This window comes from Crocuta crocuta, unplaced genomic scaffold, assembly GCF_008692635.1.
Source record: "Crocuta crocuta isolate KB4526 unplaced genomic scaffold, BGI_CrCroc_1.0 scaffold115, whole genome shotgun sequence".
Taxonomy (NCBI): Eukaryota; Metazoa; Chordata; class Mammalia; order Carnivora; family Hyaenidae; genus Crocuta; species Crocuta crocuta.
The window spans coordinates 4,513,079-4,657,257 of NW_027530575.1; positions in this window are offsets into that span (position 1 = coordinate 4,513,079).

Genomic DNA, 144,179 nt, shown 5'->3' on the forward strand with positions numbered 1-144,179 from the left:
TTCCATGAGAGTGCCCACAGGATGCACTGCTTACCAATATATAGGTGAGAAGCACAATACCAACACTAAAAAGTTGGTAAAGGCTTCCCTCAGCAGGCCATGGTTGACAAGAGGAGATGCTGGTACAGAACTGGGTGCTCTGGGAGAGATGGGAATAACAGGACCCAAAATAAGAAAGGTCAAGTTTTGACAATAGCTATGAGAGGTCAGGCCATTTTCCCATGTACTCTTTTTTTTTTTTTTTTTTTTTTAAGTTTATTTACCTGGAGAGAGAGGGAGACAGTGCACATGTGTCCAGGGAGAAGGGGCAGAGGAAGAGAGAGCATCCCAGGCAGGCTCCATACTCAGCACAGACCTTGACATCACACTCAGTCTCATGAACCATGAGATCATGATCTAAGCCAAAATCAAGAGTCAGCACATAACCACCTGAGCCACCCAGGCATTCCTTCCCACCCACTCTCAATCTCTTTATTATAAACAAACAATACTCTTTCTAGCTGCCTCTCTTAACCTAGACATTTATCTAAACCCTAGGAATTCCAGTCAGTATTTGCTATCCTCACAGATTCTTTTAAGTCAGCTTCCCTTCACTCCATCCTTGTTCCCTGCCCATTGCGACTATGTTGATGACTGTGTCCACTTTACTCTAAGGACTGGTGTACTGTCACAGCTTCTGCTATTCCAGAATTCTGTGATGACACTAGAAGACCCAATTATATAAGAGCATCTCCTGTTCTAAGCCGTAGAGAGCAAAGCCACTACTGAGCTCACTGATAATGCCGGAGTCCTCTGACTACTATATTTTCAGACTTTAGTAAGGGAAGTATCTTGGAATCTTCCAAGGACACAGATATTTGCTACATTCCTGTGTCTTACAGACCCAATCCAGCATGGATCTCTCTGAGTCTTTTGATCACTTCCTCAGCATTGTACCAAGGGAGACGTGACATCTCCATTTCACTTAATGTTGGCCAACATTCTTTTCCAAGAGCTCAGGAAGAAGCCCAAGGATGTATTATTAGGCTGAGCTCCAGGTACTCCTGCCAGCATATTAAATCCTGAGCCATGGGGAGCATGCTCTCCTATCAACAAACTGTCCCGTACCCAGACTTAAATTCTGTCCCCTTAGACCAGAAGTTTCAAGCTCTATTTGAAAGCATACTCATGAATTCCTGTCCATACATATTATCCAGACCCCTGCAGCTCCTCTATGAATATTCTTCCTTTTCTTAGTTGAACCATGCTGAGACTTGACCCAAAAAATATACGATGATGTTCATTATTTCTAAAAATCAAAGAAATATGCATTAACGTATCAAAAAGATGTATCTTTTACCAGACAAATTCACAAAATGAAAGAAAATGGAGATATCCAGTGTTGAAGAATGTGGAAGAACATGCATGCACATGTTGTATTTACATATCTTAGTGGCTATAGTGATTCTTCAACATTTTTTAAAGCAAATCTGTGGTTTCCATCAAGTTTTAAAATGCACATGATTTATTGATTATTTCTAGGTTTATGTCCTCAGATGTTGATTGAACATGTTCCCAAAGACATACACTGCAATGGTCTTTATTGGTAGATTGACTGTAAAATCCAAGCAGTGAAATTAATATCTTAATGTTCATTAATAGAAAAAAATGAAAAAGAGAGAAGAAAGAGAAAAGGAGACAAAAAATAAAAACAATATTCTTCTCATTAAATTATTTTTCCTTTGGAATATTTGCCATTAAGGTTTCTTTTACTGCACCATGATTTTCAGGATTGGTTTCCTACTTGTTTTTCTATACTCTAGAAGAGTGTAAGTCATAACTGAATTACTTGATCTGCTGTAAATCATTAAAATACCCTGGGAAACCTCCTGTCTTGTGGATTTCCTTTTGTTGTTGTTGTTTGGCCTGGTAATCTTTCCTGTTCTTCTCTGTAAGTTCTGTTGAGACATCCTAATATTACTGCGGTATTATTTGAGTAAAGCATATTTTCTTGAAAGTTTTAAATGCTTTCAGATTTATATGCAGAGAGTTGTTTAATGTCATTTTTAAGGTGTTTACTTTCTGATGGCTATTTCTCCTTTGTCACTGATTTTTGGTGTCTTCATATCCTCCCATAAGGTTTTTAATTAAGTTGGTTAGGGTTTTGATTAAATATTTTTCCATAAAACAGTTTTAGAATTGGTTTAATTAGCTCTGTTTTTCAAATCATTAGTTTTGCTTTATTTATACTTTCTTCTTTTATTTTCCTTTGCTGATATTTTATAAATTGAACTTTTCATTTAATCATTTCCCTTTTTTTAATTGATGTTTGGGAGCTTCAAATAGTACAGAATTCTAAGTAGAATTTGGGCTGGGGTAGTAAGTCAGTAAAAGTAGTAAGCTTTGTTTATATAGGCTTCTTCGGCCCTGAATTCCCTTTCTCTGATAAGGATGTCTCTCTACCTCCTGGTATGCGGAGGGTACCTTTCACATGGAAGATTTATTTCCTGCTTTCTGGAGACAAAAGAGGGTCAGAGTGCTCTTACACTGGCTGTTTCTTAAGTAATTCTAATTCAAGGATATCAGTATGCCACTGCGACATATTTTGGGGCAGCCTGCCCTAGGCCCCCACAGTATCAACCAAGGCAAACATCTAAGTGTCTTGAAAAGGAAGAGAAAATCCCTGTAACACTTCATCCCAAAACACAATGCAGTAACACATTTGAAGTAGTTAAGGAATGAAAATATGAACTAAGATTTTTTTATTTCAGCCAAGCTGGCTTTAAGTATAGAGGCCACAGACCAATAGTTATTAAGTTATTAACATGTCAGAACTAAAGGATGACTCTCTTGAGAGCTTCTTGAACAATCTCCTGGGAATGAACTTCAGACAACCGAGAAAAAACCTAGAACTAACTTCAGCAAAACGTCTGGTGGGATTGTTGAAGTATATATAAACAAAATTATATGGATAAAAATGACAGAATTATATTTTTGATGTACATATAACACTTTTAAAAATAGGTTGGAATTTTTAAATGCTATTTTTAAAAATAATATTTCAATAAAGCTGGGAGAAAGATTACAAATTGCCTCATAGTTATTAGTTTGTGAGTAAAATGTTACTTTAAAATAAATGGGAAAAATATGAGTGAATAGGAAATAAATTACTAGCAGTTTAATTATTGCATAGTATGTGGAGATAGGAGATTTAAAAACTGTATAGGAGCTAATTATTAAAATTATAAGTTTGAAAACTAAATATAAACAGATATAACAAAAGATGGACAGCTAATTTAAACACATTGGTCCTATTAATGAATATAAATGTCCTTATCTTACTAACCAAAAAAAAAAAAAAGTATAGGTTGCTAACAAAGCAAAATTCAACTCCATTTCACTTCATATTATATATTAAGATACACATAAAATGAAAAATAGACCCCCAAAATCTATAAGAGTAAAAAAAAAAAAAGTAAATAAAAGGATATATAAGGATATACTAGGAAATGAAAATTAAAATAAGGTAATGATCTTGACACAGGACAAAATATATATTCTTCAAAAAAATAATTTTAAAAAGACCCTTTATAATGCTCAGGGCGATAATCCATAATGAAAACACACCAACACCTTTCATAGAAACTACCAGTCAGGAAGAGAAGTACATAAAATACAGTAATAATATGAGATACCGACACACCTCTCTCACCAAGATGGAGTTGGCACCAAATTAATAAGGATGTAAAAGATCTAAACAACATAATCAATATGGTAAATATCAATAATGATATTTATATAACTCTGAACACCAGCTCTAATATCTTTTCAGCACATAGAACATTCACAGAAGCTGACCATATATTAAGTTAAAAAAGAACTATAATCCTCTAAATATGAATGACACAACCAGCATTATCTAACAGTAACCTAATACACATTAAAATTCAGTTACAAAGCTACAATTGACAACAACGGAACAATTCCTTTGAATTAGAAATCATAAAGAAATGCTAGTAAACAAGCTTGAGTACAAAAATTAAATTGGAAAACACCTAGAAAAATAATACAAGTGACCGATATAGGAGAATCTATGGGACATTGCTAAATCAATGCCTAGAAATGATTTATAGTAATTGATAGTTCTACAAGTTTTTTTTTGTCCTGTCATTTCCTTACAGATTTATGTTTCTTAGTCTAAAAAAAAAAATAAATGAATAATAAAAAAAAATAAAAAAGAAGCGGAACAGTCGCCTGCCTTGGTCACTTCTTAGGTCCCATATCTGTGAGATTTCCATACATAGGAATTAAACTTTTGTCCCGTTAATCTATCTTATGCCAATTTAGTTCTTAGACCAGACAGCTGAAGCTTAAAGAGTAAAGTTTTCTTCCCCAATAATATATATAAATCTCAGCAGTTTAAGTAGAATACATTCAGTTCTAAAATCAATTTCTTGCATACAGTAAGCTTGCTCCATTCCTTTCTCTTCCTCCTTCTCCAAGTAAGTATGATAATACACAAAAACTGACACACACATGCACATATTGTTTATTAAATTGCTTTGCTTTTTCTTTACATGAATTCTATTCCGTCCTCTTTCAAAAGGTCTTTTCCTAATTTACCCATTTATTTGATTGTTTTGTTGTTCTATGCTCTGTTTCCTTGATTATATTCACCATCATGTGTATTCACTTTTGTATTCCATACTGTTCAACCTTTATGAAATAATTTTAGTTTCATTTAGTTTTAAATCTGTCCTCTGAACAGCTTACTTTGTTTTACCGAAAGCTTTACTTTTTCTGATCAAAATTCTCTTGTACCTTTAATAATTTTCTGAATTTCTTGTAGCTTACTTTGAATTCATATGTTTTATATTTGCATTTTTCTCTCTTATATAGTTGACTTAGAATTCAGTTGTCTTATACATTTTTCCTTAAAATACCATTGCATAAAATTTAATCATAATATTTTTGGTTACTTATCTTGAAATAAGATGGATTATTATTCTGTACTCTTTAGTGAACATTTCTGTGTAGCTTTTAGTTTGGGCAACTGTAATCATCCTAGTTTAACTCATCAAATGTTCCTCTCCTCTGTAATTTACTGCCAATTATTTACAACTTGAAAATATGGTTCTAAGATCTGCCTCCTAAGGACATCCCTTCAGTATCTAAATATCTTTACACATGAAGTTCAATGTAACTGCTTTGCTTTGGACACTATGTCCAGCTGTTTTTATTAAGTTTGGTTGTTCTTCTCCTGAAAGGAAGTTGTAAGTAGGAATTATGTTAATGCTCAAAGTCTTCGGCTTGATTTTCCTACAGCTGTTTAGTGAGTACAATGATCTCTTCTACTCACCCACAATTTGCCAACTGTAATACTTTGGAATTGATAAAATTAAGTTTTTATTTCCTAATTTTGTGATAAAAAGAGTATGATTATTATTTTGTGGCAGAATAAAAAAAAAATTTAAAGCCGGTTAACTTTTAATGTGACAATTACTTAAAAAAAATATCCCTATGATGGGGAGCCTATGTGGCTCAGTCAGTTAAGCCGCCAACTTCAACTCAGGTCATGATCTTGTGGTTTGTGAGTTCCAGCCCCGTGTCTGTCTCTGTGCTGACAGCATGGAGCCTGAAGCCTGCTTCGGATTTTGTGTCTCCCTGTCTCTGCCCTCCCATGCTCTGTCTCTCAAAAATAGATGTTAAAAAATTTTTTTTAAATATCCCTGTGAGGATGTGTATTTCTAAGACTTAATATGCAATCCTCATCAGACTAGGCTAAATTAAATATGTATTCTGTGTCTTCATCCAGATCTGTGACAATAACATGAAGAGTTACTTTTAAGAGGTTGTTAATAGTACATTCTCAGAAATCACCCCTAGGATTAAATCTAATGCATATGTATTAGTATGTGTATCTTTGGCTTCAGTTCATCCATAGCATGACCATCAATTTTATTATAATACTGTCCTTCCTTTTCTTCTTTTGCTTGTATGATAATTTTACCCATTGTAAAAGGCAATTACATAGTTAAAGCAATTTTCTAGACATGATGTTTTAAATATTAAAATTATACAAGTTGTCTCAAAAGAGTTATAGAGTATATACATTTTAATATATAAAATATTTTAATATAAATTCACACACACAATTGGACAAAAAGCCAAACTTTAAAGAGGCACAGTAAATACAACTACAAATAAAAAACTACATAATTCCTAATTTCAACATACTATGCATTCACAGAAATGTGAAATACAAGAAAGCCTTTTATATTGAAACCAATAGGTCATTTGAAATGAAGAAAGTTACATTTAGTAAAGTTCCTTCATTTTGGAATTAGCAAAGCTAGAGTAATGAAAATTCAATTCCCATATGAATTAAGACTATATTCTTTGTTGTTTGATTTTTATTTTTTCAAATCAGTAACTTAGAACTAATTTTCCCTTGGATTCTGGCCAAATTGGCAAGGAAATTCATTAAAAATAAAAGCATTACTGTTCATAATACCATATCAAGAAGATTGATTTGTGCAACATTTATTATAGGCTAAACAAATGTTAAAGGTACATAGCCCATACAACTGCCTCAGGTAAAACACGGCTGGAACCATTTATACAACCAGCAATAAATCTAGCTAGCATATGTAAAAAAAAGAAAATTATACTGTTAATTTGCGATCATTCTGTAAATGAATCTGAGTGAAAATTTTAAAAAATAGTGTCTTTTGGACAGTAAATTATGTGTAATTTTAACATATCATCACTCTACTTTTAGTAAATAAATATTTCAAAGTAAAAAGGCCTACAAAGTCTTAAAATTTTTACTGTGACAAATACATAAAATATACCATTTTGACCATTTTTAAGGGTACCATTAAGAGGCATTAAATTCATTCATAGTGCTGTTCAACCATCAACATCACCTACCTGCAGAACTTTTTTTTTAATCACCCCAAACTGAAACTCAGTACCAACTGAACAATAACTCCCCAATGTTGTATTCCCCCAACCCTAGTAACCACTATTCTACCTCCTGTCTAATTTTCCTATTCTACGTATTTTATATAAGTGGAACCATGCAATATTTGTCCTTTGTGTCTGGTTTATTTCATTTAGCATACTGATTTCGAGGTCATATATATTGTAGTGTATCAGAATTTCTTCCCTTTTTAAAGCTGAATAACGTAACACTGTATTTATATACCACATTTAACTATTAATCTGTTTATGAGCATTTAGGGTTTTATCTTTCCACTATAATGAATGAACTGCTATAAACACTGGTATACAAGTATCTGTTTAGTTTTCTGCTTTCAATTATTTGGATACATATCTAGAAATGTAATTGCTGACTTATGTTTAACTTTTAGAGGAACTACTGTACTGTTTTTCATCTATAGTTTTAAAAAACAGTTATGATTCATTTATTTTAATGGCTAAGATATATTATTGATAAGCTAATGAAAATAATGCAAATAATTTTAGAATTAAATTATGTTTCTTATAAACACCAAATTGAGTGTTTAAATGTTTGGGACACCTAGGTGGCTCAGTTGGTTAAGGATCCAATGTGAGCTCAGATCATGATCTCAAGGTTTGTGGGTTTGAGTCTCATGCTGGGCTCTGTGTGGACAGCTCAGAGCCTACAGCCTGTTTTGGATTCTGTGTCTCCTTCTATCTCTGCCCCTCCCCTGCTCATGCTTTGACTCTCTCTGCCAAAAATAAATAAATGTTAAAAAAAAAATTTAAATGCTCTATCACATAGTATCCTCTAATACTGTATGGCCAACATGCTTATAAAGTTTTTGAAGGTCAGCATAATTTCATTGTACAAATTTTATATAAAGAGAAATGGAAAATCTACTGTTATTTTACCCAAAATATATAGTTATCTTTTTTTGCAGTCTATTTTCAGGCTGTTTGTTATGTGTATTCAAGTTTTTACATTAACCCAAAATGGGATATTATTATATATACTGATCTACATATTTTATTACTTAATATGTCTCTAACTTTTCATGAAAACTCATTATTATAAAACATTACATGGATAGACTATAATTTATATAACAGAATTTTTAATGGCAAGCTAACTCATTTTTAGAATTTTGTTATTAAAAATAGTGCTTTAACATTCTTGCAAATACGTATGTGTCAAGTTGTGAGATTATTTTTCTAGATGAAAAATGATAAGAATTCAGAGGTCAGAGTTATATACATTCCAAATTGTTGGTTCTTACAAAGTTAGGTTTTTCCATTAGAAAATCTTTTTTTCTATGTAGCATTATGCTAAAGCCTTTAATGGCCCAAGATTATAAAAATATTCCGTATAATTTATAATATTTTAAAGTTATAAACTTCAGTGTATCTGAAATTTACTTTTTCATGGTGCTAAGTAGGTTATAATTTAATTTATATTTTCCACTAAGCTCCAGACTATATTTATGAATTTAAACTATGGAATATTAGAAATATTTCCTTATTTGCTTCACTTAATCTAAATTGCTATGTAGCAAAACTTATTAAAAATCTGCTTATGTGAAATTTCTCATTTTAAATGCAGGAGAAGTTGATGAGTGTTCCTTAATACCTGAATAAAGTGAAGTAAATTGACTTTAAATAAGCCTAAGTAAGATAAACATGATAAACATTCATTTGTTTGAGATTATTAACTTACAGAATCAGAACTCAAGGCTTACTATAAAAATGAAAATGAATGAAATTCTTTTAAAGAGAAGGTTTTGAATTCAACTTAGCAAGGTCAGTTACTCTCACAGACCAAGGGAGTATATTATCAATTCCTATCCTTAAAGATGTTACAGCATGTTTTAAATCATATTATCCTATGCCCAAGAAGAGTTAAGTACATTTGTGAAAATTAACATCCATTAACATTTGTTGATATATACCGAAATCTAAAATAAAGGACATATTATTTAAATATATATCATTTTAGGGGCACCTGGGTGGCTCAGTTGGTTAAGCGGCAACTTCAGTTCAGCTCATGATCTCACAGTCCATGGGTTAGAAGCCCCTAGAAGCCTGCCTCAGATTCTGTGTCTCCCTCTCTCTCTCTCTCTCTCTCTCTGACCCTCCCCCCACTCATACTTTGTGTCTCTCCCTCTCTAAATAAATAAATAAACACTAAATACATATCATTTTATGTACATTTTATGTACATGCATATCATTCCCTACTGTAATTTAGCACATTATCAAGGTTTTAACCCATGTATTTTTTCATTTTTTAATTTGTTTTATAAATATATTAATATAAACATATATAGGTCATAAAATGAGATATAAAATGAGTATTAACCAGTAATGCTTTTAAGAGGATTAGGATCTTTGAATAAATCCTATTTCCATAGCTTACTAGCCAAAGAACAGCTACAAAATTTACTAAGTCCTACTCTTCAAAGAATATTATACTTACTTACAATATAAACAATTGGTGGATTATAAGATCATGTTTTCAAACTTTCTCTTTCAAAAAGATTTCCTAAAATTTTATACTTTCTGGATTTTAGGGACTCTGATCTAGGATATTTTCCCAATTCTGTCCCATCTATGAAACCTTATTTCTTGGATGATCACCCTTAAAACTATATTTGCAGAACTGTATGCCTTCATATACAGAAATGAAACCAAGCCTAGGATATCCATTAACTTAAGTAAGTTTTATCTTCTCTTTGTCTTGTGCCTTTTTTAATGTTGAAAAAATGATGATATAATGGAGTTCATTATCAGCCTAAATCAACTTATAGATGGAAGTTAATGACAGAAAAATAATGCACCACAGAGTTCTTTGTGTGGTATCACCTTAATGCAAAAAATAAATTGCATTGTAGTTTTCAGTTTCAATGATGTTGGTTATGATTTCTCTGAGTAAGCATAATTTTGTTTAGTAACCTCAGTTCATAGAAGCAGCCAGACAATTGCTGTCAGCTTAACGCAGCCACTGAATCTTTCTATCTCCTGCTAATATTTTAGCCATCCTTAAGCTGATTCTTACATCTTAGCTTTCAGGAAATGAGTGATTACACCTTCATATCCTTTCTCTTTGGCTTTAGAGAATGGACTGAATTACTTAATAGGTCTTGTTCTGCCCTTTGAATTCCAAGGCTGAATTCTCTGCTGAACTATCTAAGAGTCTTAAAAATAAATTCTCAATGAAGTCATAGTCTACATTTCTCTTTGAACTTTTATACAAATGTCACAATGCTCTATTATATAAAATTAATTCAAAGCGTAATGTTACATATACTTTTACCCTTTATTTAGTTTTCAACTTCAGTGATTTCTCATTGCAACTGTAATGGATCTCAGAGACACAGGCAAATGGACATAAAGGAATTAACTAATAGGAAAACAATATTCAAGTTCATGTAGTTCTTTCTGAATCATGTGCAATACACTATATTTGAGAAAGAAAAGAGAATTGGTTTTTGGTTATGGTTTTACCCTTTCATTAGTACTAATTCAAAAATAATTAGTCTAGTTTTGTGACAGAAAACATATAGTCAAGTAATAAAGCAAAATCTAACACCAACTAATAGAGTTCTGCAAATAAAATGGTGATAAGATGAAGTCCATAATATTTAACTGCACTGCCAAGTTATACATGTAAACCATATTTGTATTTAGGTGCAATTTATGTATCTTTAAAATTATGTAGATAAAATATTATCTAAATGACCTGAACAAATAAAAGTTTGTCCTATAATGGAAAAAGAAGAAAAAAATTGAGGGATGATAGAACCTTAATCATGGATGTGTCCTTAGAAATAATATCAGCAAACTGTATCATTTAAAAATGGGGAAAATATACTCCAAAAAAGAAACTAAGTAGTAGAAGTCATAATGCCATAGAATTAGATCTAAGAACCCATATTCTATATTATATCAGTAAATTACTGAACCAATAGCATTCAAAAGGAAAGATCATTTAAAAAAAATGTTCCAAGTACTTATCTAATAAAAATACATACATTCACTGGCAATTTATTCATCTCCTTTAGTTGTTCTCTTTTTTTAATTAAATAATGCACGCAAGCATAACTATATTATGAAAACAATAAATTTTAACCTGTAAATTTTGAAACTAATATCTTGTGTTGAATATTGAGATTAGGTTAAGATTTAATTAGGATACCCATGTTTGAAAGTGGCACACAAATAAAATTTAAAGGAAAGAAAAGGAAAAGGAATTAGAAATGAGAATAAAATTTGATAGTGACAAAAATAAAATATGAAAGGATAGAATTAAACAAGACCTGTAGAGTTAAGTACAAAAGAGAAATGCTTCTTTTTTTTAAAATTTTAAAATGTTTTATTTTATTTCTGAGAGAGATAAAGAGAGACAGCGTGAGCAGGGCAGGGGCAGAGAGAGAAGGAGACACAGACTCTGAAACAGGCTCCAGGCTCTGAGCTGTCAGCACAGAGCCCAACGTGGGGCTTGAACCCACAAATAGTGAGATCATGACTTGAGCCAAAGTTGGACGCTTAACCGACTGAGCCACCCAGGTGCCCCGAGAAATGCCTTTAAACTGTAATTTTAAAATACAATGTGTACACAACTGAATGCTTTCAAATCTCAGTGTGCTTTCAGGGGGCAAGGAAGGGGGAACAAAATCTTTGTGAGTTGGATCCTTGGTACTTATATCCACTCTTATTTTTTAATGTTTTTAATTTACTTATTTACTTTTTTGAGAGAGAGAGAGAGAGAGTCAGCATGAGTAGGGGAGGGTCAGAGAGAGAGGGAGACACAGAATCCAAAAATAGTCTCCAGGCTCTGAGCTAACTGTCAGCACATTGCCTGACAGGGGGCTCGAACCCACAAACTGTGAGATCATGACCTGAGCCAAAGCCGGAAGCTCAACCGACTGGGCCATCCAGGCGCCCTAGTCCACTCTTAAAGTAAATGGTATGGAAGTCTGTTATTCGCATCCAGCTCTTGGAAATATTACCTCAGATACTTCATTTCATCAGTAGTCATTCCTACTCTGGTGCTAATATTCTCTATTCTGCAACTTCTCTCCACAGATTGAATAGGTTTTCTATTCTAGAGGAAGATAGCATCAGCAAAATTTTATTTTCTAACTTTCTCTAGAACCTCAACTTCTTGGTCTTATATATTTGTCACATAAGGAAAAACCTAAAAGCATCTGATTTAAAACAAAACAAGCAGGGCTTTGTTTCAACAGAAGCAGTAACTGGACTACAACACTGAAAATGAAAGACTTGAGAAGAGGGTTCTTAGAATAAAGAACTTTGCATACTTCCTGTTAGAGTGTATATTATGTATCACTGAAATTATTAGTTTTTCCATATATCTGTAGTCCTAAACTGGACACCATGTGAAAATCTAGTTTTTCAAGTCCTGTCTGCTAGTCCACTCACTTTTGTGCTCAAAAACAAATTGTTTTAAAGTTGTTGTCCTTGATGCCTGAGCTACTACAAATAATGAATCCTATTTTAAAAGTATATTTTAAGAAATCAAAATAAGTCAGCATTATTAGCTTTCAAGAAGAAAAACATATGAAAAGTTAAAAAGCTTTTATGGTTCCTTTAGCAAGTCATGCTTTATATTGAATCTATTTCCTATTGACAGGTAAGAAAGAATGGTTAATAATTTGAAGGAGGAAAAAACCACATTGGGTAAAAATTCACTAGGTTTAAGTTGGTGACCGTCTTTGGCATGCCTTTGTGCTTCTTTAAAAGCTTTCCTTTAGAAGATATTTGAAGATAATATAATCGCATAGATACACACAGAGAGACCATAGAATTTTCCAATTTATTCTCAAAAGAATGTCTACAAGATAGGAATTATTTTTTCCCACCAAAGGAAGCAAGACATTTAGGTCCTTAGATAAGATAGAAGACATAGAATTTTTAGGGGTTTCAGATTTTCAGTGATCTGGTTAAAGAGACTGGATAAAACAACTTCCATGTTTCCTAATGGATCCTCCAAGAAATAAAGTAATTACTCTCATATAATTTTTCAATTATGTTTGGGGGGGGGAAAAACAATGCACAAATCAAAGTTCTGCTGGAGCCAAAACTTGGGCTTCTCTGGTTTTGGATGATAATCATATGCTTACTATTGCTTTTATTTTATTTTTTATCTTCCCCCTTTCATATTTATTGATACAAAAAGTTGGCTAAGTTTAAATCAAGTCTAGACTTATTGATTGCAACTTGCTATTTAATTGTATATTCTGTTATATAGTAATAACAGGAAAGCATTCTGAGATGTTTGCATGAAGGGTGTCATGCATAGCAAATATAAGTGATGGATGGATTATGTACTAGGTTTTTAAAAGTATTAGCTAACCTACTTACTAAACCACTTAAAAATATTTTTAAAAATTCTTCGGATCTGGAGAGACCAGGAAGATTGGAGGGAAACAAATGCTGTATTGATTACTCTTAAGAGTTAAAAAGAATGATCTCCAATAACTTGAAAGAATGACATCAATACTTAATAAAATAATGGACCAGATATTCAAGAGGAAATGTTAAGTCCAGAGGCAATAAAAATCAAGAACAATAAAAAAGATGATTTTTCAGGTGAAAATTATGACAGGTTATCAATATTAATTCCCAATAGAAATAAAAAAAATAGCAAGTAGAAGAAAAACAGTACATACAATCCTCAGTTAATAAATGAGGTCTAAAAAGACCTATGATTTTATTAAGTATTCTCAAAGTTATATTCAGGTATACCTATTCTTACACTAGCCAGCATTTTTTGTTTATACTCTTAGCTGTAATCCTCCAATGAACTTTGAAGATTCCAGCAAGCAAGAGAGCTCTTGAGGGAAAATGCATGAAAATGATGTATGTAATACAATATTAAATTTCATTATGGTTTTCTGAAAGCAATCTCCAGTCTACATTGAGGGGGATTGAGATATAATGGCATGAATGTAGATATTGGATCTAAGAGACGGTGGTTAAATTTTTCCCCTTCTCATATTCTAAATACATAACCATGAGCAATCTACTTGATTTTTATTAACTACAGTGTGTCACCCACGTAAAAATAGTTTCACTACATTCTCTTACTTTTCATGAGCATTATACATAAAATGTCTAAATTATAATAAACATCATTTCATTGGTATTTTTTAGTGGATTGTTTTAATTATAGACATTCCCATCACCTTAAGTACTGTTATGAAGTAACAAAGTTTAGTGAAGAACCTCCTTAGTTCCAAGTACTCTCCTGAGAAGTAAAAATCCAATCAAGTAAAGACATCAAGTCCTCATTTAATAGGGATTTAGGCTAGTAGAGGAGTCAAACATAAACACAGCAAGGATAATTCAAAATAAAATAACTATACATAGGGGCACCTGGGTGGCTCAGTCAGTTAAACATCCGACTTAGGCTCAGGTCATGATCTCACAGCTGGTGGGTTCAAGCCCTGCGTCAGGCTCTGTGCTGACAGCTCATAGTCTGGAACCTGCTTCGGATCCTGTGTCTCCCTCTCTCTCTGCTCCTCCCACACTCATGCTTTCTTTCTCTCTGTCTGAATAAATAAACACTAAAAAAGGGTTTGTTTTTTTTTATATAACTGCACATATATGTGTGTATATAATTTAAAATTGCAATAAAAGTTATGAAAAGGGTAGATGCCAATCTGAAAATCTTTGTAGGAGTCCGGTTTTTAAACACATCACCTTTTTTCTATATCAATTGCTTTCCTGCAGATTCTCGATCTTCAACCTTTATAGGGTGATTCAGCATTATGCTGGCCCACCCTCTACCTCCCACAATGTTGTTTTCCATAAGGCTGAGTAAGACACTGGTACCTTCAGGGGTAGATGGGCATGTGTTCCTACTTTCAAGTATCACTTGGAATTGAGGTGGTCATTAATGCTCTTATGTAAAATAGAAACATGGAACCTACCAACTCACTCTCCTCCCTTTTTGCCTCTTTTTATCATCTGACATAATTTGATCTTTAATATGCACACACCTCCAACTGAAATGTAAGCTCTACAAAAATTCTCTCCATTGTGTTAGTATACTTTGTTGCTCAGGACACACTAAGATTAAAGCATAGTAAGTGTGGGGCACCTGGGTGGCTCAGTCAGTTAAGCATCCGACTTCAGCTCAGGTCATGATCTCACGGTTCGTGAGTTTGAGCCCCACGTTGGGCTCTGTGCTGACTGCCGGCTCAGAGCCTGGAGCCTGTTTCAGATTCTGTGTCTCCCTCTCTCTCTCTGATCCTCCCCTGCTCACACTGTCTCACTGTCTCTCTCTCTCTCTCTCTCTCTCTCTCTCAGAAATAAACATTAAAAAAAAAGCATAGTAAGTGTTTATTATTTCTTAATCAATGAATGAAGACTAGAGATATGGTTGTAAACCAAAATTTAAAATGGTAACAGACTCAAGAACAAGAAAATGAAAAGATGACATGATAGTCTTGTGTTTTCCTAGTACATTTTATCAGTTGTCTTTATTTCTACCCATGTTCTTTAATTTTTACTCTTTAACCCTTTCTCTGCTAAATATTCCAAGAAAAGTAGAAGACAGCCACCAAAAATGAAAAGAACATGAAATAGATGAATAAACCCCGAGGAAATTGGGAAAAGTGCAGTGTTTTGGAGCACCTATGGAATGATTAGATGCTAGATAGGAAAGAAGGGCTAGGAATATTCAGGTTTCAGAAATTCTGTCAGAGGGGCACCTGGGTGGCTCAGTAGGTTCAGTCTCTAACTTCAGCTCAGGTCATGATCTCACCCTTCATGAGTTCAAGTCCCACATCGGGCTCTGTGCTGACAGCTCAGAGCCTGGAACCTGCTTCCAATTCTGTGTCTCCCTCTCTCTCTGCCCCTCCCCCCTCACGCTTTGTCTCTTTCTCTCTTTCTCTAAAAAATAAACATTAAAAATTTAAAAAAAAAGAAACACTCTCAGTTCCATCGCTTTCTGAAGGATAAAAGAAGCCAGAAAAGTGTTCTTTTGGGAGAGCAACATGAACACATTTGTGTGCTTATTGTCCTAAACTCCTTTCCTCATATTCTTCCCACTTTTGAACTTCTTGTGTTGTATACACAGCAACTCCAATTTAATGGAAACAACCTGCATAGAGCCAACCTTCACACCACAGCTTTGGAATTACACATCAGTTCATTCCCTTAGACAGGGTTTCTGCATTAGTCTTCTCTAGTAAGGCTTTTCTGTCCCTTAGTATCTCCATAGGGAACAGACATGATATTCTCCAACCTCGCCACCTGCCCTCTGTTAAAAAGACTCGCTTTCCCTTTAAGCCTCCTGAAAACTACCAGTGTTCTTATGCTATCTCCATGCTCTTTATGAGCTCCGAGGCAACTTCCTTGATATGCTCCTTATTAACTGAGAATATAACACCTGTTTCCTAGTAAATCATCAAACCTTATTACTGATCTGGAAGGATCTGATGTTTATGTGTATGTTCTCTCTAACCGCATTGTCAATGTGATCTTTATAAAACGTAAAACAAAACATGTCACACTACTCCTAAGAATCTTTCACAGCTTTTTCCTAGATTAAAAAAGATGCATATTCCTTAGCCCTTAACAGTTCTCAACCAAGGGCAATTTTGCCCCTAGGCAAAATGTCCCCTAGGGAATATTTAGTCAGACTTAAAGACATTTTTGATGGTCACAATTGGAAAAGTGCTTTTGACGTCCAGTGGGTAGAAGCTGGGAATGCTGGCAATAACTTAAAATACACAGATGAACACCTCACAACAAATAATCATCTGATCCAATATGTCAATACTGCTAAAGTTGAGAACTCTTGGTCTATTAAGTCTTCAGTGTTTTGGAGCCTTCCTATCAATCAGCAGAATGTTTACTAATCTTCTCATTCAGTCACTGTACTTGAGCCCTGAAGCCTCCTTTCTGGTTCCTTACCATCAAACTTATTCTTACCTAAAGAGCCTTGGTCATTATTGCTGCACACAACAGTTTCTCCTGTCCCATTTCAGATGGAGAGTAGTGTACCACGGTGTGTACACAAATGGGCCAGGGCTCAGGTGTGAAACAGAACTAAGGAAGCCTGGCAGAATTCAGGACATGGTTAGATATGTGGAGGAGCTGGAGATTTTACGTAAGGACAATGGAAGCTAATAAGCATGAGAGCAGCATGAAGAAATTTCTGTTTTAATGTAACAATATTTCTCCAAGGTAGCATTTGTTGATCATATTTGCAATTTGGGATTTGGGTATTGTTATAAACCTTTCATCTTACCTGTCCTTCCAACAGCTCTAGAACAAAGGGATTATCATTACTAACATTTCCTGGTGAGACAACACAGTGGTTAAGCCCATCTCCCAGGGTCACACAAGCACATAGGTTGGATATGCAGGACTCAATTCCAAGACTAGTCTGAATCCAGATTTAGATTCTCCTACTACTAAAGAATGGACCTGTATAAGAAAGTCTGGACAAGTTAACAATTTGGTGTAGCAGTTAGTGCTGGGGTAGATTGTGAGGCATTGGAAACATAAATCTAAGGACTAGCTTCAGAGACAGAGAATTCAATGGATCTGAAAGACAAACTTGGCAGTTGACAGGACTTGAGAAGAGAATGTGAAGATGAGGGAAAGAGGAAAAAAAAAATCATACCTGAACTGATTTCTGGCTGTGATAACAGGGCATATGGTCTTACTGATCTTTATTTTTCATTATTGTGAAATATAATAGTGGTGGAAATGTAATGGTTAATTACACCTTCAGTGTTATGATTATGTAGAAGTTCAGTAGCTACATAAATGTGGTTCAGGAGAGAGGAGAGTCCTCTGAGTTTGACGTTAGTCATCAGCATATAGACAGTAATTGATGCCAGGTTTTGGATGACATTCATTGGGGGGAGTCTGTGGAGTGAGAAATATTCTTAGGTTATAATCCAGAGAAACTTCAACACATGTGAAAGCGGAAGAGGCAAAGAACTCTGCAGAAGAGTGACCAAGAAGGATCAGCCAAAGTATCAGGAGAAAATTCTAGAGAATTCTTGGATGTAAAGGGAGAGTTTCTAAAAATATAAACAGGTTAACAATTTTCAGGGTTGTTAGAGCTGCAGTTTGGTAAGCACTAAGATATTATAGTTTAATTTGATTAATTCTCATGGGTGAGAATTTAGATGAAGACAGTTTCTTTGGAGAAATGAGAGTAGAAGAGAAATTGTAATAGTTTAAGGTAAAAATGTGAAGGCAAGTGTATGCAGAATGATTACAGGGATCAATCTGTAATTAAGAAATGTATGCCTTAAGTAATACAGGTACAAAACTTTATCAAAAGAGAGGTTGAAAGCACAGAAGGAGAGAGAGAGAGAGAGAAGAGACAGAAGTGAGTCATTTTCTTACTTGAGAAGGTCAAAGGAGACAATATCTGGAGTGAAAGTAGCGGTATCAGGCTAAGAGGAAAGCACATCTTTTTCCACTTCATCAAGAAAAGAAGAGGAAAGGGAGAATACAAATGCAGATGATGTTGAATTTGTGGAATTCACTGCAGTATCTAGAGGGTATGCTTCTCTGTCACAATTGCAAGTTGCACTGCTGAGAAAGTTGAAACCAGCCACTAAGAACAAGAGGGAGGTGGAGAGGTAAGGCAGAGGGATTCAACATACTGAGACAATGTCTGAAATATCTATTGTATGTGGGAGAGCAAACTACAAAATAAAATATTTGGGCCTGTAGGACAGTTGAGTGTACATTGGAGAAGATGCTGATAGGTGGAGAGGTTAAATCTCTTTCTAGAAACTCTGAACCCTCCCCCAACCCCAGCTCTAGTAGAGGCCAAATAAAATTAGATGCCTTAAAAGTTGAGGAGTTGTGAGAAAATTAGACTGAAAAGTAATGGAACTTCTTGTTGTCTACACTCAAGAGAGTTGAATACAAGTTTGCAGATAGAGATCTGTTAGGAGCAAGTAGTTAAATAAAAAAGCTAAAAGGGTAAGAGGAAGTGATTAGACACTGAAATGTCTAAATGTATTTCTGAGATAAAGTACTCTGGGTGCATAACTAGGTCCCAGTTTCATTATAACCAGAAGGACTCTAAAGATACTACGGTTGAATAAATTTAAGGCCAAGTGTAGAATGATTATCCATCTGATGAGGAAAATAAAGGCAACAGAAATATAGCTTAAATTAAATCTCCTTACAACTTGCAACCCACTGATAAATACTTGAAATATGCAGAGTGACATTCCTCAAAGAACTCATGGCTACCTTAATGTTGATGTTTTGCTAGAGACTAAAAGTAACCTTACCTAACAGCATCTAGCCCCCAATGTCCTGAAATCCTTGCCTCAAAATTCCTTACTACCTGCGTTCTCCATTCCCTCCCCCCTACCTACTTAAAAGTATATAATCAGTCACTCCTTACAACACCAGACCACGTTTTTCTGCCCAAGAGTTCTGTCCTCATGCTACATTAAAATTACCTTTTTGTACTAAAAATGTCTGAAAAATTCTTTCCTAGCCTCTTGAACCCAAAACTTCCAAATTTCATCACATCTATCATCCTTAATTTCACTCTGGAAGACAGCAGGGTATGTACAAAGAACATCAGCCAGACACCAGTGCTTCCTAGATATCAGCTCTTCCCAGCACCCCCCACCTCTCTCCTTGCTGTATCAATCATTCCTTCCCTTTTGTATCTTAATCTGTTTGTACACTATTTCATCTAACTGCATATCCAAGCTTCTTCACTAAGAAATGGTCTCTTTTTTGTACTGATTGACTATAAACACATTCATATCACAAAAGTCCTTTAAAATGGTGTATATTTTTAGACGACTCTGATATAACTGAGGAAACATCATTGGTTTAAAACACTTAGCACTTGTGAAGACTGTTAATGATAGCTTATATATGTAGAAGGCAAAATGACAGGAGGCTGATGTTCCAGATTCCTTATAATTTATCCTGGTTTTACTATAATTATGATAAAAAAATTGCTTAGTATCTGCTTTTTTCATCTGTAAAATAAACATCTAATGTTTACATATGGCAGATAATATTAAGTGAAGGTCTGAATTAAGTCTATCCTTCTGAATAGAAAATACAATATTAAGCCTTCATAATCAACATTAATTTTTACTGCAGATAAAAATGAAGCAAAGGGAGATAAAGCAATGTTTAATAAACAGGTGAGTACAAAAAGATTGAAAATCAATGAGGTAAAATTGCCTTCCCCTTAAAACAAATTAAAGTAAAATCCATTTATTGCCAAACCATGAACTATAATTTATATAACCATTACTTTCAGGATTTAGAGGACCCAGGCATTAGCTCTGACAGATTACAGAACTCACAGTCTTTGGCAGATGTCGCCATGGACTTTGGCGTACTTATTGATAGGGAAGAGTTATAACATAAGGATGATCCCCTCTGTGTCCTCATCAATGCAAATATAGTTCAGAAGCATTTCAGATGACATCTACAAGCCAAGACTGAAAGATGAAACCTGCCGGTTTTTAACAGCATTAAGATATAAATGTGTACATTAAACTCCCTGCAGTTAAACTGTACATTTTTATGTTTTGACAAACAGATGCATTTGTAAAACCATTGCCACAATAAAGATAGTGAAGATTCTTTTCTCCTAAAGTTCCTTTTTGTCTTTTCTTAAACCTTCTTTTCTCTTCCCCCGGCCCCATCCATAGTCCATCATGTCCACTGAACTTTCTATTATTGTAAATTTGCATTGCCTCAAGTTTCATAAAAAGAGTGCCATATGGTATACTGTGTAAGTCATTTTCTTTGACTTTTTTTTCAGCATTAAAACACATCAGTGTATTTCACCATGTTAACAAACTGAAGACAAAAAAACTAGAAAGAACCCAAACATCCATCGACTGGTAAAAATAAATAAGTAATTGTGAAACATCCGCACAATGGAATATTATTTGGCAAGAAAACAGAATGAACTCTTGGTGCATGATTAAATAAAATGGATAAGTCTCAAAATAATTGTGCAGGGTGAAAAATGAAGACAAAATTGTGTAAGCTTACATGACCTTACATTTATGAAACTGTACAAATACTTGCAAATCAAAAATCTGATAATGATCTACTATTCAGAATAAATATGTTCAGTGCTTTTGCAATGTAACAATGTTACTGGCTGCCCCCAGATATGCCGCCGTGTCACGTTGATTATTTTGAATTAAATTTACTCAAGAAACAGGCAGTGAAAGAACACTCTGGCCTTCCTTTATCTCCAGAAGTCAGGAAACAAATCTCCAATGTGAAAGGTACCCTCCTTGTCCCAGGAGAGAGAAAGACATTCTTATCATCAGAGACAGGGAGTTCAGGGCCACAGAAGCCAATATAAACAAAGTTTCTTACTTTTGCTGACTTTACTACCCAACGCCAATTTCTGTTTAGAATTCCATGCTAATTGAAGCTCCCAAGCCTGAATTTTCCTTGACCTGTCAATTCCTCACAGATTTAGGTTTCTTTTTCTTAAAATGTGTCCTGACCTGGTAATTTCTTAGATCCTGTACATATGAGATCTCCCTAAATATGAATTTAATTTATCCTATTACTTGGTCTTGTCAGTTTAATTCTTACATCAGCCAGAAGAATCTTGAAGTGTTAGCAAAAAAGTTTCCTTCTCAATAATGTGAAAGACAGTTCTATCAATAAAAATGACATCTATTCCTATATGCCTGTTTTGAAATCAGACATAGATTTTGAAATTTTTCATATTTAGTGAATATGAAAAAAATTGTTTTATTTTTTTACCAATTAACACTTGCCAACGTTGCATCATTCCTATATCTCCAAAAATCTATGTAGTAAACTTGTGGCATATAATTTTTTAAAGTAATTCTAAATATTTTTTCCTGTTGTTTTATTTAAAAGCTTGGTATTTAATTTTCTGGACTTTTCTATTTTTGTGAACTCTTGTTAATTTTTATGTATGATATTGTGATTTACAATTAGAAATATTTGGTGTTCCTCTCATTCCTGGCACAGAGCTTCTAAAATATCATTGTAATTTCCTAAGAGCTATGGGAGCATCTTTGTTAGAATCTTTTGTACTCAGTTCCTGAAATAGCTCCAGAACCATAAAGGTGAGTGTCTTTTGTTATTCAAACCCCTTTCAAACCCCACCTGAATTTATGCTAATGAGGTGATTTTTGGAAAGCCCATTAGATAACCACAGAGTGGGGGCAGGTTGCCAGGGAAACGAGCCCACTCATTAAAGAGTTGGAGCTTTCTGCTCCAACCCCTGACCTCTGGGAAGGGAAGAGGGGCTGGAAATTAAATTAATCCCCAAAGACCAAGGATGTAATCACCCATATCTATATAATAAAGCTTCCATACAAATCCCAAAAGTATGGGGTTCCCAGAGTTTCCCGGTGAACAAGAGTACATCCAGGTGTGGGGGAGATGGTCAGCTCAAACTCCATAGAAACAGAAGATTCCATGCCTAAGACCTTTCCAGATCTTGTCCTCTATCTCTTCACTCTTCTTTTGTATCCTTTGATATTCTTTGTAATAAATCAGTAATAGTAAATGAGTGATGTTCCTGAGTTCTGCAAGCAGCTCTAGCAAGTGATCAAAACTGGGGAGGAAGTTGTGGGAACCTCTGGTTGTAGTTAACAAAAGTTGTGGGTAACCTGGGGACCCACCACCTGCATTTGGGGACAGTCTTATAAGTTTGAGCCCTTAAACTGTGTGGTCTGCACTAACGACAGGCAATTAGTGTCACAATTACATCATTACATACCCTCTCATACTGAATTTTTTCATAATGCCTGCATTTACTTGGTTTTTTTTTTGTTTTTGTTTTTTTCATTTTCTTTTGTTTGTTTTCCCTGCTTTGGGTTTCACTTTCTTTTTCCACCTGGACATTTAAAGTATTCTTCAACTTGGAAGTCACAGAATTCACTAAGGTGTATCTGAGGAATAATCTTGATGTAACAATGTTGGTGCAGCACTCTGCACCTTTTTGACCTACAGGTTTTTGTTTATTTTATTTTTAATTCCGGAGGAGAAAAAAATGTTTTGTGAAATTTTGGACATGCTTATTTTTTCTGTGACTTGGAAATATGATTTTTGAAACGTAATTTGCTCCCATTATATATATTTTCTATTATTTTAGTTTTCTACTTTCCTCTTCATTTCCTTGTTTCTTTGCTTCCACACTAAAGTGGAATTTAATTTTCTTCTTAAGGTAGTTCTCTCTCTAAATTAGAAAAGCAAATATTTCAAAGATACTATTTTTAATCATCATGTTAATAGTTTTAGTAAAGAATGGGAATTTATTAGGATCTTAAATGTAATTTCTTCGTGTAGTGTTTCCCAACCATGCAATTCATATCTCAGTCATCATAGTACTTCCCATAGAACTACTTTCACATAGTTACTTCTATCCCTCTTTCACAGCAGTCTTCTACTTTCTCATTTTAACAAATTTTCTATTATGTTGCTGTGGAATTACAAATGCAAACAACCATGCTTTGTGCCCTAACATAAATTCCTCCAAACTAGGAAACAATAAAATGTTGACTCCTGTCTGCTCCATTAGTGAGTCAGTATTTTTCCATGGAGGTGGGAAATTTTTTCCACTGCAGAACACCACACCATGTCTATTAATATTACTTCCTCCTCATTTCCTTCAATCACGTTAGTCTAAATTGATGGAACCAAGTAAGATTTTTAAAATTTTTGTTTGTACTTTCTTTTCACTCCCTCTGTTTCTTCTCACTACCACATCTGAGAAGTGGTATGAGAAATGAATTGATTCCTATAATATTATATTTTTGGCACTTACACCGTACTAAATAATTTCCCTTAGTTTGAGGTTGCTGAAACTTTTTCTCCTGTATACATCTTGTTATTGTTTTTTTTTAATAGAGGGTTAGTTTTGTGATTTTATTTCTAAATCACTATCTTTCTTTATGAACACCAGCCTTAAAAATCAAATAATTAATAGCTTAGATTAGTTATCACTCTGTTGGTTACAAGAAACAGTTTGAGCCAATATATCGAGGGCTTTTATGTACTTTGAATTCAGATATTCTACAGGAACTCAAACTGGATCCTGTTGTTTCAAATATCATTAGGACTATCATTTCTTCTGATGTTGTTTTGTTTCTCCTTCAATATGTCTATCAACAAGCTTACTTCCTGTATTTCTGCACTACATTAAATGTGGCCTCTTATAGCTTCAGATTTTATATACCATAACTTAGTTCAGCTACAGACGCTGTTATATCTCACAGTTTTATCCATACATTTCTCAGTAGGGACTAGATAAGTGTGGGTCATGTGCCCACCACCACTACTCAGTATGTCAATTTCCACTGTGACTGTGTGGATGGAACCTGGGGGTTAGTTCCAGATGGAGAGATGGATGAACATCTTACAGAATCAAAGTAATGATCAACCACTATAACTAGTTATAGAAATCACTGTTGCCATGATGCCAGTATGGTTTATCCTGGCCCTAGAAAATACATAATCAGCAATTTTTATACCATATTAGGAGTTCATACATCCCTAAAGGTAATCTCTGGATCCCAGAAATCTATAATATAATTCAAATTAAAAACTCTTGCACGAGAGTTTGATGCACATGTAGGATCAATAATTATTGGCATTCAACTTCAGTTTGGAGACTATAATAAGGCTTCATTCCTTCACTGTTGAAGATACTAGGACAGTAAGAAGAAGGATAGCCCTGAAAAAGTTTCATTATATTATATACAAAGTTAATTGCTGTTCACTTCCTCTTGGAGTAAAGATGAAATGTGTGTATGTACTCAAAGTTGCTAATCACTTCAATTCAGTTATTTTGGACAGTTTATTTTGGTATTAAGTAGCCTTATAACATATGATATGACACTTTAAATGGAATTAAGTAAATGCTGTAATAGTCGTACTTAATGTATTGGATAGACAAAAGCACCATTTTTTTTTTTGACAAGGCAAAGTGGTATGTATATGCAAGACAATGTCTGGAGATGCCTGCTAGTCTGAAGACCATAATTACACAAAGTTGCTGATTTGTTTTAACAGAAAGTTTTAAATAAATATAGGACACCTTGAAATATATACATACCTTTCAAGTAAAACAATGAAAGGAAACAAGACTTATAGATTCAAGAGCAAATGCTTTAATATGTATATATATTTTTTTTACCATAAATTGTTTAATACATTTATATAACATGCAGAATTATTTAGATGTAAGCTAAGGATATGTCAGTTTGGTTGGTTACAATTTAGACAAATTTATTGAATTTGAGAACTCTTTCAAACTATAAGGGAATTATGTATTAACATGGGTAATTTGTATCCAATCTCTAAAAATGAAATAATTTTATTGTGAGAAAATAATACTTTTATCTAAAGAGTACCTCAATTAATTTTCGGGATCTGGTCAAATTAAACGTTTTAAATTCTAAGTATTACCCAGTTTATTCACCAAGGGCATTGGCCTTTCAATCTTGTTCAAATGTCTTGTGGAATAATCCTGTCCAGTCAATTATGCAACATTTGGTCATGCAAGGAAAAAGAGCCCTATAAAATAACAAGCCATGCAAGTGAAATACTGATGAGTTGCTCCTATATTGCTTTCCCCCATTGATGTTATTCTAGTAATTTTGTCCTTGTGTAAGATGGTTAACCTGGCACTTATTATGATAACAGCATATGTGAATAAAAGAATAAATTACAAAGTGCATGATTCCTATTGATGTAAGCATTTGTTCTCTATCAGGAATGTGCCTGGTAACAACAGTCAAACAATGCTCTTTACCTTCCAAATTGAACAGTGCACAATGCCTGACTTTAGATATAATTACTTCACATAATTGTTTCTGTCAAGAATAAATGAAGCCTTAAAAGAACAATGCAATCATTACAAGTGGAGCATCTTAAGATATATATTATACTGGGCCTTTTATCCTTAGTGTTTTCTGAGTTGATATTAATGACTAAAGATTCTTAAAGCATGCATCTTCAGGCACCCAAAGAAGATCTCTGAGTCCCTGAGCGATTCATGGGTAATTTTAATACTCTTGTTGTGCAATGAAAACCTAGTAAAAGCAGTTATTTGTTTGCAGTTAATTTATTCAGCCAAAGAGAAAACATGTTGAAGAAGCAGGGGAAGAACAGAATGTGGAATAAACTTCCCTATTTTTAACACCAAATAACAAGGAAGGTACCTTGATAAAGAAAGTGATTTCTTTGACCCACTGAGATTTTCGAATTCCTGGTTTGTAAAATATATTTACATATCATACTCTCAGATTTAAATGTATTTAATGAGAAAAGTCATTAAATGGCTTCCATATGTATATAAACATGAGGCAGCCATTCAGTAATTTCTGGGTCTCTAAAACATCTCTATGCCATGGATTTTCATATGTAATTTATATATGAAGTATATATATTTATCTATAATGCATATACTTATATATGTAATTACACGTGTTAAGTTGTATATATATAGTTACAAAATTATAGTTTTTTTGGAAGAATCTGAATTGTCTCTTATTAACATATTAAATAAATTACTGGGAACACTGACCTATTTTTCAATATTTATTTCACATCATTGGAAACCTCATAAATATTTTTAAAATTATAGGTATTACTTTAAATGTCATGGAGTAAAATATTGGGTTCTCTGGGTAGAGCAACATAAACAGAAGTCCTGAACCAGTTGGAGAAGGAGTCCAAAGACAGCTCTAGAAAAGTACTATGGAACTTAGACAGAAGGACAACGGGAGTTGAGAAGGCAAAGTGATGAGGATCATTTTAGGGAATGGCAAGAATTCATTCATTGACCAGGAAGCAGAAACAAACATGAGGATGGAGAAAGAGTCCATGTGGCTAGAGAAATGGTTAGGGAAAGTGGCAGGTAGGCTGGGGTTCAATATATGGGGCTTAATAACTACCTTAAAGTATGTTCCCATTTTTCGGAGAAATGAATAAAACTTAAAGTATTTTAAATATAGGAGTAAAGTATTTCTGGGAGAACTTTAAAAAGATCCAACTGGGGGCACCTGGGTGGTTCAGCTGGTTAAGAGTCTGACTTTTTCTCAGGTCATGATCTCACAGTTTGAGTTTTAGCCCCACGTCAGGCTCTGTGCTGACAGCTCAGAACCTAGGATCGGCTTCAGATTGTGTCTCCTTCTCTCTGCCCCTTCCCTACTCATGTTCTGTCTGACTCTCAAAAAAAAAAAAAAATTAAAATGAATGAATGAATGAATGAATGAATGAATGAATAAATAAATAAATAAATCCAATTGATTCCAATGTAGAGAAGAATTTAGAATGGGTAAGTAAGTACAAAAGTGATTATAAGAAAATACCGAAGGGGCGCCTGAGTGGCTCAGTTGGTTAAGGGTCCATTTTCAGCTCAGGTCATGATCTCATGGTTTATGAGTTTGAGCCCCTCATTGGACTCCATGCAAACAGTGTGGAGACTGCTTGAGATTCTCTCTCTCTCTCTCTCTCTCTCTCTCTCTTTCTTCTCCTCAACACATGTACACACTCTGTCTCAAAATAAACTTAAAAGCTAAGAGTTGTTGCAGTAATTCCAATCAAAAACAACAGAAGTATGGACAACATGCTCAATATATATTTAGATGGAAAGGAGTAGGACCTAGTGATAGGGAATACATAGAGAGGGTGAAATAAAGATGAACCAAACACCATTTCTAGGATCCACCTTGCACAATTTAGTCCATAATAATTCAACTTCCTCAGAGAATGAAGAGATGAAGATTTGATGGAATGACCATGAAGACCTTTGTATGCATCAGAGACAAAATCACTTTGCTACATTCATATAAAAGAACTGAAAAAGCAGTTGGACAGGTATGTATGTTCTGTGTGTTGGACACACAGAAATACTGTGTGAAGTCTTTGAAGAATAGAGGAGAATTAAAGCAAGGGCATGGATATGCCTTCCTAAGCAAAGAGTACAGAGTGAGTAACAAGAACCTGCATCAGGGCTTTAAGGACTTCCAGGAAGACCTGATTCCACAAGGCATGCTGAAACCATACAATTTCTTTGCAAGCAGGAAGGTGGGAAAGTAGGAGGAGCTTCTTAGAAGTTCAAAGGCTGTCATTCAGTGAATGTTTGAAAACTTGATAATTGATAGTTGTAATCTAGATCAGGCCACAAAGTTAGAATCGAGCACCCTGAAGTCCATAAGTCTCACAGCCAACTGTTCCAATCATCTTACTGCACCTGGCTTGAAAAATCTACCTCCAGAAAAATCTTGCATTAATTCAAAATGTCCTCATCATCCCACCTGCTCACATACCACCCAATGAAAGGAATCTGAGCTGAAGACCTTTACCTCCTATCCTGTGCACAGCTTCTCTCACATGACAGAAGTGCAAACCAGCCAGAAATTCTGGCATTACCTATAGTTTTATCTATCATCTCAAAACCAATGACTTTAAATTGTTTAAATATTTGTTCAGTTTTGAGAGCGAGCACACATGAGGAAGCACACGAGCAGGGGAGGGGCAGGTAGATAGGGAAATAGAGTATCGAAAGCAGGCTCTGCAGTGTCAATATAGAGCCAAACACGGGGCTCGAACACACAACATAGGAGTCCATGGTCTGAGCCCTAGTCAGATGCTCAACTGACTGACCCATCCAAGGGCCCCTCAAAAACAATAGTTTTAATGATGTGTAAAGTGTGGAATTTTTTAAAAAATATTTTTAATTATTTCTGAAAGAGAGAGACAGTGTGAACACGGGAGGGTCAGAGAGAAAGGGAGACACAGAATCTGAAACAGGCTCCAGGCTCTGAGCTAGCAGTCAGAAGAGAGCCTGATGTGGGGCCTGAACCCATGAATAAAGTGTGGAATTTTAACTCCTAGGAAGTATTGTCCAAGGCTTTCTAACTGAAAATAAAGCATTTTTTTTCTAACTTCTTTTCATGACTTGATGCTGTGGATCTATCTTTAAAAAATTCTATTCTGTTGTTGCTTTTGCAACACTATTTTTTTTCTTTTCTGTTTCTTATGTTCACCTTTGCTGTCTTCTCCTCCTCTGGCATCTTAAACATGATAAATTTTTGGTAATATTGGGGCACCTGGGTGGCTTAGTCGGTTAAGCGTCCGACTTTCGACTTTCGCTTAGGTCATGATCTCGCGGTTCGTGGGTTTGATCCCCGCGTTGAGCTCTGTGCTGACTGCCAGCTCAGAGCCTGGAGCCTGTTTAAGAGTCTGTGTCTCCCCCTCTCTCTGACCCTCCCCTGCTCATGCTGTCTCTCTCTCTCTCTCCTAGAAATAAATAAAAAATATTAAAAAATAAATTTTTGGTAATATTTCTGTATTCTTCTCTTCCCTTAATGCTCTCCCTTTTGCAATCTCAGTCATTCTTATAGCTTCAAGTGTTGCCTGGAATGAATGGCAACATGTATATGAGGGGAAGACAAATGGGTTTAGTGTTACTTATGGCTTAAATTCCAGCACTACTATTTCCTAACTGCAAAAGTTTTGATTTGTTTTATGGCCTCTGAGCATCAATTTCCTCAATAAAAAATATATATGAATGTAGTATAATCCTTTCAGGGATTTTATGAGAACCCAAAGTATACTTAGTTGGCTTGACAATCAACAAAAGATTTCTCTATTCTAACTCTTCAACCTAGAGCTCTAATGGATTTCAAATCTGCGTATCTAGCTAGATTTTTGACATCTCATCTGGGTGGACAGATTATCACTCAACAGCTTTTTTCAAACTAACCCCTCTTTTGGGATTTTTGTCTTACTGAATTGCACCCTTATTTCCCAACTCGCTTCAAGTTGCCCAAATCAGAAACCTGAAAGATATCTTTATTTAATTGGTCACACCCAAGCTTAGTCTGTCACCTTGTCTTATGAATTCATTGCCTGCATGTATTTCCAATCCAATTCCATTGTCTTGATGTTTTTTTGCACCGTCAAAACAGTCATCAATTACCCTGTTCCTGATCAGTCTCCAGACTAATTTACTTCTTCTAGGAATATTATTTTCCAAGCTCCATTATTTAATGCTGCCAGAGTCATACTTCTGCAAAATTAAATGTGTTACTTTGCTGAAAAGTCTGCCCTTAAGATTTTAAGCCAGGCCCTTTGAGGGGCGCCTGGGTAGCTCAGTTGGTTAAGCATCTGACTTCAGCTTAGGTCATGATCTCATGTCTCAGGAGTTCATGCCCTTTAAGGGGGGTGGTGCTGACACTTGGAGCCTGCGTCAGTTTCTGTGTCTCCTCTCTCTGCCCCTCCCCAGCTCATGCTTTGTCTCTCAAATATTTAAAAAAAAAAATTCTCAGAAAATTTAAAAAAATTCTTTAAAAATGTCTTTTTCTTTAAACGTTAAAAAAATTTCTTTTCAAGATTCTAAGCCAGTCCCTTTGAAGTCTTAGTTTTTGCCTAACTTTACTACCTCAGCTCCCTTAATGTTATCTCCAGATATACTGAAATATATGCAGTTCCCACATTACAGTGTAGATTTTCAAGCCTGTTTTTTTTCTGTCTAGAACATTCACCCCCTAGCCCTAGCTCTACTCCCACCCATTTAGGATTCAAATGCCACATTTCTCTGACTCATCCCCATCCTGGATAAGGTTCAGCCCACTCCATCTCTTTAACAATTAGATTATTCTGCACTGCCATTATGTCCTTATAAGTTGTTTTGTTTTCTCTCACTTGCCTATGCTGCTCTTAAGGTTTTGTGAGTCCCTTATATTGTTCTAGGAACATACCAGAATCAAGAGTGTGTTCTTGAATGAATGAATGAATGAATGAATGAACAATGTGTTAACTTTTCTAAAAACAACCCCCCCCAAAAAAACAGAACCCAAAACAGTATAACATTCTTACAATTGTATTTTCTCATGTTAGAGTATTTCTTCCTTTAATTTATTTTTATCAAGTAAGAGTAAAAACCCTGATGTCTGAACGCCTAGAAGCAAACCACAGCCTTGCCATTGACTAGATGTGAGACTTGTCAAGCTATGTAATTTTTAGAGGTCTCAGTCTCCTTATGTATATAGAATATTAATAAGCTCATAGATGTACTGTGTGAATGTTTTATAAATGTTTTGAGGAAAAGATACAAACAATGATATTGAATATTACCACCTTCAATACTGTTACTAACAAAGAAGATCCTAAAAGTAATGCTGTCCATGGGGTGTCTGGGTGGCTCAGTCAGTTAAGGGTCCTACTTTGGCTCAGGTCATGATCTCATGGTTCACAAGTTTGAGCCCTGAGTCGAGTTCTGAGCTGACAGCCAAAGTCCAGAGCCTGCTTCAGATCCTGTGTCTCCCTCTCTCTCTGCTCGTCTCCCATTTGCACGGTCTTTCTCTCTCTGTCAGAAATAAACACTTTTTTAAAGTAATGCTGTCCCTCAAACCCATTTTCACCTAAATTCCAAATATACTTGATTCTTATCCACAAAATAAAAGGTGTATGTGAATATCTAGACTCATTATCTATTTTCACGTGGAAGGATTCAGGACTCTTGAGAATATTTTTAAAATATATCAAGTGCTACAGAATTCCAGTCAAAGAATTTTCTGTCATAAAAAGGAGTCAGTGTTTTGTGTTGTCTCTCAACTTCTTTAGTGACAACATGCCAGCAAAATAATCTAATGATTATTTGCATCACAACTTCTCTTGGGCATCTCTGGTACTACTATGAGCACATTGTTATGTCTACATATGAAATGAAGTGTACAGAAAATTAATCTAGATCCATAGTCATTTAAAAAAAGTTTGAACCTATAAGTGAGCAAATGATTTGACTATACATTGTTCCATCAACGCAAATGGCCATCGGTGGTGCCCATAACATTCACCCTATTATCTTTGGAAATAAATAGTATAGTTGCTTAGAGATTCCTTTTGGCAATAAGCAGATGAGTTATATACCCAGTTGCTTTAAACTTTAGAAACTAAGGTGAGGCTATACTACTATACATTGTAGTTTCCCATTGAGATCCAGGAGATATTTCACAGATACAAAGGATAGGAAGGCTCACTGTTTAATCCTGAGGGGAGATCAAAATTTTCCCAAATATCAATCTTGAAAATATAGTTGACCTATTTTTATAAATTCTACTATAAAAATTTAATTTTTTTCTTGAATCCAAAATTAGATTTCTAGGCATTCTGTTTTGTTTTACTGTTGGAAGAAAGCCAAATAGCCATGACACGGGTGAGAATATAGTACCATAAACAGGCCATGCTGACGATCTTTGTATAGGACATGTTTACAACCACTGACTTGCATACTAATGCTTACTTCCAAATTTAATTAGAATGACTGGCAAATAGTTTATCATCTTAAAAGCAGCAATTCCTGAATATTGTTTCTGTCTAACCCCTTAGTAAGTAGCTGTCCTCCATGGTTTGAGTTGTCACTGTGTAAATATAGTCAAGACACAATTTTATCTAAGCATAAAATATAAATGACCCTGACTTTTAGCAAATGACATCCATAGTATGAAATTTGCAGGATTAACAGAACTACCTATTATATAAAAGATGTGGTGGTCTTTTTACAGAGCGAGCCGTTAACTGTGTTAATAAGATAATATTAACGTTAATTTTGGAGCATTTCAAGAGGAAAGAGTTAGCAATCACCTTTTCATTTTAAAGACAACAGTAGTGCTACTTGGTCTTGGAATATGATTATTCTTTGAATGCCAAAGGAGGAGTCCTTCATAATTTAACATTTTAATCATTTCAAGGTGATTTGCTTTTACCGTGAGAAACCCTGTGTTGGCACTTTCCCCACATGTTTCCTGGGCATAATCGCATATTAGTTGCAATTTTCTCTGCAACATAAGACTTAATTATGCTAAAGAAAAATGCTTCTTTTTAAATAAAAGGTGTAAAATACCACTGGTATCCCAGTTAGAGCTGATACTAAGATTGGAAACTCATTACCCCTAAAAATGTCAGTTCTGATGAAGCATTTAAAAAAATTCTAAGAATCAAATTCAAAATGTCTTTACTAAGCTGTTTTATGGTAGCGTGTACCATTGGAAATGTGATGAGTCTTCATGTAAAAATGCTGATTTGAATTAGATTTAGAATGTATGTCATCCTCAATTAGCCTTTCCTTCATCAAAATGATCTCACAAACACGGAGAATGAATCTTTATTTCCTCCTTTGCACATGGGAGGTCATTTGTCAGATTTAATATACTTCTACCTATGTCTTCCTACATGCTTGGAGTTCAAGATGGATGACCATGGACTTCCAGACAAAGTTTCTAGCCTGAAACTTAAATTTAATTTTAATATAATACCCAAACCATTCATACTGAGACTGAAAATTAGAATAACATTTACTAAAATAACATTGATTTATTTCCATTGGGAGGGGCATTGTGTTTTCCCTCTAACCCCATGAAAGTTTATATACTGGTGATTATCTAGGTTATCTAGGGTAAGAAACATCATGTGGTAACCTTTTTTTTTTTTCTTGAATCATTTATATAACTTATGACCTGGATTTGAATTAATACTACTGTCTGTGATATTATATAAATGCAATCACTTACTTTATGGTTGTTTGTTTAACTCAATTAGCCTAAGGAATTTTATAATTTAATGTCCAACAGTTGGACAATTATGGTGACCTTCAAATAGGTATCAATTTAGAGATTATGAAACCCATTTAAAAATGCAGTCTTGTTGGACTGGTGGTACAAGACGAATTGAATTGTTTTCCAGGGAGCCCCCAAAACGTGGTTATGACTGCTTTCTAAAGAAACTCATATATCCAGTTATTAAGGTGCTATTTACAAAGCCTCATAATCACAAGGACAGTCCTTGAGGAGTTGGGCTATTGATGAGAGTATTTGAGTTCCTTCAAATGTAACTAAGAACTTTACTTCTGCTGTGGAACATTTATACCTTGACAAACATTTAAAACTAGCTGTGTTGATTTGCTTGAAAGATTAATGATACCTCCTTTTGCAAAGTCTAATTGAAGATGGAGTATTAAGCCTAATACTATCTTTAAGTTGAGATAATAGAGCAAAATAGAAAAATATTTGTTCTAGTTTTTTTTTCTTTAATGTTTATTTTTGAGAGAGAGAGCGAGCACGCAGGGAAGGGGCAGAAAGAGAAGGAAACACAGACTCCAAAGCAGCCTCCAGGCTCTGAGCCATCAGCATAGAGCCTGATAGGAGCTTGACAAACCCATGAACCACCAGATCATGACCTGAACTGAGTCAGACACTTAATCGATCGAGCCACCTAGGCACCCCACTCTTTCTAGTTTTTGCAAAAATGGTAGCTGAAAAATTTTGTCCTGTATAGTAAATACTATTGACACTATCAAAGTAGACAGAAAATAATATGCATACTTCATGTTCATGAAACATTTAGCTCTATAACAGCAATAAAAAAAAGTTGAAACAAAGTTTAGCGTGTTACCACAGAATGCTTTGAAAAGTTCAATGGAGAATTCACAGGAAAGAGAACACTACCTACAGAGTTCCAAAAGGGTGATCGGAGTGGTATGTGGGTAAATTTTTACAATTTTTAAAGAAAGATACTTTATAAATACAGAGGCAGAAACAATTACCTGGAGGAATTTTCATATGGATTAGGATTACAATGTTGATAGTAATTGCTTTTTAAAATTTCAGATGAATTAGTTACAAATGCACCCTAAAGCTCCTGCTGTAACAAGCAACCTATTCAAATGAAGTTTCTACTTCCAGTTAATGAACAAATGAAGACTGTGCTATAGCTTCTCTTTCAGTAGTCGTAATATTAACCTTTTAACACAATTTCCAGAGGGTGTAATTGTAATAATTCCATCACTTACATTTTAAACTAGTTTATTGCTCTTCATGTTTATCATTCCCTAATTTTGTACTCTAATCAACTTCAACAGTCACACGCATCAGCTTAATATATAAAAGTGTGTTTGGGCAAATTCTGCAATAGGATTTGAACATCATATTTTGGAAAACAAAACATATAATGCCCGATGGTGAATGTTGCAATAGAAATTTAAAGGTAAAAAAATTCTTTCCTTAAAGAAACTTAAAGGTAAAATTTGGAGATACATGGCTTTGGTATGGTTTCTTGCATGCTAAAAAAAAACTTAGAAGAGTACAATACACACAAGACAAAATGACCCTGCATTTATTTGCTATTAATTTATACAGAATAATTTCTTTTGAATTATATAGAAAAGGGAAAGAGAAACTTCCTATATAATGATTATATGCATAAGAGTAAAATATGCCATTATATTAAAAAAAAAGAATTCTGAGTATTGTTCAATATTGCACCCATTTATACAGTCTCCACTCCCACTGAACCTCCATGATAATCAGGAGAGGGATGCACCTAACAAATAAAATAATAAACAAGATGACTTAAGCAGTGGAAATGGATACTGTTAAAATTAAACATTATACAGGGGATGGATGATGAGAAGAAACAGAGATGGTCTTTGTGAAAGTGACCATTAAGCCAAGAGGGAAAACAGTCAAGGGCAAAGATGTGAAAATTGCTGAATAGCATCCTAGGTGAAGACAACTGAGATAGGATATACAAGAGTTTCCAGGTTCCCAGATAAAGAAGCTGGGTATGTGAGTGAGTGAGTGAGTGAGTGAGAGAGAGAGAGAGAAAAGAATGTCAGTGAGGCCAGAAGAGAACATGAGAAAAAAGAGGTAAGAAGCTTGTGGAGATCAAACAGCAGTGAAGATAATGACAATTCTTTTCTTTCCTTCTTTCTTTTTTAGTGTTTGTTTATTTTTGAGAGCGACAGACAGAAAGCAAGCAGCGGAGGGGTAGAGGGCAGTACAGAATCCAAAGCAGGCTCCAGGCTCTGAGCTGTCAGCACAGAGCCTGATGCAGGCCTCAAGCTCATGAACTGCCAGATCATGACCTGAATCCAAGTTGGACACTTAACAGACTGAACCACTCAGGTGCCCCAGGATAAGGACAATTCTTCTGACTTGCACTGAATATTTAATATGTGCCAGCCATGTATGGTTTTAGTGTGTAATTTTTTAATTTATTTTTTAGAGAGTGTAATCATGGGAGGGTGAGAGAGAGGGGGAGGTACAGAATCCGAAGACTCGCTCCAGGCTCTGAGCCAGCTGTCAGCACAGAGCCCGACGCGGGGCTCGAACCCACAAACTGTGAGATCATGACCTGGGCCAAAGTTGGATGCTTAACTGACACCACCAGCCAGGTGCCGTTGGTTTTAGTGTTTAACATGTGGATTCCATTGGGCCTTATCCCCAAGGAAACACATTTAGTTTTTATTCAGATTGAAATGGGAAAAAAGGGGGGTCTTTAAGGAATACGCTTATAGTTCTCTCTGGGAAAATTTGCTATAAGCAGAGCCAACAGTAGGAAACATGGTTCAAGGGAGTTATTCTTTTTTTTATAAAGATGATTTATTTTAAATCATGTTTCTATGAAGATGGGGGAAAAATCTAGTGAAGGAAAGTCATGACTCAGTTTCTTCATCGTTAACAGGAGGAAAATCAAAGCCTAGTTTTTTGTGAGAATTCCATAAAATTTGTGTGTTTGTGTTTAACTACCTGGCTTATAGAGGGGACTCAAATGGTAGCTACTAAAAAGGTGATGAAGAGAAAAATAAAAGGAAATTACCATCACAAATCCTTGAGCAAAGATATTTAAGGCTTCCACCTCTCTTTAGTAAAACTAAGTGGTTAGATGTAATTAACTTGTGTAAAGTGGCTGCAAAGACATTTAGAAGAATCTATTGTGTTCGGTTCCAGAAAGAATAAGCACTGACCATCAACCAAAAGAAAAGACCATTAAAAGGACAAATGGTCAAAATTAGTCAAATGATCTCAAAGTTCTTTCTGGATTATTTTTCTCTAGGTGTTTGCTTTACATTTCTATCTCACTTTCTGTTATATACATTTGGCATCAAAGCACAAGCATCTATTCTATAGGTTTAATAAAATGCATTTTTAAAAATAGAACAAAATATCTCCATTGATGGTCTCAGAAATCAAATTCAGTACCATAAAAACAACAAAATAGAAAAAAAAAGGCAATTGATAATACCTAGTGATACCATCCCCAAACTAAATTGCAAAGACTAAATCGCAAAATGTTTGGTTTTCCTCTAAACTTCTAAGATTCCAGAGCAAAATGTACTCACAAATAGGTGAAATGAATTTCATCAGAACTTATTCCTCCTATAAGACCTTCTGCCTTAAAAAAGAATCACAAAAAGACAAATTATTTCTGATTAAGGAAAATAAACAAATTCACCTAAAGAATAACAAGTACATTTTTTTTGAAGTAGTCATGCTGTGCTTCAACCTGATTTGTGATTTGGCAATATGCCAAGAGATGAGGTTTTTTTTCCTTTGTTTTGTTTTTAAGTTAAAATATACAGAAGTGCAAACCATTGAAAATTTAGCTCTCAGTATTAGAAAATTTGAATGTGACATGCTTATCAATAACTTGTTGAAGACATCCACTGGAGTTAATATACCAACATCTAATAGGAGTTTCAGGAAGAGACCATTAGAAATAATAAGTGAGACAATACTGCCAATAGCTCTCTTTAAGATTAGGTTTGATGAAATCGTAAAAGTAACTTCACAGTATCCTCAGGTCTACCAGCTGGCTTTTTGGTCATTGCGACTTCACTAACATGTCCTTGTTTTCTTGTCTTCTACTATAGTTAGGCTTCTCCAAGCAAATAGTACTGATGCCAGATTTGAAGACAGTAGTAAAGCTGAGGCCATCTTCCCACAGCTATTCCAGAAGATGAGATCATGGGAAAGTGAGTGAGGAGTAGCCATGCCCTGTGCTCCAATTATGTGTAACAGACTCATGGTGGCAAGGGGCAGTTGTTCCAAGATGGGGTCAGGGACAGTTGCAACTTCAGTGCTTGTGGGCTGGCCCCTTCACTGATACATATACTCAAATGCATTTTTTCTCTTACCCTTCAAAATTTTTGTAAGCAAGCAAATACTCCATGTCAAATTCCATTCCACCTGGGGCGTGTGGTTGGCTTAGTCGGTTAAGCGTCCAACTTTCACTTAGGTCATGATCTCGCAGTTCGTGGGTTCGAGCCCCGCGTCGGGCTCTGTGCTGACTGCCAGGTCAGAGCCTGGAGCCTGTTTCAGAGTCTGTGACTCCCTCTCTCTGACCCTCCCCTGCTCATGCTGTTTCTCTCTCTCTCCTAGAAATAAATAAAACATTAAAAAATATAAATTCCATTCCACCCAAAATATCTAGAATTGTTTCACTGTTGTTTCAAGTGCCACATTGAACATTGACTAATACAACAGTTGTCCTTTTTTAAAAAAGTATCTTGGATATAGGAGTGCTGATGCATAGGAGCGCATACACCCCAATGTTCATAGCAGCACTCTCAACAATAGCCAAAACATAGAAATAGCCTAAGTGTCCATCAACAGACTAATGGATCAGGAAGATGTGGTTTATCTATACGATGGAATACTACGTGGCAATGAGAAACAATGAAATCTGGCCATGTGTAGCAACATGGATGGACCTTGAGGGTGTTATGCTGAGCGAAATAAGTCAGGCAGAGAAGGACAAATATCATATGTTTACACGTATAAGAGGATTAGGAGGAACTTAACTGAGGACCATGGGGGAGAAGAATAGGGGGAAATAGTGGGGGAGAGGGAGAGAGGCAAACCATGAGAGACTCTTGAATGCTGAGAACAAACTGAGGACTGATGGGTGTGGGGGGGAGGGGGGAGATGCCCATGGAGGAGGGCACTTGTGGGGATGAGCACTGGTTGTTATATGAAAACCAACTTGACAATAAACTATTTGTAAAAAAAAAAAATTACCTTGTTTTACTCTACACTAATGCTATGAAGTATATGACACTCATGAAGAAAATGAGACTTAGTTTTAAAAAGAGTCAGTTTTGGTGCAGCCACTCTGGAAAACAGTATGGAGATTCTTCAAAAAATTAAAAATAGAACTACCCTACAGCCCAGCAATAGCACTGCTAGGAATTTATCCAAAGGATACAGGAGTGCTGATGCATAGGGTCACATATAAGCCAATGTTTATAGCAGCACTTTCAAAAGTAGCCAAATTATGGAAAGAGCTCAAATATCCATTAACTGATGAATGGATCAAGAAGATGTGGTTTATATATACAATGGAATACTTCTTGGCAATGAGAAACAATGAAATCCTGTCATTTGTAGCAACATGGATGGAACTGGGGAGTACTGTGCTGAGTGAAATAAATCAGTCAGAGAAAGACAGATATCATATGGTTTTACTCATATGTGGAACTTGAGAAACTTAAGACTATGGAGGAAGGGAAGGGGAAAAAAGTAGTTACAAACAGTGAGGGAGAGAGGCAAACCATAAGGGACTCAAATACATAGAGCAAACTGAGGGTTGATGGGGGTGGCCCAGGGGAGAGAGGAAAATGGGTGATGAGCACTGAGGAGGACCCTTGTTGGGATGAGCACTGGGTGTTGTATGTAAGTGATGAATCATGGGAATCTACCCCCAAAACCAAGAGCACACTGTATACAGTGTGTGTTAGTCAACTTAACAATAAATTTCATTAAAAAATAAAATAGAAAAATAAAACTTCTGCAAAAAAATAAAGATAAAAAAATAAAAAAACAAAATACCCAGTTTGTATTCAACAGAATTTGTTAAGATACCAAGAATGTAGAAAAAGCTCTACTAAGTGATTTGTATTTATGATCCTTAATACACATGATAATCCTCCTTGTTGGTTATTACTGGGCAATCATTTTATTAATATGGAAACTGGGATGAAGAATGATTAAGTTGTTTTTCCCAAAGTTACACAGCTAGTAAGTGACACACTTGAAATTAATCCCCAGGTCTGATACCTATGGCTGCACTTTAACCAATTTGATATACAGATTATTTTTTTAATGTGTGTTTATTAATTTTGGAAGAAATTGACAGCAAGCAGGGGAGGGGCAGAGAGAATCCCAAGCAGGCTCCATGCTGTCATCATGGAACCCAGCATGGAGCTTGAGCCCATTAATTGGGAGATCATGACCTGAGTCGAAACCAAGAGTCAGATGGTTAGCAAACTGAGTCACCCACACACCCCTAATAGGATATACAGATTTTAGGGGAGACCCAAGGATGGAGGTTAGGAGGATGGGGAAGTTGGGAGCAAGGGCAGAATGAACATAATATAGTGAACAAGTCTGAATGGCTTAGACCAACCTGCTTCAATTCTAGTGCCAATAATTTCTACTTTTGCCTTTTAGGTAAATCAAGCATTAATTCCATTTCTACTTCTGAGAGAATGAGAAATTATTTCTCTAGGATTACTGCAAGAGTTAAAATAGTATATATACGGTTCCCATATGAGAGAAAGTACACATACTGGTTCCTTTGCCCTCTCCCTACAGCTCAAGAGCACATATGAACAAACTGCTGAGTCATATTTAACAATATAATGTAGTATATTGTTGGCAAAGAGAATTACACATTGTTATCCATATCTGTTTTAACTAAACTTCTATTGCTGTGTTTACCTTTTCATGATCATCTCAATACCCGTTAGCTTAACAATGTTTCAAACTTGCAAAGTTATGATTGAAAAACAGATTTATTGTCACAATAAAGAGAATGATGGTAGAGGGTACATAATAAAAAGGCAATGTTAGTCTATGAAACCAAAAGTAGTTATTAAAAAGCCAGAAATATCAATCATATTAATTTCATTACAGGTGAATTAGTAGTATAGACCATTCATAGCATTAGATGCATTATAAATTAACACCAATGATCTTTAGCTTCAATAATAAATAATCATAGATCCTGAAATTAATAGATTAAAAGCAAATACTGTTTTGACTCTAATTGTTAATGAAAACTTATAAATTATATTTGAAAGGAAATGTTTTACCTACAAGAAGGTAGAATAAAGAACTTGCATTACCAGATCCATAGGAATAGTTGTTTATTTTTCCCCCTGGGGTTAGTCAACTACAGGTTTCCTTTGCCTTGTTCCCCACCAAAATCCAAATACTGTTCTGAAAATTAGCTTTACTTTTCTGTGTTTATATCTGCCTAATAAGCATTGTACAAAGCCAATTAAGTTTTAGGTTATAGAGGATTCTTCAGTGGAAAACAGCTAGGAATTCTGGCTTTGGAATCAGATAAACTCAGATCATATTTCTACTTTCAATACAGAGTATTTTAATGACATTAAGAAAGTTATTTAAACTCTAGGATTCTTATATTCTTCTCTGTAAGTGAAGGTAATTACCTCTGTCGCCAACTTTACTGTGGATTAAATGAGCCCACCCCCTGCCCTCAACACACTCCCCATTTATCACCATCTAATTTTTAAAGCTTAACAATATTAAGAAGATTCAAATTTTTGCAACACTAAAAAAATTCTTTTCTTTTGCAATTTTCTCCTCTACTGATTCTTTAGAGCAGGGTATATTCAAGTTTATAAAGGAAAAAGATATTTTTACTTTTTAGGCTTCTACAAATGGAAGATAATGGAATAGTTATGGAAACGTTCAGTGATGTTTCTTATTCTCCTTAACATGCTTAAAAGGGTGCTGATATTTGGTTAGGTGAAATCATGGTGGCTTCTGTTCAGATAGTAAAATTAAATAAAACTTTTTGATTATGGACTTGGGAATCCTTCTCTGATAGGAATTTTGTGTGTGTGTATATGTGTGTGTGTGTGTGTGTGCTTTTTTTTTTTTAATGGTAAAGAGAATTGTAATTCCAAATAGAGACAAAGGACTAGTTGTTCACAATCTAACCTATTATAATACAAAATTTAATACATTTTAGTTTCTCCCAATAATATTGCTAAGTGTGCACTTTCCCTTGCCAACTTATAGCTTATTGCATGATAGTGATGGCCTACATTAATGTTTGATACATTGACTCTAATTTTTTTGTGGCCCACCTAAATGCAATACACAAGATTTTTATTTTGCACATGACAAAATATAAAGGCATTTAATGGTATTCAATTATTTTCTTTCCCCCTTAATATTGTCAATTTCTCTTTATATTTGTTAATGATATAGTTTGAATCTGGACTCTCCAATGCTATGGTACTGAAGATACTGATTAGCCAGATGGCTAAGGCATCACCAACCTAGGCCCCCAGAAATGTCAATCATAGTGAAAGTTAACAATCAGACTATGGCCACTTATTTATTGTGCAAGTCCTTTAAAGAACAAATCTCTCATAATCACTGAAATGTAGAGAAAAGGCAAGAGAGGGAGTAGAAATAAAAGAAAAAGGAAAAACACAAAGACTAGAGAAAAAAAGAACAGATATGAATGGCCACTTCACTTTTCTCCAAGGAGGAAGAATACAGCTTCCGGTTATACATTCAGGACTCAACTGGTAAGTGTGGGGACACGAGCAGACAGCCTCATTCCCCTCATGCCTTTCTCATCATTTTAGATCTACCTTCCAGGAGACAGGCAGCATTCTCCTTTGTGTTCTGACCCTGAGTGGAGAGGCCTAGTGCAGAACTTCCTCTCTCTGGCCTGAAACAATGGACATTTCAAAAATTAAGCTGCTTCCTTTGACAGCTGATTCTCAACTAGTATCTTACTTACATGTGGAATGACCCATGCATTGGAGAACATTTATCATTCCAAGACCTCATACATTAAATAACAACAGCATCCCTGAGTAACTATAACAACCTCAAATGTCCCCTCTCCACACTTCAAAAGGCTCTTTAGGTGATGGGATATATACAAATACAATGGAATATTACTTGGCAATCAAAACGAATGAAATCTTGCCATTTGCAACAACGTGGATGGAACTAGAGTCTATTATGCTAAGCGAAATTAGAGAAAGACAAATATACAATTCATTCATATGTGGAATTTAAGATACAAAACAGATGAACATAAGGGAAAGGAAGCAAACATAAGATAAAAAGAGATGGGGAGACAAACTGTAAGAGACTCTTAGATACAGAGAACTGAGGATTGCTGGAGAGGTTTTGGGTGCAGAGGATGGGGTAAATGGACAAGGAACATTAAGGAGGACACTTGTTGGGATGAGCACTGGGTATTATATCTAAGTGATAAATCAGTGAAGTCTATTCCTGAAATCACCATTACACTATATGTTAACTAACTTGGATTAAAAAAAGGAGAGGGGGGCTCTTCAGGTGAAAGCTTCATTAGAATACTTCCATTCTTTATAGGATGAAAATTATACTATTTTAAAATGTAGACAGTAGTGCCATATTTGCTAAGAAATTATTATTTAGAAGCAATTATTAACTCTTTTTAATACATATAAATTCATGCATCCAAGTTAAATTTATTGATAATACCAGTAATTTTATTTCCAGCAATCTACTTCATGTGTTCATCTGTCAGGTGACTCTAAACTTGAATAGGAAAGTTCAACAAAACATTTCTAGAGCAGGGTTATTTTCTGTATGATGAAGATATTTCCATTAAATTATACCTGATATAAAAAGCATCAGCTTGAAATGCAGAACTATTTTCTAATCCTTGTCTTTTAAAGTAATAGTGATCATAAATAAATCACCTATTCTCTATAGGCCTCACTTTATTTATCTATGCCTTGAGTTTACTAGTCTGCACTTTTTTAGAATTTAGCAGACCTAAGAAACAACACATTTATTTTTGTTATATACCTACACATTTGATACACTTCAAATAAGTAAATATAGAATCTCTCTAGTCAATAAAGTATTCCAGCATAAAAGAATTCAACAATACATAAATGCTCGTAAGACCAACGTTTTCTATGATGGAGACAACATGTATGTGACACATCCTATGTATTATTTTAGTAGAATATATTTAGCAATTTCCTTTAACATATAACTTGTTTACTGAAATCCAGATAATATCAATATAATACGGATAAAATAAATCCAAAGCTTGTGAGCTTTGTAAATAAAAGAAAATCAAAGTGATGGGCTTTTCTCTGACCTGAATGGAGGTAGCAAATTCTTTGAATTCATGTATTACTACTGTCCACAGTGCACCCTACACTATGATAGTGACATGTAAATTGCAATTAAGAAATAATCTTTAAGAGGAAAATGTAATAAATCCAGAATGCATTTTGTCCATCTAAAGGAAGGGGTAGTTGATTATCATGTCCAAAGGAGGCAACTCGGGATCACACTCCGGATTATCAACAAGTGGGACCACTAGAATGGTCTCAGAAAAAAAAAAAAAAATCTTTAAAGTGAGTGAACATGGTAAATATTTAATATCCATAAGATAACTTTTTTTTCCAAGTAAGCTTTCCATTTTACTTTCAATAAAAACTAAGGCATAGTTTGCTGACTTAAGAGTTAATAAAGACATAGGCTCCACTAGCTGAATTAATATTCAAATGGCTACATTGTCTCCAAAGCACTTGAATATCAAAAGGAAGAGGAGATTTTATTGATCTGGGAAATGGTAGCAGGTTATGCTTATTGTATATAATAAAGACTATTGATTTTGTTAAGCAGAAAAATGGCACTTTAAAAAGCCCATTTCATATCAACTGCAACTGAATGGTACTTTCCACCAGTCTAGAAGTTTTCAGGATCATTTTTAATGGAGCAAAAAGTATAATCTGTCAGGAACATCCTTTATACCAACAGAATGAAAGTTCATTGCTATAATGAAGGTTTTCCTCTAATATCTAAATTGGAATTGCTGTCTATTCAATGAACTTAAAATCACAGGCAATGTTCTCCCTGCAATAAAAGGATCTCATACTCAAGAATAATTTCTTCAGCTCATACCACCTAAGGAGTTTGAGAGGGAAGAGGTTTCTTCCTAAGAAAATATGGTTATGTTCAAAAGTTGATGAGGGTACTTGAACAGAAAGCCAATACACATTAGTTCAGTAAGTTGTAATTATTTCAGGGAGTATTAAAATCTGAACTGCTCTAGGCTTAGAAGTTACTGCCATCTACCATCTAATCACTGTTTATTGATGTTTTATAATATACTGATGGAAGTGACAGAGCTTGCTACCAATTTTTTACAGTAACTTTAAAATAAGACTAATCATATTTGCATATTTCTATAGACTAGTGAGTACAATAGTACTCAATATGTGTATGGAAAGGTTCTTACTTTGCTTTTGTGTTTTAGAATTCACAGACAATTATGAAATAAATGGTTGGCAGACAGGGTAGAATCTAAGTTTCACTTAATTCACCTTATATCTGGGACTGATGATCTCAAATTCTGCCAGGGGACACAGCTAGATGACATGTTCCAGATTCACTGGTGGTAAAGTATGACTATGTATCTAAGATCTAGCCAATAGACCGTGGCAAGTGATATATACCAATTTCAGGGCTGAGTTACCTACCAAAGATTTCCCTATGTTTTCACCCATGCTCTGTTCCCTTTCCAGCTGGCTGCAGTGAACATGGCTCAAATAAGAAAACAAAGACAAATATTGGAGATGCTCTGACACCTACCATCCGGAGTCCCTGATGGACAGTATGAAGGAGATGTCCTGCCATGCTGTCTTTTCTGCTCACTCATAACTATTATATCAGCAAAAAAATAAAGTCACTATGTTCTGGCTACTATTTATATTTGACCTATTATTTGTGAGAATTGCTACCATTATGTTCACTGATACAGAAGTTTGTACCTTAAATAGGATATTGTTGTAAAAATAGTCAAATTATGGTTGTTGAGTTATGTTGTGCTTTGAAAGACAGGCAGCAGACAACAAGTACACAGATATAGTAGACTGGGAAAGCTTGAGGGGTTTGCTGTACTTTGTATAACATCTGGTATAACTGTTGCTGGCAACAATTTGAAAGAAAGACAAGTACTTACCAAGCCTGTGGCTCTAGAGGAAAATGTTGGAAAGAGCCAAGATGGTATTACATAACCTTTTTATTTATTGTTTTTAACATATTGCAAGAAAGAAATGATTCAGAAAAAATTGTCCAGGTTGAAACTAAAAATGAAAGTGAAGAGAATAGTCACAAAACTGGAAACTTCCAGGGTTTAAAAAAAGTCAGCAGCTCTAAATCCTAAACAGTAGGATCTAAGTCTTAAAAAAGCTTGAGATCAAGAAATTTCATAAAGACCTCTCAGCTTCAAAAGTGAAAAAAAACAAATCCAGCCCTTGAGCAAAGATCAGGTGCTTCGAAGAAAGTTGGTACCTTCCCATGAAAATCTATTGTTACCTATGTTTCACCAGAATGAGAAGAGAGAAGCAAAGAAAACATAGTTAAGAACTAGGCCAAGTAAAAAGCTTTGGGTCTATTTATAGGTCTTAAAACTGCCTTGCAACAAGTTGGTCAAAAGTATTCCAGATAGGAGGTGTAGGTGGTGGGGCATTATATGTCCTTGATTCTTCCCTGAGAAAACCTCTGTGAGCAAATCAAATTTCGATTTGCAAACTCTTGTCAGAGGAGGGCAGATCATGTAAACTGTGAGGCCCTCAAGGAGAACATAATCCCAGTGCCTACACTTCAGATGTAACCGTAAGAGGTAATGGACAAGACACGACCTCCCAGTAGGTATAACTAGGGGACAACAGAGAAAAACTGGTAAGAGTTTATTCTGACACAGAATATGGGTACAATAAAGGGATTTTTTCTGGAAAAGAGAAGAGGGTCTTCAAAATCCCAAGAGGTTTTATTATGGATATGGACCTGCATGGTTTTAGGTCTCTTACTGGGCACATATTTTACTAACTTTAAAAGTGGCCAGTTACAGGAAATGATTCTTGTCACAAAATACACATTTTCCTCTTCAACTTGACCCCAGCTAGACTTATGTCTCAGCCACACTTGCTGTGAGGTATGGACCTGTGCCTGATCTCTATCTTAAAGAGTATGAACAGATACAATGTGTACCATTTCATGGCCTGGCGCATAGAACTATTCTAAAATACTTTTTTTTTCCATCTTGTAATTCTAACATTGGTAGATAACCATCATGTTTAAAAGTCAGAGATGACAGATCATCTCTTGTCTGGGTTTCTACATGATTTTGTGGAAAAGAATCTCTCTTATGACCTCTGCATCTGCTCAGGATTTTACATGAGTATGATAAACTTCTAATGTTTTTCAACATTAAAGATTTATGGAGCAGAATTTCTAAGCACTTAGCATTAATCTAATGCTCATGTCTTGGTTCTCCCTGCTCTGAAAAATGCTGTAAAATAGAAGGATGAGAAAACATTCTTGGGGGTGCTGGGTGACTCTGTTGGTTCATTAATCCACTCTTGGTTTTGGCTCAGGTCATAATCCCAGGGTCATGGAATCAAGCCCTGCATCTTGTTCTGTGCGGAGCTGAGCTTGGAATCTGTTTAAGATTCTCTCTACCTTTGACTCTCTTCCTTGCTCACGTGGTGCACACACAAGCCTGCAGGCTTGTGCTTCTCTAACAAAAACAAACAAAACCCACAACAACAAAATACACGTTTTGAAGGAGGACTCTAGGACTCCATGAATAAAACTGATGATTAAACGTCTACTTCAAGGAATTATAGAAAATAAAACAGATTTAAGTACTGAAATAGCCAAGAAATGCCAACTATGTTTTATATTTAGATGTATCAGTGTCCTTTAGATTCTAATCCCCGTTTACCTGTATAGTTCATGGAATAGATTTTCATCCCTAAATTAAGTTTTTCATATTACTTTGTTATTTGTAATTTAAGCCGAAGGTCTCTGCAATTTTATGAAACCTTCATCTAAGAATCAATTTTATTGCAGTCATAGAAAGTTACAAATATTATTACTTGCTAAAATGTATTTCTTCCTATCAGCCCAGTTTAAGTAGAGGAGTTCCATGATTACGGCAGCTAAGTGATTTATATTCTTCTGAACTTCCATGGCAATTTGTAATTTTATATTACTTTATACTTTCTGCCATATATTACAGTTTCTTTTATGAATCTCTTATTACAGAAAGCTCTTTGAAGGTTTTCACTCGGTTCATACTTTGTCCTGTATCTTCAAACCTCTATAACATATTATAATTAGAAATTTTGTTTTGTTCAATAATATACACTAATGCACCCATTTATTTATTTATCAAGCCTCTTTCTGGTCCGGCACTGTCCCAGAGCATGACCGGAGTTAAATCTTAAAGAAGATCATGGCAGTACAAATCACAAAGGAGAACTTCTGTGTAATGATGGCTGCACCACTGCTATCAACATGGCTTCCCTACTCCTGAGTTTCTATCTAATGTCAAGTTTGCATTTCTGATACTATCCATGGTTCCTATGCCCTAAGTTTGGTAGCCACGGGCTCCCTGTTAAATCTATCAAGACTGAATTTCCACTTGACCAAATGTAATATGTAAAAGGAAAGTATACTTCAATTTACTAAGGGCCAGGGCCATTTACCGTCAATACAAAACTATCACAAAGTAATATTTGTGTATATAAATGAGCAAAAATATATTTTCCTACTTTTAATAATTATGACAGTTTTGCATGTGAGAAGTACAATTCTCAAGGAATTACATAGTTTAAAAAAGACAAAATACCCAGGAGTTTTACCAGAAAAGCAACTCTGAAACTCAACCAAAGAAATAGAAGCAATCTTCGTTCTTTCTTAGAGGAGGCATGGGGTGTCAGTGAAATGTTCAAAATAATTAATTCTTCTTTGAGAAAAGCGGATGTATGAAAATCTGTCTCTGAAGATCTTGTGGTATGTATGGGATATCAGAAACATAATTTATATCCACAATAGATAGGTTTTTATCTTATAGGTTGCATGTACCCTTTAAGAGTTAACAGATAAATTAATGTTATTCAGACATACATTACTAGAAACTGCAAGCATTTATTCATTAAATTCAGACAAATACATTTGCTCTTTTGTACCTCAACATTTGACGCTGAATAATGTAGAGAATTGTTGAATCACTATATTGTATACCTGAAACTAATAAAACACTGTCAAATTATGCTGGAATTAAAAGTATTTTTTAAATAACCCTGGAAAAATTAGAATAAAATAATAGTTATGTGTTTTTCCCCTAAAGGCTTTTCTAAAATTAAGAGACAATTATTAATTGGTTTCTTTTTTAAAGAAAACTAGTGAGGGAAATAGATCCACAAAGAGAGACGGGAGAGGAAGCTGGGGGTTATCAAGAGGCATTCGTCACTCAGGCATCAGTGTTAGCAGATGAAAGCAGTTGATCCCTTTCTAGGTCAGAGGAAAAAGAACATATTGTGCAATTATGTCCTGTGCTGAATATATTGTTGGCATTCAACCAATTAATAATAACAAGAATGAAAACAACTCTGTCTGCGATAAGAATAAGGCTTCCAATATTAGTCACAGTCTGCTTAGCTTTAGGTTGGCTTAGATAAATGTAGTAAAGACAAGGAAAACATCCCACTCCACACTTTTTGGCTAATTTAATATCTTTGCTAAGTGCTTAGGTAGTACGGTGACAGACAGAAAGAAAATGCATGGATTGATTGCACTGATAGATAAATAGAGTCCATTTTAGCACAAAGAAAAACCTTTATAATTAGATGTGAATACCTGGTTTCTTGCCATCCATCACATATGCAAGTTTGGGAAAGTATTTTTGTAATGAATTAGAAATGAGTAATATTTCATAATACTCATGATGCATTATACACATCCTGCCATAAATGGCTCAGTCTGTAGTGACAATCATAAGACTCAGAAATGGTACAACTCATTTCAGAGACCTTTCCACATACCTCTCTGCCAAAACTTTTTTGAGCAACTTAGCATTTTCATCAAACACTTGAGTCATCCAAATTTCCCAAACGTTCTGTGTGATTTTCCTGAAGCATGTACTAAAGTCCTATGTTAGTTCTTGGCAAACCGAAATCCAATGATAAGTATTTAGTCCATAAATTCAGGAGACACAAGCCCTATACAAATATTTTAGGCCTCTAATTTGACCAATAATACCAATAAGAAAATAAGCAAAGTAGCATTTCAAACAAAATGTACTTAAGTGAATAACACAAGACTATGCATTCTAGTTTATGCTCAGGCCCTAATTGTGGACCAAAGGATCAAAATAATTACACACTGTAGCCTCTAATTTTTACAAGGAAGATAAAACAAACACAAAGATAAAGAAGAGAAAGAAAGGGAGAGATGAGAGAGAGTGGAGAGGGAGACTAAGAATGCACCAAGATGTTTGATTAATTCTAGGCAGATTTGGCCAACATGAGAAACACTGATCAAATACACAGAATGCAGCAGAGAGCAGAATAGTGGCTGTAATAAATAAGGAACAAGCCTATAGTCTACAGCAAGCTTGGGATTCTATTGTTATTCTGGAGTAGGGAATGAATAACAAAATTAGAAACTAAAAATAATCTGAGTTTATATAAAGGTACCCCTTTAGGGAAGAGTGGCCGTCTTCTCCAGGTCAGGGGTAGCCTCTCGAGTTTTCCCTACAAAATGAGGAAGAGCAGACAGTAATTTTACCAAAAAGGTTTGTGCTTATTTCTTAAAGATTACCATCCAACATTCTGAAGTAAATAAAGCTAAGATGACAAGGACTATAATGATAAGAAGAAACCAATAAGGCAGGTTATCTCTAAGAAAACTTACTTAATATAAATAAGGCGGTTTGTTTGCTATCTTTTCCCTTAAGCTTCTGGCTACTATCAGCATAATGAGGTGGAATTGTTGAAGTCCTATTTTTAAAATATTAATTTCTTATGCAGAATACAAAAGGGAATTTGTTGATTTTTATTCAATTTCACAAGAATTTGGGGAAACATATAAAAGATTAGTTTTAAGAGAGTTTTACTTATAAATTTCAATTGGTTCTTAGAAAATAATTACTAAAATGACAATGAAGACAATTAATGAAGCCAGTGAATAAAATTATTAATGGATCTGAATTGCTTCATATCCTTAAATCCCTGCCTCAGGTAAACCTTTGACAATAAAAATGCACAAAATACATTTGGACAATTAGAAAATAATGAAAAGCATTCAAGAATGACATTTGACAAAGGCAGGTAAGGGAATACTGTACTTGAAAAAATGAGCATTTATAGATCAGCTGCCCCTGATGTGATATATCATAGATTATTAAGAAAATTGTACACCGGTATATTGAATCACTTGCAATTAGCTTGGGGGCAAAAGGAAAATGGACTATACCTAATTAATTATGACAATGAAAGATGTTGATTCAATGGAAGATGCTTATAATTTATAAATGAGATAAAAACATAAAATTAAGAACATAAATCTACAGTTATACTATACCTATAAACCTAGCAAAGAAACAATTACAGAAAGACTAACATTGAAAGAAAATATACTGTAAACAAAAAAGATTAAAAAATCCTAACACAGAACGAGCTATGAAGAAGATGGAAAGCAGCATGTCATGGAGTTGTAACAGGATAGTATGAATGACTAGGTGTTCTCTAGCCATGCTCTTGGAAATAACAGAGCTAAATTTATATTCCCAACTTGTTATTTACTAGCTGCAGGACTTTGGACAAACTGCTTACCTTTTTTGTTCTTCACTTTCCTCCCCTGTTAAAGACACTAAGATCTGTTATCAGGAGTTGATACAGCAAGGCATAAAAAAGGCTCAGCTTACTATGAGAAACTGATGTGTGGATTCAATTCAAACCTAAAGTGAATTAAACTAACTCCTCCTTTATTCACATATTGCTGGAATGTTCTCTACTTGGTTACTGTGATCTCTTTGCTAAATTCCTCAAAATCAGTGCTTCAGAAAACATACCCAATTAAAGAATGAATGCACATTAAAAGGGGGTATAAAAGACAGACCAGAAACTGCCTTTCTTATTATTATAGTTATGTAATTATAACTATAATCATCTTATTTAAAATCACAAAACTAAAATAAGGCTAGAGAAGGACTTCACAGAAAATGTAATTTAAAAGAATCTCTTCAAAATGTACATATTTTTGGGATACCTGGATGGCTTAGTTGGTTAAGCATCTGACTTGATCTCAGCTCAGGTCATGATCTCATGGTTCAGGAGATCAAGCCCGGGGTTAGGGTCTGCATAGACAGTGTAGAACCTGCCTTGGACTCTCACTTTCCCTCTCTCTGCACCTCCCCCTCTCTCTTAAAATAAATAAAATTAAATGTGTGTGTATGTATATGTGTATAACATGTGTATGCATGTATACATATGTATATATGTCTTATTTACATCTATGCCTTAAAAGATTATTTCTTACAATGAAAAAATGATTTTTTATACTTAAAAAATTTCCAATTCAATAGAGAACACAATTCTTTCTATGTAATAAAATTGGTCTTTATCAAATGATATCAAATGATTTTCTTTCTTTGCAATGTGCACCCTCTAATTTTAATTTTTTTTAGGTTTTAAGATTTAGAAATTAATAAAACTACTTTGTGAAAAATTTACAAAGGGATGGAAAAAAGCAAGATTGCATTATATCTATCTTGTTTTGTTTATAATAACATATTACATATGTTATTAAATATATATTATATATAATATATATATTATAATATATATTGCATATAATAACATCAATACAGGCTTCATTCAGATAAATTGAAACTGGTTCAATTTCTTCTTGTCAAGAAGACAAATATAAATGTTGTACAATTGTATAATTGATTTTGTAATTCAGAAAGGGCTCTTTGGTAGAGATAATTTATCAAGGATGACAAAAATGGTAAATGAGTATTTCCTTCAAATTTGGAGAATTTTCTCATGGAGATATTCAATTTACAATGTTCAATGTTATAATGGTCAAATATTTTTCTCATCTAATTTCTTTTTTAAAAGCTATCCCCAGAGTTACAGTTTTTAATCCAATTCAGTTTTTCACCTTTCTTTCAATGTTTGGTTTTGTTAAAAAAAGAAAAAAAAAACTATGAAGGAAAGACCCTGCTATGGAGAGATTAAATAGAAAAATTATTAATAATTAGCTGAGTTTCACAATTAATCTCCTAAACCCTATACACATTGCCAATTTAGGCTGTAGCTTAAACATTATTTTAAAAAATAGTATTTGATGTCAAGAAATTGAAATAATTCTCCCAAATTTTATTTATGGGTCACATGCCTTATAATAAAATATTTCTTGAGTAATATATATAATTATTTTCTGGTTTATCATTCTCATTTTGTTTGTAACTACATATATTTTCACTATGTCTGTAATAATAATATTGGGAAAATAATAACCTTCAAGGCATCAGATGAAGTCTCTGGTGAAGTCACATTCACTCTGACATTTATACCGACTTCATTTATGACAGACTGAAGGTGATGAACAGGTCCAAGCAAGAGGTCACCTTGTGTCAAGACTGGTATACAATCTGTCAAATGCAGTGACTGTGAGTCTGCTAATGAGGAATTAACTAGACAGAATGTTGCTATTTGACTGTTTTCATGCACTCCAAACCTGTTAAACAATGCTAATCAGGTGTTTATTAAGTGAAACCATTATGCCAAACTTGCTGCAAACCTCACCATATGTCAGAGAGGTTGTAACATATTATTCATCCATTCTAAAGCTAGATTAATAAGAGTCATTTACTCAACTTTTCTTTTCTTAGCCTTTGGCTATGCCTTGGAATCAAGGTTATACTTTTATTTCAATTTTTCTTTCAAAGGACACAACTCCATAAAACTATTTTAAGTGAGTGCCTCTTGGTGAAAAGCTCTTTTATTTTTATAGTGAAAAATCAACTATTTTAATAAGGTGAGTAAAAGAACATATCAATTGAAGCACAATTGGTCTAATATATAATATTTTTGATAATGGAATGACTTAAAATATTTATTATGTAAAATTACCAATATTAGGCTAGAAGTGGGCACATTTGTTTTCAGGGTTCTTCACTTTATAAATTAGTTAGGAACAAAAAGGTAATTCTAAGTAACTCCTGATTGGGTATCATTATACTTAAATTATTATTATATCTAAGGACTTCTAATATTTTATGAGCCAGCAATTCCTTTATACAAAAAGACATTAATTATGAGCTCCCTATAAACTGATACCCAATAGATAAAACACTTCATAACCTACTATGATAGTATATTCCTCTTTGCTAAGAGCAGTGTCATTATTTACTTATTCTATATAAACCCTCTTACAATAGTGATTTATGTACTCGCTGTATTTTAACATTATATTTTCATTTTATAAGAAAATAGTCTTTAAGTCATGAGATCTAAGTTTACATGGAGAAGCCTCAACCTACTGCCCCAATGATTTGAATAAGTCATGTAATCTATCAATTATAAAATTTGGATCAAAATATTTTTCTGGCATGAGTTTTGAGATAATCAAAATGAATTGATATATAATGTAAATTTTAAGTGAAAAGAATTTTAAAATTAAAGCTAAAACCAAAGTTCATATTATTATCTAACATAAATATTTTAAATGCATGTGAAAATATTTCATAATCTGTTAAGTTTCAACAGTATCATTTTTATGACATCATTATCATACTCCTTTGTGTCACCATCCACTCATCTCATACATTCCATGTGCTTAGATAGTTCTACCTAAGTAGTTATCTAGTTGCTAAAAGCAAAAACTGCATCTTTCATATCTTTAAAAAGTTGTCTATCAAAAACCACCTGAAATAATGTATTTTGTACAGAAAGCAATAGCATTTTATTGGTGGTCTACACATATAGGAGATTAAATGGTCAGTTTGTCATTAAATAAAGCTTCTGCTTTATTTTCTAGGCTATTGAAATATCCTGAAGAAAACTAATTTCTTAGAAGTTTGAAAAGACTTTTTCAGTTTCAAAATTGGAATTAGAGGTCTTTTCTGTGGGTACACTGTACTTCTTTTATCAGAACACTTTCAATATCTCACTAAATATAAGTTCTAGGAGGATAGGGGCTATGCGGTATAGACAGATGGATACATTCCTCACAGTCTCATATATACACACATTTAGACCCATATACATATGTATGTCTTTGTGTTTACATATGCCTAGAACAAGAGGTGACACATAGTATGTGTTCAATATAAGAAATTCTTTAATTTGCTGAAATGGTCGATGAATGCTTAGTTCTTATAGCTGTTAGGAGAAAAATTCATTAAACAGCATATAAACTGGAAAAAAATAAGAATACAGACAACAATTTCCTTTTGGGTTAGATTTTATGAGTCCTTTTGCTGGTAAAGATGGCCAGAGATACTCCCTCCTCAATCTTCTACTCTAATAGTTTGGACATTGGAGCGAATCATAGATGATGTAAATTAAGGCACAGAAGAACCTCAAAACGGAAATTTCAGAATGAAAAAATTTTAAAGACACATGGAGTTTTTAAGGCAAATGAAACCTGAAAGTTTATTTAGTCTAGCTTCCAAACAATATATAACAGTTGTTCGTTATATAAACACTGCTGCACAACTGACACCACAGAAATACAAGGGATTTCAAGAGATTATGAAAAATTATATGCCAACAAATTGGCTAAACTAGAAGAAATGGATCAATTCCTAGAAACACAGTCTTCCAAAACTGAATCAGGCAGAAAAGGAAAATTTGAGTAGACTGATAACTAGTAATGAAATTGAATCAGTAATCAAAAAACCTCGCAAACAGAAGCCCAGGACCGGACAGCTTCTCAGGTGAATTCCATCCAACATTTAAAGCACAGTTATTAATACCTAATTCTTCTCAAAGTATTCCACAATAGAAGAAGAAAATTCTAAGTCCACTCTACAAGGCCAGCATTACCCTGAACACAACCAGATAAAGACACTACAAAAAGGAAGTAAGGAAGGAAGGAAGAATGGGAGGGAGGGAAAAAAGAAAATTATAGGTCTATATCTCTGATGACTATAAATACAAAAAATCCTCAACAAACTATTAGCAAAGAAAATCAACAATGCATTTAAACAACCATTCACCATGATCAGGTGGGATTTACTCCTTGGTTGCAAAGGTGGTTCAGTATTCACAAACCGATTAACATGATACATCACATTAACAAGAGAAAGGATTAAATCCATGTGATTATCTTAATATATTCAGAAAAAGCATTTAACAAAGCATAACCTCCCTGTTATGGTAAAAACCCTCAACAAAGTATGTTTTGAGGACACACGCCTCCACATGATAAAGGTCATTAAAACCCCACAGTGAACTGAGAGCTTCTCCTCTAAGTCAGGAACAAGATAAGGGTGCCTACTCTTAGGATTTCTGTTCAACATAGCCCTGTAAGTCCTAGCCACAGCCATCAGACAAGAAATAAAGGCATCCAAATTGCAAAGGGGGAAATAAAGCTATCACTACTTGCAGATGACATGCTACTATATATATAGAAAACCCTAAAAGCTCCACCAAATACTAGAATGAGTGAATTCAGTAAAGCTTCTGTACAAAATTAACGTACAGAAATCTGTTGTGTTCTTTACATTAACAATGAAGTAGCAGAAGGAGAAGCTAAGAAAACAATTCTCATTTACCACTGCACCAAAAATAATACTTAAGAATAAACTTAACCAAGGAACTGAAAGACCTGTACTCTGAAAACTCTAAGACACTGATGAAAGAAACTGAAGATAACAAAAATGTAAAGACATCCCATGTTTATAGTTTGGAAGAACCAATATTGTTAAAATGTCCATACCACCCAAAACAATCAGCAGATTTACTACAATACAGTCCCTATCAAAATACTAACAAATTTTTTCAGTGAGAAACACAAAAGAAACCTGCTACAAATGGATGCCTGTTTTCTATTTGAGTATTTTTATTAACACCACATTCTTTAGAAAGTCACATATTTCTAATTTTGAATATTTGGAAAATAATTTCATTTTGAATGTAATTATATTCTAAATAATTTTATCCATAAGTTTCTTTTCTGCTATCCGAAGCAACCTAAGAATTTAAATTGCTCTTCACGGCAACACTTCTCATATTTGACCACAGTCAACACTGTCAACCTGCTTTCTGAAGACCTTAGCTTTTTCTTTTCTTTTTAATTTTTAAAAAATTTTTTTATTTATTTTTGAGAGAGAGATAGAGACAGCATGAGCAGGGGAGGGTCAGAGAGAGAGGGAGTCAGAGAATCCGAAGACAGGCTTCAGGCTCTGAGCTAGCTGTCAGCACAGAACCCAATGTGGGGCTCAAAGCCATGAACCATGAGATCATGACCTGAGCTGAAGTTGGTCGCTTAACCACCTGACCCACCCAGGCACCCCAGACCTTGGCTTTTTTCAATCACTCTGTACAATACATGTTTTTAGACCCTTTCATTATCATTACATTAATGTATATATCAGTACGTTATATATTAGGCAAGAGTCCTGTTTCTTTCCTATTGTTTTTTTAATTTTTAAAGTTCATTTAATTATTTTGAGAGAGAAGACAAGTGGGGTAGGGACAGAGAGAGAGAGGAGAGAGAGAATCCCAAGCAAGCTCTGCACTGTCAGTGCAGAGTCTGATGCAGGGCTCAAACCCACAAACCTTGAGATCATGATCTGACAGAAATCAAGAGTTAGATGCTTAATCAACTGATCAACCCAGGTGCCCTTCTTTCCTATTATTAATCTCACTATACTTAAATTATATAATTAAATATATAAAGTTTATAAATTGTTGGATTTAATATACTTCCATTATTAGTAACATGAGAGATCATGATGCTTATGGTAGCCTTCTGAATTCACATAATTCTAGGTTCTCCTTGCCATCTTTAGAATATATCCTCTCAGAAATGAAATTTTATGAGAGAGTACTCCAGTATTTCATAAGACTTCATATTCTAGGTTCATTTGCTTCAAAAATCTAATTCTTCAGTATTAGACTTCACATAAAGTAAGATTTCCTCATTTGAGCACTGTTTGGGGTAGTTGATTTGCCTTGAGTCACATTATATCCAAACAAATCAACCAACCAACCTTTACTAAAATTACAAACCCAACAGTAGTCCTCAGCTGGACTTCCCTCAGTAGGGGAATAATAAAGATCTTGAAATGCTGAGAGCAAAAAAAAAAAAAAACCTCTATCTTCATTTCATTAGAAGACATTTGCTCATGAAAATTGCTTTTTCTTGGATGTTTTATTTGGTTTATGTGATTCTTGCTCAACAGATATAGTTGAATTCTTTTTTTTTAAATTTTTTTTGGATGGTCTTATTTTCTTAAATACTTTATTGTCAAGTTGGTTTCCCTATTACCCAGTAGTAGCACTGCTAGGAATTTACCCAAGAGATACAGAAATGCTGATGCATAGGAGCACATGTACCCCAATGTTCATAGCAGCACTCTCCACAATAGCTAAAACATGGAAAGAGCCTAAGTGTCCATCAACGGACGAATGGATCAAGAAGATATGGTTTATCTATACCATGGAATACTACATGGCAATGAGAAAGAATGAAATCTGGCCAGGTGTAGCAACATGGATGGACCTTGAGGGTGTTATGCTGAGTGAAATAAGTCAGGCAGAGAAGAACAGATACCATATGTTTGCACATATAGGTGGATTAGAAGGAAATTAATGGAGGACCATGGGGGAGAAGAAGGGGAAAAATAGTTGGGGAGGGGAAGGTAGGCAAACCATGAAGGATTCCTGAATGCTGATAACTTATACTTGAATTCTTTAAATCAAATATACCTAGAAGTGAAAACATCATTGCTCCTCCCCCCCATTTAATACATTGAAATGCAAAAATAAACTATCAGTCTCCATGGCTAGACGGACATTTGTCAAACAACTGAAACTAGCATATGGACTTCTAGAAAGGGAAAGATTCAGACTCATATGCTGTTTTTGATTCAGCATGTACCCACACTAAAACAATTTGCATATATGAGGAAATAAATGCAGGAAAACCCAATGAATTGGGGAGTTTATACCACAGGTTAGAAAATTAAGTACCTGGGAGGAACAATGGCTGTCATTTATTACTCGCCTTCAACCTGGTAGACTTTACACACACATTCCTTAAATAATTTAAAAAAAAAAAATTGACAACTTATAAATTAACATCTCTACTTTTCATGAAGAAAATGGTTTAGGGGATTCACCCAACCATGAAGGAGTTCAGCCACATTTGAAACCAATGGGACTCTAAAATCTGAGTTCTTTGCCTATATTCCAATATTTTGCTTCTCTGGAAAAATAAAATAAACTGAACAGCACAGTTTGTAATTGGTCTCACAAGCACAGGAACTCGGTATTTTAGAAGAATCTGGTTGGGGATATTTTAACATTTTTACATTTAACATTAACATTTAACACTAATTAACATTTAACAAATTGTGTTTTAGTGAACAATTCCTTATAGAGGACATCTGTAGAGCTGAAGCCTGTCATTATTATTACATATTTCTACATAGAAAGTAATCATTCCACGTATTTCCCATGGATTCTCATTCATGAATAAGCTCTAGTCATATGTGATATACATCTGTAATAAAAATTAAACATGTCTTAAGCAAACATATTTTCTTCCATACCCATATATCATGCTGAACGCCATTCCATCAATTTCTAGCAACACCTAGGAGGCCAGAGGAGTAACCTAATGAAAAATTTCTAATATACATGGGTTAATACCCACATCCTTGCCTTGGACTCTGGCCATGATACAGCCATTAGCATTTTTGTGCTTCTTTTTTCTTTCATTGTTTAATAACACTTGTTGCCTTCTATTATATTTGGTTTTACCTGGACTTAGTTTCTCCATCTGATACTAATTTCATTGTACAGACTCACGGCCTTGTCAGCAAGACCAATGTGTCCTGTTTTTGTTCTGCCTATGTGTGTGCATGTGTGTATTTATACATGCATGCATACTTGTGTGTGTATAAAACAAAAAGATGAATTTTTCAATACCTTCTAGGGTTTCCTATATACTATTTTTTCTTCTAAATGTTATATCTTTAGCATAAGTTGTGAGTACATGACACCGGAATTAGTAATTACACAGAATTTCATAATCACTGGAGATAAACCCTAACCATCTTATTGTATGTGAAGAAATCAAGGAACTTCACATAAATGCATGTACTTCTCGTAGGTTTGTTATGATTCTGTCTGAGAAATACAAAAACTGGGTTATATTCTGTTTTGGGTGATTCCCATCCAAAATAGTGAAGTGAAAACTATCTCCATATCAACATATTTTAATTTCACAAATTTGAGAAGTTATATTATTATGCCAACAGAGGACCCACAGTTTGTTGGAGGCCCAGGCAATCGAAGATTACTGATGGTAAAACTTCATAAATTTATAGTCAGTCAGCCTTGTAATGTGTTAAAGCTTTCTATTTATTAACATCATGACATTATGATGTAGTGGGAAATATATGGGATTTGGAATCAGATCTATTTGAATACAAATTGTAGTCCCTATACTTACAAACTGATTGAAGTTCTAACTGTGAAATTGTGTCCTGTTCCATTATAAAATGGGTACAGTAATGCCTATATAATAGGATTTTTGAAAGTTAATTAAAATATATCTGAATCTCATAACTCATAATAGTTATCAAATTTATATTTTCTTTCACCTTTGACTCTTGCCACCTCCACAGAATTTTATAAGGAAAAGGAAACTATCTCTCGACAAAACATCTATAAACGTGGAGATTTTCTCAACATGAAATATTATAGTTCAATATTAGAGACATCCTATTAATTCCTATTCCCCTGAGCTCTTAACTCAAATGAAGCACTGAAGACTAATTAACATGATTGTTTTTCACATATTTGGGGGCTTTTCCTTTGTTTTTCTGAATATTTCACAAAGGTAAATATGTTGCTTACACTATAGCCCTCTTTGTTATTTATCTCGCATCTGTTTCAAAGTGAATATAAACAAGGCATTCTCTTTGAAGTTAGTAGAAAAACTCAGTGACTATACAGATCCTATGAGTATTAAACAAGAGAGAGAGGTTTTTGATTGTTAGAAAAGTAGAAAAAAATGTAGGCAACCAAAATTGAAAGGATGGTTGAGTTTTAGATCCCAAAGCAAAAGTATTGAAAATATATTTCCCTTTACGCAGAGAACCCTGGGGATATGGTAAAAGAGATTAACTAGATATAGGTTTCGTTCTGATTTACAGCTTCTATTTCCTTAATTGCTATTTTAGTTTGATGTTGAGTTTTTTCAATTTTCAAATGCAGAAACATATGTTGAGTTCTCTTGTGGGTATAAAAATGTGCCCACTTGCTTGTCATTCAGTTTATCACTTTTAAGTAGAATTAAAATTGATACTAACACATTATGATCTTGTTTCTAAAATGATACATTTTTGTAATGGAAGTGTAAATATATTTTAGATTTTGATGTAGTAGAAGATTCAACAATTTAGACACTCGAGTTTCAAACTGAGTATAAATTTTCCTACCTGCATTTGGAAATTTTTATCAGTGACAAACTTGTCAGCCCTTAAAGTGAAAAATATCCACAGGAGTTTAACTATCAATATTAAGCAAATTAGTTTTTAAATTAATTGTATATTCATGATGCAGAGCAGAGGTCTAGGCACAAAAGCATGAACATTAAGCTAAATAGTATAATCAAGAATGATTTTAAAACACTTTAATGCTTTAGTCATTAAATTGAATATTTATACCAACACTATTAAGAAATTAGTGAGGGCTATATTAACTTGGAGGGGAAAAAGCACTGCTTTAAAATCTTTCATTTCCTGCTGGAAACATTTCTGTTTGCATAGTTTCCATTTGTAACTTTTGAAAAAGCTTCTAGTAATGTAGTAGTTACCAATGCAAAAAAAATGAATGTTAAAAAATTGGATGAAAGCCAAATCCATCAAATACTCCCTCCAAAAGATAACTTCCCAGAGTCCATCCCAGATGACAGTGCCTTGAACATCTTTAACTTTTCCATCAGAACCATTTAGCATTACTATGCTTCTGCGCAGCTGGAACATCACTACCATTGTCAGAACCAGGCAAACAAATTTATGATGATGTTCCTGGGAATATGGAACTAATGCAGAGGGGATTTCTCTGTAGTTCTTCATTAACATTTTATTCATTACAACAAGGGAGTTTTAAGAGTTTCCTTTTAAGCAAATTAGGTCACTGGATAAAAAACACAGCATGGAAACACAGTGTATCACTACGTAGAACAAAAGATCTGGTTAATAAATTATGATAATGGGATTAGTCATTTGCTAATGTTGAAAGGCACATTTAAATATTTTGGAACTTATAAAGAAAATAATTCTTCCATGTATTTATATTTTCCTGGTCTATATATGGGGGTGTCACATTCTTCCAAGGTAGACATAGAGCTCTTTAGATACTTTGAGTCATTTAAGATGAGAAAAATAAGCATTATGGGTTTTAATCCTCAACTAAAAGTAAGCCAAAAGATTGGAGAAAGCAATATAAGTAGAGTAAGAAATAAAATCTAGGAGACAGTTTTCTTCACAAGATTTTTTTTTTTCACAGAATCATTAAAAAATCCACTAAAGATGTTTACCCCCCAAAACAAACATGTCAGTTCTCTGTGGATCTCCCTGATCCAAATGTAGTTCTACTTTCTCATCATTGTTGAATGCACTTGGAAATGTTGAACATCCTAAGTGAAAGCACTGACAATTTTTGTTTTCCAAATTGCTTTTTAATTGTGTTCTAAAATGTTCTGCTCTCTCCAAAATGGATTCACTATTTAACAAGTAGGTTAAGAGGCTTAGAGAAAATTGAGGAGATTGAAAGGTGCTAATTCACATAAAGACCCATCTTAGCTTGGGTTCCCTAGAAGTAGACCCTGAGATAAGAGTTAAGGAATATGTCATATATTCAGGCCTTGTTCTTAAAGAGTGAAGAAAGCATAATAGAGCAGGTTAATAAGCTGGATAAGGGCAGGATGTCCATATTGGAACTACAGCTCATAGTCATTCATACTTTGAAAGAGACTCTGCATTTTACACCCCTTTGTCCATCAGTTATTGTATGCAGGATGGGAGTGTTGGTGTCCAACCTCCATTGAGGAGGTGCTCTTGTTCAGCCTGAGAGCGAATTTGCAAAGACAGGGCCAGGTCAATGTTGCCATTAACAGCCAATGCTCATAGCACTGTGGCATGGTACACTGGCCATGTGGCACACTGGCACACTGGCGATCTGAAGACACCAACAATGCTCCAACTACCACTGAAATATTAACCCAAAATATCTGGCCTTATTCTATTTATGTAATACTTTATAACACACAGTCTTTATGTTCATTAGAGATAGGAACACACACACACAGACACACATATGTATGTATTTTTACACACACACAGTTGGAAAAGCACAGGAGCTGGTGCTAGGTACTTCCTTCACAGAATTCCCCTCCCAATTGCTAAAGAGTTCTGGCCCTCCTTATCCACCTTTACACACATCTTGTCTTTTGTAGAAACAAGGTTCTTCCTCCAGTCTTAAACACACACACACACACACACACACATACACGTATTATATAGTATCTATATTTTTTTTACCATATTTTATATAGAAGTATGCTACAATTCAGAAAGATTAATTCACCTGACTCAGCTTACATGATATTAAATTTGAATAGGAATAAGTCACTATTATTGATGTCTGTTATATTTGACTTATGTGGTATCTAACTTATTTTTAAAGATGGAAAAAAATGAGGCACTATGAATTCAAATAATGTTACACAGGTAAGAAGTAAAACTAAGGTTTGTATCCAATTATTACAGGAATATTATGCTTTTTAATAAGTAACATGTGTAAATCATTGTTTTAGGATTATATTAGAAATCATATTTCAAAAAGAAAATTTTATTAGAAAATTTTAGAAATCACATTTCAGAAAGAAAATTTAAACATAAATGTTCTGTTAACAAAATACTTGAAGTTATATAACAAAATGCCATTTATATAAAGAAAAAGATGGTAATGATACAAAGGGCACAGGGGATGGTTATATTATACAGTCTGTAGAGGAAAGATAAACAATGAGAAGAACATCCCTTGGTGAGGTGATGCCAGAAAAATAAGCATTTGCTAAGTGAAAATTTTAAAGGTGCAAGAATAGACATTCATATTCCAACACACAGAAGTTCTTCCCTGTGTTTGTAATTAAACAAATCACTAATTTTAGACAAGCAGCCAACAATCAAAACCGGGATGACAAATACAATGTATACAAAGGAATAAAAATGAGCAAGAGGTTGAGATGAGAATGGAGAGGTAGGCAAGGGTCTGATCACAGTGTTATTTTTTTGTGAGCGTATTAAGGAGTTTCTCTATTTTGAGGCAATGGAGAGACAGTGATATTGATTCAGGGAGGGAGTATCATTTAAAGATTTTGCTTTATATAGGTCACTCTCGTGACCTTCTGGAGATAAACAGAAAAGGACAATGGGACTGGATTCAAGGAAGCCAGAAAAGAAGTTGCTACCACAATCCTGGTTCATGTTGGCCTGCATGAGGATGGTAGAAGTTGAGCTGGAATTGAGTGGATACAGTTATTAAACACTTGGAACCCAAATGACAAATTTTAATACAAACATAAATTGTCATTGATGGGGCCATAATGTGGATTGATTAGTAACCTGAGTCTTTGGTAAGGTGGCATTCTATACATTTGTGGATCTTAAATTAGAGGCCTAATTCTACAGTGTGCCTCAGTAATGAAGATGATAGGAGAGGCACAGAGTGGGAGAAGTCAGACATGATGAACCTAGGTATAGGAGTTGCACAACTTGATGTGTAGTGGTCTACTTTTTGAATTGAATCTAGTATAGAATGAAAGAATAAAAGGATGATTTTTTTCTAGATTTGAAGGTCAGACCTTAAACACCTGTGAGAAAAATGTATGAAAGCAAAAATAGTCTGGAAAGAAATATTCAAGTAAACTTAGTCTAAGTGCTAGGCAAGATTAAAACAACTTAAAATATGAAAAAATGAATTCCTTAATGCCTGATCCTCTAGACAGAGGTGGAAAGCATATAGCCCAGTGGTCAGATACTGAGCATTAGTCACAACTCAGTCCTACTTTACCAGAACAAAGCTTCACAATCTATTAAACCAAGATTTCAGGAAACTACCAGCAATCTTTTCAAATGAAAACATTTTATGAAAAGAGTTTGGTATTCTTGGGCTTTGCTATACCTATTTTTATGACAACAAAGGAAAACCATCCCATAATAAAAATTTTCTTGAAGAAATGTAATAATGCATACAATTTGGTTTCCATAGGCAGGGAGATTGGAACCATGTCTATATCATCCATATCTATACAGAAATGGCATATTTGTGCTTATAAATATATAATCTACCTAATATGTAATATAGATGTAATGTATATTATATATTATTCCAAAATATTCTTTAAAAATAATATGCATATTTAGAATACTCTAGTGTAGAATCACTTCATAATGAAGTCACAGACATAGTACACAAATAACGAAGTCACAGACATTGTACAACAAAGAAGACAGATAGAAATTAGTTTGGCAATAATCCAGGAGTTATCATTCCATTGATATTATGTATTTTTTCAATAATTTTCTCCTCTCCCACCTTCCTTACCGTTTTCTCTGATCCAAGGAAACACATGGAAACATTTCAAACACATGGAAAAACAGCTACTCATATAGGAAATATTCTGCAAAATCATGCAAGCATGCAAAATAGATACCAGGGCCACAAGGCCCCATCAATTATGCCCTTCCTGTCTCTTAAATAAACTGACCTCACTTTCAGGTGAACTAACTTTTGTGGGAAAAAAATGCCTTGTACTCAGTCTATTCTTGCCAACCAGAGCAAATAAAATTTAGAATGTTACTAAGATAACAAAAGCTAACACTGCTTTCCATAATCTCAATTTTCTACTTTCATGTAAATGTGCTTTTCATCTTAATTGTCTGGACTGACACAGCCAAAGACAAAGAACCATCCTCACAGGCCAGGGTCCTATCAGCCTTATTAGAAAATGGACTTTATTGTCCAGCACAAAAAAGATTTGTTGAAGGGAAAGGGTGGAACAAAAGTTCCCAACACAGTAAGATAAAGTCATACCCAAAAAGAAGTTACTCAGTCTTATTATAAACAGAATGAGCCACCTAAGAAATAGAAATACAGAAAAACTTTATCTGGAGGAGCTGATCAGAGACTAAGCACATTCCCTTTATATAGAAGTGCCTCCTTCCCTGATTTATACACTAATATTTAGTCTGGTTAGTCCTACAGCTTTTGTATTTTTTGGTTAAAGCCTAAGTGGCCTATGCTAAGCTTAAATAGCTAAATCTCAGGTAGTTGTAGTCACTTAGAGTATTTTCATATTTTACAAATACTTTCCAGTCTAATGCACACAAAAATTTCAAAGGTGTAATAAAATGAGATATTGTCAAAGTAGTTTATACCAATAACTATACATGGTATAAGAAAAAAAATCCTCAAATTCTTGTTTTAAGCTGGATTTTTAGCAACTTAAACATTTATACAGATTCCTTTCAATTCAAAAGTTGAGTGCCTGAACACTAGTTACTAGAAATGTTAATATTCACTATGTGGACAATCAGGGATAGAATCCCCTCCTGTATTTTATTTTCATTTAAAGTCTGACAAATTTCAACCAATTCATGCAAACTTATACAGCTCAACATTAAAAAAAGAATCCAATTAATTTCACTGAATTATTAAATCTGAAAGCTATAAAATTTAGATCATGACATTTGATGGAGTTACCATAACAGTAAAATTTGAACCAATACAGAAAGCAAAAGCCCCAATGGGGAAGGTGTAAATTCACAAGATAATTGCTAAGAATGTCAGATATTACACTAGCCAGTGTGTGTAAAATTATATATTTACTGATAGAAACTTAATAATGAGGTAATTGCTATTTTGTTATATAAAGGTTAGGAGCCTAGCACATAGCAAAGCCAATTACCCAAGTTCTCACAGTTGAAAGGTTGAAAGGCTCTAGACTGAAATGCAAAGTCTAGCTGTAGAGCCTAAATTCTGAAATGATACCAGAAAAGTTGTGAAAAATAATTAGATTCATGGAATGGAGCATCAAGGTTATCATAGTAGGAAAGATGTGCAGAGTGCTCAGAGAGAGATAGAGATACAGAAAATCCCTTCACAGAACTTAGAGATTTTAAGAAAGTATTGATCATGATCATCATATAAAAGAGAGGTGAATGGTCATTACTGAATCAACGTATCAGTATCCAGCTACATCTATGATAGGATTTAGATGATTTTTCTTTCAAAATTACTTCCCATAAACCAAGAACTAAGAGTTAACAGTGACCTAGTGAAAACTGTTAACTGGTAACACCAGCCCTAAAGAAATATTCAGGCTACTAAGTCCATGAAAGCTATCTATGTTGTTGTTATACACACATACAACACACACTTTTCTTGTAAGCAAAACGTAAAACAAAATTCATTCTATCTTCAGCATTGCCTGAGTACATCTGTATTCACTCATTCAATGGTTCTTCCATTTGCATTTTACATAATCATCAATAATAATGGATTTAAAGAGCAGGGGAAATAAAAATCCTATTCAAGATCAATAGTGTAAGTAATGAGGTATGTAAAAGAACATGGAGCATGCTGGCCCTCCAAGCTACTTATAAGGAACTAACTCTTCCTAGTAAACTCAGTAAAACAAATGTAGAAGATATATAGACACTGGTAACCCTAATGTTAACCTTTCTAATATGTAAACTCAACTCCTTCAAGGCAATCTGGTGAGGCCATACACCATCTTCAATATTGAATTACAGTTTCTGCAGCTTATTGAAGCAATATGAGTTTTATTATATGTGTGCAACTACGCTGCTCAAGTTTGAGGTTTTAAAATTTACATTTAGATAAAAGTGAAATAGCAGATAAAGACATTTCACTTTCTTCTCCCTTGAAATCTACTAAAATACTAAAAGGAATTAAATAACACACAATAGCCAATTGTACAAACGTATCTCATAAATGCTATCAGTAAGATCAATAGGGTATCTAAGAATAAACTAAGAACTCTCTAAGTCTTCTCTGGCAAAAACTATGCTTCTTTTAATGTCAGACAAGCAAACAAAACTGAAATAATTCTAAAATAAGCCCTGAATGTTGATGAAGAAATTCAAAATTATCTTTCATTTTCATTCTCAGCTGTCCAGAAAGTTTCAATCTGGTAAGTACATAAAAGCACAAATAGGTAAGTATATTCCTTCATTATATCAAGTTACATATACTTCATCTTGTGTCAATTTGATATAATATTGCAATAACCAATATTATAAAGTAGTATTCAACGCACCTGCTTCGTATTCCTTGGCCATAAGAAAATGAAATCAGTTTGAGAACAAAGACCAGAAAAAAGAAACTTTTATTAACTTCAGAAGAAGTTAATTACATAAGAAATTCAATTTTTTACTAACTTTGAGCTATAATGCATCTGAAGAGGAAAACTCTGGAAACCTTGGGAATGAGAAATAAACTTGATTCTTAAATTCTTCATGCCATTAACAGGTACCAACCATACTACCACATGTGTTCTATATAAGAAACTTGAAAGGATAACTATTCATAAATGAATCTATATTTCTCTTACTAATTAATAAACACCATGCTGTGAGTAACTGGTGATAATGTACTATTAAGAAAAATCAATAAATTTACACTGAGGGTGAAAGTAATTGGTGTTGTGGAATAGAAAATGATGTATTGTGCATTGATCCTTTAGCAATCTTTTAACTAAAAAGAAGAGAAAGCTAATTACTTTAGCAGGTATCTGAAAATGATAAGATTAAAACAAGCTAATTATATGTTCTTGAATAATGACTTACTTTGATGAAAGTAAATTGAGGAAAAGCATACTATGATTTAGGCAAAGAAATATTAGATTTCACTAATTACAACATAATCCTGAACCATTTAACTGCCCTTAACCTATTTTTGAGAAGCTTAAATAGAAACAGCAAACATTATTAAACAGAACTATATAGCACATTTCCCCATACTATGCAAGACAAACTGAAATCCAGAAGACACTTGTAAATGGGAGAATGAAATTAAAAATTTACCAGATGAAATGGCCAAAAATATTCAATATTTTCTAATAGCAATAATTTAAAAGTAGTTTTATTGCATAAGTGTCCACTTACCTCAGACAGCATTGGAGAAATGAAACTGCACAAGTTGATCAAGTCTTGAAGACCCACTTATGTAAATATCACTTCTGATTAAGTTTTACAGACATTACCAAATCACTCATGTCTAGTGATCATAACACATTTTAATCTGCATTTACTCTCATACAAATATTTTGGAACAATTACTGAAAGCTACATAATTTGACCCCATGTTTGTTTCTGAAAGCTTTGTTATTTCCATTATTACTTCATTATCCATAATTTGTCTTCTATCAAAATTCAGCACATGAAAAGAACAATTTAAATCTACCCTCATTTCTCTCATCTATAAATAATATTTAGTAATAACAATACCTAAACTTTAGGGTTAATAGTTGAATGACAGTCAGTATGAGTATAGCACCTGACATATAGAAAGTACTTAAATTATACCAGTTGATGTAATTAGTAGAAGTATTATTTTTTCAAGTGACATACCTCCTCTGGTTCTTCAGAACAGCCCATATAGTTCTCAGAGAATGTGCAGTGAGGACAGAAGACTGTCGGCCTCCTTCACACGCTCTCCTCTTACACCTGCATGGATCACAAGAACACAGAATGGGCTAAGGGCAACATTCAAATCCTCTTCTCCTATAGAGTTGGGCAGAAAATGCATTGTCAAATCAAGTGAAAGGAGGAGAAAAACAGTCCTATGTGAAATGTCCATAGCACAACAAAGGAATGTTGCTGAAAGAAATCATAATACATATATTCCTTGAAAAATGATTCACTGATCCCAGTAGATCATAGCTCATAACCTCCCTTAACAGGAAAGTAAAATTGGAATACATAGATGAAACAAACAAACCAAAATAAAAATCAAAAGAAAATGACAAAAAGGCTCAGGGGAGAATAAGTGNAAACATGGATACACAGTTCATACTTGAGAAATATTGATAAAATTCAAACCCGTATTAAAAACAGATACAATATTGAGAAAACAATAGATCTTTACAACAAAAAAGTGGAGAAGGTGCAAAGTAATAGTTCTTATGAAAAAATAAGAACAAAGACAAAAAAATCTATAACATTTCTGAACTGAAAACAGGTCCCAATGAAGGGGCCTCCCAATAACTTGAGCAAAAGCGATTCCCATCTAGAAACTACTAAGGAAGTATGGGATTCTAACAACAGAGAATTGACCTCTACAAAGGACCAGGTAAAGAATTCCTTAAACATAACAAATACAAACAAACTTTATCAATGAAAACTGAAGTCTAAAAAAATCCAAATGAAAAGTTTAATGATGGAAGACTAAATGTCCTCAGGTATTCTAAGATTCAGAGAATATGGTCATGTGAACCTTGGTGCTACCTCAGTTTTTTTTTTTTTTTTCCTCCTCTTTGCAACCAAGCTTTGCCAACTTTAAGTTTTACTAGTTCATGTTGTATCATACTCATATCTTCGGTACTACTATAAAATATCTGTAATCAAAAGAAAATATTCTTGGCCGTTTTGGATCTATTTTAGATTCTATTTATATAATGACTGTATTATATGTTAATTTAAGCTATGAAAAATTTAAAAGTGTATGCAATGGTTTAATTTTGTAATTCAGCATAAGGCGTTGAACTTTGCTTTCTCCACGCTGTAATTTATTTTAGGGGAGTTAAGTGATCCAAGTTCCATATCTATTACATGTTGTGAATTTAAGGAGGTCCCTGGGAGTAGGTAATCTACGTACCTAAATTGGGAGTTCATATTGGGATAAACTGCCAGGAGTTTAACTTGCATAAGGATAAAATGAATCTCTTAGCAAAACAGGAGTTTATCACTAATGAGTGGAACCTGGCCACTGGAATTATTTCTTTCAAACAAGCGTTTAAATGAAGACAGCTTCCACTTTTGTATGAGGAGTGCTCCTTTATTCGGAATATTCAATTAGCACTCATCGAGTACTCAAACTGGTGTTGGAGATGCCAAGAAAAACATTTCTTGTTCCCTGGGAGTTTATGTTCCAGTGGTGATGACAATTCGCAGAAAATTAAAATGCTGGATGGAGAGTATGTATTACAACAGAGTTATTCACAGGATATTATGGGAGCCAATAGGTGTGGCAGCCAAACCATGAGTGAGTCCCAGGGCCACAGATCACGGAAGCTAGCTTACTTCCTGTGAACTCTATACTGTTAATTTTTGTGTACTATGGTATAGGAACTGAGTCACATGATCCACCTTGGAGCAGAGAAAAGTTTATCTCACATTTTTTCCTAGTTCGTTACTAATTTATCATCAATTGCCTCTTTAAACTTTTATTGAGGTATAAATGACATACAAAAGCTGTACATATTTAGTATGCACAATTTTGGAAATTTGGAAACAAGAACACATCCATGAAATCACCACTACAATCTATGCCATGACACATCTATCACCTTCAAAAGTATCCTTTTGTCCTTTATTTTTTGCTTTGGGTGGAAGTTGAATTTGGGGTCTACAAAGTAACTTAGAGAATGCATTTGTGTATAATACATTTTTCTTATTTACCCTTTGTACTAATTTTTAAAAGCATTCATCTGGAAGGTTTATGTAATATTTTAAGAACTCGTTGGAATGAGACTGAATAAATAGTACTTTGGTAGTCAGGAGAGTTATAGTCAACACTTAACCATATTATTTTACAGCTAGACCTGAAATTTTGCAGCTGTAGTAGAGCCATGCCTAAACATGAACAGTTACAGGACTTTAGAGCAAAAATTTTAAAGATAAGCAATCCTAGATAAAGATAAATAAAGATGGAAAACAATGAGCATTTCTTAGAGACATCTTAAAATACTTTGAAATTCCATTCTCTTTCCCAATAGTTTTGAAACACTCTTTTGCTGACATATTATGGAAACTGTTTATTATTGATTATAATATTTTAAAAGGTCTTTTATTTGGCTTAGAAAAAAATTGTTTACCATCTTTTGTAACATTAGTGTCCAAATACTTGAGAAAGGATGTCAGAATATAATAAAGTTCTAACAAAATCCCAATTAAGTCTTCCCTAGTATAGGAGTAAGGTCTCAAAAATTAGCAGTAGAGCTTTTTAAAAATATACATTTCCCCCATTTGCCACTGGCCCCATCTGAGTCTCACTCAATAGGTCTCACCTAGACACAGTTCTGGTCTCCCAGCAGGCACCCAAGTGATTCTGAGGCAAGAAGGTCACAGAACCTACCCTGAGAAATGATGCTCTGAATAATAGCAACAACCCTTTGAGAGGGCTTTATATTTCACACTTTATACATCAGGCAGTAGGTACAGAGAGCTAAGATTTATACCAATCAAGTATTAGAATCCAAAAATCTAATTAGATTATTACAATCCACATAGGCAAAATATTATTCAGCACGATCTGGATTTGATATTTGGATCTTAGATTTTATATGGATTCTTCTGGAAGCAAAGACTTGTTTGTATTTTTTGAAATGATTTGCAAACTGCTTAGTAAAGAATAACACTCAGTATTGTAGTTTGTGTCACTTGCATTTAGCTTTGTTTTATCTTCTCCCTTTGCAACTGATGGTATCTTACTTGTTGTCAGCATGGGCCAGCACATCCACACAAAATGAAAATATATATTTGATCATAATGGAGCTATTGACATCACCAGATTATGAGTGTTTTAAAACTTATTGCCGCAATACAGCACAGGTGACTGTCTTCATCTGCTTTCATTCCTCCGCTTTGGTAATAACAATCAGTTTTTCTGCAGGTGGAAATGCCTTTCAGTTTGCATAATTCTGTGCTGCAATATCACACCATATTGAAATATATGAAACTTTTGTTTAAGATGAATAGGTGATAAAATGTTTTACAAGGTTTATTTCTTCCATTGGTGCTATAACGCTTTGTTACAAAAACAAATAATGAAAAACATCATCATTAACACTCAAAAAAGCACCATAAGGTTAACATGCTTGCTTTTACTGTGATATACTGTATATGACTTGACATTGTAATGGTAAAAAGCAAATGAAAACCAAAATAATGAAGAGTTTTCTCCATTCTCCTGGAGAACCCAAACAGAACATAAACCTGCATTGCACCTTGGCTAAAATTACACACTTTGTTCTAATTTTCTAGAGTAACTTTGAAAAAGACTAAGAAAAATGAGGTTTGATATGTAGACTTTCATTATGCTGTTTATGAATGTTCTGATTTTTTTCATAATAAACAAGATTTGGAAGTATTCATTCTCATTTTCAGATCTATGGTTCTATTTTTTGACAACATAATGATCAATTTTCAGAAATTTGAACTTTTGTTCTCAAGATGAAATAAAACAAAAAGACAAAAAAAGAATCTGGCAACAAATATTCATTGAATAATAGAGAAAATTCAGGCAACCAAACTTTTAGAAATGAATCGACTAGAAAATGCCTGCTGGTGAATTAATACCTTAATGCAACCACTCCTCTTTTGGGACCGCTCCAAGGGTCCCATCTTACATGTTGCCCGAGTTCCCCCAGGATTCAACTCCAGCTGCCCTCAGTATTAACTTAAACACGCTTGGTCTCTTATTTTGTCCTAATTTCTCACTTTCCTACCAGTTTTTCCCAAACTTCATCTCAGGATCTGCTTCTAGAAAACCAAAACCCAGGCAAAGGATGAGAGGAAAAAACAAAACAAAACAAAACACCCTTGGAAATAAAGAGATGACTGGTAGTAAGATATAAAGCCACAGAATTTACATGGAGACAAAATCATGACAGGTTTCATATTTCATGCTATGGAATTTGGATTTTAATGGAAAGGTAATGATTAATGTCAGTAAGAAATGATACAATATGTTTGTATTTTTAAAATTAAGAAACGATGTATTGACATTCTGGGGTATCAAAACTGAGAAAATACTTTCAAATCCATCTCTTGTCATGTTGCAGTTTATTTTGATGCTTGTCCTCTATTCTACCATTGACACAGCTTGTCACAGTGGGCAGTTAGCTCCTGTACCGGTCAGTGTGCAGTCCAACAGTGTTAATACAGAAGGTAGACAGAGAGCCCTGATCCATATTTTGAAGTGTATTTGTTTCCATTTTCAAATAACATACCATTTTACCATATGCAAAGATTTGGGAATTTCCCATCCATTCTTCCTTCATTTAGTCAGAGTTTAGGAACACTTTAAATCTAAAAAATGATGAAAGTGAAAGCACACTTCTAAAATAGGCTTTATTATGGTTCATTGTTTTTAGGTAGCATAAAACTTTGGAAAGAACTACATTTTCCATTCAGGGCAATGCGGCAAATATATGGAAAGGGAGGATGTTGGGGAAAATGAATAAAACTTGATTATAGCTTTCTAAGACTTCATAATTGTGTGTCAAGGGGATAATATAAATTCTAAAATGGAAGATTTCAACATGAGAAGTGTGAAATGAAATTATAGTTATTTTTCATACAGAAACGATGAGCTGAAATTTTCTGAGCTACTGGTGAAGGTCTAAGTTGTGCAAGACACAAAAAGGGAAAAACACCTGTTCTTGTTTGTTGAAAAGACCAATATGGAGTCCTTGTGCAAGGGCACCTGCCTATCCTTCATTCAAGAACCCTGTGAACTGACTCAAGTATGTAAGATTGGGGAGAGTCATGAGTCTATAATACAGCATCTGAACCTTTCTGTCTGACAAGACTAGGTGTTGTTTGGGCTGTTACATAAATCAAATTAGGTCTCAGGACTTTGTCACATTTATTCCTAGGGACCCACTAATCCATTGGCCATAATCAAGCACCTTAGTGTCAATTCACTTCCAGAGGTGTTAACTCCATCTTGATGCCATTTTGCCACTTGGTCTCTGACAACCAGGTTCTTCCACTAAGATTAAAGAAACTATGTCAATTCCCCTTTATTGGGTGATTTTCCTCCACTATGCAAGAAGACCAAAGAAACTCTTCTGGAAGTTATCACTCCAATTTGTGCCCTATAGGGAATTTATTTCTCTTCAATAGCCTGATAATGAAAACAAAAGTCAAGCTTCTGAATAAAAAGTGAGAAGCAGAGCCTTGATTCTGGAGCCTGCACAGGATAGTGGACAAGGGAATCTTAAAAAACAAAACTGCAAGTAGTATAGTTCTCATTTAAAAAAAAAAAAAAAAAAAAGGACAAGGTACAGCCACTACCCAGGCAGTGGCTAAGGTTGTACAATTATTACTGATAAGGAAGATGGGGAAGAAGTTCATAGATGTTCACTGTGGAATAGCCCAGAGCCTGAGAATTCCCATTTCTGCTGCAAATTCTCAAACACATGTACCGGGGATGATTTATTGTTTTCTTTTTAAATTTGAGAGAGAGCAAGCAAGCACACGAATGTGAAGTGGAGTGAGGGGCAGAGAGAAAGAGAACCTTAGGCAGGCTTCACACTCAGAGTGGAGCCCCATATGTGGAGTCCGAGCCCACGACCCTGGGATCTTGACCTGAGCCGAAATCAAGAGTCAGACACTCAACTGACTGAGCCACCCAGGCACCCCAGGGATGATGTGTTTTTTAAATAATAAAATAGAATAAGCCACACTAAGGATGTTATTATTATTTATTTATTTTCGGTCAGCCTACTGGGATGGAAAAAATAGATTCAAAAACAAAGCATCCATGGACCAAGAGATTAATATATTAATTCGAATATTTGCATTTCTATCAAGGGCCAAACCCTACTCCAGGCTCTGAAGCACCAAAGAAAGCACTAAAACAGACAAAACAACAAAGAAGCTTGTTCTCATGGAAACTGCATCCCAGTGGTTTAAGGACCTTCATGGTGTAACACATAAACATTGCCTTACCAAGAATGAGTTCCCTAGACTCACTGCTGAGTTTGCAAATATTGAACAGCCCACAGTTCCTGATAACACTTTCACACGACCAGTATTTAGCGTACTGGTCATATTGGACCCTTCCAACAGGTGGAAGTCATACATAGCAATATTGCTTCACTATAACAGACATGTTAATTTCAATTACTTTCATCTTCTCCTTTCTAGAAACACTCATTGAATGATCTCATATAAACCATAGCATCCAAATTTACTTCCCAGTGTGAAGTAATGAGATAGTTCATTTGGAATTCACTGCTTTTAGTTTGCACCTGGTTATCTAATGCAGGACCAAATGGCCATATAGAATGAAAGACCTGTTGAAAATCTAACTCCTGCTAAAGCAGAAGGGAAATATCTTGTGATGCTGAGGTGCTTTCTTATGACATATGGTACATGCCATATGACAGTATAATATAAGATATAGATCTGTCCCAGACAGACTTAACAAGGGATCAAAGTGTGAGTGATGTCTCTTGACTATATCTAGTGACAAATTTTGAGACTTATTTTAGTGTCCAAGGGAGGGATAATTTGGTGGATTCAATATGGATTCCACTGAACTGGAAGATTCTGGAAACTGGCCTAAGGTCAATTTATATTACTCATGCCACTTTTAAAACAAAATCGGGTCACTCTGATGGCTAGGAAAGATTCTACTGAAGAGGAAAATGTTAATGTGAATTTTAAAAAGATTATGGAAGACAAGTAAGGTGTTCTTTGGAATATTTCACTTTATAATCATGAAAGAAAAGGTAGTCTGCACAATTCAGATACCTTCAATTGATCAAGCATAATTTGCACATGTCACGTCTAATTCATGTATTGGCTCCATCTTATTATAGTTTTTTCCACCACAATGTTTCCACTGCATATTTACTCTGGCATTCATTCATTCATTCATTCACCCATTTCACAAGCATTTCTTTATAACTGATTACCAAGATGAGGAAAATGCTGGTTTTTACAAAGATAATCTGTCCTCAAACTTATAAAGTTTAGTGTTATGATGGATAAGTTAGGACACAGTTATGATAAAATCTGGTAAGCAATATACTAGAGGACAGTGCTAGTGCATATTCTGATGGGTAGCAGGCAGGAATGGAAGATACCATCATGAAGAAGTGATCTTAATTGTATTAAATAATTTTGCTGAAGATAAAGCACAGAGTTATTTCAGAAAATCTCTGTTTAGGGGGAAATAAATGTCCAAAGACCCATAGGTAAGAGAACATGGCATACTCTAGAGCCTGCAAAACTACATATGGAATAAAGTAAAGAGTGTAAACAGATAATATTAAAATAATTACTACATACCCCTACACCTATGACATAGTATTAAAAAATGAATACATGGCCTAGAGAAGTATAAAGTCCCTGAAGACAACTTTTCTCCTATCTTTAATGTTATTCATATGAATAATGCTATGTCTTCTGGAAACTCTGTATGATAGATATTACCCATAAAAACCTGGAAGACACTCAAAAATAAGCACCACACATTTATCAAATTAAGTCTTGGGGCACCTGGGTGGCTCAGTCAGTTAAGCGTCTGACTTCTGCTCAGGTTGTGATCTCAAGGTTCATGAGTTCAAACCTGGCATCAGGTTCTATGCTAACAGCTCAGAGCCTGGAGCCTGCTTTGGATTCTGTCTCCTTCTCTCTGTCTCTCTCTCAAAAATAAACATTTAAAAAAAATTAAGCCTTATGCAATATACAGAATGTTCTGGAGGACTGAGAACTAGAACAGATAGTGTGGGAAGAGAAAAGAAGACGCTAAAAATGGTCTATCGAATGACAGCTAGTGAGAGTAGAGTGTCGTATAAGAAGTTGGCAGTAGGCTCTGAATGTCAAAAATTGGGAATAAAGGATGGAATAAGACAAATATAAGGTTTTTCAATTGTATTTGACCCGGATTTTAGCTTGTCTCCAGAACACGTTTGGTCATTTTCCCAGAGTTGTTGTGACAAAAGTCATCTACAGGTGACATGCGCAAAGAGAATTTGCACTAATTCAGGAAAACACTTTGCAATACTACATGATTTTCTAATAAGAAATTTTGTTTCATACAAGTATATACTTGTCTTTTAAATGTTACATTTTTAAAGTCTCATTTCTTAATCCAAGAAATGCACAAATCAGTAAATTTGAGATTTAACTTCAGAATATTATGTTTCAGGGCCTATATTCATCATTTGCCCCCGGTGGATCAATGCATGCTTATTACTTTTATTAACTTACTTCAGATTCTCCTTAATGGGAAGAAAGCTTTTAGTTGTTAGTAATTGTTTTTCTCTTTAAAAACCACACAGCAATCTTTAAATACATTAAATCACAATCTTTATCACTTCCCATATTATCTTTTACAAACTTGTGAACAGAATTAACCACAGCATTCACATTTCTGTTTCTTCCTACTACATCTCCATACAGCAACTGCTTCCTCCTTCCTACAACATGGCTTTAGTCACAAACTGACATTGCTTTTGCAATATGCATGATTATTTAGAGAAATAATATTTCCTCTAACAAATAGACCTCCAAAATGTAGGTCTCAAATACAGTTATTTTCTTTTCCTCCTATAACCATTCCAAGAGCGCATCAAAGACAAGGGGGCAGGTTTCCTACATGTGTGATTCGTGGATCTAAGGATCCAGTGCCCACAGAAATTCCTTAATAGGCATAGAGAGGTAATCAGGAGAATAGCCGAAAAGGTGCCTTACAATGTCCAGAAAATTTCTGCTATTGCTAAGTGACTTCTTTGGGTCCCACACTTTCTCTTTTCCCAAACACATTTTAACTACATTTTGTTGTCCCTGCTTGACAATGATATAGGGACTGTTTGAGAGAAGCATATACTGGGAGCTGGAATTATAAGGAAGGGAGTAGATAACAAATCTTTTAGACCAGCTCAAAAATAACCATAATTAGACCTGAAGAAGAAAACTGTGATATTTGTTGCTGAACCAAATTCACAGAATCAATGCAATTTTAGATATTATACTTTGTGGAGAGGAGGAGTTTTTGGTCTGTGGTAAATCTAGTTTGCAGAGATTCATAAGTATCTACCAGGATCACAATTTCTTCTTGGGTACACAGCTATATATTTCCCAGTCGCCTTGTATTAAGGGAGGCCTGTAATGTTACCAGTGAAATATGAATGGAAGAAATGTGTACCTATTTTGGCCAAAGCGTTAGTCAGTGGAAGAGTCACAAGAAGGAAGAATCCTAGTTTCCTGAGAAAATTAGGTAGGGAAGAAACTCTCCACCCATCATCTATATCAATTTCAACCATTAAGTAACCTGGAAGATAAACTTCCTTTGTATGAAGCCACTGAGATTTTGTGGTTTACAAAAGTTAGCTTACCTAGAGTAATATGTACCAATAACAGACATGGAAATAAGACTCTAAGAAGCTGCAAAGGGTAGTACCAGCAGAATGGGTTAGGAATTAGGCTAATAATTAGAGCTCAGGTTGTGTGGAAGAAGAAAAAAAAATCTTTTGACTTCTCTTCAGTGAGTTCCATTACCTAAGGGATAAAACAGTATCTTTAAAGGGGCCATTAAAACTTTCCTGATCTGACCCCTGATTAACTCTAGTCTCTCCTTGCTCTCACATTCTTATTAGCTACAATATGATCCTACTGGATTTCTTCAATTTTTTAATGTGACAAGATTCCCCACCCTCCCTCCCCATGTATCAGAGCCTGAACAGATTTTTTTCTGCCTGAAATACAATATTCTTAATTTTCCCAATCACTACTTAAACTGTAGGTCATAGCTTAATGTTACTTCTTCTAGCAGTGTGACAATAAGCAAGAACCCTAGACTTGAGCCGACTCCTTTTATGTAAGATAGCACAGAACTTGCTAACTCTCCTATGCACCGGTGATAATGTTAGGGTCTGGGGACACTCAGGGATATGATGTAACATATATGGTATCCACTCTTCTAGAACTTAAATCAAAGAGGATGGTAAGGTCATGGCAGAAGAATCATACTAAGGGATGTTACACAGAAGAAATATTAACAGAAGAGAGTGGGAGGAGGAAGAATGGAAGTAATGTGCTACCGAACACACAGTAAAGTGTCTCCATGTGGCACATCTATTTTGCTTCTTCAGCACCAGTGCTCTTAGGTTCAGATTAATAATAAAATGCATGGGCTACAATAAGTTTCACCCAACATCCATTTATTTTGCTTTAAGAGAGTACAGTGTAGGTAGGAACATAAAGTTCATGATAAAAGCATAGCAGAGGCCACACAGCAGCTATGTTGGGGATGCATAGTATGCCACAGTATAAGAATAGGTTGGGACAAACCACCTTATGAGAGGGAATCTATCAGCTGTGAATCCCTTTGGCTTTTAGATTTTATAGTTCTGTTTCCCTCAGATATGTGAATAGAATCTATTCTCTACTGCAGCTGTTATCTCATTAATACCAGTAACTCAATACTCAAGAAGTTACCTTAATGATGAAAAACAGGTGCTTGGCTTCTGTATATAGTATTTGTAGGTTCTCATTTATTTTGGATGCTAAGTCTGTCTATAGACTCCGTGATTTCACATTTTCAAAGAGGATTAGGTCAAAGAGAAGTCTCAGCCTTCCACAAAGCTAAAGGAATGGCCTCAAAACTGGCTGTTAACACTTGATTTCTATTCTGACAAAGAGCACACAACATGGGAAAATCTTGGCGTGGGCAGAAGGGATGAGAAGCAGACATGCTATATAATTCTAGATGTTAGAATGAATTTCAAAGAGGCCAGAGGGCAAAGAGCAACAAGTAGTACAAGATAAATATGGTTATGATCCCAAAAATCTTAGCCTGTGTTGAGGAATTTATTCTATAAAATATGGAGGGTCATTGAGTTACTTTAACAGCAAGATTTTATTTTGAAAATTTAAATCTAGCTGCAACATAGGTGCTTATTTGAAGAGAGGAAATGCCCACAGTTTAGAAATAATCTAAGCAAATACTGGGTAAGACTAGGGTAAAGGATGTGGTGATGGACATGTATAGTTTAGAAGATATCTAAACGGTAAAAATGACCGGGCTTGCTGAGAGATGGATATACTAAAGGGAGAGGTATGTGGTAGGAGTTAACTCCAGCTGGGTATTTTCGGTTGTCACTCACTGTTTTTGAGAACACAAGAAAACCACTGTTGGAATGGTTTTTGTCTCAGAGTTTAGTTTGAGGGATCTTTGAAAACTCCAAGAGGAAACCTCTTTTAACAAGAAGATATACGTTTCTGGAGCCCAAGGGTGATCTCCTGATTGGGACTATGGCTTTGAAAGCCTAGAGTCTGTAAAGATCCTAATTGAATGTGTAAGCATGGAATCAGTTGCCTGTGAGAATCTAAAGTAAAATGTGGGAAAGAATCAAGTCTTACAGATCGCCAGTATGTACTGGTCAGGTGACAGAATGAATTTACAAAGAAATGTAAAAGGTGACAGCCACAATTAGGGAAACCTGAACCGTGTGGTGACAAAGTAATCAAGTGTGTGTTTTACAGAAAAGTGTTGAAGCCTGAGTAAGGGACCCTGGATTTGTAGTTATGAAAGTAATTCGTGGCTTTAGTGAGGACTCAGTAGAGGTGATACAGAAGCCAGTTTTGTTTACAGGCTGGGGAAGTGAAAGTGACAGTGAGTGCAGCCAATTCTTCTGAGTAGTTTGGTTATGAAGGGAAGGAAACATGAAGCTGGAAGAATATAAGAGAACAAGATGCAAATCCTTTTTAATCATAAAGGTAACTGATAATATGAAGTTCCTGAACAATAGTTGAAGGTAAAAGAACATCTAAAATTCATTCAAAAATCTTGAGACTAAGTTTCTATTTCATTAGAGAGAAGTTTGAGTGGTCCTAGTCTCCATTTCCTTTCTGCCTTTGGTTTCTTAGGTAACTGGCTCAGCTGCACTAAGCCAGTAGGAGATGGAGGTGACCTTGGCCTGACTTCCTCATTCCCAGCAGACGAGGACCTTGAGTATGCAAAACCCTCAGCACGGTTTCTGGGTATGGAGACTCCTTGAGGATGTATTTCTTTTACTCAAGTGTTTCCTGACCTTTCAGGCTAACTTATAAATATGTAAAGTGGGTTTAGGGGAAGCTGGTTCTCTCTTGAAGAGCCGCCTTTGCCGCCTGCCTGCCCCAATCGTATGTCCCATCTCTAGCCTAAGGCAGGCCTCATCTGCTGGGACTTTGGCCTTGACTGCCAAACACCTATATCTGGTCTATGCTATGCAATATTGGAGATGTACAGGATTGCATGGGTGCTGTGACTCTTTTCCTTTTAAGATTTTTCCCTCTAACAAATCCTAGGCTATATTTGTGGCACTAAATTTGTGTATCTGTGAACCCCTAGTAGGACTATTTCAGAATTTCACTGTAGCAGATAAAATGGTCAAATCATCTGCCTTACAGATCATTTGCAGTTGTTCTACCTTCTATTATTTTTGCTATAATTTTATTATAGATTTTATAGCCATTTTATATAAAATTATTCAAAAGTTAGAGCAGTATTTCTCAACTCTACTTCAAATTTGCGAACAATGCAGATTCTCTATTAGAAACCCAGAAATGAGTGAGGGATAATGCACAAAAAGGCAGAAAAAGAAGACTAAAATAAAACATAACAACAAAAACTTGCAATGCTCTTGCTAAGAAAGTACTCTACATTCTATTATATACCAATAGACAGATGACCATAAAATAACTCAATCACAACCACACACACAACTAGGTCTCTCTGAAAAATTAAAAAGTGAAAGATTCTTCTTTTAAAAATATTTTTGAGGGGGAGGGGTAGAGAGTGAGGGAGACACAGAATCAATCCGAAGCAGGCTCCAGATTCCGAGCTACCAGCACAGAGCCAAGTACAAGGTTCGAACCCATGAACCACGAGATCATGACCTGAGCTGAAGTCAGATGCTTAACTGACTGAGCTACCCAGGCGCCCTGAGAAAGTGAGATTCTTAGTTTTTAACTAAGAAACAAAAACATTAAGCAAACACTTGGCTCTATCTCCCACTTGTATATAAATTACCCTTAGAAACAAATCCCAAGATATCCCAGAACTGTTTAACCATATCCACCACACGATTTCTAGATCTTCCCAAACTTTGTATGTAACATACAGCTCCAGCAACTTTAAAACATCCTTTCTTCTGGGTCAGCAACATTATCTCATTTGCTTTTAGGTCTACAAGTCTACCCTTCTGGTTGCTAATAACAAACACATATGAGAAATGAAGCAAGATTCATTAAAACTTATAGAAAACACTTGACTTTTTTGTACTCCCTCCACCCCTTACCAGAAGCTCTGGGAAGTGGGTATATAATATGTACTGGGAGGAATAAATGACATTGTGCAAAGTGATACTTGCAGCCATCACATGTTTCCACAGTCATAGCCATGGAGTGGATAACATGCATTCCTTAATAGATCTCAAATAGTCAAATATCAGCAATAAAATATTTTGCTTCTGATCAAATGCCAGCTACATATTTGGGGATTTGTTATGAAAGCTGTTAATTGGTATATGATCAGACATAAATTGCTTTTAAAATAATCTGACATTTCTGTCATAAATCATCATGTCACACTCAGCTCTATCATGGTAGTTTATAAGAAGAGAACATAAACATGACACGATTTGTCAATAAAATCCAGTATAGTAGAGTACCATATGACATGCCATAAGACTGGAGAATGGAATCAACAACCTAAGATTTGAGGCTGATGGCCAACTGCCGTAAGAAATTTTCTGTGACAACTAAAATAAAATATTCTAAAAGCTCACTTAAATACAAACATATTTTACTAAGTATTCCTTCAGTAGCTAATGAAATTTAATCCTGTGTATATTACTAAAAATATGATAAAATTGACTAAGCATAAAGTGTCTACAGAAACAAAATGTTTTCTGCCGGATACCCAATGAAAAATGATAGGTTTCTCAAGGACATCTTGATTTTATCGAATTGCATAGCCATGTTCATGGGGATGAGGAAGTCAAAACATCACACCTAATTATGGAAAGAATTATTTCAATCTTTTAACGATAGAATGCAAAATGTATTTTATATATTCATTTGGCTCTAATGGATATATTTTTCTCACTTTCTCTTGCTGGTTTAGATGAAGAGCTAACCTCAAATGGTATAAAGAACACTAGATCACGAATGCACCAGATGTCTGATGCAATATGTAAAACCTGTCACAGGAAGTAAAAGTTATTTTTAAAAGAGTATTTGAGTATATAACTCTTATTCATCTTTTTTCCAGACTATACACAGACTTTTATATAAATTATACAAGGTGGTTCCACAGATGAAAGCTGTTTGTAATTTGTAGAGACCATTTTCTTGTCAACTTGGTAGTCTTGCTCATAGCCGTTTCATTATTAGGCGAACCAATTAAGTGTGCTCAGAGTAAGCTACATATGCTAAGTACACAATTTGTATAAAATTCTAATCTGTTCATTACCTTTATACCAGTGATTTTTTCCCCCTGACTTGAAGTAGTAGGTTCATTTTTTTAAATAAGAATTTTGTGTTAAAAATGGCATGTTGAAATTCCTGACATGAGAATTCTCAAACTGTCTTAACTAGATTTTGGCATTTAATAAGCTGTAAACTGCTGAAGCTATTTGCAGATGAAGTCTCATTTTTGTCCATCAGCAGGGGGCTGGAAGCATAATTAATTGAGTGAAAGTTAAAAGACGGACAGCACGGTTACATTTATGCAAATATTGCAGCAGAACATCTAACGGAAGAGGAAAATAGCCTGCAACCAATTGGTTTGGTTTTGGACCAAAATCCACAGGGTCCATTTAAACATTGCAGATTGTGCAGCTGACAATTAAGACCTAGTGTTTTTTAATACTAGTTGTGATGGTAAGAATAGTAGGCAAAAAGTCAAAGTCCAGAGACACGATTCTATTTCTGCACTCATCTTTTTTACCTCTCATGAATGTTAAAATATCCTTGTAAAAAATCAAAAATCAAATGATGCATATGTGTGCAACCATATGCCAGGCTCTGCTGTTTGTTTCTTTTATTCATATCCCAGGCATATGTACCCTTGCACACCAAAGGTTCCGTTTAATTAAAGTTAGTTAAAAGCTTAGACCACAGAGATCAGGACAGCTGCTTGATATATTAACCTGGGTGCCTTCTGGGGATAGCATCAAGCCTTTCCTGGTGCTCTGTCTCCTATTACATATTTTGGTGGGGTTTTTCCCAGTAGTTGTTTCCCTCAGAAGACCACTGACTTTTCCTTAAATGGTTGGAAAACATTAGTTTCCCCAATGATCACAGGAAATTTCAAATTGAAATTTTGCATATTCCTCATCTGTATGTTTTTCCTCATGTCTGTAAGGATCTGCATGACTACCTTAGTGATTGATTTTTGACGAGTCCCTTTGGTTGTGCTTTTGATTTGTTGGCTATTCAGCAAAATACTGCTTCCCATAGAGAAATTTCTTAAGTACTCTTTTTTCCTCTCCTACTTCTGTTCTTAGTGCAGGTCTAGTTAAGGTTTTAATTCTAATTTTTTTAATGCCATAGAAGATAGATGTGTTACTAAAACAAAACTGGGTTCTGTGTGTGTGTGTGTGTCATAATTCTGTATGTGCCTCTTTGAAGACCCATAAAACACAACTTTTAGAAACTTTGGAAATATCCTTAATTTCCATCAGAAATATCACTAAGCCTGCTATTTGAAGTTTTAGAAAATAAAGTTTAATCCTAAAAATAGAATATTTGGGATCCCTACCGGCAGATAGTTAAGACTTTAAAGACAAAGCAAGACAAAATGTCCATGGCATGTTCTCAGTGAATGACTGTAAAATATTTTTAAAGAATGTAAACTCAAAGGTGTGTAAATATTAAAATAAGGGAGTATAGAAAACCAGCTTCAAGTAGGTGAATCCACAAAGAACTTCCAGATTCAACTGAACTTCCCATAGTATATTTCATGAAGATTTATTTGTTCTGTTTTCTTCATTCAACTAAAGATGTTTAGCCCATGTTGAAAATGCTGTTAGTATTTGGTCACTCCTTTCATAAACAAGGTTTTAATCTTCAAATTTCAAACAGAATATTACATATTCCCAGTATCACTTTATATTTCTAAAATTATATGTCCCCTTATAAGTATATAGCTGTTGTATACATTTTTTTAACCAGTCCAAACACTGATTTCTATTCTAAAGAATGATACTGAAATTTTTGATCAATACTTCATTTTAGATGTTAATAGTTTGTAAAATTTAGGTGTGAACATACTCAACAATATCAAGTGTACACATAAAATAGATGTTAATATGAATTACATGAAATACAGTTATAGAATAGATCCAATCCTGAGACATTTTATTTGCTTTCTTTCATTAAGTGGAGAATCAAGGAAATATTTCTGAAGTTAATCCTTGTAAAGGGAAATATTTGTCCAAAGAAGAATTTTTTTCCTAGTTATTATCATGTCTTATGTACTTTAAAAATTAGATTCTGTTAGGGGCATCTGGGTGGCTCAGTTGGTTAGCCATCTGACTTCAGCTCAGGTCCTGATCTTCCGGTTCATGAGTTCAAGCCCCATCAGGCTCTTCGCTGACAGCTCAGAGCCTAGAGCTCTGGTTCTGGGTCTCCCTCTCTTTCTCTACCCATTGGCCACTTGATCTCTCCTCTCAAAAATAAACATTTTAAGAAAGGAAAAAAATAAAAAAATTCTAAAAAAATAAAAAAAAGTGAGGTTCTGTTAAAGTGAAGCACAAAATTTTGTGTACTGGTGGTGATGGTGTTTATTTTAGGCTTTCAATAGTAATTTTTATACTAGTAAATTAGAATAGCTTTAAATGTATTGAGAAACTCCTGACATGATCATTCTAAAACTTAAGTTGTCTAATAACTTAGAATCTCTTTTCATATAACACGGTTTAATGTTCTATAGCATAAATGTTTCATTCTATAAAGGAAGGGTGTAAGTTGCATTTGTTGCACTAGAAACTTTTTGGCTAAGAAATGAAAAACATGGTTGCCAAGGAAGAAATATTCTGCTTCACCTAGAAGTATTAGGAAGGAACTTCTTTTTTTGTTATTACCATTTTTATCCTTATTTCTATATACTCTTAAAGAATTTTTTTCCAGGATATAAAAGTTAAGATAGCAAATGGGAATTAAGTGAAATGCATTCTGGAAACATTTCTCTTAATAAAAAAGCAACTATTTGAAAAAAAAAATATGTGCTAGCTAGTTCAAATGACTTCACAAACTATTTTATGCTTAACTAAGAGTCATGCCTCTTATTTGCTTTCAAGTATTTCAAAAAGATAAACTTAAAAGGTGTACAATTTTAGAGTCTTCGTAGTAATTAGTCAGCATATATGTTACACTTGATTAATAAATAGAAAAGCTTCTAGCCTAAGGAAAAGGAAAGAAAAAGAATCAACCAACATCTGTCTTTTAGTATATATCCCTCTGGGATAAGTACCAGTTAAAACTACTAAAAAAGAATGGCAATAAAATTTCTGCTGGTTGTGAGCTAGTCAAGCTTGTAAGCCCTCTTTTTGTGGAAACCTCATGAAAAAAGGAACATGATAAACACAAAACCACTTCTAACAAAGTTGTTTGCCAAATTTGCTTTATCAAGGTAGAGTATGAAATGGTACAGACAGCATGTTGTGATGGGATTAAGTTTACACTTATGGGAACAATTAGATTTCTGTATTTACTTTATTGAAGTTAGAGCGTTTCCAGAAGTAAATCTGAAAAGAACCAAGTACTAAGATTTTTCATTGCTTTTCTATTATTTGGCCATCTCTAATTAGTTATATCAAATAGACGTGAATAGGGGGATTGATCATAACATATAGGCATAGAAATGTATATGTATGGGTTATAGAAGTCTCCAAGTTTGCTTCACCAGAAAGATAAAGAGGGTATAGGCCTAGAAACTGAATTTGTAATATCTTGATAAAAATGGTCTATATATCAGAAAGAATAAATCCTTTTTATTGGAAAGTGAGTCAATGGCTTTAAAAATAACAGTCTTCCCTTCTGGTAGAAACACATGTCATGAATGAGAGAAGAGCAAACATATTTGCATCTTGGTCAGTATTTTTTCATATAGGAGAAATCGAAGCCTCAAAAATAAGTTCTCACACACTTAACATACCAAACAGTATATTAAACATATTCACTTTGATTCATTCAACTTTACAAAGGAGAAAAACAGAACATAACAAGGTAAGATAATGAGGTTTAAGTTAGTAAAAGGGGCAGGATTTGAATTCGGATATGTTGGACCTCAAAGTTCAAGCTCTTAAATATAGTAAGAGCTACCAATGGCATGTTCCTAGTGGGAAATTAGTCACTTTGCTCACATAGGCAGTTACCTAGGTTTCAGATGTTTGTAAACTGTCTTAGATCTTCTTCCTGATTGAATAAAGTTATGCAGTAATATCAGTCATTAGAGCTCTATTTGAAATCTGGCTGTGACATTTATTAGTTGAAGGATACAGAGTGGGTGATTAATGATTTTCATATAGGTTATGATATTTTGGGAAAACTAAAGTGCCCAGTCATAGATTAGATTTTTTTTTTTTTGATAGGTTTTACTTTTCTAGGGGCTTGATGAGGGTGAGGCAGGCAGACAGTAATACAAGACATATGCCTTCATGGAGCTTGTAGTCTAGTGAAAGAAAGCAGAAAGTGATATTCAAATCCACGCACCCCAAGAGACAGGAACCTAAATCCAAGGTGTAGCTCTCCAGTTACAAGAACATATCCTAAAAAGAATAGGTCCTGGCTCTGGTGGAAACATTCTTAGTTATACCAATATGCTGCTCATGCTTTCAAGGAACTGGCAGAAGACAGGAAGAATTCAGGATTCAGAAATACTCAAGTTTGAGACAAGCAAGTAAACCAATAATCATGGAGTCAGCATACAGGGGAATGCAAACACGAAGGCAGGATGGGTATTGAAAGTAAAAATGTGCAGACATAGCAGAGAGAGAAAGTGAGCTCACAGTAGCTACTTGAGTGAAATACTGAGGATTTCCTAGTTGATGGTTTAAGGTTAAGTATCATCTTGAAGGAACTGGCTGTTTTCTTTTTAACTAGAAAAGAATTTTAGCTATGAATACCAAGGGTTAACAAGTGATACAAAGCAAATGAGTACAAATAAAAAAAAAAAAAAAAAAAAAAAAGAGAGGAGGGAAATATTTTGACAAGTGGTAGATCTTGTTACATTTTTTTCCTCCCATGATAAAATGTTATCTGGATTATTGGTAAAATTTAAGTGTAGGGGTGCCTAAGTGACTCAGTTGGTTAAGTATCTGACTCTTGATTTCAGCTCAGGTCATTAGTTCATGGGCTAAAGCTCCAGTGTCCAGCTCTGACAGTTTGGACTGACATTTGGAGAATGCTTGTGTCTGTCTCTTTCTCTCTCTCTCTCTCTCTCTCTGTCTGCCCCTCCCTTACTTATGCCCTCTCTCAAAAATAAACATGTTTAAAAATTTAAGTGGAAAGATCAGGAGCAATAGTTATGGTCTGTGATTATCCTAAACCTGAATCAAAATCCCTGATTTTGAAATCTAACTATGGATTATTGGAATTATGCTGTATAGTATTAGCAAATTTACTGAAAAAAGTAAATTAGAATCATTCAGGATAGATATGAACTATACTCAGTCTGTTTTCATGCCTTAAATCCAGAGATTTATAATATGTTTATCGTCTCAGGTTTGAAATTCTTGTATATGTATATTGGTTACTATTAGAACTTATTTGAGAACAAAAATGCAAGTTGGGACTTCCCCAAGGCATTGGAACTCAGTCAACATTTATTTGTTTTACTCAGAAGAAACAAAGATGGTTTCTGGCCTGTAGGAAGTTCAATTTTCATTCCCCTTCATTTCTAGCCTTATGCCTTAAGATAACCAGCCTCTAGAAGTCCCATTTTCAAACTATCCCCCCATGAAGACACTGTTCAATTGTGATATCCTAACGGGAGACTGATATCAGGGTAACAAGGAACTCGGATGTATTAGCACATGTTCCTATAGTGGCATTTCTGGAAAGAATCTTAAATGAGAAAACAGAGACCCACAAATGGCCTACAAATTTCCGGGACTGAATCTCATCTTTCTCTATGTACAAGGCTGTATCCTGGGATCCTGAGCAGAACAAAATGAAGCAACATCTTTAGCTTACTTTTGATGAAGTCCAAGCAATTCTGAGAGAATATCTAGCAAAGGAAAGGGAAAATATACAGTAGAAACAGACCAACATATTTCTAATTAGATCAAGATAGTAGAATTGAGACACATAAAGTTGTAGTGTGTATTAATCCATGAATGTATACATACACATAGTGTCATGACAAAGATTAAACATGCTTTTTGCAAAGGGTTTCAGTTTTAACAAGCACTCACTAAAATGGATTGGTTTCACTAACTGCGCATTGTCAAGAAAGCATAGCAGAGAGTTCCTAAACCAGCTCTTCTTAGAGAACATACCATAATTTCTGATCTACCTCCATAAGGCACAAAGTTAAACTTGGTAGAATGATTCAGACTCCAATGTTTAATACTCTAACTGAATGAGATTAGCTTTTAGACTTATCCTTTCTATATAGACTAAACAGGTCTTAAATTGCTAAATAATTCATTAGAATTTAACACCTTTAATGAAGTAAAAGCAAATGCTTCATTCTAGGTTCTATGATTAGAGTGCTTTGCTTTCAGACAAAATAGAAAATTACATTGAGTCCATTTATAGGCCACCAATCTACTGCTGCTTGTGGAAAAGCAGTAAAAGATTCAACATGAAAAGAGCCACACATCTGGTGCAAAGCTCTAATGCCTAAGTGAGCAAGCAAGAAATTATACAAAAGAAATACACTATATGTTTATGGTAAGTGCAGTATGTCAAAGGCCAGTGGTGTAAAAGCCTGAGCAGGTATATGATTAAGACAACTCTGCATTCACTAGAAGACTGTTTGTTTTGAAATCCCTCACCTACTTTCCACAACCTCTGTTGAATAATCTGGAGACCAACTAATAATTCCATGATACTTTAATACTAGTTTGAATTTTCTAACTGGCTTATCTGTAGCTTAAATGCTTTCCATGGTTTCACGTCAGAAGAATATTGTTCAGATTCTGGAAGGTTCTGAAACAGGAAGATTCTCCCTGCTCACAGCACCTGTTGATGTTCCCCAAAGACTTAATGATAGAATAGAATATTATAATGGATTTATATAAACTACTTATTACATCATCTGACAGAACTACCGATTAATACCATAAACCTGTTGAGAGCTAATACTATGTTATTATTTGTTAAAAAAAGAGAATCCTTTCGTGTGTAGTATCATGCAATTTTTTCCTTTCCATATTCTATGCAGAAATAACTTACGCATGTGTCATACATATCCTATTACAATGGAAAACAAAGTTATCTCCTGCCCTTTTTTTTCCCCCATGACAAATAACACAGGTTATTTTGCTCTATTTAGAAGCTTATCTGTAGTATTACTATTTGGTAGCTTGATTTGGTAGTTCTATTTTATTAAGCTTCTAGGATTAAAATTAGACAGGACATATATCTGAAGAGAAATGGTTAATACAGTTTATCTGTGCAGTTTTATTATTGGGTTAGGTACGAATATTAAAATTTTGAGGAACAATAGTAAGGAGGAGGGAATATCCAGTGGCAACATTTAATCTATCCCTAAGTGAACATGGTTTATGGGGACTAGAAGAAAATATAGATTTTTCCAAACTCTTTCCTTACTCATAAGCATAACAATTGTGACCATGAATAACAAGATTTAACATCAATATAAAAACACCTCTTTCCCATCCTATGAACAAAAAGTGGCCTCCTAAAAATCATAGCTGCAGAGGTCAAGATTAAAAAGACAGAACAAATCTAGTAACAAAGTAAGATCACCAAAAGTAAAGCATTTGAAAAGTATTAAATACATACTAGCTCAAATTAGGTATTCTGATAACTCCCCTCCTTCATTTTTATGAAAAAAATCAAGGAAGTAAAAAACAACAAAAGAAAACCCTATAAAAACCTAGAAGCCTGACTCAGTATAATTATAAGGGCATGCAAGATCTATGTAAACATTTTGTGAACAATTTAAAACACAAGAGAAAATAGGAGTTCTACTTTGTTGGTACTTAGATCTTCCAAATTCCAACAGAGCAAACTGCCAACAAGACAAAGGTGCATAAAAGATGAACAGGTGAAAGAAATAAAAGGTTATCGTGGAGAAAATATTATCTTTGTCCATTTTGCATTTACCTTAGGACATCTTAGCACATCTGTTATATACTTACTAGAGATACTGGTTTCTATGAATAACTCTGAAGTTATAATTGCAACTCTAGCTTCTTTCTTCCTCAGACCTGCGCATTGCACTGAAAGTATAATGTTTGAGTTAGAAACAAATGCATTATAAGGAAATTCATCGGGAATTTTATTAGGAGTCTGATTCAATTAAGAGGCTAAGTTGAACATTTAGAAGAGACAACAGTATTATGTGTTTTTAAAATAGCATTCTCATGTTATTTTGGAGTTTATATCTACCCACTAGTCACTCCACTTGACAGATTCTCCTCTAAGGGAGTTTTACTGACCCTAAGGAGGGGTACTATGTGAACACACTAAACTCAGAGCAACTAGGTTCAAAGCAAGCCCTGCAAGGGATTACCAAGGAGATCGAAACTGAGAGATGTAAAGTCTTTTGTTTACTACTGTAAAATAGTAACAAAATAGTTTTGCATATTTTAAAAACTATTTCAGTTCTTACCCTCCAGTACCTACCAACTTCATTTTGTAGGAAAATATACACAATGGCAAAATTAATGAAAATTTACATTTATGTAGTATAATTGAGAAGCAGGCCTTGGAATCTAGATGTAAAGACATATTCTATCTGTCACCTTTGGGATCCTTGACCTTGAGAAAATCATTTAAATTCTCCATTTGGAGCTTTGAATTAGACGATTCCTAAGAACTACTCTAGCGTTAACTATATGTATGTGTGTATATATACATGTATACATGAACTACAGGAAATATAAATCCTAAGATTTATGTGAATAAAAATACATATTTAGAGTAAGTAGATATTTAGGCCTACATTAACCAGATTTTATGCAAGAAAAGTTTTAAACAATCTCCCTCAAATCATGATTTCACATACACAGGTCAGATTTCTGCACAAAACAGATATACAAATCCTCTAAAAAATCATATTATACCATTTGATCTTCATTTCAATTTCTAGGTTGTAAAATTTCTATACTTCATGTATTCTTCTAGGGCATAATTCTTATGTCCGTTTATTCCATCATATGAATTTAACCAACACTGGTATCACACTGACTAACTTAGCCAATTCCCTGTTGATCATCTTCCAACAGATAGGCAGGCATTTTTTTTTCCTTCACACTTCACTCCTTTGCTTTTTTCCCCCTCTAAACACATGGTTCCAGATAACCCTGAACTTAGCCATAATATAAGCCCCTAAGTCATCTCAATGTGTTCCATTTATACCAGAATAAAGAATATGTCACAAAATACCAAAATAGTAATTTTAATAACACAACAACTTCCTGACCTTGACCCTAGCTACAGTTATTTGGTCGATGCTTGAATATCTGACCTAGAATGGGACAATAAACCCAGTCCTGACTATGTTGGTTCTGGACTAAGAAAGAACTAGGTGAGGATCACAGAAAACGATCTCTGAAGCTGAGAGATGTAAAACTCCTGTAGGGTGGGTGGGGGTGGGTGAATGTTTACTGTTTGCAGGTACTGAGAGATGAATCTAGATTTTTTGTGATACCCAAGAGCCTGGTTTTAGATTTCATGGACCCTCAGCTGTATTTCTGGTCTTGATTATGAAATTTCCTTGTGCTTTTATTCCAACTAAAATGTAAATTGGACTGTNGAAGGGTTTGTCTATAAGACATTTACATGTAACAATGTTTATGTTAAAATTTAAGTAAAACTATGTTGTACAATTTTGAACAAGATAGAAATGGGTAATGCTCAGGGGAAGAGGGTGAATTTAAAGTCAAACTTTATATACAATCAATTTTGTAAGCAGACTTTCTAAGTGATTAATACCAAGATGTAGAAACAGAATTCAAAATAATCTTTGAAAGTACCCAAATTATCATCTACATCAGGATTTCAGAAGAGGTCCCTCTAAGAAACTGATGGAAAATTCTCCAGTCAGTAGGAAATTCCCCACAGGTAGGAGATTTCTGAACTAGAACCACTTCCAATAATTTGTTGCCGAAGACAAAAACACGGGATTGTACTTTTGGAAGGAAAGGTCTAGGGAAGGTAGAGATATTTTTTTATGCATGATTTTCAGAAACTTGATTCTAGGGAGAAAAAGAAGACATAGCGATAGGTAGTAGGTGCATACGGCATTAACTAAAATCAAAATTGCAAATCTGCATTTTGAGATTACTTAAGTACTAAGGAAAACATTACTATTGTTTTGGCAGGATAAGCTATTTCCCCCACAAACAGATTGATAGGAGAGGAAATAGATTTTGACATCACATTAAAATAGCTTGTGGAACCATAGTTTTGCAGCATGTTCTCAACAAAAAGACGTTTCAAGGAAACACACTAGAGGTTATGCATTTGCATGTGTTTCACTCAATACAAGATGGGTGTAATTTCTGTAACTTTAGTATAAGTCACTCTAACCATTGCCATATACACCTGGTTCTGTTTTTCCAATTATTAGATACAGACTTGAACAGAGCACATAGATGCAGTATTCTAATGAGATTTCTGATTTTAATAAAAATCATGGTTTCAGAAAGAGGTCCATGAATTTAATGCATATAGTATGTTAGATTTCACAGAAAGTCTACCTTTTCTGGGCAGTTGCCCAGGGTCCAGCCCCACATCTATATTATTGGACTTTGGATTTATGCATATAGTTGAATGAATCCACTTGAGTGGACATAAGACCCAGGATACAATAAATAGGGGTCTCTCCTTGCAATGTGCTATTTTGAAAAGAGTGAAATTGAGTTAAGTCTATATACTTCTTAGGAGAATCAGTCTTCTTAATTTTTTGACTGGGATCCCAATAATATATAACAGAATTAGGACACACAAATATAAAGAAAAGTTTTACAAAATAATTACCCGAAGAATTGTAAAAAAGTAGAATACAGTAGAAAATAGGAAAATCCAAGTACTGGTGATGGCCTACTTGGCGGAATTCAGGAGTCACTAATGGGACAGGACCTACGCCATTACTCTGAAGGAAGATGCAGGCATTCCTGTTGCTGAAACTCTGCTCACCCCTGGCTGTTTCACCTCTCAAACCTGTTGCTCAAACTTCCCTGCAACTGTAAAATATTTCCATGTATTTCCAACAAGTTGCCCTTCTTTAAAAACTTTTTTGAAGTATTTTTGAGACAAAAGTGGAACAGGAACAGGGGAGGGTCAGAGAGAGAGGGAGACATAGAATCCTTATCAGCCTCCAGGCTCACGGGGCTTGGACCCACGAACTGCGAGACCATAACCTGAGTAGAAGTCAGATGCTTCACTGACTAAGCCACTTAGATACCCCCAACAAGTTTCACTTTCAGTTTAGGACTATCAGGGCCTCCTTTTCCTGCCCACAAATCCTATCTTAACCAACTTAATCATTCTCAGGACTCATTAAGTTTCATCAAGGTCTTTCTTTTGATTTTGCCAAATATATTTGTAAGCCTGGACATCCAGATTACGTAAACAACGTTAACAGTAACTCCTTATTCTTCAGGCTGCCACAGGCTACACCGTATTAACAGGTATGGGAGACACAGGGATTCTTGCATCACTGGCTTTCCATTCAGTTGTACAGTTTCACACTGAAGAAGGCACTATGAGAAATTTGTTTATTTCATTTGATTAACAATTAGGTTTTATAAGACATTAAACTGCTTCTATGCTTTGAGATATGGAATTTTTAAAAAATTTTTAATGTTTTATTTCAAAGAGAAGGGGAGGGGAGGGAAGGGGCAGAGAGAGAGATGGAGACAAAGAATCTGAAACAGGCTCCAGGCTCTGAGCTGTCAGCACGGATCCTGACAGACACGGAGCTCAAACTGAGAACCACCAGATCATGACCTGAGCCGAAGTCAGACTTAACCGACTGAGCCACCCAGGTGCCCTGAGATGTGGAATTTTAAGGGTTAAAAATAGATCCTGGGAAACCAATCTATAGATCCATGTATACTTGTAATTTTACATATTAATGCATGTATTTATTCTACGAATATGTATTGCAATATTAGGACATTGAAAAGCAACTCTACATCTGATAAATCATATGCAACTCTACATCTGATAAATCATATAGGTACATATTAAATTACTTCTACCATTTAAATTTTTTAAAAAATATTTTTGAGAGAGCGCGCAGGAGAGGAACAGAGAGAGGGAGACACAGAATCTGAAGCAGGCTCTGAGCTAACTGTCAGCACAGAACCCAATATGGGGCTTGAACCCACAAACCAGGGGATCATGACCTGAGCCGAAGTCGGATGCTTAACCGACTGAGCCACCCCAGCGCCCCTACTTCTACCACCTTTTAAGAAGTAGGTATGTTGGGGCGCCGGGATGGCTCAGTCGGTTAAGCGTCCGACTTCGCTTAGGTCATGATCTCGCGGTTCGTGGGTTCGAGCCCTGCGTCGGGCTCTGTGCTGACTGCCAGCTCAGAGCCTGGAGCCTGTTTCAGTCTTGACTCCCTCTCTCTCTGACCCTCCCCTGCTCACACTGTCTCTCTCTCTCTCTCTCTCCCCTAGAAATAAGTAAAACATTTAAAATGAAAAAGAAAGAAAAAGTAGATATGACATGGATATACATAGAAGAACATACAATGAAATCTAAAATCATAGGGCTTGAATTAAGAGATTATAGGTGACAGAACTTGTACTTTCTACTTCTATGCAGTTATCATTTCTTTATAACTGGAAATAAAAAGAAATTGCTAAAACAACTTAAGTTTTCTAATTGATTATGCTCTTAAAAGTTCAGTCTGTTCTCTTAAAATTTGGTCTTCAGCTTAAGATGGATGTAAGGGTTATGGCCAAGTTCTGAGATAATTTTCTTCAATTTTTATCAACCTTAAGAATCCTCATCAGGGGCACCTGGGTGGCTGAGTCGGTTAAGCGTCCGACTTCAGCTCAGGTCATAATCTCGCAGTTGGTGGGTTCAAGCCCTGCATTGGGCTCTGTGCTGACAGCTAGCTCAGAGCCTGGAGCCGGTTTCAGATTCTGTATCTCCCTCTCTCTGACCCTCCCCTGCTCACACTGTCTGTCTGTCTGTCTCTCTAAGATATTAAAAAAAGAAAGATATTCACTTTAAATTGGGCATACTTCTAGACAACATGTTCCTTTGCCTTTGCTGTATGTTGTGGGCATTTCTAGGGGAAAAAAAAAGAAGGAATGTGAAAGTGAATGGTATGTACCATTTCTAGGTTAGGATATTTACAAATTGGCAGTACCACCTCATGCCCCCCCACCCCCATCTGAATGAATGAAATTGACAGTAGGAATAGTAGAGGCAAAAAGGGAGACACAGGGCCCTAGAATCGCTATGAATTGGGACATATGCTTGTTCTGTTATGAAAACAAGACCAATCAGTTATGAAAACAAGACCAATCATCACTTGAGTCACTGAGTCAGCTGAGGTTAGCTTATCACTGCTTAGGCTTCCCAAAATAACAGTCAATATTAAGTAAAGGGTCAGTAATTGTTGACACATAATGATTGTAAAGGACAAACACATTACTAAATATAATAGAGCTCAAATGGTTTTCTCTCTTCTGACTTTTTGGATTGACCTATGTAGCAATCTATTCTATGGTTAGTTTTCCCCTTTATGACTTAGGAGATGACCTCACATACAATGACAAATTCTATTTAAGATATCCCAAATGAGTTTAATTTGACATTTTCATTTAAGCTGTATATATGTATAAACTTCGCAAGGAGGATGAAATACAACTGGACGATCATTCCATTTGACTGTCCTACGAAAAGTTTAAAAAAAGGTTTAATCATCTTTCTGAATGAACCATAAATTATAGTTCTGAGTCTTAAGAAGTTTTGATTTCTCAGAACAACTTTTGCAATTGAGCATAAGTTTGCATATGGACAAGATGGAATATGAATTTTGGGTTTTGTTTGATCTAACTTCATGTAGATCCATTCTAGTATCTATTGATTTTTGGTGAGGATTCTTTAAGAATTTTTTAATGTTTATTTTAGAGAGACAGTGTGAGCAGGGGAGAGTCAGAGAGAGGGAGACACAGAATCTGAAACAGGCTCTAGCCATATTAATATTGCCATATTATTAATGTTAATCTATTATCTCAGCCATATTAGGTACACATTAAAAATATTTTTCTCCAAATGTTTGAAATTTGTTTTGAAAATAAAGGTCTTATAATAATCCTAAATTCATTACTGCAGGACAATTTGAAGATGTGGCCAAATCTAGTAAGGCTTAATGACAGAAGAATTAAACCCGCGTCTATGACCACTTTATATTTTGTTTCATACTTCACCCTTTCAGAGTATGAAGAGTCTTTTCTGCTTTCACTTGTTCAAAGGGTAATTATATCATTAATGCTCAAATATGTATCTCTTATTAGCGAAGATGAAACACTTATATTTTTTGTCCCTGAGAAGACTAGAAGGTATTGATTTCTTAAAGTTGAAATGCCAAAACAGTACCACAATATAGGTGAGAAAAAAAAAAATCATGTGTTTATAATATAAAAAGTTGTATACTAGATATAGAGATATCTAAAGACAAGTGCAAGCTTTCACTTTTAACATCTGAATTATCTCCCTTCTTTATGTGCTTCATATACCAAAATACTTGTGTATTTACAATTTTGGTAAATTTACAATTCACAAAATTAACTTGGTGAATGGAACGGTCCTCATTTATGTAATTTTATAAAAATATTCCCTTTTGTGAGCTCTTTAAAATTTACTTGATGGATTAAAAGGTAGCTGCAACAGATTGTTCAAGAAGTGTTTAATTAGAAAAACCACAACAGATATTATAGGCATTTAAGACATGAGGCTTCATGCTGTATCCTATTTGGTGCAGAGCATAGTTTTCCTGATTTATTGACAGCTGCTGTGGATGGTTCTTTATTTTCAACTCATCCCAACCCTGGTCAAACAATACAACCCTCCCGCTTTTTTCAATATTTTCCTAATATCTCAGCTCATTTAATTCTATTGATCCACTGAAGAGTATAATGGCTCTGAAACTAGAATTAATAGCACCTCCCTTTCCTAGTGCTAAGAGCTTTCCCATTGAGCCTGTGGACCATCACACGAAATCATAAAAGTAGACAAAAAAGTAGAGTGACCTTTATCGGCTACTATTGTACTGAAAAATTCAGCAAACCTCAGAACATCATTTTCAATTTTATGGCACTGTTTTCTTAAATAATAAGAGAAGGGGGAAAAAAGGAACAACTGACCCCTGTTCAGCATTTACTTAAGCAGAATTGGCATTAATAGAGTATTCTGTCAAAAATTCAGGCTCAAGAAAATGTATGGCTTTGTCCACAGCAGCAGCGATCTTAGCAGATTGCACTGTCACTGCTTCACACAAAGCGCATTGCAACACCATTAGCGGACATAAATAATGCACAAGCTCTTATGCAGTACTCAGCTAAGTGCATGGAAACCTTGGGCTCCTGTTGTCAGAAATTCAATGGATTAGTACCTAGATTTATTTTAAGTCTGTAAAGCACTTTGTTCTTGACAGCGTTCAAAGTAGAAAGAGTGCTATCCTGAATGTGCATCTTAATACTGTCATTCTTGTCTTGTAAGAGTAGATGATATATGGGCTGCAATATTTCGTTTTAATATTTAAAGTTTTCACTGTGCAGATGCAAAGAAATATATTAATAGTTATCTGCTGTTACTTTATTGATCTGGAAAAGAACAAAGATAACCTGTAAAGTTTCACAGTGAGGCTAGTAAAATGGAGGCATTACAATCACACTTAGTAAAACAGGGACACAAATTATAAACCTCCTAGGTCATTTTTAGAAAGTAAGCACATCTGGATATTTAATTTCTTTTTTCTAAACATTGCATATTTGAAATTATGTTTAAGTTTTAGCACATTTTCATCTAGTCATATTTATAGTTAAATGGTTCCTTCAACTCTTTAACAGTATTGCTTCTTTTTGAAGGCTAAGTGATTTTACTGAACAAGAACTACACTAAATTTTTACCCCAAATTGTTTCCCCATAACTTCAGAGGTTGAGGGCAGTTTCTGCCTTTAGATAGGTTTAGAATTTAAGTCTGATAGTCTCCCATGCATTCAAAGGATAAAAGACACTCTAGTATAGAGGAAGAACACTTTTCTATTGATATTGGACATGTAACAAAAGAACAGAAATCTCCCACATGAAGGTCAATCTTTCTGAATTCTATGAAGACGTAAAAGCTTATTTTAAAATACTAACAGTTACCTTTTCACACAGCCTACATGGTCCATGAATTTTAATACAATTTGTTGAAATGTCACTCAACGAATTAACTATTCCATTAACAAGCCCTAAGATTTTAGAGTTAAATATGTAGCTAATGACTATTTATAATTATATACATTAAACACATTTGTTAAGCTACATGATATCATCTCAGACAATTCATATTTAACCTTAATCTCTTTTGTTAATGTTTACAATTTTCGAACACCAGGTTCCCAGGATTATGAACACTTATTCTACTTATGAAGTTTATTGCTGAGTAAAATGGAAAGGGGCTTATGTTCCATTATTTCAGAAGACAATTCAATCGTATTGTTGAGAGCATGGTGATTTGTTGCTCATAAACACAATATCATATTAAAAAAAAGAAAAGCTAGTTAAGATTGTTTCAAGATGAATTGAATAGATCCTTAAATGGAAATATATTCTTCACAAAAAGGACTTAAAGAATTTTATACTGAGGAGATAAAAACGTTCAACCTAGTGAATTCTTGGACTCCAATGCAGCTTACATAAACTTAAGTTCAAAGACCACCAAATAATTTGCATGTTCTCATCAATAGGTGGCGCTTTTCCCCTTTCTCATGGTCTTGATCACAGAATTCTGGTTGAGTAACTTTTTATAAAGTGTTAGGAATTGTCAATATTACCTACAAAATACAAAATACTCCAACTAGTTGAAAGTGTTTTTTTTTTTTTTTTTTTTTATACAAGTTTAATAAGGACTTACATTATTTCGGGCTTTTAAAAATCGTCTTTTGAGGCATCAGATTTTGTTACCAATAATCATATTGACTCATAATCATAAGAAACTCATTTTTTACTCTTAAGACATTCATAGATTGTCCCTCAGTTTCTTACTGCTTAAATTATTCCCTACTGCCAGAGTAGAAAACTTCTGCAAAGTAGCATTATGGTATACCTAAAAAATAGGGCCTCTTAAAATATCACTATCATGATAAATGTAGGTTATGACTTAGGGTATTTGTCAAAAAGGAAACCTTATAAAATGCATGTTAAATATGTAGCAAATGTTAATTGCAGGTAGAAACTTTCATCAAAAGATAGACTTGAAGAAATATCTATAGATGGTGGAGAGAAATCAGATTTTTAAATAAACTGAGTCAAACGAAACCTGAGGATTATAGGCCATCTAAAATGGCCAGAGGCAGAAGATAGCTGGTCAGTGGTGGATGATAGATTTTCACAATTTGAAACAGATTTGTAGAAATACTTTTCAGAAAGTCTATAAACTCACACTAAAAATACAGGTCTATGAAGTGTTTTCCTTTCAGTAAAGAGTATTTAAAGATGATTACTAAGTGACAGGTAGGTTTTTAAGATTGTTTAGGAGGAACAGGATTACTTCCTGGTTAAAATAACATTCATATTTAATATTTATTTTGGAGAGAGAGATAGGTTGAGCAGGGTAGGGACAAACAGAGAGGGAGACACAGAATCTGAAGCAGGCTTCAGGCTCTGATCGGTCAGCACAGAGCCCAATATGGGGCTTGAACCCACAAACTGCGAGATCATGACCATGACCTGAAGTCAGATGCTTGACTGACTGAGCCACCCAGGCACCCCAACATTCATGTTTTATATGTATTATATATCTTGATTAACAATCATTATTTGAGTGACAAAGGCATTAGATATTCTCAATGCATAATTATAACACCTAGACTTTTCACATATTTATTCCTATTTTTATGTATCTTATTTCATTCATCTCTCTTCACTACCTTTTCTTCAGTTCAGTAGTGTACTTGTTTTAATAGATTTAGGTCAGAAACTTTTAACCTTACCAAATACTTTGACAATTATGTAGCCAGTCAGAAAAGAAAAAGGGGATATAGATCCTAGATTCTCAATCTCCAGTTTTTACATCATTAAGCTAGATGTTTATATGGATTGTAGAAAAATAAATTTTTATTTTCCCCACTCTATACAGTGTGACCCCAGTCCTCCAACTATAGCAAAAAGAAACAGGGGCACCTGGACAGCTCAGTTGGTTGGGCGTCCGACTTTGACACAGGTCATGATCTCACGGTGTGGGTTCAAGGCCCACATCAAGCTTTGTGCTGACAGCTAGCTCAGAGCCTGGAGCCTGCTTCAGATTCAGTGTCTCCCTCTCTGATCTCCCCTGCTCACGCTGCCTATTTCTCTCCCTCCCCCATTCCCCCGCTTCCCCCCTCTCAGAAATAAAGAAAACATTTAAAAAATTTTTAAAAAAAGAAACACATTGTACAACTAAGTTTTACGAGATTAAAGTTTTCTCCTCCAATACTATCCTATTAGTGACTATGAGGAGTTCAGTGATATCCCCTTGCTGAGCAGGATTGGCCTCAGGACATTTTGAGTGCTATGAATGAGGATACAACCACTTCCCTACCCCTCAAAATAACGATCTTTGGTTAATCCAGAATGCCCTTAATAGTTCTATTTCATCACCTCTTTCTTTCCCAAGGTAGAATTAGGTCATTCTAAGTTCTAAAAGAACTTTACGTTTCCTTTACTTTAGAAATTAAAGGCTTTCCTAAAAAAAAGTTACATTCTGGAATTAATGTTATCTTAAGGTAATGATACAGGATGCTGTATTGATAGCAGGTACGAGGTACTTTTTAGGTAGCTTAATCAAGTTTCTTCTGTACTTTGAAGCTCTTTTGGGAGAGCGCATTGTATCTCAGAGCAAAACTTTGGAAGGGTAACACCATAGGCTATACTTTAAACAGCATCACTCTTCCTGTAATTCTGGGTTGTGCTCATACAGAGCCTGACGTTAGGTAACAATATGTGATAGATCAAGTAAAAATTCTATACTCTACAAATTTAAAAGGATCTCTCCAACTCTGATGAATGTCAAACATAAATAGTACTGTGCTTAAACAGTCTTGAAGAGACAAAAACTGATATGATAGGCATAGCCCTGCATTATCAAGACAGCAGTGATAAAGTACAACACTTAAGTGGTTTTACTAACAGTTTAAGAGTTCTGGCAGAGTATAGCCTGCGTATAATGAGGCTTCCAAATGTTCACCTCACAGAACTTGCATTTGAAGAGATAAAGTACTTTACAAACTATTTGGTTAATCTTTACAACATCTCTGAAGAATTATGAACACCAACAAATTACAGAGTGACAGCACTGAAATATTCAATCAATTGCCAAGCATCTAAAGGGAGCCTTGAAGATTCCTCTTACAATGAAGTTTTTTGTTCGCTTTTCAATACCAAGCCTCTAAGACCACGTTAATGTTTTAAACCCTATAAAGAATCAACATGCTGTGATTTGTTGGGCAGAACGAAAAGTAGAAAAGGCCTAGAATCTCAGCATTTTGAATTTAATAGGTTAAATCAATATCTCAATGCCATATTATGTGACTCTACAAAAGCATATTTTCAAAAAAACCAGCATTGTATACAACTGACTTTTAGAGGCCTACACTTTAGGTTAATGCCAGATAAGAATTTCAATCTTGCAGCAAATTAGTCTAATCATGTTATTAAATATCCCATTTAAGTGATTTCAGAGGCACATGGTTGCATTGTATTATTAACAGCTCCTCAAAGGGCAGACAGCATCATCGTCAATAAATAGTTATTGATCACTTATTGTACATTATTTGAGTTTCTGAAAGATCATAATGTTTCCAATTTGTTAAGCTAATCTTTTCTAGAATGTTTTCATGTTGACAAACCAAACTCCTACCACATATACATGTCACTTATTAGGGGACTCGAACTATTTAAGGGCCACTTTAACAAATTTAAAGAATTATTCAGTTGTTTACAGTAATGACGATTACAAAAAAGCACAGAAGTGGTCAAGAATAAACACCTGCCAAGTTCTAACTTAGCAGACAGAAATGGGAGAACCACTGATACCCATACAATTGAAAAGCAGAATTTATTCTATTCTAAACTGTTTTGATTCCACCAATTCTTGCCATCTCCAATACCCCTAGCCTGCTCCAAGCAGGTTCACTGTGTATAGTTGGACTGTTTATTGGAGTCTACAGAGAACCATTCACTTTGCAATCTGAGAAGGGCACCACCTAGGGCTGTGCAGTATACAAACTGCACAACTGCACATGGCAGTCCTATAGCCACATCAATACCCTCTCATGAGCACTTCCGCAGTAGGCCCCTATTTCATCTGCTCCCTTTAAGCATCTTCTCCAAAAATTGCCCATACTGTAGAGAAAGTGATCCTTTAGAAGCATACAGTACATTGTAATTTTTCTATTAAAAACCCTTCAAATGGATTTCCGTGGCATTTCAAATACGAAGTCCCTTACTTTTCATTTGTGGTCTCTCCACCTTAAAAGTTAACCAGGGGAAGTAAACTTAAGTCCAGAAGAACTCAATTCAAATACCCTCTCACCAAAGCAGTACTATCAGATCATTCATCTTAAATTAGGAACTCTAGGGGGGCTTGGGTGGCTCAGTTGGTTGAGTGTTCGACTTTGACTCAGGTCATGATCTCATGGTTTGTGGGTTCAAGCCCCATGTTGGGCTCTGCTGAAAGCTTGCTCAGAGCCTGGAGCCCAATTCAGATTCTGTGTCTCCTCTCTCTGCCCCTCCCCAGCTCCTGCTCTGTCTCTCTCAAAAAGTGTAAGAAACAATTTTTAATTAGGAACTCTATTCCCTTCTCTTTTGTATCTCAACTATTTTTGTTGTGTCACTTGCTATAAGTAACAATTAGTCTTAGACCAAAAAATTATGTATACACTATTATTTGTACATACCAAATGGTGATGCATAAGGAGTTACTAATGTTGTTCTCTGAATAAGTAAAAGTTGAGCCCATAGTGGAAATCACTCCATTAATGTTAACAATTCTCAACTGTGTAGTCCATCAAGGCTTACAGAGGGTTTTCTATTTATTAGTTTCTTCTGTAAGCTTCTACATTTTATGAATGAGACACAGAAAGTGTTCTTATTTCATAGATTGTGAAACTAAGTTTCAGTAATGCTAATTTCCTATTTAAAGTCACAGAGATAGGAAAAGAGTTGTGACTTGAACTTGGGATTTTTGAATCCATTATCTTCTTATAATATCATAGTTATATTGAAGTTTTAAGCAGCAAAACTGCATTCCTTTGAATGGGCACACAAAGATACAGAAGCAGCATGGCATGGGAGTAATGCATTAGTGCGGTTATTAAGAAGTATGAAATGCTACCACAGTCTTACAAAATATAGATTACATTGTAATAAACCTTGAATTTAGTACTGAATTTAGACAAGTTTTTGAAAAGTGACCTTAAGTCAGTTGTTAATCTTCATATCTATATGTCAATAGTAACGTACTTAATGTAAGAAGCACATATAGCATACTCTGCCAGTTACTTAATATCACTTAAAATAGTTGTGTATTTGACACTTGTCAAAAACTTAGTTGAGGCTCCCCCCCAATTGTACTTAAGAATCCAATCAATGGGTCCAATTTACTATTGATAATTTGCATAGCAAATTTCTGGCTTTATTCCATATGTATCTTCTGTTTTCTCATCACAAACATTCAGTGTTTTCAGAAATAAATGAAAATTTTATTTTGACCAAACATTTGTGTATATAATGCATTAAGCTTTCTTAATTAAAAATCAAAATGGGAAAATTATAGTAAGTAAAACCATATACATAATAGCCAAAATCTGTCACGTTGTACACTTTAAAAAAAAATCTTTATGGGGCACCTGGGTGGCTCAGTCAGTTAAGCATAGTACTCTTGATCTTGGCTCAGATCATGATCTCAGAGTTTGAGCTCTGTCAGGCTCTGCACGGATAACATGGAGCCTGCTTGGGATTCTCTCTCTCTGTCTCTCTCTCTCTCTCTCTCTCTCCTCTCTCTCTCTCTCTCTCTCTCTCTCTCTCTCTCTCAAAAAAAAAATATGAACACAAGGTTTTGGGTTGTTTTCAAAACCAGCTATCCAAATTTTGGGTTCCTGTACAAAATGAATATGCCTGGCTTCTTGTTTACAGTCACCATTAAAATGTATACATAAAACTTGTTTCTTTTCTTATTGTGTCCCTTACTCCTCCCCCATTTCCTCCCTCTTTCAACTTATATTTGCTATTGAATATGGTTATAAGAACTAAATTTAAGTTGTCATGAATTTTACCTCTTGTATTTATAGTGTTCAGTGAGTTTTAATTATAAATGTCAGTATTTCACTCATGCAGAATTGCTGACATGACACAATTTTTATTTCCTTGGGCCCACTGCTAGGGGGTGCCTCAAGCTGGGCAAAAGACAAGCCAGACTCCGGAGAATGAAAGGAGAAAAAGGTTTACCCCCTCACCTCCACAGAGAGGGGTGGCTTGTACTTGAGCAAGGCCCCAACCCCACAATCTGCCCATACTGTATTGTCCCACTTCACTCCAAGTACAATTCGAAGATAAAGACATAACATCAGAAATTTTAAGTATTTCAAGACATGAAGTATGTCAATACTCCATGTGAAGCCCTTTTGACAGACTGTGCTAATTTCATGCCCAGGAAGTGACGTTTGTTCTTATTACATTTGGCCACTATTCTAGATACTCTTATCCCCAGAGCCAAAAATACCTATTTTAGCTGAGAGGTTTAGTAACTGGCTCAATGTCTCACAAGTGGTTAATAACCTTCTCAAAATTGTTTTCATCTCAAGTAACAAATATGTATTGGAATTATTACATTTGATTTAGCCTATATGTTTTTTCTACCTGGTGTAATGCATGTGCCCATATGTAAGCATATAAAAATAGATGTATATTTTAAGGTAGATATATATATATATATATATATATATATATATACACATACATATACTGTCTCAAGTAAATTTATGCACAGTTTTGAATACATATAGTCTGTAAATATACAGATGTATGTTTATGCACACACATTTAAACAAATACAAATATACACAAAATGGTTCTGTAATCAGTTTGATAGTTTCACAGTCCATTGTAAATTTACTCTTGTAAATAAGTCTTGTAAATAAAATAGTCTTTAGAAGTTTTAGGTTAAAATTAGCTTCTTTGAAGTCAAACACTAAGTTTTATCAGTGTTTGTACTTTTCTATTCCAACTAGATAGGACTTAATTTAAAATTCTAAGTACTTAAAAATTTAAGCTCCTGTCATCTTTCTTACTATGTAATATTAAATAACCTTCACACAGTTATATTTCAGGGTATGGTCAAATGTGGACATGCATACATTCATACTTTTAAAAATGTATCTAAATCTTAAAGTTATAGAACATATATTCATTTTATAAAATTTTAAACCTGCCCATATGGAAATCATACCTTTAGTTAGATTCGTATTTACAACCGAAATTGTTACCTATTTTAATAACTTCTGCAGGGATAAAAATCAAGTCTTTAAAATTAAAACGTTTCAATGACTTGGAAGTTTAAGAACTAAAATTTACATTATTATTAATGTATAGTTAGTATACATTGTCAGAAGGTATACTTGGAATTTGTGACACTAGAAAACATACATTTGGATGGAAGATAGCATCTCTAGTAGAATAGAATTTCATAATAGCTGCAGGCAAAAGAACATATTTCATGTTTTTGTAAAGAAAAATACAACCACCCAACATGTATCCTTTGCTTTGCTGCAACTTTAACATAATCCACCAAAAGTGACCGGACATGGACTTGTTCTGTTGAAGAAACACACACAGACACACACACACACACACACACACACACACACACACACACACACACACACGCGGTGTTGGTTGGGAGAACTAATGGAATTCAGTCTTGTACTGCACAGCATATCCAAGGATCTGTGTTATTCCTACATTACAATACACACTGTCATGTCTAATTGCTTAATTATATTCTGACAGAATAGAATGTAGAGAGGGACAGGACCTGTTCAGTACATTCCCACTAATGTCAGCAATCTTGTTTAGAAGTTAACATCCTTCAATTCTGCAAGAATGAAATGTGTTCTACCGATAAAGAGTAAAAAATGTTTAATGCTATTTGTGTATGGATATGTGGAGCTAATTGAAGACATTTTTGTCAATGAAAAAAACAGTAATTTTAGTTCTATCTTTCAAGAAGGGGGAAAAAAAACAAAGCCAGGAGTTTCAAGCTAAGCAAACTAGCTTTGTCATGTCCAAGTTTCAATTTTTAGAATGCAAACAAAACCATCATGCTTAATAACTGGACTCGAGGATCTTGGACATATAATTGAAAATAAAGGATAGGATCTTCAAGCAAAAAAAGCTAATTTGGGAGTAGCTAGTCAATAAGTTACTTAGAAATAATTACTTCTTAGGATACTTGAGGTTCTTTTCCTTTAAAATATTAAGATGATGCATACATTGAAAATCTTTCTCTCCCCTTAGACTTGTGAAAAGTCCATCAGCCATGATATTCATCTCACCAGTTGGCATATTCATCTGTTTTGATTGAAAGTACCCTTTGTTATTTGTTCCCTGGTCTTTAAAATTTCATTCTCTAGATTTCCCAATTATCTTAACTATTGGTGTCAAAAGTAGCTTCGAAAGAAAAAAAAAACAAACACGTTTTATAATATTTTGAAAATACTTTGTTTAAAGTTATTTGACTAAATTTTCTGTGAGAAAGTAAAATAGAGGATAAATGCTTAGCCTCCATATTGAAAGAATCTCAACACCTGCCCATTGTGTATGTGTACATAGGAGACCGTATTCCTTTGTCTAAGGCTATTCTCCACTTAAAAAAAAAAAAGTCACCTTATGAAATTAACAGTGAAAACTTTGGTGATACTTAAATTCTCTACATCACAATGCTGTAGGTGCCATTTTTAACCCCATTGTACATATATAGACAGTCTTGAACACATTAAGCTAAATGTCCAAGAGTGCATAGTTGACATGAAAAAGCTTATATATGTGTGTGTGTGTACATATATATATATATATAACAAGAGGAGTCCAATCTCGAAACACCTGATTTAAAAATTTTCAAACTCTTTAGTGCTTTATCATTTTTTTAAAAACTTCCCATATTCTGCTTCTTCTAAAGAGCCTAATTATAGCCACTTTAGGCACATACCAGGAACATTTCCTCTCAGGTTTTTCCTAACCTGTACTTTTTTCCCTGGATCTCTCTCCCTGGTCTTCCCAAAGATAAATAGACAACAAAAACCAAAAAAATTTGAGTTTTTCATAAGAGGTATTAATTAGCTTGGTCTTGGTCTCTTTACTGCCATGCATCATTATGTATTAAAACATCCATAAAAAACCCCAATAAACTATATAAGAACACTCACACATGAGGACACAAACGAGAATACATACATTAACTATACATATATTACACCCCACTTACATCAATGGACAGATCATCCAGACAGAAAGCCATTAAGGAAATAGTGGCTTTGAAAGCCACAGAAGACCAAATGGACTTGCCAGAAGACCAAATGGACTTGCCAGATATATACAAGACATTCTTTAATAAAAGTTGTTTTTTTCTTTTCCTTCAAGTGCACACGAACATTCTTCAGGATAGATTACATGTTAGGCCATAAAATGAGACAATGAATTTAAGACTGAAATCTTATCAAGCATTATTTCTGACCACAACTGTATAAAACTAGGAATTACACACAAAAACATGGGAAACACACATATACATGGAGACTAAACAGCAGGCTACTACATAAAAATGTGTCAGTGAAGAAATCAAAAGGAAATCAAAAACAGACAAATGAAAATGAAAACATAGTATAAAACTTTACACACACACACACACACACACACACACACAGTACTAAGATGGAAGTTTATAGTGATACAGCTAACCTCAAGAAATGAGAATATCAAAACACGCTAACCTTCTACCTAAAGGAACAAGAATCAAGTCCAAAAATAATGGAGGTGAAAATAAAGATCAGAGTGGAAACTAATGAAACAGATTAAAGTAGAAAAAACAAAAGGTTTTTTTTTTTTAAAAAAAGAGAAAATTTTACCAAGTTCATTTTTTAAAGGCCCTCAAAATTAGAAATGAAGAAAACTACAGTACAGGATCTGTATGAATACACAAATCCTCAACAAAATATTAGCAAATGGAATTCAACAATACATTAGAAGGATCATTCACCACAGTCAGATTTATTCCAGGGATGCAAGGATGGTTCAATATTTATAGAATTGATGTCGTAGATCACACAAGATGAAGGATAAGATTCGCAAGTTAATAGACACAGAAAAAGCATTTGACAGGATTCAATATCCATTCATGATCAGAACTTTCAATACTAGGGAGTTTAGAGAGAATATATAACTCAACATTATAAAGGCCACATAGGACAAACCTACAGCTGATATCCTACTCAATGTTGAACTGAAAGCCTTTCCCCTCAGATCAGTAACAAGTATATCTCTCTTTTGACTTTTATTCAACACGTTACTGAAAGTCCTGGCTGCCAAAAGAAAGAAATGAAAGGCATCCAAGTTAGTATGAAATAAGAACAGTATTTGCAGACAACGTGATATTACATTTAAAAACCCTGGGGATTCTAAAAAACTGAGAAGGAATTCAGTAAAGTTGGAGGATGAAAAAAAAAAAAGAAATCTGTAATGTTTCTGCCACTTTATCAGTGTATAGGAGATAATAACAACACTTACAATTTCATCAAAGACAATACCCAGGAATAATAACTTTAACCAAATAGGTGAAAAGCCTATACTCTGAGAACTATAGGACTCTCAAAGATATTGAAGAGGACCTAGAAAGGTATTATGATCATGGATTGGAAAAACATTGTTACAATGTCATCCTACCCAAAGCAACCTACAATTCCAATCACAATACCAATAATATTTTCGCAGAGCTAAAATCTTAAAGTCTTTACAAAACTATAAGAGACCCTACATAGCCAAGTGATGTTTTTAAAAAAGTTAAATATTTACTTTTGAGAGAGAAAGACAGAAACAGAGACTCAATCCTAAACAGGCTCCAGACCTCCCATGGAGACTGAGGAGAGACTCAATCCCACAACCCTGGGATCATAACCTGAACCAAAAATCAAGAGTCAGATATTTAACCACTGGCACCTGGATGGCTCAGTTGTTTAAGCATCCTACTCTTGATTTGGGCTTAGGTCATGATCTCATGTTTTGTGAGTTCAAGCCCCTCGTCAGACTATGTGGACAGAGCAGATCTTGCCTGAGATTCTGTTTCTCTCTCCACCGCTCCCCCATCAAAAACAATATTAAGAACAAAAAAAGACCAACAAGCAAAAACAAAAACAAAGCAAAAAAAAAAGAAAGAAAGAAAGCACACCAGATAAACAAACGAGTCATCCAGGAGTGCCCCTTATTTTTTGATGTAAGTACTGTGAAAACAGTATAGTGATTCCTTAAAAAAAAAAAAAAAATTCAGACCGAAAGTATTATAATTCAGTTATTTCACAGCTAAGTATTCACCCAAAGAAAATACACTAATTCAAAAGATATATGCACCCCTGTCTTCACTGCCACATTATTTATAATAGCCAAGATATGGAGGCAACCCACATAAGAGTAAAGAGGTGGTTCATCTATAATGGGATATTGCAGAGCCATAAGAATGAAGTCTTGTCATGGGATGATGTGGATGGACCTAGGAGGTATTATGCTGAGTGGAAGAGGTCAAATACTTTGGTTTTCTTTATAAGTGAAATCATAAAGAAAAATCAAAACAAGTGAACAACAAAAACAGACTCACATACAGAGATCAAACTGGCAACTGCCAAAAAAGAGGGTTGGAGATTGGGCAAAATACAGAAAGGGTAGGAAGGGGGGGTGAGGGGGGGAGAGAGATGCATTTACACACACACACACACACACACACACACACACAGAGTAGAGAACCCCATGATGAAATAGTTTGGTAAATGTGTTTTGAATCATTGCTGATCACCAGAGTGGACTGTAAACCTGATAGTAATTTAACGTTAATCTTAATCTATTTCTGAATTAGTAAAATCCGTTGGTTTGATTATTTATGGCTTTAGTAAAAGTAAACTTTTAGGGGTCTTCAAAGGTAAATCTGGTTGCCCCAAACTCAACTATTTGACAACAGTTAATAAGATTTATCATCTTATTTGACTAATTTTGAATTCCAAAGTTCATACTCATTCTATAAAAACTAATATTATATGGCTAATCATATTCAACTTTGTAAAAACACATGTAATATATGTAAATACACCCTTCCTGTAGGAAAATCCATTTTAGGAGATCCTGCTATAGGATAGAGCAATGATGCTTGTGGGGTACAGACAGACATAAATCTGCAGGTTTTCTTACTTCTCTCTCACTGGAATTTAGAATCTTTAAAGTGGTCATAAGACTGTAGGGTTCTGGTTCTTTCTCTTCCCTGCTGAAATATGTTTACAAAGAATATGCCAAGTAGATTTTTCCCTAAAGTAAAATATTTGTGTCATTATTGGATTTCTTAGAAAATATGCTTAAGGTCATCTCACTTGGTCAAATGGGGATAAAGCTATACTTCTGAGGTCTCCATGACAGAACTGGCAAGGATTTACACAAGGAAGTTTTCTAATCCACTTCTGGTAGATAAGTGAAAGGAAACACAGTCTATACGTTCTAAGCTAACAAGATTTATAGCATTGGTATTAGAGTCCTGATTATTAGGCATTGGAGCTACCTGAAGGTTTGTTTATTGACTCTCAATCTTTAAATGTTTTCAGTTTAGGGGTGCCTGGGTGGCTTAGTCGGTTAAGCGTCCGACTTTTGCTTAGGTCATGATCTCGCGGTTCGTGGGTTCGAGCCGCGTGTCGGGCTCTGTGCTGACTGCCAGCTCAGAGCCTGGAGCCTGTTTCAGTCTGTGACTCCCTCTCTCTCTGACCCTCCCCTGCTCACGCTGTCTCTCTCTCTCCTGGAAATAAATAAAACATTAAAAAAAAAAATTAAATGTTTTCAGTTTAAAGAAAAATATTTATCTTCATATAAAAAAAAAATCACATTTTGCATTGAACACGTGTTTCATGATTTATCCTAGCACATTTAGAAAATCCATTAATAACTACATTTCCACATATTCAAAAACTAAGGAAACATTTTTTACTATTGTTAAACTAATGAAATAGCAAGAAGTTAGGCTATATCAATGTATTTAGCTCAATTTAGAAATGTAACATAAGTTATTTCTGAAGTTCAATTAATTTAAACACTGGCATATTGAAAGGTGAGAAATGATACTCTATATAGAGTGGTCAATCTACTTAATAACATTGATAAGAGGAATACAAATATATTGAAAACATTGAAGAGACCGATTAAGCAATGTCCATGTCTGGCAATTAAGTGTATCATAGAAAATCTAATGTCTTTTATAGGAGTGTAGTACTTACATTAGGTTCAGGTATATGACAGGTTCAACATTTCTACATGTTATGCTATGTTTGCCACACATGTAGCTGCCATCTCTCACCATACAACATTATTACAGTATCATTGACTATATTGCCTCAGGTGTGCCTTTTTCTCTCAGAACTTATTCCATAACTGGAAACTTGGATCTCCCATTCTCCTTCACCCATTTTGTCCCTCCTCCCACTTTGTTCTGCCTTTGATGTATTTTAGAGCTCTTTTTGAAGTAGTTCCATTTTTCAAGTGTGATTTTGTAAGACCTCTTGATCTACATACACATAAAAACAAAGATGCAAAGTGACAATGCAGTAAATCTATTGTTTAAAATATATTACTAATTCCAAACATAGCAACTACACAACATAATTAGAGCATTGTACCTATCATACTACTATTGCTATCATTAGGAAGTTTCTAGTGGGGGGGGAGGGGGTGTTGGGAAATCGACCAAAAATCTTTGTGTAAGTCTAAAACTATTCTAGTTTGTGATTGCTATGGACTGAGTGTTTATGTTCCTTCAAAATTCTTATGTTGAGACCGAATCCCCAATGTAATGGATTTTGAGGCGGGCCCTTTGGGAGGTAATTAGGTCCTAATGGCACAGATCTGGATGAATGGGATTCACACCCTCATAAAAAGGATCCACAGAATGCATTCCTGGACTTCTGGGGAAAGTGAAGAGTAGGAGGATCCCAAGCTCACTCCAACTCATGGATACAAGTAGGTAACACCAAGATCAATGTAGATTACCGAGAATATAATCCAAATATTAGCAGAACAGCGTCAACACAGCTAAAAATGTAGGTAAGAGGCAGTTAACAGTTGCAAGGGCAGAGACCTGGTCTGGAGTCAAATGGACTGCCGGGACAGTTCGCAGGAAGGAGGGAGACCATAGGTCATAGGTGCAAATGGTGGGGGGGGGGGGGGGGAAGGATGGGGAAGGGGAAAACAGACCCTCATACCAAGCACCCCAGGCACAGGAAACCCACATTAAAATCAGAAGGACAGGATTTTGCGAGTTCTCACCATCAGTACACTTCACACTTGGAACTTCAAAAATCAGCAGGCTCTACTCTTAGAGAGTCAGGAGGGCAAGAGGATCCAAGTCCCCATCCTTAGGCACAATAGTTCCTGGGAGATACATCCTCGAAGCAGTAGTTTAATCTCCCTCCCATATNGGGGGGGGGTGGGGGAAGGATGGGGAAGGGTAAAACAGACCCTCATACCAAGCACCCCAGGCACAGGAAACCCACATTAAAATCAGAAGGACAGGATTTTGCGAGTTCTCACCATCAGTACACTTCACACTTGGAACTTCAAAAATCAGCAGGCTCTACTCTTAGAGAGTCAGGAGGGCAAGAGGATCCAAGTCCCCATCCTTAGGCACAATAGTTCCTGGGAGATACATCCTCGAAGCAGTAGTTTAATCTCCCTCCCATATATATCCCAGGTATTTTTCAATCTCTGTATGTGCTGCAGAGGCAGGGATCTTTAGTACACTTTTCCAGGAACAGAGGACCTGGTGAGTGTCCTCTTCCTCCCTTACCCCCCACCCCCCCCTCAGCCTAGGCACACAGATACCTGTGGGAAATGGTGCAGTGTCAACACTTTCCACCTGTCTGGGTAACAGAACACTGCCTTTACATTCCCATGCAGATGTGCCCCAAAATCCCCCAACCCTACCTCAGTTTACTAAAGGGGCACCACCTTCCCTCTCACAACAGGCCTAAAACACCACACCCATACATTCTCCTATCAACCTGACCCATTCAATACCCCGTTTGAATGGCTAGAGACTATTCAAAGGAATGTCACAATCATGGCAATGTGCAAGCAGCCCAGAGACCAGCACCACTCCCAAGTGCCCTGACCCAACCCACGGACAGTGAAATAGAACCACACATGCCAGTCCCGCTATAGCCCCAGCAGTGGGCTGGGCAGACATCTGGTCAGACTGCAGGGCGTGCCCAACAAAATCTTCTCAGGGGACAAGACAGGGAAAAGGCCCTGCCATCCCATGCGATTTCATCTCTGCCAAATACCTGGTTTGACTCGAGACCAAGATGACCCCAGACTGGCCTACCATGCCACCAGGGAGCCAGCCACTTCAGATAACTGAAGACAAAGGCAGCTCAGTCACTACTGTAGGGTACATGCAACCTCTATAAAAGACACCCCTAAAGCACGAGGTCCTGGTGGACAGGGGACATTGCCCTGAAGAGCACTACAGGACCTCTTCTTCCTGATGTCACTACTCTCAAGAGCAGAAGATGTAGGAGACATCCTAACAAATAGACACAGTTAGACAAAATGAGGAGATAGAAAACCAAGTCTCAAGTAAAAGAAGAGAACAACAACAACATCACAACAGTGCTAAACAAAATGGAGATAAGTAATATGCCTGACAGAATTTAAAGTAATGGTCAAAAAAGTACTCATTGGACTGGAGAAAAAAGGAGGATCTTAGGGAGACCCTTGACAAAGAGATAGACAAAGAGATAACAGAAAAAAAACCCAGAATCATAAATAACTCCTAGTTTAATTCACATAGTAAATAAAATTAAAAATACACTAGCTAGAAAAAAAATAGTAGACTAGAAGAACCAGAAGAATGAATGAGCACCTGGAAGACAGAGTAATGGAAGGCAATCAAGTCAAACAGGAGGAAAAAATTATGTTCTTTGGGAACTCAGCAACACCATCAAACATAATAACATTCATATTATAGGGATCACAGAAAGAGAAGACAAGAGAGGAAAGGGAGCAGAAAATTTCAATAATAGTTGAACACTTCCCAAATCAGGAGAGAGAAACAAATCCAAATTCAGAAGGTACATTTAGCTCCTACAAACAAAAAACAAATCAACTCACGGAGGTCCAAGACACATAGTAAAATGTAGTGAAGAGGATTTTATAAGCAAGAGAAAACCGTTACCTACAATGGAAACCTCATAAGCCTATCAGCTGGTTTTTTTCAGCATAAGCTTTCCAGGCCAGAAGGAATTGACATGATATATTCAAAGTGCTGAAAGAAAACACCTGCAATGAAGAATACCCTATCCAACAAAGTGGTCATTCAGAATAAAAGGATATATATTGTTTCCAAGACAAACAAAAGTTAAAAGGAATTCACAACCATTAAACCAGCCCTACAAGAAATATTAAAGGGGATTCGTTCAGTGGAAATGAAAGACCAGAAGGAGCAGTAGAAAACAGAAGCAATAAAATTAAATATATCTTTAATAATCAGCCAAGGGTTTCACAAAATAGGTTGTAAAGTGTGACACCTTATATATAAAATGTATGTGGGGTAGGAGAAGAGGAGTAAAGAATGGATTCAAACCTAAGTGACCATCAACTTAATATAGACTGCTACACGCATAAGAAGTTCCAAACAAACCTACTGGTAACCACAAATCAAAAGCCAGTAATAAATATGCGAAGAATAGAAAAGAATCCAAGTAGATCACTAAAGACAAAGTAAACCATGAGAGAAAAAAGAAAAAAGAAACAGGAGAAATACAAAGCAAAACACAGATTTTTTTAAAAAAGGCAATAAATACCTACCACTTATTATTTTGAATTAAAATCCACTAAATGCTCCAGTCAAAAGAAATAAAGGGATGGAATGGATTTAAAAAAAGAAAAGACCCATCTATGCATTGCCAAAGAGATTCATTTTAGACTTGGAGACACATGCAGATTGTAAGTGAAGGGATGATAAGGCACCTGGGTGGCTCAATTCATTGAGCATCCAACTCTCGATTTTTTGGCTCAGGTTATGATCCCACGGTCATGAAATCGAGCTCTGTGCTGAGCATGGAGTCTGCTTACAATTCTCTCTCCCTGCACCCCTCTGTCACCCTCTGCCTACCTGTCTTTCTCAAAAAGAAAAAAAGAGATAGAGATGTTATCATGCAAATGGAGGTAAAAAAGAAAGCTGAGATGGCAATACTTCCATCAGACAAAATAGACCGCTCTCTCGAAATGAGGCCTGGCTTCCATTTTGACACAGCTTGTATAGCCCAAGGCCAAATCACATGAAATCTCAGGCACCATCTATGACTAACAAGAGACGATAAAAAAAGGACAATGTAGCTTCATAAAGGGAACATTGAATAAGATACAATTGTAAATATTTGTATATGCAACATGTGATCACCCAATACAGAATGCAGCTAATCCATAGAAAACAAACCTATCAATATTAATACAGTAATAGTAGGGGACTTTAACACCTCACTTACATCACTGGATAGATCATCCAAACATTTAAAAAAAAAAAAAAAACCAGTGGCTTTGAAGGACACACTGTACCAGATGGATCTAACCATTCTATTCTGCACATTCCATCCTAGAACAGCATACACATTCTGTTCAAGTGCACATGGAACATTCTCCAGAATGGATTACATAGTAGGCCACAAAACAAGTCTTAACAAATGAAAAATTGAAATCCTACCATATACCTTTTCTGACTATGAACTATGAAACTAGAAATCTGCACCAAGGAAAAATCTGAAAAGGGCAGAAGTACATGGAAGTTAAATAACATGCTGCCAGACAATGAAAGGGCTAGCCAAGAAATTAAAGAAGTAAAATACAGAGTTAAATGAAAAGGACAACACAATGGTCCAAAATGTTTGTGATGCAGCAAAAGCTGTTCTAAGAGAGAAGCTTAGACAAATACAGGCCTACTTCAAAGAAAGAGCTAGGAAAAGAAAACCTAAAACCAGTCATCAGCAATCAAAATAAACCCTCAAACAAAATTCCCAGATCAGAGCATCACAGGGGACTTCTATCAAACACTGGATAAACATAGGTATTAACTTTTCTCTAAACTATTCCAAACATATAGGGAAAGGAAAACTTCTAAGTTCATTCTAGGAGGACCGCATTTCCCTGATACGAAAAACCAGATAAAGACACTTACCAACAGCACCACCACCACCTATAGGACAATATCGCTAACGAAAATAGATGCAAAAATCCTTAAAATGTTAGCAAACTGAATCCACAATACAGTAAAAAAAATCATTCACTATGATCAAGTGAGATTTATTCACAGGATTCAGGGTGGCTCAATATTCACAAATCAACATGATACCTCATCACATCAATGAGAATAAAAACCAAAGAATCATTTCAATAGATGCAGGAAAAGCATTTGACAAAGTACAACACTGATTCAGGATTAAAAAAAAACAAAACAAAAAAAACCAAAACAAAACAAAAAAAAACTTCAACAAAGTAGGGTTACAGAGAACATACCTCAACATAACCAAGGTCACCTATGACAAACCTTCAGCTATCATCATCCTAAGTGGAGAAAAACAGGAGCCTCTCCCCTAATATCAGGAATAAGACAAGAATTTCCCCTCTCACAACCCTTATTCAACATAGTACTAGTATAATTGCTGTGGCTAGAACTTCAAGGAGTAAAAGGCATCCAAATTGGTAAGACAGAAGTAAAACGTTCATTATTTGCATACGGCATTATATTATGCATAGAAAATTCTAAAGATTTGGACCCAAAACCACCTAGAGCTAATAAATTTAGTAAGGTCTCAGGATATTAAAATTAAAAATCAATATATATCATTTCCACTGCATTTCTATACATTTCTATAAATAAGGAAAGAGCAGAAAAAAGAAAACATTTCCATTTCCAACTGCACCAAAAATAAAGATGTCTAGGAATAAATTTAACCAAAAAGGTGAAAGACCTGTACTCTAATATAAAACATTGGTAACAGAAATTGAAGAGGACAAACACAAATAGAAATTATTCCAGGTTCATGGATTGGGAGAACAAGAATTGTTATAATATCTAACCTTCCAAAAGCAGTCTGCATATTTAATGCAATCCTTATCAAAAGCCCAACAGGATTTTTCACAGAACTAGAATAGTCCTAAAGTTTGTATGGAATCACACAATCCCTGAATAGCTGAAGATATCTTGAAAAAGAAACAAAACTGAAGGTTTCACACTCCCAGGTACCAAGCTATACTACAAAGCTGTAGCTATCAAGACAGTATTGTACTTACACAAATATAGACATAGTAGATCAATGAAAAATAGAGAACCCGGAAGTCAACCCATAATAATATAATCAGTTATTCTTGGTTCTGCTGTTAAAGATTAGGAAATGGGAAAAATACCATCATTTCAACAAATGGTGCTGGGAAAACTTGACAGCTACATGCGTAAGACAACTAGACCATTTTTTCATAAAACACAAAAAATAAACTGAAAATGGGTTAAAAATCTAAATGTGAGGCCTGAAACTATAGAAATTCTAGAGAAGAGCGGAAACAGGTCTCTGACACTGGTTGTAGCCACATTTTTCTAGATTGGTCTCCTATGGTAAGGGGGGAAAAAGCAAAAATAAACTATTGGAACTACAAAATAAAAAGCTTCTGGACATCAAGGGAAACATTCAACAAAACTAAAAGCAATCAACTAAATGGGAGAAGATGTTGGTGAAGGACATATCCAATAAAGGGTTAGGATCCAAGATATATAAAGAATGGATACCATTTAAAGTTGTGTCTGTTGAGTTGTAAGAGTATGCATAGACATTTCTCGAAAGATGACATACAGATATCCAAGAGACCCACAAAAGAATGCTCAGTATCACTCATCTCTGAAATGCAAATCAAAACCACAGTGAGAGATCACCTTAAATTAGAGAGGCTAAAATAAACAACACAAGAAACAAGTGTGAGCAGGGATGTGGAGAAAAAGGAACCCTCATGTACTGTTGGTAGGAATGCAAACTGTTATAGCCACTGTGGAAGACAGTATGGAGGTTCCTTAAATGATGAAAATTTGGATTACCATAGGGTTCAGTAATTCCACTACCAGGTATTTACCCAAAGAATGCAAAACCACGAATTCAAAAAGCACCCCTATGTTTATTGTAGCATGATTTACAAAAGCCAAATTATGGAAGCAGCCCGTGTCCACAGATAAATAAATAAAGAAAATGTGATCACACACACAGCCATAAAAAGAACGAAATCTTGCCGTTTGCAATAACACTATGCTCTCTATATCTATACAGGTTAGGTGAAATAAATCAGAAATATGAATACCATAGGATTTCACTCACATGTAAAATTTAAGAAACAAAAAGGGGGGAAAAAGACAAACCAAAAAATAGACTCTTAACTATAGTGAACAAATTGATAATTACCAGAGGGGAGGTCAGTAGAGGATGGGTAAAATAGGTGAAGTGGGTTAAGAATACACTCACCATAGTAAACACTGAACAATGCATAGAATTGTTGAATTGCTATATTCCATACCTGAAAGAAGTAGAATACTGTATGTTAACTATGCTGAAATTGCACTTTAAAAAACTAAAACAAATGAATTAGAGGTCCCAGAGAGACCTCTGTTCCTTCCATCATTCCTTCTCACAGTGAGAAGCAGTAAGTGGACTCTCAGACACTGAATCTGCTGCTGGCAACTTGGTCTTAGTCTTCCCAACCTCCAGAAGAGAAGTAAATTTCTGTTTTTTTCTACCACCCAATCTATGGTATTCTGTTACAGCAACCTGAATGGACTAAGAAACTGGTACTGAGAAGTCAGGGAGGGGGTGGGGGGTTGCTGCTATAACACATACCTAAAAGGTAGAAGCAGATTTGGAACTGGATGATGGGGAGAGGCAAGAAGAGTTTCGAACTGCCTGCTAGAAAGTGCCTGCATTGCTGTGAATGGACCATTATGGATGATTTTAGGGAGAGTTAAGACAAAGAAGAGAGCAATAGAGAAAAGCCTTGGTCTTCTTAGACCACACTTAAGTAACTGAACAGAATGTTGCTAGAAATGTGGGCAATAAGGGCCATTCTCAGGAGATGAAACTAAGGAATAGGTTATTGCAAACTGAAGAAAAGGCTATTCTGTGAGAGAGCCAAAAGAACTTCACTGGATTGGGTTTGTGTTCTAGTATCAAATCCTAGTCTACCTTCAAACTTCTAGTCAAGCATCAGTCTTGGCTAGGAATTCACCCGTGACCTTGCAGTCTGTTAGGAAAGCACATTTTCTAGGTTTCAACAGCATTTATCACATTGTGATGTACTATTAACTTACTTGCATGTTCCATCTCTGTTAAACTGGAAGCCCAAAAATGAAGGTTGGGAAGGAAAGTATGCAAGATGGTAAAATATCTTTAAAAGACATACTTGCAGTGATAGAAATAAAAATTAAGAGGAAAAATGTGTGATTGTGCTCTCTCTCAAAAGTATACAGGTTAAAAGGAGTCTAACTAGACACCTCTGTTGCAGATATACCAGACTGTTCTAATACCAAGTTCTTTTCTGTATCATGGGGTTTAATATATTTTTGTCTGCCGGTAAAATGTATTTATTTATGAGAAAATTCCTTCTTTAAAAACCACATACTGATACCTCAATAATCACAAGGAGTTCTAAAAATAACAACTCTGGATGCTACTTTAAGTGAAAGTAGAGGAAGGGATTGGAGATCATTAAGCTGGAAATGGGGAGCACAAATGTAGCTTCAAATGAATTAAGAATATATATGATTACTTTTGTTTCTGAAGTTTTAGAAAGCAAACCAAAACCACTTTACAAAAGTCCAAAGAATTGAGAACCACTGACTAGGTTGGGAAACTATTTTTCACATTCCCCCATGTAAAGACTTGAGCAAATAGTTTTGGCTTCTTGGTTAAAGGATGACTGAATGACAAGCTTATCTTAGAAGTCAGATTGTGTATTGCTTTGGAGGCACTTAAAGTGTCCTTGCCCTTGAAACCATTGATTTACATTCCAGGGTGAGGGAGGAAAGCTAAAAATAGGTTCTATGGAGAGGGGAAGAGAGGGTTTCTTTATATTCTGGAGCAAAGTTCTCTCACTCCCTTAAGGTGCAGAGGAATAGATAAGCAGGCCACTTTATATAAAGTCAGTTTCACAACTCTGGGGTTCCTCACCTGAGGCTCAACTCCTATACATGCAGGTTATTAAGCCTTTGTATTGCTTCATGGAGACAGAGGAACTGGTGTTAGATTGCTTTGTGAGCTCTGGTTTTTCTTTTTTATAGAAGTCCAGACTAAGTTGTTAGCTTTCAAGCAGAACAGTTTATACCTTCCACAGATGTGAAAGATGGATCTTTTACAAATTGTTTAAACATTTTCAGTTACTATTTACTAGGTGTGATCTACTAGGACATCTCCCAGGAAAATAAAGATGAATAGGATACAGCCAAGTCTTGAGTTGTCCACACTCTAGCAAGGGAAACATAGATGCAAAGAGCTAAGTGTATGATGGTATAAGGTGTCTAATAGAGGAACACACAATGTCCTGAGGGCTTAGAATAATTAAGAATACATTTTTTTAAAGTAGTTGAGGAAATTAAAGCAGAACTTAGGGCTATATAACATTATAAAGGACTCTTCTGGTTAAGAAGCTGAATGGATGTAACTTACCTTTTCTACAGGTTCTGAGAATCTATGATTAAATGACCCAATGTAAAAACAATGAATTATGGCATGCCTGTTACTGGGTCTAGTGAAAGCTAACTCATCCATCAAGTAGTGAGTACAATCATGTCTTGGGATAAAACAATATGGTTAGACAAGTTTTTCCTCTGTCAAAAAAAACAGACTCCTGCTCTTATCAACTCTTCAGAGCAGCTTGGATTAGGTTTAATACTCTATTACAAGATTCATCACACTGTAATAGGATGGCTCAGTTGTCTTGTTCCACACTAAACTCAACTTTGAGGCCATGGGCAGTTATTAAGCACCATAAAATCGGATGGAAAAGTTAAGTATACGGTAGGCTACAGCAGATACCTCTAATTGTTCCCCAATATTGGTTTTCTTTTTTATGCATTTAATACGTTTACAGATATATTTTAACTGACCACATGGCTTCTCAGCTCAACACTATTTCTTCACTTCTTTCACAGTTAATTGAATTTATGTACTTAAGCTCTCCTCATGGGTTGGAAGTAGAGATCATGGCTGAAATTTCTGAATATTATACTTAATATGAGTGGGGACACATTTCCCTCTTTTACTCTTACATGTGGAGTACAGGTACAGTCAGACACTTCCTTAACATCTGTAAGGACTGAGGTAAGAGCACAAATGGAGATCTGCATACATGTATAAATAGTTAAGAGACCTATCCTTATAACAGTTAAGTATGCTCTATCCTTCTAACTCGATAATTTCATCTTCCTAACAACCCCGAAGGCCAGGTTGAAATCTAGGATTTCCACTTATCTACATTCTGTGTAACAACTTGGGAATACTTGGAAACCTCACACCTAGCTCAAGGTCCATGACTGATTAACATACTACTCCTGCCTCCTGTACTAATCTGCACAGGGAAATTGACTGCAGATATGCATGGATACCCCAGATCACATATCTAAGCCCTATCTATACCCCAACCAAATAGGACTCCTTTAGGTTATAGGTTAATGGGTGCACACACTGGTGTCATGTTTACCTTCAGAATGACAGTCTTAGCCCTGCAGACAAGGGTGGGGCGCCTGGGTGGCTCAGTCAGTTAAGCGTCCGACTTCAACTCAGTTCATGATCTCACAATCAGTGGGTTCAAGCCCTATGTTGGCTCTGTGTTGACAGCTAGCTCAGAGCCTGGAGCCGATTCTGTGTCTCCCTCTCTCTCTGACCCTCCCCTGCTCATGCTCACTCTCTCAGAAATAGACATTAAAAAATTAAGAAGAATGTTTTGGAAGGGAATACTGAATTCCCAAATACTCTGTAGTCTAAAGGTAGAAGCCCAGAGTTCAGCTACACATATACCCTTGTTCTTGGGCTTGCAATCAGATCCTGATAAGCACAGAGCAATGAGAAGGACCCTTTGAAGCACTGAATACAAGGAAGCAGTCCTTCCTGCCCTGTAGAAGTGTGCTACTAAATATAGTGGCCATGAGCTACTAAATATAGTGGCCATGAGCTACTAAATATAGTGGCCATGAGCTACTAAATATAGTGGCCATGAGCTACTAAATATAGTGGCCATGAGCTACTAAATATAGTGGCCATGAGCTAGATTCCCCCATTCATGTAAGGGCAGTATACTATGCTTCCAAAGTCCAATATGGCAGACAATAGTCCAAATTGAGTAGCTAATCCAAACTGACAGGAGTTGCAAATATAAATATATACATAGTTAAGATCTGGTAAAAAAGATAGTAAAATATTTTAATAGTTGATCTGTATTGATCTCAGGTTGCAAAGATCTGAAATATGTGGAGATAAACAAAACACATTAATATTATCTTCTAAGATGGTTAGTAGAAATTTTTAACTTTCTGATTTGGCTTGCATTTCTTTCTTTTTTTTTTTTTTTATGTTTTATTTATTTCTAGGGGAGAGAGAGACAGTATGAGCAGGGGAGGGTCAGAGAGAGAGGGAGTCACAGACTGAAACAGGCTCCAGGCTCTGAGCTGGCAGTCAGCACAGAGCCCGATGCGGGGCTCGAACCCACGAACCGCGAGATCATGACCTAAGCGAAAGTCGGACGCTCAACCGACTAAGCCACCCAGGCGCCCCATTGGCTTGCATTTCTAATGAGCAATGCTGCTCTGGAGAATGGTATGGTAACAAGATGAAGAAACCTGGATCTCTGGAAAATTTTGTGGAGCAAGATCTACTTCCTGGGAATTTCCCATCTCCTTTTTACTATTATTTAACCGAGAAACTGTCTTGTTTGAGAACTACATTCCTGGGGCTCTTTGTTGTACCAGTTGAAACTACATACTCAGTAATATATGGATAATAACTATCATTCCAATTAACAAGATAACGGTTTGGCCCACAATGGGATAAACAGATACATAAGAAGTATTAATATACTTAATTGTATGATCCATGTGAGGAAACATTTGGTGTTCTATCCAGTGCCATCAGTGCCACTAGGCATTCTTCTTTATAGGCCTTTTTCAGATGAATATGACAAATAGTGGAGGTACATTCAAAGTACTAATAGAACATATTAGAGTTTCATGCCATAGTAGGCAGACCTCCAAAAGAAGCAGAAAATATCTCACATGGAATTTAAAGGAACTTGTGAAGCAATAGCAGGAAAGGTTTAACAATAAACAACAGCACAGCTTGGTCTGGGCTACAGATTAGTAAGTTTGTATTTTTCAGTATTCAACTCCATTGTACTTTAACTGATAAACCTCAGTTCCTGGATGCACTTGCTTTAGGTAGCATGGGTCTACACAACGTACTACAAGGAAAAATGTATCTTTATTATATGAAAAGGTTAGGTAGCTTATTTGGGGATTGGTTTTTAAGCAACATCCATCAATACAAGTCATTACCAATACTATTCTGAAGATATTACAGTTCTTAAGCCATCACTATGTAATTTTAGAGCTAATCTGTTTTGCCATCTTTATTTTAAATTGGGGGGGGTCAAAAATGTGTTGTGTTTACAAAATGTTTTGTGTGATTATTTACTTTAGCAGCTTTTATGGTATTTCTTTAAACCCAGTATTTGGGGTTAAAACCAAAGTCAGAAAGAAGATGGAAGGCTTTCAATTTTAAACAGTAGTTCTGAAATACCTACCATTTGACCAAACCATATTACTTTCTAATACCTAAGCATTGGAACACTCTGTACAAATAGGCACACTTAGATCACTCCCTTTGCAGCAGATCTAGGTTAAATTGACTACAAGTTTTCAAAACCTTCCAAAATTCTTGTTTTACACAAAACTTTTTATGAAGAGTTCAAAAATCAAACTTTGTAGACAGTAATATAAAACTCTTCTACTTATATTAGCTATAGGATTTTTAAAAAGGTTGCTGAATAGAAAAATTGTACTAATATTAAAAATGGATGAATTTCTATTTCTTGGGCTGTTGGAAACATGTAAGATAAGCAATGTTGAGTTCTAAAAGAAAACCATGGAGTTGGTTTTCAATTGTTGAGGTTTCTTCCCTCCCCCGGGTAAACTATAACACTGAAATTTTAAGACTTTTGAAAATGTTAAACAAATTTAGTTCTTAAATTTGGAGAATGCCTGTAGACATCCAACCAAGGTACCTGATGTGATTAATTTTAACTGTTTTAACTTCTTACTTCACTAAACATGAGGAATCTGCTTAAAAATCTAGTGAAACCTGACCAATAACTAAGTATTTTTCATAGTCTTAAACATATCCCTGGAGAACTGTGAATGACATTATTAAAGATAATGAAACAATAGAATCAATACGTGCTTGAAAAATGAGCAAACTCAACACTGGTATTTCTTAAAAGACTGCTAGCTAGAGGCACCTGTGTGGCTCAGTTGGTTAAGCGTCCGACTCGGGTCAGGCCATGATCTCAAGGTTTGTGGGTTTGAGACCAGCATCGGGCTCTGTGCTCGCAGCTAGCTCAGAGCCTGGAGCCTGTTTCAGATTCTGCGTCTCCCTCTCTCTCTGACCCTCCCCTGCTCACGCTGTCACTCGTGCACACTCTCTCCCCGTCTCCCCCACCCCCACTCAGAAACAAACATTAAAAAAAAAAAGAAAAAAAAAGACTGCTAGCTAAAAATATAAGTGAAAAGTATAGAGGTTTTAAGAGACAATCGTGGTTTCATTTTTATCACAAGTGGTAAGTGTGTAATTTCTTAAGGTTTCCTTACAAAATTCTTCCTATAAGGTTTTAGTTCTAAAAAAGAAAAGAACATTGTGTTTTAACAGTTATAGGTTTATAATTAGGACTACTCTTTATATAAGCAACAAAATGGCAAAACGTTATTTAGATCAGTTTTATTTTTGTGAGATTATTTCTATTCCCATCAATACTAAAAAATATGGTCATTCATATTCTTCTCTCCTAGCTCCATCTTGCCCTTCTCTACAGGAGCCTGCTAGCCTGAAGAAGTCCAAGCAGTGCTGAATAAAAATATCACTGAAGAGTAATAATCCTGTATTCCTAAAATAGCGTTGTAAATTTTACCAATTCTAGATGCACTTTTAATTTCATGAACTCTTGGGAAATTCCTTTTGATTTTATGAGAACCATATAAGAGCTCATTATCTAAATTTGATTTAAAAACTATTTCTAAAATAAAATGTCTAAACAGAAGCCAAAAATTATTCATATATCCTGAAGAAAAAAATAAAAATTAAATCTAAGGTGACTTCAATGTGAGCCAAATGGCATAATGAACCTATAAAATGCTTAGTGAAATGCAGTCAGGCTTGTAGAGGTGTTTACCAAACGGAATGTTCTGCTTTCATATTTATTATGATCTCTCATCGATTTAAAATACCTATATACTGAAACTCAGTAAACACCTTTAATTTACATAAACCACAGCATAAAAAACCCACACAAGAACAGATTTTAAAAAAATACACAAAAATAATTTATTACACCAGCCTCAGCAATTAGAAAAGAGAATGATGTTATTGATTCTAAGGAATATTTAATAAAATTATCAATATGTATTTCCTTAAGAGTTAATACTGCAGTGGAATTTATAAATAGCATCTACCTTCGTTTCACTGTTTGAAATCAATGAACTGAACCTTCTGAGTACAATTTCAGTAACATACTTAAGAGTCAAATAGGCATCACTTTTTACTTCTATTAAGTTGAAAAGAAGGAAGGTCTAGTTTACTTAGAGTTTGTTCTAAGTGAGATTTTACTTTTCAGACTGTTGGGCTAATGATTAACGTCACATACCGTACATCTTCGTCTAGAAACTGTGGGGTCTATTAAATGTAATTACCTTTCCCCATGGCTTTAAATTGACGGCAGATTCAAAATGAAGGTGGCTTCTATTAAATTTAATTACTTCCCCCTGAAGCTTACTTGGCAAAACTGTGACTAGTAATGAAAGTGGATTCTATAAAAAAGCCGCATGGTCAAGGCGTGGCTATTAAATTAGCAATGTTATTAATGGAAAAAAAAAAAAAAGTAAGACAATACTTGAAATGGGATATTTTATCATTCATGTATATTTTTGTGATAATGTGACTGGTACATTAAGTTTTCAATTTTCTACTCATTTCAACTTTCAAGCAATAAATTATGTATTGATTATAATGATAATTAAGGAAAAATGACAATTTTCAAAAACTTCATCTAATGTTTCCATGTACACAAAATAGGAACCCTTTCATTTTAATTCAATTGACATTTTAAATCAACATGATGTAACAGAGGAAAAGAATCAGAAAAACAAGTTCTGTTCTTGTTAACAATATAATTAGTTCCTTCTTCCTGAGCTGGTTACCTAATCTGAAAGACAACTAACATGTCTTATCTACATAAGACAAATACTAAGAAAATTGGAGGAAAAGGGTTATTGTTTTGCAAGTCTCTTTATATCTTTAAAAAAAAAAAACTTTTCCCCCCTTAAGTAGTTTATTGTCAAGTTGGTTTACATAGAACACCCAGTGCTCATCCCAACAAGTGCCCTCCTACATGCCCATCATCCCTCTTTCTGTCTCCCCGCGCAGCCCTCAATTTGTTCTCAGCATTCAAGAGTCTCTCATGGTTTGCCTCCCTCCCTCTATTTTGCATAAGCTTAGATTTATATTCAGAAAAATAGTCACCTATTAACTGATCATACATTCATTCAACATTCAATGCCCCATGGACTATATAGTCAGTCAATGCAACAGTCATGTATTATGGGCTTTATAATCAAGTGACTGTAAAGACAAAGGTCAGGATTTTGTCACTATGGGAAGAGCCAGTGATGGTTCCAGAGCAGCTTCCTGACCCATGGGGAACATTCATACCCCTTGCCTCATCGTCTGTTAGAGGTGTACTGTTGGGACACCTCGGTGGCTCAGTCAGTTAGGCACCCAACTCTTGATTTCTGCTGAGGTCAGGATCTCACAGTTCCTCAGTTTGGGCCCCCTGTCTGACTCTGTGCTGACAGCACGGAGCCTGCTTGGAATTCTCTGTCTCCCTCTCCCTGCCTTTCCCCCATTTGTTTGTTCTCTCTCACTCGCTCTCAAAATAAACAAACATCTTGGGGGGAGGAACATCCTGTAGCCAAATCTAGTATCATCCAGCCACAACATAAGCCCACAGGCTTAAAACAGGCACCAGTTGGCAGAGTGCCCCCACTTCAGAAAATGCTCAGTCTCCCAGAGGGGTCTCTTGAGAGAAGACCTCACATTATTCTTGAGGTAGAAAGACAGCAACTTCCATCCTTTTCCCTGGCTGCGGGGGCATAATCTCAGCATCACAGGGAATGGCCACAGTTTTCTCAAGGAAACTTCCATCCTCTTGGCAGCCACCTTTGGTCATACAGATATCCTTTATGTTAGGATATTTTAAAAATTTTCTCTTATGTATAGCTTAGTAGTAAACTAGTTCTCAGATATTTTCCTTTGTATGTTCTGAATTGATTTCTCACTTATTTTTGCACCTGTTTTCTATTATAGCCTCAAAATTCTCTTTTCAATAGTCATTTGCCAAGTGAAAAGCTAGGGAAGGGCAGATTAAACAAGGGAACAGTATATGTAAAGACTCAGAAGTACAAAGGAGCATCCTTTATTTGGAGAACCTGGTGACTATAGCACGAAATGTAGTGTGGTGCAAACTATGCAAATAGGCCAATTTTGCTATTGAAATTTAGTGTGATTGAGAGATTTTCCACCAAAATCCTCAGATTTGCTCCAATAAGTCTTCCTCTAAACCAACAAAATTTTCAAATTTAAATTACATTTCGAGGACATGGCTTTCATCCTTTTATATACAGGATTATATCCAATGAGCTTGCTTTTATGGTTAATAACAAATATGCTAGAAATTCTATATTAATATGTATTCTCTTGGCACAGGTAGGATTTCTGTCTTGTTTACTGGTGTACCTTTAATATAGGAAGTAGCTCTCAATATAGTATCAAATAGTTGTATAATGTTTATCAATAAATTCTGGATAATATTGATGAAATATGTTAAATACTCAAAGTATAGGCTTCACAGGACACTATCAAATACCTCTACATTAGTTTTTTCTGTAACAAATCACCACAAATTAATATTAACTATTTTGCAATTTTTATGTGTATCAAATCTCCAGGCCATATGCCTTAAACCTACACAGAATTATATGCCAGTTGTAGCTCAACTAAGCTGGAAATAGAGAAAGATATATACAAATCACCACATACTAAGTGGCTTGAAATGTCACCAATATACTTAAGTATATTATCTTACCGTTCTGGAAGTCGTAAGTTCATCTCAGGTACAACCAACATAAACTGAAAATTTGGACAGGAGAAAATGTGGAAAGCTCTAGGAGAGATTCCATGTTCGGGGCGCCTGGGTGGCTTAGTTGGTTAAGCGTCCGACTTTCGCTTAGGTCATGATCTCGCGGTTCGTGGGTTCGAGCCCCGCGTCGGGCTCTGTGCTGACTGCCAGCTCAGAGCCTGGAGCCTGTTTCAGTCTGTGACTCCCTCTCTCTCTGACCCTCCCCTGCTCACGCTGTCTCTCTCTCTCTCCTAGAAATAAATAAAACATAAAAAAAAAATTTAAAAAAAAAAAAGGAGAGATTCCATGTTCTCACCTTTTCCAGTTTTCAGCAGACGACTGCATTCCAGAGAGGCGACCCCATCCTCCATCTCTGAAGCCCGGAGTGCAGCTCCCTGACCCAGGTCCTGTCGTCAGGACTCCAGCCTGTCCTCCTCTGCCTCCCTCTTCTGCTTTTAAGAACGCTTGTAATTACACTGGGCCCAGGCAAGTAACCCAGGTTACTCTATTTTATGGTCAACTGATTAACAAAATTAGTTGAACCTTTGCCACCTATCCCAAAACGTTTCAGTTTGCAACTTCCAGGTTCAGAGGTTGCAGGGAATTGGATGTGGACATTTTGTGGAACACATTATTCTATCTACCACAAAATGCTAAAACCATTTGTTTGATATGCAATTTGATCGTTAAGTTTGTGAGTAGGAAAAGCAAGAGGAAGCCACATACCGAGAACAGGGGAGGGGGGTTGAACCCAATGCCTGGGTCCAGTTCAAAGGTCAATCAGAGGTCACATCTTTCTGATGCCCTCCTCCCAACAGGTGTATATTATTGATTAGCATTCCTGTTTTCCTTCCTAATATTTGTACTCAAAGAAAAAAAAAATACCCATTTGTTGTTTGATAATTTTGGAAACATGATACAGGTATAATATTAAAGTGCAATCCTTCAAATTTAAGTGTTTTATAATCCATATCCACTGGTAAGTGAAGACGATAATTTTTATTAAGTAGAGAAATACCCTGGTTTACCACAAACCACAGAGAACAGAGAGATAACAATTTAAACACCAGAGAAAGAACTTTAAAACAGATGCTTCTTAAATGCCTCGACTAAAGGGTAAAATTCAGTTTCAGAAATTATTTTGATATGATTAATGAATGTTAAATGCAGTTGTCTGCGGTTAACAGGAACTTGACTAGCTTGTTGCATTATATACTTGGGAAAATCTTTGTGTAAAACAACTGAGGTGAGTCAATTTAATTAGGCAAATTGCATCTAATTTAACAATCTGAAAAAGTTCTAACTTTATTATAAAGAAATTGAAAATGCTCCTTAAAAAAGGATTAGGTGAAAAAATAAAACATGCATTGATTAAAATTAAAAGCACAAGTTTTTTCTCTCAGTTTTGATGTAGTCTGATGGATTCTGTCCTTGGGATTTTCATTAGGTTAAAATTCTGGCTTAAAAAAAAAAACAAAAACAAAAAACCCTGGCTTTAGGTTTTGATATCTAGCTTGAGAGATTAGATGTCATGTTACTTTCCTCAGTGAAAGAAGTAACATTCTGAAAAAGTAGTAAAAAAAAATAGTTAAACATATTAAATTCATTGCTACATTGACTCCCTCCCAAACAAACAAAAACAAAACAAAACAAAACAAAACAAAACAACCCAGGAAAGTCAATTCTCAGGCCCCAAGTGGGAAATCCAGAACCTCAAAGTCATATAAGAACCAAATCAATTCTCATCTTGAAGATTTGCCCTGAGGGTATCTGCTAAATGCTGGAGATCTTGAGCTTCTGTTTTGAAGGCCAGTTTAAAGCTTGCAGGGAATAGGAAATAAATCCCTAGGCCCACTTAACATGAAAACTGTAATAGGAGAAATCTGTGTAAAACTAGGACCTCAAAGGGCTATATCCTCTGAATAACAATTAATGAGAGATAAAAACTATTTTGCTGAAAATAACAATAAAACATGCCATTTTCAATCCTGGAACAAGGTGGAAAGGGACAAATCTCTAGAAAATCTGTAACCACAAGGTGGTTTGGTTTTCATATAGATTTGTTTTAGGAAATTATCAGAGATAATTGAGAGAAAATTTAGGAAAAAAGCCAGTGGAATAAGCAAGCACACATACATCCTTTTTGAAAAATTTAACATCAGCTCAAGTTTCCAAAAGTCAGGTTTGAGGAGAAATGAGTAGTTCACAATCAAAACACACAAAACATGAAAGAAAACAAGGCTCTCTGAGTTCAAACCAATAAAAACAGACAAAACTTCCAAAAACAATTTTGAAAGGATTAAATAGAAAATAAAATTTTATATACATAACTATATATGTGTGTGTATATATATGCATATATATGATTTATATGTAACATGTATGTATTTGTTGAAATAAATACAGGCTTAAAAATAAAATCAGAAAACCAGCATAAACATTATTCAATATTACCCCAAAATGAAAATATTTAAAACTGAAATTTAAAACTCAAGGTCTGCATTAGCAGATGAATCATACCTAAGGAGAATGTTAGAAACCTGGAGGAATAACTAAAATAAGTAATAAGGAAGACAGAGGAAGAGAGAATAATATACAGTTTCTACACAATAGTTTGCTCGAACCAGCTCTGATCAGCTTGCAAGAGCTATTTGCACATTACCTCTTTCCAAGTCTCTTAAGGAATATCACTTTTGGTAGCTTGAAACTTACCATGATGGGAATATTCACACCATGGAAGTTTGAAAATGCTATAATCAGGGCTTTGTTGTTGTTGTTGTTGTTTTTTAATTTTGAAAAGCCAATGTTAAACATTTACCAGCACATCTCTATGTCCATATAAAACCCCAAAGCATCTAATAGAATAGAGAAAATAGCAGTATCTAGAGAAAATGGGGTGATAATTTTTCAAAATTCATAAAGAATACCAATTGAGTAGGCCTAAAAACTTAGAAGTATAATTATAAACTTAGAATTTTATACTAAGTAAAAATATCACTTAAGAAAGAGGGTTAAAGATACTCTATTGTCCTGGAAAAAAAAATAGTAAGAGAATAATGAAAGTCTAAAGATGACATTTAGGGGCACCTGGGTGGCTCAGTCAGTTAAGCGTCAGACTTCGGCTCAGGTCATGATCTCACAGTTCATGGGTTGGAGCCCCACGTCGGGCTCTGTGCTGAATGCCAGCTCAGAGCCCAGAGTCTGTTTCAGATTCTGTATCTCACTCTCTCTCTGACCCTCTCCTGCTCATGTTGTCTCTCTCTCTCAGAAATTAAAAAAAAAAAATTAAAAAAAGATGACATTTAAACAGAAAGTAAACAACCCCATATTGAAATTTTAAATAAAGAATGATCTTTAATAAAGGTGATGCATTGATACTTTTGGCAAAGCTACTTAACTACTTCATATTATTTAACAATTATAGAATGTTTCTAAAAAAAAAAAAACAGTCTGCCTATACCAAAGGTGAGATTGCAAATATCTCCAATGATCTCCAGTCAGTTCAGATGATTTTGTTTTGTTTTGTTTTGTTTTTCTATTTCGGCTGTCCAGCTATTTTGTAAAGTGTCTCCAATTCAACTGCCCACGTAGGTCAAGCAGACGGCTAAAACTCGGGATGATGTATCCAGTCCATCATCTTCTCTTTGGGTTAAGACATTTAAAAAAAATCCAAATTGATAATAATCAAATAAAACATTTTGTTAGGTTGGGGCTGGATTGCAGTTTTGGTAGTCAGTCATTAGTTTATCCTTGTTTCTAGGACATGACCATTCTTTGTTTCCTCAGCCTGGAAAGCAGAAGACTCCATTCTGTCCTTCAGAAGTTTTTAGCTTAGCTCTTTGTCACTCAGCCCTACACACCTTCAAGCCTCAGCAAACATCTTGATATATAAAAAAGCCACATATTTCAATTCATCCAGCCACCAATCTCATCACAGTAACTCAGAGAGAATGTTCTTCAACAACAGCCTTCTGTTAGAGACCAAGCCCAGATTCTTAGTCTCCACTTATACCCACAATCAGGAAGTGTCCCCTGAGCAAATATGGATACAGGTCCTCAGAATCCATTCAATTCTACTTCTAGGACTTCAGTTTCTTCATTGTTGAAAGACACCCCACCCTTTAGCATACATTTCTGTTTCAGAAATTCAGAAATTTAGTATTCACTAAATACTAGTGAACTTTATAAAATTTTGCTCTATTTTTCCAAAGCTTTCTACATAGCATTTTAACCTTCTGCACAGCCTCAGCCTACAGAAAATGTCTTGTGGGGCAAAGGACCGTACATTTGAGGACACTCAGTTCTCTAGTTTCTCACTCTAGCCCTATGTGATTGCTAAAATTTTTGTTGGTTTCTCTTTCTGCTATAGAAATGCACCATGGGCCAGCCAAGATGAATTCTTCTCTCAGGCCAGAAGAGGCAACTCTAACCTCATTTTAGAAAGAATCTCCCCTCTCTGGAATGTTAGTCCATCTAGTCCTCATTGTCTCATATTTCTGCAATGCTTTTAAAATGTGTGTAATTAATAATGATCTTTGTAATTGTTTATGGCAGAAACATTGGGCTGCCATATCTTACCATAAACAATTAGAAAGCAGATGTATATTTAATTCACACTATTCTTTAGAATGTGTGTACACATTATACATATACACACACACATGATTTTTTAAAATTTTTTTTAATGTTTTATTTATTTTTAAGAGAGAGACAGCATGAGCAGGAGAGGGTCAGAGAGAGAGGGAGATACAGAATCTGAAGACAGGCTCCAGGCTCTGAGCTACCTGTCAGCACAGAGCCCGATGCGGGGCTCGAACCCACGAACAGTGAGATCATGACCTGAACGGAAGTTGGATGCTTAACCCACTGAGCCATCCAGGCACCCCCCACCCCTCTACACACACGATTTTAAAATTACACAGCAAATGAGTAACACACGAACATGTAAAATATCAAAATCTGTAAGAAACAACAAACAAACCAAAACACCAAATAACTACTTAATAAAGCAATGTTGACGTTATTTCTTCCTGTAATAAAGGAAGAGGTTACCTTAGGGTTTGAATGCCTTTTGGAAGTGGGAAGTACGATAATGAATAACGGGAAACCTCATTTAAAATGAAGAAGGAAAGCCCTGAATGGGGCACCTCTCATGCACATACCACTCCTTATGGCCTCTTTACTTAGAAGAGAGAAGGAAGATTGCTCCTGGCTCCAATATGGCAGTAGCCATCACTCTCAGCCAGTGAGACATCTCCAAGACCTCAAACTCTTGCTCTTTTCTATTGAACTTCTGTTCAAAACAATCCTCCTTGGAGTGGGTGCCTGGGTGGCTCAGTCAGTTAAACCTTGGACTTTGATTTTAGCTCAGGTCATGATTTCACAGTTCATGAGTTTGAGCCCTGCATCAGGCTTTGCACTGACAGGGCAGAGCCTGCTTAGGATTTTTTCTAACTCTCCCTCTGTCTTTCTGTCTCTTGTCTCTTCTCTCTCCCTCTCTCCCTCTCTCTCTCTCTCTCTCTCTCTCTCTCTCTCACACACACACACACACACACACACACAGAGTAAATAAATAAACTTTTTAAAAAATCCTCCTCAATTTCCTCCTGAAGTCTAATGGAAGTAGACCTTCCCCTTGTCTCTGTGGACATGCCTATGCTTTGCCACTGTTTGCCTGTGGCAAATTGCAATTCCCCTGTTGTAAACTCAGCTATAAAATAACTTGCTATTTTGTTTTTTTAGTCGATGGAAAAAAAGGGCAAGATGTTTGGGGGTCTAGTACAGGTAGATCTTTTATGCAGGGGTTTGATCAAGATTGAGAAATATTTTTTTAGATAATGGTGGAATTGGTGCATAGGCCAAGGTAAGGGTGTTTTGAGGAAGTGTTTTAGAGAACTCTTGAAGAGCACACAGTCTTCTGAACTCCTTTGAATAATCTATTGTTATGGGAAGGGTCCTTGAAGAGGACTAGTGCTATTATCAGATAAATAGATTTTTAGGAAGTTCCTGAAACAAACAATAAAGTTATGTGTAACTTTATATCTTTATTCATGTTTCCTGTCAGGGGTCATATCAATAGCATATCAATAATTATATTAACAGAGACAGTTGAATATTAAAGTCATGTAAATGAAGACATTCCCCAGGTCCTTAATGTTATTAAATGTGGCTGGTTTCATTTCCCAAGGAAGAGAAGACAGTGGCGACATTCCAAAGAACCATTTTTATATGATGATTATAGGAATATGAAATTAGAATTTAGGAATATGTCAATAAGAAAAACACCAATTTTTCTCAAGAATTTTTACAATACAGGAGAAAGAAAGAGACAATAACAAAAAAGATTAGAAGTGTCAAAAGAGGTTTTTGTTGTTTGGTTTGGTTTGACATCCTCTCTCTCAAAATTGCATTTGTGCTTGTTTATTAAGGATAAGCTGTATGTAATTTTTTACTCACTGAGAGCACTTTCCCTCAGGGAGGGCATGGAAAGAGTGCCTTAGCATGACCAGTGATCCTTCCCCCCACTTTGATACAGAGCACACTTAGCACCTTGTAATCAATTATAAGATCTTCCTTAAAATAATAAAAATAAGGAGTAAACATTGAATTTCTAAAATGGATTCTTTTGAGGTGGGAAGTGGAGAACTCATTGGGAGCATAGCTTGCATAACTCTGGGTTTATTGAGTTTTCTCGTGGTCCTGGACGAGTGCAGGGCTGAAGACGAAAGACCCTTTGTTTTTCCCTATTTTTTTCTTTATTTCTTTTTTTCAATTAATTAATTAATTATTTACTTTGTTTTACATCTGAATTAGTTAGCATATAATGCAATAATGATTTCGGGAGTAGAACCAGTGATTCATCCCCTACGTATAACACCCAGTGCTCATCCCAAGGCAATTCCCCTTGCCCATTTAGCCAATCCCCCCACCCACAGCAACCTTAGTTTGTCCTCTATATTTAAGTCTCTTAAGTTCTTTCCCCCTCCATGTTTTTATATTATTTTTGCTTCCCTTTCCTTATGTTGATCTGTTTTGTATCTTAAATTCCACATATGAGTTAAGTTATACGATATTTGTCTTTCTCTAATTTTCCATAGTATAATACACTCTAGTTCTGTCCGTGTTGTTACAAATGGCAACATTTCATTCTTTTTGAATGATGAGTAATCCTCCATTGTGTGTATATATATCACATCTTTTTTATCCATTCCTCTGTCAATGGACATTTGGTCTCTTTCCATACTTAGGCTATTGTCAATAGCACTGCTATAAACATTGGGATGCATGTGCTCCTTCCAAACAGCACTCCTGTATCCTTTGGATAAATACCTAGTAGTACAATTGCTGGGTTGTAGGGTAGTTCTATTTTTAATTTTTTTTGAAGAAACTCCATACTATTTTCCAGAGTGGCTGCACCAGTTTGCATTCCTACCAGCAGTGCAAAAGGTTTCCTCTTTCTCTGCAACCTCGCCAACATCTGTTGTTGCCTGAGTTGTTGATGTTAGCCATTCTGACTGGTATGTGGTAGTATCTCACTGTGGTTTTGATTTGTATTTCCCTGATGACAAGTGATGTTGAGCATTTTTTCATGTGTCTGTTAGACATAGGATATCTTCTTTGGTAAAGTGTTTATTCATGTCTTTTGGCCATTTTATCACTAGATTACTTGTTTTTTTGAGTGTTGAGTTTAATAAGTTCTTTATAGATGTTGGACAATAACTCTTTAATGTGGTATGTCATTTGCACATATCTTCTCCCATTCTGTTGGTTGAAAAAATCAGTTTTGCTGATTATTTCCTTCGCCATGCAGAAGCTATTAATCTTGATGAGGTCTCAATAGTTCATTTTTGTTTTTGTTTTCTTGCCTTCGGAAATGTGTTGAGTAAGAATTTGCTGTGACTGAGGTCAAAGAGGTTTTTACCTGTTTTCTCCTCTAGGATTTTGATGGCTTCCTGTATTGTGTGCAGGTATTTCATCCATTTTGGGTTTATTTTTGTGTATAGTGTAAGAAAGTGGTCCAGATTTAATCTTCTGCATGTCACTGACCAGTTTTCCAACACCATTTGCTGAAGTATTCTTTCCTGTTTTGTCAAAAATTAATTGGCCATATGTTTGTGGGTCCATTTCTCAATTCTCTATTCTGTTCCGTTGAGCTAAATGTCACTTTCGTGCCAATACCATACAGTCTTGATAATTACAGCATTGTAATACACCTAAAGTCCAGAATTGTGATGCCTCCAGGTTTGGTTTTCTTTTTCAGGATTGCTTTTGTTCTTGGGGTCTTTTCTGTTTCCGTACAAATTTTAGGATTGTTCTAACTCAGTGAAGGATGATGGTATTATTTTTATAAGGATTGCATCAAATATGTAGATTGTTTGGGGTAGTATTGACATTTTAACAATATTTGTTCTTCCAATCCATAAGCATGGAATATTTTTCCACTTTTTTTGTATCTTCAATTTCTTTCATGAGTTTTCTATAGTTTTCAGTGTATAGATTTTTCACCTCCTTGGTTAGGTTTCTTCCTAGGTATTTTATGGATTTGGGTGCAATTGTAAATGGGATTGATTCCTTGATTTCTCTTTCTGCTGCTTATTATTGGTATATAGAAATGCAACTGATTTCTGTGCATTGATTTTTTTTATTCTGTGACTTTGCTGAATTCATGGATCAGTTCTAGCAGTTTTTGAGTGGAATCTTCTGTGTTTTCCATATTGAGTATCATGTTGTCTGCAAAGACTGAAAGTTTGACTTTTTCTTTGCTGATCTGAATGCCTTTTGTTTCTCTGTGTTGTCTGATTGCTGACACTAGGACTTCCGATACTATGTTGAATAATAGTGGCAAAAGTGGACATCCCTGTAATGTTCCTGACCTTTGGGGAAAGCTCTCAGTTTTTTGCCACTGAGGATGATATTGGCAGTGGGTCTTTCATGTATGGTTTTTATGATCTTGAGGTATGATCCTTCTATCCATACTTTCTTGATGGTTTTTATCAAGAAAGATGTTGTATTTTGTAGAATGCTTTCTCTACATCTATTGAGAGGATCATGTGGTTCTTGTCCTTTCCTTTATTAATGCAATGTATCACATTGGTTGATTTGTGGATATTGAGCCAGCCCTGCATCCCAGGTATAAATCCCACTTGATTGTGGTGAATAATTATTTTAGTATATTGTTGAATCTAGTTGGCTAATGTGTTGTTGAGAATTTTTGTATCCATGTTCATCAGGAAAATTGGTCTGTATGTCTCCTTTTTAACAAGGTCTTTGGTTTTGGAATCAAGGTAATGCTGGCCTCATAGAATGACTTTGGAAGTTTTCCTTTCATTTCTTTCTTTCTTTCTTTCTTTCTTTCTTTCTTTCTTTCTTTCTTGGAACAGCTTCAAAAAAATAGGTGTTAACCCTTCTTTAAATGTTTAGTAGAATTCCCCTGTAGAGCCATCTAGCCCTGAACTCTTGTTTTTTGGGAGATTTTTGATCACTGATTCAATTACTTTACTGGTTATGGGTCTGTTCAAATTTTCTATTTCTTCCTGTTTCAGTTTTGGTAGTTTATCATTTTCTAGGAATTTGTACATTTCTTCCAGATTGCCCAATTTACTGGCATATAGTTGCTCATAGTAGTCTCTTATTATTGTATGTATTTCTGCAGTGTTGGTTGTGATATTTCCTCCTTCATTCTTGATTTTATTTATTCGGGTCTTTCCTTTTCCTTTTGATGAAATTGCCTTTGCCTCTGCTGTGTGTTATCATTTTCATTGGCTTCCCTGTACTTTTTAATTTCCTCTTTAACTTCTTGGTTAGCCCATTCATTCTTTAAGAGATATTATCTTATCTCTAAGTATTTGTTGTCTTTCCAAACTTTTTCTTGTGGCTGATTTGTAGTTTCATAGTGCTGTGGTCTGAAAATATGTACATTATTATATTAATCTTTTTTTCTTTCTTTTTTTTTTAACCTTGTTGAAGGCTGCTTTGTGTCCCAGTATGTGATATATTCTGGGTAATGTTTCATGTGCATTGAAACACACTCTTCTTGAGAAGAATGTATATTCTGCTGCTTTAGGATGAAATGTTCTAAATACATCTTTTAAGTCCATCCAGTCCAGTGTGTCATTCAAAGACATTGTTTCCTTGTTGATTTTCTGCTTAGATGATCTGTCCATTGCTGTAAGTGGGGTATTAAAATCCCTTACTATTATGGTATTATTGTCATTGAGTTCCTTTAGGGCTGTGATTAATTTATTTATATATTTAGGACCTCCACATCAAGGGCATGTTAAAATAATTTTAATTGTTTTATATTATACAAACAATTTTATAATTGTTTATAATTATATAATTGTTTAGATATTCTTGGTGGATAGACCCCTTAATTATTATATAATGTCCTTCTTAATCTCTTGGTACAGTCTTTATTTTAAAATCTTTATTTAAAATCTTTAAATCTTTAAAGTCTTTATTTTAAAATCTAGATTGTATGATATAAGTTTGGCTTTCCTTTGATAGATAGTTCCCCATCTTCTTACTTTCAACTTCAAGTTGTCTTTAGATCTAAAATGGGTCTCTTGTAAACAACATAGAGATGGATCCTGTTTTCTTATCTATTCTGTTATGTCTTTTGATTGGAACATTTAGTCCATTGACATTTAGAAAGAGTACTGAAATATATGAATTTATTGCCATTGTGTTATCTATAGAATTGGAGTTTCTGGTGATGTTCCCTGGTCCTTTCTAGTCTTTGTTACTTTTGGGCTTTTTTGTTTGGTTTCATCTTTTCTCCCCTCCAAAAGTCCCCTTTAAAATTTCTTGCAGGGCTGGTTTAGTGGTCACAAACTCCTCTAGTGTTTGTTTGTCTGGGAAACTCTTTATTCCTCCTTCTATTTTGAATGACAGACTTGCTTGAAAAAGAATTCTTGGCTGCATATTTTTCCAAATCAGCACATTGAATACATCCTGCCATTCCTTTCTGGCCTGCCAAGTTTATGTGTATATGTCTGCTGTAAACCTGATCTGTCTTCTCTGGTAGGCTAAGGACTTTTTTCTCCCTTGTTTTCATGAGTCTTTCCTTGTCCATGTATTTTGTAAATTTGACTGGGATATGCTTTGTTGATGGTCAGTTTTTCTTGAATCTAATGGAGGTTCTCTGTGCTTCTTGGATTTTGATGGTTATGTCTTTCTCCAGGTTAGGAAAGTTTTTTTGCTATGATTTGCTCACATAAACCTTCTAGCCCTTCTCTCTCTCTTCATCTTATGGGACTCTATGATTCAGATGTTATTCCTTTCTAATGAGTCAGTGAGTCCTCTAATTCTTATATTGTGCTCTTTTGCTTTTTCCCTCTCTTTTTCCTCCTTCAGTATTCTCCATAATTCTGTCTTCTATATTGCTGATTGGCCGATGTGCCTCATTCATCATTGATAGCATCCATTTGAGATTGTATTTCAGTTATAGCATTATTAATTTCATCATAACTAGATTTTACTTTTTTTTTTATCTCTGCAGAAAGGGGTTCTATGCTTTTTTCCAAACCCAGCTAGTATTCTTATTATCGTGATTCTAAATTCTGGTTCAGACATCTTGTTTATATCTGTGTTAAGTCCCTGGCTGTCATTTCTTCCAGGTCTTTCCCTTGGGGTGAATTCCTTCTTTTTATCATTTTGGAGAAAGAGAAATAATTAATAAAATAAAAGATTAAAATTTAAAAAAAATTAAAAACAGCACAAAAAATCAAATAAAGGAAGCTAGATCCTAGATGTGTTTTGGTCTGGTTGCTGACAGAAGCTCTATAAAATAGAGGAAAAAGGGAAAGAAAAAAAGAAAAAATATAAAAACAGAATATAAAATATTTTTTTCTTTTTGTATCAAATAATAAGAAGAGAAAAAGAGAAGAAAAATGAAAGATGGACCAGCAAACAGATTAAAATCTGAATAAAATCACATCCACTTTCCCCTAGAGGTCAAACTATGAAGTACTTTATAGTCTGTAACTAAGGAGGCGGAGAGACTTGTGATCATCTTCTAAGGCTTGGTTGGCTCAGTTGGATAGTGCTTGGTGTTATGGCTGCTTTCTCCACTAGGTGGCGATGCTTAGCTAATTGGGGTGGATCATGTGCGGGTGTAAGCACAGGTGCACTTGATGAAAATGACATCACCCAACTTCCCAGTCTCTAGCATGAGAACTCTGTGCCCTCACCAACTGGTCATCAGGCACTCCTACTTTGTTGCTGGCTTCTGTCCACTTCTCCCTTCTACACTGTCCATGACCAAGCTGTCAGCCTGCCAGGTGGCACCTCTCTCTCAAATTTTATCTCAGATGGTGCTGTGTTTCCAAACCCCTCACTTCTGACAGCTCCATGGCTTGGGCCTGCTCCAATTCTCTGGGGGAAGGTCTCACTGAACAATGGTCAGGTGCCAGCTTGCCCCCAGGAACACTTGTGTGACTGTGCTGTTGCAGAGGCCCAGCGACCACACGTGGGTGCCAGCTTGCCCCAGCAAAAGTCCCCATGATCGTGCAGCAGCAATGGTTCAGGGGACTATGGCATCACACACACAACTGGTGCCAGGCCTCACTGCACCCCAGTGTCCTTGTGGCGACACCAGCAAACATTGCTGTTCTGCAGGGTCCAGTGGGACCTTTACCTGTGGGGTGATTGCACAGCTTCTCCGAAATGCCCTCCCAGGAGGGGAACCACCTCTCCCTGTGTGATCCAAGGACCCCCTCAGCCCTTGCTCTCTGCTCCTGGGGATTCACCCTTCTCACCAGAGCTCCACCAGGTATTGAGCTGCAGAATTTCTGACTCTGCACTCCCCAGTTTATAGAGTCCTAATTTTATTGAAGCCCTCTCCTTTCTTCTTTCTCTCTTTCTCATTCAGACCCTTGTAGGTGCTTGCACTCTTTCGTCCTCTCCAGCTGCTCTCAGGAGTACTTTTCCTGCACTCTCGCTCCCGTCTCTCTCTTCTCTCCACAAACAAAAACAGCTCCCTACCCTCTGCGGCTTCTCTCTACCCTTGTTCACGTCTCCCTACCGTGTACCTGCTGAGTTCTGTGGCTCAAGTTATGCAGTTTGTTCCATTAATTCTCAGATCAA